We start from the raw sequence: 144,179 nt of genomic DNA on the forward strand, positions 1-144,179 counted from the left end.
TTCTACTACTTCTCTCACAGCCACCCCCCCCCCCCTTCGTTTACTGCGGGATATAAACGCTCACCCAATTGTCTGTTAAGTGACGGGAATGGCCGCTTACGGGAATGACAAGAAAGGAGGGTTGAGAATGGATTAAAATCAAAAGGATGTCAACTACCAAGCGATCAGCAAACCAACTTTATTGACGACTTAAAAGGATTCCAACTCATTCAAGGCGGCTTCGTTTGAAGAAGTGACTTTTTGGCAAAGGCGCGAAAATCGAGAAACCTCATCTATTCTAATTTTCCTCCCTAAGTAAGCCGTGGTCAAAGTGCCCGGGATTTTGTAATTATCGTTATTTCGGAAATGTCGAAAATGGTCGTTTTCAAATGCTGTAATAAATCTTGCAGTCTAAGTAAACTGTGCCATCTCCGTAATCTAGGTAAACCGTGTTATGGCCACTTACGAAAGTGGAGATTCGTCACCTGCCACTTTGGCTGGACGGTTGACAGCTCTGGTCGTATTAAAACCAAAAGACTTAACCTAAAATGCTGTAACAATGGTGGCCACTGACCTGAAAGAGCCATTCAGTTTAATGGTCATTGCAATCATGATTTTCAACAAAACAAAAGCCAAAACCGAACTTTCCCCAAAACAACAACAACCAGAGCGACGACCACGACGACAGTGACAACGACACAGCCAACAACGACAACGACAACGACACCTACAACGACAACGAAAAGAGCCAGCCGTCACCGCGCTTCATTTCGGTTGCAGACAACCCAAAACGAGCGTTCGCATTCTCCCTAACAAAAACATGACAATCTGAGTTTGTTAGACGGTTTGTTGTTGCAAACTAGAGAATTAAAATGAAATCACCGGACTGTCTCCTTAAAGGAACACGTTGCCTTGGATCGGACGAGTTGGTCAAAACAAAAGCGTTTGTAACCGTTTTTTATAAAATGCATATGGTTGGAAAGATGTTTTAAAAGTAGAATACTATGATCCACACAAGTTTGCCTCGAAATTGCGTGGTTTTCCTTCTACTGTGCGAACTAACATGGTCGGCCATTTATGGGAGTCAAAATTTTGACCCCCATAAATGGCCGACGTGTTAGTCGACAAGGTAAAAGGAAAACCACGCAATTTCGAGGCATGTTTGTGTGGATCATTGTATTCTACTTTTACAACATCTTTCTACCCATATGCATTTTATAAAAAACGGTTACAAACGCTTTTCAAAGACCAACTCGACCGATCCAAGGCAACGTGTTCCTTTAAGGTTCATGAGTGCTAAACATTGTTCAGTGCTCTGCTCCAACCAACAGCCATTACTACCATCTTAACCTCTCGCTTCAATTTATTTATTTATTTACTTTTTTAATTTCATTTTGATTGCGATAGCAACCTACTTTAAGTATCATTTACAGGTGAATATTTGGAATGCCTCGATTGTTAAAGTGTTGTTAGCACCCTCAGGCAGTTTGCACTTTCCAATACTAAACAAGGTGTCAACAAATAAAATGTCATGTTTTAACCCTTTCCCGCGAATTCAAAAAGGACCATGCGCAGATTTTTATGACGAAGTTAAATCCTCGTAAAAGTGACAATGATTTCAGTAAACAACCTTTAGGTGTGTCGGTTCGCTTTGTTCGTTTCTCTTTTACATCTCTGTATTAAAATGGTTTATACAGGGTATTTTTTACAAAATCTTTCTTTAAAGTTATTTTTGCAGGACACAAAATACACACACATTTACATTAAACCCACAGAGTTCAAAGATAACGAGTAGAAAGCTTCACATAAAATTACTTGCTGAGGTGCTGTAGTTGCTGAGGTGCTGTATTCAAAGTGAGATATGGATTCATGTCATGGACAAAAACTTGACCTACAAAAGGTATCAGAACACTTTAAAGACACTTGACACTATTGGTGATTGTCAAAGACCTGTCTTCTCACTTTGTGTATCTCAACATATGCAGAAAATAACAAACCTGTGAACATTTGAGCTAGATTGATCGTCGGAGTTGCGAGATAACTATGAAAGAAAAAACAGCCTTGTCACATGAAGTTGTGTGCTTTCAGATGCTTGATTTCGAGACCTCAAATTCTAAATCTGAGGTCTCGAAATCAAATTCGTGGAAAATTACTTCTTTCTCGAAAACTACGTCACATCAGAGGGAGCCGTTTCTCACAATTTTGTTGTACCATCAACCTCTCCCCATCTCGTTACCAAGTGAGGTTTTATGTTCATAATTGTTTTGAGTAATTGCCAATAGTGTCCACTGTCTTTAACGGTGGGGAAATTGGCAAAAAAAAAATTCCCCCGAAAAAAATCGAAGTATTCCATTTAGGTTCATGCAACATGTCACAGGGTAGGGCGAGAGCTTGTTTACTCCAAGTCGAATCCCCTGAACTATTCTCAAGTATGGACTGCCTTCGAGGGCTCCGCCTTCACTATATAGGGGCACCTGCTTTTGAAGAAGCCTCCAAGTGCCTGCCAACAGGATGCTGTACACTGTCGCGAATCGAATCTTGGGAGAATGTGAAGTAACGTCTTGCATCTTTGGAGGAGGGAGGAGGATGCTAGGAAAACATATTCTTGAAGAACTAAAATGTGAAGAGTAAAAGCTTCATGCCTGCATCCTTTTCAAATTTTCCCCCGAATCCAAAACAAGCACTTAAACTGATCGGCTCTGTTTTTCACCCGCAGGTGGTGTGAACACATCACGAGCGGTATAAATGGCACTTAACCATAGGCTAGTAGTGTCAAACAGATAGTTAAACTTGTGAAAGTTTGTAGTAAACCGAAGTTATTGGAAAATAAGTTCAGAATGGAAGTATGCGATTAAAGTGGTCAGGGTTGGGTTTCCGTATATTGGGGAGTTGCCTTTTTTAGCACAGCATCCGTGATATCATTAAATATACACGGAACCAATTGATTTCATTCATTTCATATTCACTAGTTTCATTCATTTCGAGCCAACCCTCCCTTACATTTTCTTGTCATGAAATAGCGCTACATGTTAAACATGGGTACCGTAGTTCACAAGGAATAGAGGCGTGTCAATCAATCAATCAAATCAATCAATCAAATCAATCAATCAATCAATTAAAATCAATTTATAAAACGCCTAAATCAAAGAAACGTTTGATAAAAGGCGCCGAGGCATACGAAATAAATAATTCATTGATGGTATTATTATGCCTCCTGCAACAAGTGGGCTTTCAGAAGTTATTTGAATGTCACCAAATCAGGGAACAGCTCAACCTCCCTTCCTCGGATTTGACAAATCTTTTGTGGTACTTTTTGTAGGACACAAAACACAGTATCCACAGATTTACACTAAACATACACGGTTTGAATTATAATGATTGCAGAAAGCTTCACTTTCAAATATTATTATTTGCTGAGGTGCTGTATTTTTTTAGTAAATAGGTACAACAAAGTCACGACTTGAGCGATTGTCCTTCTTCAAGTACAGGTAACTTTACCGGTGGAAGAAAGAGAGAAAAGTTCACAGTCCATCAGGGCCTCATAAAATATTGCTCAACAGTTTTCTGTTTTGCAAATATGAGCACGATACCAGCACAACTTGTACATGTGACATGGTATTTCGGCTGGTAACCCTGTTCTGGTCCGCATTATTTGTTTGTACTTTTTGTGCTTAAAGGGAAGGTACACGTTTGGTAATTACTTAAAACAAATATTAACTTAAAATCTGACTTGGTAACGAGCATTGGAGAGCTGTTGGTAGCATGAAACATTGTGGGTAACGGCTCGTTCTCAAGTAGCATAGATTTTGAGAAAGAGGTAATTTCTCACTTTAATATTGACAAACTTATAGCCAGAAGTCTTTTATAATTCTATCTGAAAGCACACAAATTCGTCCAAAAAGGGTGTTTTTTCTGTCATCGTTTTCTCGCATCTGCGATGACCATTTGAGCTCAAATTTTCACAGGCTTGTTATTTTATGCTTATGTTGGGATACACCAAGTTAGAAGACTGGTCTTTGACGTAATCAAACGTGTTCAGTGCCTTTAAGTAGCTCTATGAAATTTGGCCCAGTACGTGATATCGAATGCACGTATAGTCACCTTAAAGGCAGTGGACACTATTGGTAATTGTAAAGACCAGTCTTCTCACTTGGTGTATCTCAACATATGCATACAATAACAAACCTGTGAAAATATGAGCTCAATCGGTCATCGAAGTTGCGAGATAATAATGAAAGAAAAATAACCCTTGTCACACGAAGTTGTGTGCGTTTAGATGGTTGATTTCGAGACCTCACAAGTTCTAAATCTGAGGTCTCGAAATCAAAATCGTGAAAAGTTACTTCTTTCTCGAAAACTATGGCACTTCAGAGGGAGCCGTTTCTCACAATGTTTTATACCATCAACCTCTCCCCATTACTGGTCACCAAGAAAGGTTTATGCCAATAATTATTTTAAGTAATTACCACTAGTGTCCACTGCCTTTAATAGCATCTCCAACCAGGAGAGTGTTTTGTATTTTTACAGCAAACAGTGAACCAATACGAAATACTGCCATACGTGACCATCATTCCCCACCCTCATCTTTCACACACCCTCCTCAAATAATTGAGTTCCATCGATTCTCTCAGAACACAGCTCCACAATTTGATCAGACCTGAACTTCTTGAGACCCCCTACCGTAGTTGACCCTCCTTGGCCCCTCCCTCTCACGCCGCAATCGTCATCTTAGACTGAAAAGACGCGAACTCGTTTTACAACCAGACAATTTGAGATGGGTTTTTTTTTTTCTTCTTCTAGAGTAAACACATTTCCACACCAACCCTTTTAACTTATTCACTTTATGGTGACCAAGGGAATCAGATCTGGTATTTGTTTACACCCGGTTCGCCATTATGCTGACACACGTAGGTTGATGCCAATGTTAAAGGATTTGGGTACTTTTTCAAAATGTTCACAGATTTACATTAAACTTACAGGGTTTGAAGATAATGATAGTGGAAAGCTTCCTTTCAAATAATCTAACTACGGTTGTGTAGGTTTGTGAGAAATGAGTAAAACAAGTCACAAAATAATTTTGGTCTCATGAGACCAAAATTATTTTAGCATGTAAAATCCCCTTAACCAGTTATGATATTATTATACCAAAACCATTTTAGCATGTTAAAACGTATTAAAATACGTTTTAACATGCTAAAACTGAGACGAAAATTATTACTTTTACTCATTTCTCAAAAAGCTTTCTACTATCATAATCTTCAAACTGTGTAAGTTTAATGTAAATCTGTGGACATTGTGTTTTTTGTTAGGAAACAGTACATATAACCTTTAAGAATGTAACGGTGAAACAATGTCACTAAGAATGTAAACATTACCTATAAATCATGTACAGATTCTCAAAATGTGACTCTGTCAACAGTGCAAGTTCACAATGAGAAAATGCTCCAACATAGTAATGTAGCTCGAGTTAACTGAGGGAATTGTTCATCATGTTGCACAATAGCGATTGATACTGAATCTTTTGGCAGAGACCACACAGGGAGAACGTACAGGGAGAACGTTCAGTGAGCCTACAGTCAGTGAGGCCACTCACTATATGAGCAAAACTTATAGGTGTCAAACTGGGCCCAATACAAAATGTCACAGTTTGAAGGAAGACTATGAAGACAATAAAGATTTGATTGCACACACACAGTTATTACATCATGAACAAACCTATACGTACTAATTATACCATTATATACAATTTGAACACTCGCTGTGGACAAAGCTTAGGTGTCAAATTGGTACACAACGGGAAAGCAAACCACGTGTCGTGTCGGTGTTTTCAAATATTGTGCATTTTTAACAACCGCTCCTCCCATGACATTTCGCTGTGCGTAATGATTGGCATGAAATATCACGAAATACCAATAAAGTGCCATCCTTAGTCGAACAAATGCGACTGTTAATAAAATAAGTTTTGGATATATCCGTATATAGGATTGTAAAAACCATTTTGTTGATTCGAAAGCATTACAGAAGCTAAAGGTCAAAAGACCAAAGTACAGGAATCGCCAACAGAGGGCGTTGTGCCCACCCGCCTCCATACATGTAGCTCCTCGATCCATTCGAACATGCCACATGACATAGCATTCAACCAAAAGCACCTCACATGCATATTAAAATACTCAAGTTCTCTCTCTTTTTTAATACGTCATAACACAATACCATCAATTAAAATAATCAATTAGGAACAAGCCTCCTCTTTTATTGGATGAATCCATCAAACCTCCACCGTTGCCTTTTCACACACACAGTGGCGTATAGATGACAAGTCAAACAAACTGTGAATCGTATGGCGTCCCTCAGCCTAGGATAAGAAGGCCAATCAGTACACAGCTGAAGCGATGTAGCATCACTCCCACTGGTTCCACGATGGCTTACCAAGCAAACAGTTATTTCCACTAAAGCAACGCAGGTGCCCAAACAGTAAAGCTTGGTGTGTATCTTCACTCTGTGGCTGGGGGAACTGCCCATAGGGCGTGTTTCATTTTAGTTTTAGAAAACACACAGCTATGAGACCCTTTTTAGTTTCTTCAAGATCGTGAAAACTACGGTGAAACTACGGTTGGTTTGATGGTAGTCTGGTTAGGAATATTCCAGAGATAAATAATCCTTAAAATGACCATGTCTTTCTGAGTTCAAACGTAGGCGAGTTTCCTCTTATTGCTAAAACACACAGATATAACTTTACAACAATTTCTCAAAGTTCTGTCTCATGTAGTACACCAATGGCAAACAACCCTGACTAATAGCAGAATTAGATCCGTTTGATGAAATGTTATAATGAGGAACACCAGTTTTTTTTCTTCAAACTACATAATTGCTCTATTATGCTATACCGGGCCCGTTATTGGTGGGAAACAGTTCAACTCTCACCCAACTCAACTCGTCCGTACTCACGGTCAACTCGTATCCAAAATATCGTTCTCACTTGTACTCTAGTCGACTCATATCCGAAATATTATACCCAAGTCATCTCGCACCCAAGTCGACTTGTATACCCAAGTCATCTCGCACCCAAGTCAACTTGTATACCCAAGTCATCTCGTACTCAAGTCAACTCATACCCGAAAAATTGTACCCAAGTCAACTTGTACCCAATTCGACAAAGTAAGACAAATTAATATAAGGCCAAAACTCAAATCAAAGACATCATCTAAAAGATCAAAGACATGCAATGAAGATGGGCAGGACACTTTTCAAAAAGACATGACAACACTGGACCAAGAGACAAACCGAAGGGCAACCTAGAAATGGAAACATAAAAAGAGGCAGAGAGAAGGGAAAATGGAGAGACAAACTCCAAGTTTCGCGACACTTTGGACCAAAATAGCAAGGATAAGAAGATAATGGAAGTTGCATGAGGATAACTTCATCCAACAATGGAAAATCCCTATTTGATGATGGTGATGATGATAAAATGGCCAGGGCCCAATATTATAAAGCAGTTTAGCAGAAAATTATGCTTGCCAAAAACATTTGCTAAGCAAGAAATTAGAAGAAATGAGTGGGGTGCCAGTCACACAAAAGGTAAATGCACCAAGTTTTTTGGGCTGGTAACTTATTTTTGCTAAGCAACAGTTTTCTGTGCGTAGATTTTTATTGTGCTTACAGGCTTTATAAAATTGTGCCCAAAACTCAAACTGGAAAATAAAATCAGAATACTCCACAGCATTTCTAGTCCCACTCAACGCATAGACTTGACTAAAAATATAGTACATGGTAGAAAACCGTTCACGGTTTACCAACCAGCCCCATCATGGTGTACACATACCCGCCCACTTCTCACTGGATTGGGCCTCTACTTCACCTCTATACTAGAGTGCACCGTTTGTATCGAGTGCGTACAGGCGCCACAACCAAGTGTATGTCAACGTTAAACAACAACCCTGCTAATATGTTCATGCCTGGCTTTTGTTGTTGAACAAGTTTTTGGCGCGTCTGAAAACTCCCTCTTTTTTTTTAGCTACAGAAAAAGTGACATACACTTTGTTATTTATTCCTTAGCCTGTTTGCACAGCAACCACACTGCAGAACAAGCTACACGCCACCGTTGTATTTCGCCTCGTACGTACACAGTATTGATGACACTTTAGTTTAAAGTGGGCGTCTTTGTATACTATAATCAAACTGTAGTGTTGTGAAATATTAAGCGGTGAAATCTGGTCGTGATTAACTGCTAGAGAGTATTTTAATATTGATCCTTCATCGGAAACAAGCATACTTTTTACTCTATTTTTCGACATAAACACTCAAAAGCAAAATTTTTCATTAATTTGTAACACAGACACACCTTTAACCTGCCCTTTTCAAAAGTCAAAAATGACCACAGATGTATTGACATTTAGCGATATGTAAGCCCTGTCCTTTTGTGTATCCCTGAAAAGAAAAATTGTGTAAATAATATTTGTTACCGAGAGAGCCAAACAGTGCATGGACTCCTTGTAAGTTTGGTCATTTTGGTGGACCAGCCAGACGGCAATAAATGGCCCCGTGATGGCGGGGTCGTGTTGTACTTAAACTGATAAGCACCTTTTTTTATCTAGACTGAGAAAAAATGAACTAAAAACAGAGATGTAAAACCGCTTACACGTCGCTCAAGACTGATCAGCGACACTGGTTAAAACACTTAAGAGAGAGAGAGAGAGACCAAATTTACCGTTTATTTTATAGAAAAGCGGGGGTGGAAAACAAGCAATTCACAAGTTTGCCTGTTGAATGTAGCGCTTATTCAATATGACCCTACGATATGGTAACTTAGAAACATAACTTTGGCGTTGAGAGATATCGCATTGATTGTATGCATGGCGTTATTGTGTCGCTAAAACATTTGCTGATGCGATGATTATACAGTGTTGGATGTTATATTCGGCACGATCTTTTTTGGCGCGTAAAAACTTATTTCACGGACAACATCACGATTGTCAATCTATACGCGTTGATTTAATGATGTCTCGGAGCCTTCACTTAGTTAATAATTTGTGCGAACGCATGTATTCTACAAGGCAATAATTTGGCTAGAAAACTAGCAGCTTTTAGTCCTTCTTCCCCCTGTCGAGGTGATGAGTTGTTTCGTGCCGTATTTTTTGTGTCCTGGCTCGCTCCGTCAATCACTTCGATAACACAATGATTATAGTGTTTGTTTTACATATCTCGTTAAAACCAAGGTGGGTTTATTCCATCCATCAAGCAGTAGCTTTTTTTTTCTTCCTCTAGTGAGTTGAGCTGTCAAGGACTCGCCATGAAAAATACAAAATTGATGGTAGACAGATACCGCAATATAATTTGGCAATTTTTACCACACAAGTCAATATTGGGGGGTAATTAGTTTTGATGAAGTTGGACTGACAGTATGCCTTTTCGTGACTTGAGATTTTGCTTCATGATACAGGCATTTACTTTACTTTGGAAACAAACTCTGATTTTATGATAACCAAACATGGGATTAGAGGAAAATGGAATGGTCCTCATGTTTTGTTTTGTTTTAACCCAAGACCCTGACACTGCGGGCAGATGCTCTACCAACTGAGCTACGAAAGGCACATTGGTACACGACCTCACGTTCTCCCTAAAGCATCACATTTTTATCTCGGTATCGCATGGGTGCGCTTTTGATGAAGTTGAAAGGACAGACCTTTTCATGACTGTAAAATTCGTAATAATTTACTCAAATGTTTAAAGATGCTGTGTCAGATTTTTGGCCCTAAACATTAAAAAATAGATTGTTTTGAGTAAATGGTATTTCAAAGAGTATCACCCGCTCTAACGAAACAAAGTTTAACTTTTACTTTTAAATTAAAACGTTTCTTATAAAACGCATAAGAATTGGTCACGTGATGTATTGTCGGGATCCCGACAAAAAATTGAGCACTTTATTTCACTGGCAGCTACTAATAATTGGCGTACTTTTTCGAGCAATGGCTCAAATGAAAGCTTCAGTTGTAACTTTCTCGACCCCCACCAAAATACCCGTTGGATTTTAAATCAAAATTTGGGGGTCAAATCGGCCAAAAATTTAATAAACCATTGAATGAATGAATTATTGAATGAATATAGGCTTTTACTTTACCTTTGAAAACATTCTCTGATTTCATGATAACCAAATATGGGATGAGAGAAAACCGACCATTTATATAAGTGGAGAGAAAAATGTTATGATCATTGTTTTGCTGGAAAGGAGGAGAACGAAGATACAAAATCTTACAACCGAGTGGTGGAAATGTTTTCACTTTATTTCTTGTTTTTGATAATCAGGCGAAGAAATATAGAATGTTGCATGGGAACCAGTTTGGAGCAACATTTCAGCACATAGTAGTACCAGAATCGAGCTTTTTCATAAACACAAATCGCAAAACTAAAAATGTTTGTTGTCCACTAATACTCAAAATAGTTTGACAATTGCCGGTAAGAAGATAACTGTTGTCCACACTTGCCGTTGTGTGTCATACGAACAGTTATACAGTTTTGTTTTAGTTTTTGAACTGTGGAATCCAACCGTCGCACTGCCATACACACCGAGAAAAACCCATTCTTTCAGCAAATAAAAAGTGTATAGGGGTTCATTAGTCACTTGCAATACACAACACACGGGACCAGTTACGTCTCATACGAAGGACGAGGCAGTTTAAGTGTCCTGCTTAATTAAGGGTACAAGTGGTATGACCGTGACTTGAACCCTTTACCGGGATTTGAACCCTCACTCTGCCGATCAGAAACACCAGCCCTGACTCTTAAACCGCTCGACTATGACACGGCAAGATGTTCATTTTATTCCGTGTAAAATGTTGTGTACAACATTGGTAAGTTTGAAACTTAAAAATGATTATTAATGTTAAAACCCACAACCATGGACGAGACATCCTTTCAAACACAGTTACCATGTAATTGTGTACTCGTGTCCTTTCAAAAGACTTTGCACAGAACTTCACACATATCATGCATGTCAATAAAGTATTGTGTGCATTATAATTGCAAATATTCGTTCAGGTTAAACCCACACAAAGTTCCCGAACAAAACCAACTCAACTTTCGTCTGTATACCCTTTTTTTAATTTCATTATATTCAATCACTCCGAAAAGCTATAGATTGAAAAATTCTGACTTTCCAAGTTTCCTCCCCATTTATGAACTTCAAAATAAAAGAATTACATAAATCATAAACAACGTTCATTGTTATCTGGCGGAAAGATATTTTGAGTGGTTTTCGATTATTAAGCCCCCTCTAGGCCCTCGGGGCAAGCAACAAGTGCCTCACGGCTTCGCTGAGTGGTGGGGCGCATTGGGAACAATCACGGCCCGGGTCCAGCGGAGAAACACGCTACATACAGGGTTCAATCACAGAATCACCATCAATCATAGCAAAGCGTCTTTTCAAAGAAAATAACTGAATTTCATGTTGCGATCTACATGAACCGCCATGCGTTAAACGAGGCATTTTCCCTCAAGCTCCACCGGTGTGAAAACTTTTAGCATAATAGCCCCTCAACGTCGTAAAAATACCACCATCACTTCTTTTCAGAGTTAATGGTTCGAGTCGTGGGATATTGCCGCTTTAGGAAGACGGGGGGAAAAAAACACAAAATTGGGAGAGTTTTTTAGTGGGTATTATTGCATAGTGTTTTGTTGTCTGAAAGTGCATGTTGGGGTGCTGGGCTCAGCTTTCGTGGTCCATGAAAAGGCGATAGACAGCTGTGTGTATTACATTCAAATATCCTAATTGGTTTTCGTCTTTCAGAGAGTTTGAAGGGGTAGCTGGATCGTCTGATTGTCAGGACAATATTACATCATTTTGCAGTTGTGTATTTCTCGCTCATGCAATGGAACACAGTCTTTTCTCTGTTCATCGCTTATAAGCTATACAAACTGATTTCTTTAACATTTGAATAGATTTGAAAAAAAAAAGTTGAACCACTGCAGTAAGTGCACAACTCAGATTTGTAAACTGTGCCAATAAAGTATCTAAACACTTACAACAAAATAATTATGGCTCTTGCTTGAATAGGGGCTTTTGCAACTCTTGAAACTCGACCTCAAGCCACTTATAGACAGTGGACACTATTGGTAATTGTCAAAGACTAGACTTCACAGTTGGTGTATCTCAACATATGCATAAAATAACAAACCTGTGAACATTTGAGCTCAATCGGTCGTCGAAACCTCAAATTCTAAACTTGAGGTCTCGAAATCAAACTCGTGGAAAATTACTTCTTTCTCGAAAACTACGTCACTTCAGAGGGAGCTGTTTCTCACAATGTTTTATACCACCAACCTCTCCCCATTACTCGTAATCAAGTAAGGTTTTATGATGATAATTATTTTGAGTAATTACCAATAGTGTCCACTGCCTTTAATTAGGCTACCCATAAATCACTACACAACATTGTAGCGCAACAAAAGAGACATCAACATGTGCTGAAGATACCTGTGCATCGGATTAATTTATTGTGTGCATAGGTTTCAATATATCCGACCATTTGTAAGTGTTTAGATATTTTATTGATGCAGTTTATATACAGATCCGTGCAATCTGTAAACAAGGTTTACCAATATACACAAAGAATTTTCTTTATTAAAACGGTAAAACATTTCTTTTGTGACTTTTTTTTTCACTTGGCAATAGTCCAAGTCATGTTTCACCATTAACTTTTGCTACAATACTGGTTTCAACTTGCATTCATGTTGCTATGGTGAGGCTGAGAGTAACAGTAGTCAGGCACTTTGCATGTAGAAGTGTATTTAAGCAACGATGTGGTCAGGGGGCCATACGGTGATGGTGTTTCGTTTTTCTGTTCTTTTAAAGATGCTAAGTCAGATTTTTTGCTGATTTGACCAAACAAATTTGATTTAAAATTCAATTAGGTATTTTGATGGGGGTCGAGAAAGTTACAAGCTTTCATTTGAGCCATTGCTCGAAAAAGTCCGCCAATTATTAGTAGCAGTGAAATAAAGTGCTCAAAATTAGTTTTTGTCGGGATCCCGACAATATATCACGTGGCCAATTCTTATGTTTTATAAGAAATTTTTAAAATTGTTGTCATGGTTCCTGACCATAAAAAGTAAAAGTTAATTTTTTTTTCCGTTAGAGCGGGTGATACTCTTTGAAACACCATTCACTCAACAACATCTATTTGTTAATGTTTGGTGCCAAAAATCTGATATAGCATCTTTAATCATATTAGTTGATGTACAGTAAAACCAGGCCGCGAACTTTTTTTTCATTTCAAAGGGTGGATATTATTGCCGAAATTCCAAAGCGTTTGTGTCCACGCGGGAAGAATGAAATGTAATTGGAATACACTATCTAGGAAACGTGTCTACAGTATTCTCATATTCAATTTGTGAAGGCATTTGTCCATAACCGCATAAATTCAAAGTGAAATTGTTTCCAAAATGCTTTATATTATCGAAACTACTGTATGCTTCCGATCAAGTAAAATTGTATTGCCATTAAAGTGAAGAGTGATTACTAAACGCATACATTCTCTTTAAAGGCAGTGGACACTATTGGTAATTACTCAAAATAATTATTAGCATAAAACCTTACTCGGCAACGAGTAATGGGGAGGGGGTTGATATTATAAAACATTGTGAGAAACGGCTCCCTCTGAAGTGAAGTAGTTTTCGACAAAGAAGTAATTTTCCACGATTTTGATTTCGAGACCTCAGAATTAGATTTTTAGGTCTCGAAATCAAGCATCTGAAAGCACACAACTTTGTTTGACATTGGTGTTTTTTTCTATTACTATTATCTTGCAACCTCAACGACGAGTTGAGCTCAAATTTTCACAGGTTTGTTATCTTGTACATAATGTTGAGATACACCAAGTGAGAAGACTGGTCTTAGACATTTACCAATAGTGTCCAGCGTCTTTAAAGGAACACGTTGCCTTGGATCGGTCGAGTTGGTCTTTGAAAAGCGTTTGTTATAATATGCATATGGGTAGAAAGATGCTGTAAAAGTAGAACACAATAATCCACACAAACATGCCTCGAAATTGCGTGGTTTTCCTTTTACCTCGTCGGCTAACACAGTCGGCCATTTATGGGAGTCAAATTGTTGACTCCCATAAATGGCTGACCGTGTTAGTTCGCACAGTAAAAGGAAAACCACGCAATTTCGAGGCAAACTTGTGTGGATCATTGTATTCTATTTTTAAATTATCTTTCCAACCATATGCATTTTATAACAAACGGTTACAAACGCTTTTTTATAGACCAACTCGTCCGATCCAAGGCAACGTGTTCCTTTAATTCACAACAAGTCACAACACGGGTCTACTACTATATGCATATTCAAATTGACACCATGTTCCTTTGTTTGTAACATGGCTCCCAAACGTTGTAAAAACAAGAATATACAACCCCATAAAACGAGTTGTACTTACGGGCGAACTGTTATACCATGTGTTCCAGCACATTAAATTTGTTTTAACAAATTACAATGTGCTCATGCGAAACGGCTATAAAAGGAGCTAACAGCTGTTTCGCACGAACACTCTTTAATTTTTCTCTACACATTATTGGTCGGATATGGAGACACTAATACAGAAGAAGTGAAGCATTATAATTAATTCTTGTTACGGACAATCATGTATGGTCTTTAAATTTTCTGTAAAAAGAATGAATTATCGTGAATGGACGTGCTACATATTTAACGAGGGAAATTTACGTGGCATTTCGTGCATATTAAATAAAGGTTACGATATCACCGTTAGTTTATGAAAGCTTAATTTAATATAATCATGTATACATTTATAAAGTTTTCTTGACATTTTCGGGAAAAAAAAACAGTTTATTCATGAACTCGTATTGAAGTGAGATTAAAACACTCGCTATGAACTAGTATCATGTATGACCCTATTTTTAGCAGGAAAAAACTTAAATAGAACCTGTTACAAACTGCTTACCAGCCAAAAGGACATAATGGTACTAAAGGGTCTATGTACTTTTTATAGGACAAAAACACAATGTCCACAGATTTATACCAAACTAACACAGTTTGAAGATAATGATGGCAGGAAGCTTCTCTGAAAGTATTACTTGCTGAGGTGCTGTAGTTTTGAGAAATGACTAAAACAATGTCATGAAAATAATTTTCGTCGCAGTGATCATGAGACGAAAATTATTTTAGCATGTAATAACGTATTTTCAGGACATTGTTTTACTAATTTCTCAATAATATTTTACGGTACGCTTTCTACTATCATTATCTTCAAACGGTGTAAATTTAATGTAAATCTGTGGACATTGTGTTTTTTCTTACAAAAAGTACTCAAATCCTTTAATGCAAAACATAACTAACTGCCTGACGTTTCGATCCTAGCAGAGTCTTTCTCGAAAGTTATGACCACACAACAAACAGAAACAGTCACTGGACAGAAACAGGCAGGTGGAAATATAAGACACAATAAAACAAAGGAATGCGAATCTTTACAACTTTTATCCAGAATATTCCATAAAGAAAATAGAATAAGCTGATGAATACCACTTACCAACCATAAGAACCAAAGGTAAAAAAATAAAAATACAAAATACAAAATACAATATTGTTGGTGGCCTGAAGTTTCGACCCTAGCAGCGTATTTATCGAAGGCTAAAGAAGACTCTGCTAGGGTCAAAACTTCGGATAGTTTTTGCCAAATTTATTTGAGTATAATAAAATTTAGAACAACTGTGTGAAAATAAAAGCTAGCAGCAGCCTGTTCGAGCTTGGCTGTCAGCTTAATCAATGTCATTCAAAAACTGATGTGTAGCCCGATGTTTAATTACAAAACACAAATTCTAACTAATTTACAAGGCTCATCGAAAACAGTCACTGTTAAGGTTTAGTTATTAACATGGAGTGTTAAAAACTTGTCATTCAATACAAAAGAATGAAAGAACAAACATAGAAGTCATCATGAAAAAAAAGAGAGAAATGACTGTGTTACTATCAGCGTTTCAGGAGATTGTATCGTCAAGTCTTTGTTTTAGCACAGAAAAACGTCATCTCACCCAAGCACGTTTATATTATTTATAATTAATTGTGCCAGAGCTGTCACAAAAGATTTTTGTTTACTTTTTTTTAAAGAATATTTCCGATGTAGGCCTAATCAGAGAGCTGTCACACAAAGCATTGTGACATCAAACACCATATGTTGTTAATATATTTCCTGTACCTATCAATGTTTGCTTGCTTTATTTTTGCTGTCATCTCTTTTCTTTTTTGGTGAGCGATAAAAAACCCACTAAAGGTCCCCACAAGCCATCGGGGCCAAAGTACTTCACTTGATATGAGTTTGCAAAATTGTATGCGATATGATTGAATGTGAAGATTAGACTTACAGAGAAGGTGGAAGATTGACGGTTCAGCTGGATACGAACCCTCTTGTAAAGGCTTCGCTATCTAGATGGCATTATAAACGGGCCCCTAACACCATCGATTAATTGACTACACGTCTCCAACGGTGTTTTTAAAAAAATGGCTGATAAGATTGTCAGATTATTATAGCATGGCTGGGTTGATTAAATACCCCCACTGTCATGATATGAGAACTATCCCGGTTTTGGAACTGGTAAGAGTACACCAATAAGGGCTCAGTTTCATAAAAGCTTATAGTAAGCACAACAACACTTGTTAAGCACAGGGACATTATCGCTTATCAGAAGCACGTTACTAGCAATTGTTTCACAAAGTTTTGAACTGGCCTTACACGTCAGGGCTCAATTTCAAAGTCCACAAGAACACTTGCTAAGCACAGACAAATCTTGATTACCAGAAACACGTTAGCAGCAAACATTCCACAAAGCTGAATTGTGTTCAACTGGTGCAGTCTAATTCACCAAACTCTTCCTAACTTAGGATTAATCTTAGGACTTAGGACGAGTCCCAGCCTTGCATTGTAACATAACAACCCTAAGATTAATCCTAGGTTAGGACGAGTTAGTCGTTCGTACTCAAGATAGGATTTATCCTTAGCGTTTCGTGAAACCGGCTACTGGTCTTAAAACCACCAAGCTCTGTGAGGCCTGACCAATGTCTGGGTCAGCGTAACTAGGGAAAAGGGTCAAAATTACGCAGAATATTAACAATTGTTAACAATCTTCCTTGTCAATATGATCCCAAAATGGATCAGGCTACCGGGTACAAATTTTTACCCGGGAATCTTTTAAGGGTAGATACCTACCAAAAAGAAATTATCTTCTACTGAACTTTCTCTTTCTGAAGACGAGCAGAGTATACTAATCGAAACGTCGAGACGGAACCGGCTCATTTCAGAGCCAACACTGCTCCAAAAGAGAATTATTACATTGTACTTCATGAGTGTACCCGCAACCTGAACTTACGGTTTGTTAAACGCCTTTGTTTACTTCTCAACTTATTCGAGAAAAAAAAACTGTAAGAATTTTCATCTTTGCAAATGTTGTTCGGTGTAACCACAATACTTAAATGATTAATACGTTTGGGTTGGTTAGCTGGAGGCGCAATATGGAAAGTGCAACCGTTTACCCAACAATAGGTTGACATGATTTATTTCAATCCTTTGAAGTTAAAAAATAATATTACAACAGGGAAAAGGAACACATCATTTAGTGGTCGCTTAATTTCTGACAGGAACTGAGTTGATCGTGTCAGCGAACACTGGAGTATTTTCCCCGGCTTTTTGAAAGTCAAAAATGTGGACAACTGTTTGGGATTAGGTACAGAACGCGTCTAAGCGTTTCATCGATGAAACCACATAGTCATCACTAAAAAGAACCAATTAATTTTAAACCATGGGGGCTGTCACTTTACCCACACCTGTTTAACTTTTTTTATGTGAGATTTTAAGCAAAATAAAGGAACAATATCAATAAAACTCATGATAAAGTGCGTATGCCTTTAAAAGTTAAATCGAAGCAATTTTTCTTTTCTTTCTTTCAGTATTTTTATGTTTACAATGGATAGTTTGTTCATGCAATACTTTCAGGTGGTTGTCAACTGAGTACAATTGACCATCTCACCAACATCCGCTTCGGCTGATGGAAAAAAACAAGGGGAAAGTACAGTTACCGCTAAATCGGTTGGTATAAAATTTATGCAGTTTGTCAAAAAAAAGCGCAAAAGAACTTTTGTTAACTGATCAACTGACACCAACTGGAAAAAAAAGATTGAATAACTCTTAGCATGTCTTATATTTAACAAACTCAAAAACTAAATGCATCATTGACAGCGGATGAGCCGAGTTGTATCTTTGGTGACCATTAGGGTCAAGTGGAGGTCACTGGAAGTTGATCTGTATGACCTATTTTCGACCCAATGACTCGCTCCCCTTCGCTTACTCTGGACACCGGAGTTTTTGTTTGATATGATCGTCATCAATGAACAATATGAGCACCCATGCATGGGCCCAATTTCATGGCTTATGCTTACCACCGAATTGTGCGCTTACAATCACCATTCTCCACCGAGTTTCTTGGCTTACTGTGTAAACGAGGAACGCCTATACTAAAGGCCCAATTTCTTAGCAGCTGCTTAGCAGCCGATGTTGTGCGTACTGTGCGATTTCTATTTCATAGCGCTGCTAGCCATAAGCACACGAAAAGGCTTGCTTACCTTCCGGTGCTTACTCCAGGAAAATAAATGACGTCACAATGCAAATTCATGGTGAACACGCAATACGGCCGCATAATTTTGTTGCTATTATGCTTGCACTTTGGCAAATGTTTCGGCTACAGTAAGCACGAAAATATGCTTCCCGTTAAGCAGCGTTTTAAAATAGGGCCTTGGAGTACGCACGCCCACATGCCAAAATTCCCCGCTAAACCCGTTTAATACGTTTGACGTAAGCGTGCAATTCCTAGCTTCCGTAAGCACCGAGTCTTTGCTTACGCTAAGCAGAGCCACGATATTAAGCCATGCATGCGTTCCAACAGCCTCTGAATTTGGAGAGAAAAAAAAGACCCATAACAGGTCAAAGATCAAGAGTGTAACGCACTATAGTTCAGTTGGCATAAGACAAGATAACACACTCAAGCGAGTGAGACCTCGTAACAATAAAAATTAATGGCCCTCTATAGTAAAAAAAAAACTCAGGTGCAGAAAACATTTTATTGAGACTAGTTGATTACACTTAAAGGCAGTGGACACTATTGGTAATTGTCAAAGACTAGCCTTCACAGTTGGTGTATCTCAACATATGCATAAAATAACAAACCTGTGAAAATTTGAGCTCAATCCGTCATCGAACTTGCGAGATAATACCGAAAGAAAAAAACACCCTTGTCACACGAAGTTGTGTGCGTTTAGATGGTTGATTTCGAGACCTCAAGTTCTAAATCTGAGGTCTCGAAATCAAATTCGTAACAAAATAACTACTTTCTCGAAAACTATGGCACTTGAGAGGGAGCCGTTTCTTACAATGTGTTATACCATCAACCTCTCCCCATTACTCGTCACCAGGAAAGGTTTTATGCCAATGATTATTTTGAGTAATTACCAATAGTGTCCACTGCCTTTAATAATTTATAAATTGCACTGGATAAAGACATCGTGCACAGTATCCACATACTATTTGGGCAACAAGTCAATATTAAATTACATAAAACTGCACTGTATGTATAATAAAAGAAATATGCATAGCAATATTGTTACAGATTGAAAGCAGACGACAGAAACAGCAACACACAACAGACAAACAAACAAACAAACACCCATCAGGTTGTCCAGAAGGATTTTGTCCAGAAGGATTGTACAAAAGCAGCAAGTCCAAACTATTGCACCGTTGCGCTCAAGGTGTTTCAAAACAGACAATGAGTGAACACAGATATATGGTATTGCTGAGACAAAGCCAAAAGCCAACAATAATATATATCTTTTAATAGAAAAAGGAGTAGTAAAAGATTGGGAAAAAAAAACAAAATTGTAGGCAGAGATCAGCAAGATGGTTTTAACTGAACTAATTGTATTTAGGGGTCGAAGATAAAGAAAAGGGAGAGGGGTCATTTGAGCTTATCCGTTTAAACTGCTTTGGAGTATTACATTCAATTCAATTCAATCCAATTTTTATTGGTCCTACCATGGAGGAAAATTATTTTGAATACATGCAATACAGACAAAATTAATAAAAGCACAATCATTCCCTTAATCACAGCCGTATGACATGCAAAAGTAACCACTAGCTACTAGCTATAAGAAGTTTCGATTTGATGCGAGTATATACAAACCAACCGTTCTCTTAAACATATTATTTCATCACTCTCGCTATTTGCTGCCTATGGGATGTCACAAACAATTACGACTGATACACCCCCCATCTCAACGTCCCATACAGCCCCCTCAGCGTGCATGTGGCTACGCCCCCTCAAGGGGGGAAGAGTAACAAAGTAATATGTCACCATAGTGGTTGGCCCTGTTCGACCGGCATTAAACTCCGTTTATCCTGGCTGTCAACGACCCGGGCCGAGCATCGATTCCTTCCCCGTTAAATATTCTCCCTTGCGGGTGAATTGTACACAGTAGTGTGACACACGCTTTGAGAATGAGTAGCAAGTGAAGCTAACTATAACGCTCATCATACCCCTTCAACCAATTGAAATAAAATGTTCCAATCTCGAACTGGGAACTCCGATGGGATGTTAACCCGATACAGCAAACATAGAGCAACCTTATATCCCGGTTCACCTTTCATGGAGTCAAGATGACTCGGTTCGAGTCATTCTCATGCTGCTATACAGAGCGTTTCAATCTCGAACTGGGAACTCAAATGGGATTTTAATGCGATACAGCAAGTAATAGAAATGTCGTGATTAACCTTTTGATGGGTGTCAATGTGACTCAGTTTGAGTCATCCTGTATTAAGTGTTTCAATCTCGAAATGGGAACTCCAATGTGAAATATTAATGCCTTGAAAGAAAATTATAGCAATATTTTCACCAGATCGTGTTTCATTGCAATATATGAGCCTTCTCTCTCCAAAGGGCAACTCCTTCATACAAATGTGTTCGTACAAAGGAAAATTCCACGAAAATCATTAGCTGAAAAACAATTTATTCGCGATTAAAATGCCGTGCTATAGCACGCTATAGAGATCCGGACAGGGTTGGGAAAGGGCACCAAGTAGCTCGTCAACCAAAGCTTATATTCCTATCCCAGTGTATACACACTTCTTATTATTAACCAGCCATTTTTCAATTACAATCTTGAAGCAGTTCTTATAAGGACAATGAACCTACACAATTACAAGTATCTAGACATTTTAAGACTAATAATAGGATCCGATTTGAAGTGGAGAGGGAGGGACCTCGGACGTTCACCCCCAATCGGGGCAAGACTATCAGCAAAGGACTATCGAGTATTAAATTATGAGCAAATTGTCACATCTCTTCCCGTTTTAGGGCACGTTGAAACCCACCCACTGCGCTGACATCAAATACGCCATGATAATATTGTTTTATTATTAGATGTAACTTCAGCGCCCGTGACCAAGTTTAGAGGAATGTTTCGCGTCAACTTGCTACTGCTTATAGCTTGGAGGTTTGGGACTAGCCCTCTGCCTGTAGGGGCTCGTAGGGTAACACCACCTGCCTTGGATGTTCCTCAATTTCTTTTAATAGCTTAGAGATACCTTGTCTTGCAGTACGTTACCCTCATACAACTGGGGCCCTAAAGGCGTCTATCACGCAAAATGGTCCATGGATTGAGAAGGGGGGGGGGTGATGACAAGTAAAACAAAACCAATGCTAATTTTTTCGATGATTGGATTGAAAGGGGGGTTGATGACAAGTAAACCAAACCATTTCTAACTGTTTTCGATGAGACTAATATTGAGGTGTATACCAAACCTTACAGTATGGAGAGCCCTTGGGGATATGTGTAAAGTCATTAGGAGATACAGGCTACCCCCCCCCCCCCCTTGTTAAAGGGTTTTGGTTCATTTTGTACGACACGACACAAAGTCCACAGATTTACATTAATCTATATACACGGTTTGAAGATAGTGATGGTAGATAGCTTTCCTTAACATAATATAACTTGCTTGGTCGCTGTGGTTTTTTATAAATGAGTAAAACAATGTCACTGCAATAATTTCCGTCTGCTGAGATAAACATTAGTTAAGCATCATCATAATTTACGGCGACTCTACGGAAAACATTGCTCAGCGATTTATTATTATTCACAAAAAACTTGACGACTAGTGAAGCTGAAACGTCTACAGGTAAATGATAATAATTATTACATCTTCATTTACAGTGAGAAGGGATTCATGTCATGGAAAAAAAACGTGATCCACAAAATGTATCAAAACCCTTTAAAAGGGGACTCATACATTGAACAACCTTTTTGCGCCCTACGTTTACGGTATTTCATCCATAACCCTCGTGTGTGATTTCATGTTCTAGCACACTACTTGACTCACGAATTTGGCACGCCACGTGCAGTCAAATTCAAAATTTTAAATTGTTTTGTTTGAAAGATGTTGTGTGTCTTTGCATTACAGTTTCGGAGCATTGCGCTTTATGGCCAGCTAGCCGAGTCAGTAAGTAACACATAAATCAAAATTTACTTGTAAAAAGGGCTTAGTTTTCGCAAGGTTGCTTTAGACTGCTGGAAATTTAACAGCCCGAAATCATGCATGTTCAAAATGAAAACAGCTTGTAGAACTTTTATGACCCGAGATTCATGAGCTGTATCCTTTGAAAATGAATATGTTGATATTACACACACCTGTCCGTACCATTGCACTTTTTAACTCGTAAACTCAACCTTTGTTTGGTAAAGTCAAAGGTCTGTAACAAAAGAGATTTTTAACTTATTTTCGCTCTCAAGAAATGACACTATTAAAAAGTGACTTTATTTTATGTGTGGTATGAGTTTCATTTTGTGACAATTGATGGAGCGACAAGACGAACAACGAGTCAATAAAAATCGTTGCGTGTGCTCTCTAAATGACCCCCATCACTTGGCAGAGTTCCATTCATCGGTTGTTTCAATTCATTGCTTTCTGGGTTCACACAAAGTTTTTTATTTTCCACCTGGTTCAGTCATTCCACGAACAGCACTCGGTCTCACCCGTCATCAAAACCCAAAGGATCTCTTGCCCCTTGAAACTAAAAAGTTAGACGTCATTCGTGAACTTTTACGTAATTTCAACAGGTTTGTATAGTCAGGTCCCATAGCGGTCGCGTTATAAAGCAACCTGTTGGGTTTATTAGACGGCTTGTAACTCGAGACTATACAGTCCAAATGTCAACAGACCTTGCTTCACGGACACGACGGTCTGAACTTTCCAAGCGAGGATATGTGTGACCTCATCACCCTTTCTTAAACTTTCCCCTATGAAAATAGTGATCCATGTTGCCCGTCGTTTCTTTACTAGAAAAATGCCAGCCTTCAATTATTGCCCTCTGACTGTTTTTTTTTAAAGAAAAGAAGCCGGTTACGGGGGAAATGTAACCACCGTATGACGCTTACTGAGTAGTTTTTTTTTTTCTTCTTCTTTTTTTTTTTTTTTAAGAAAACTCGGTCTTAAATTAGAGCAGGGCCCGCTATGTTGAAGTCTTCTTTCTTACCAGTGAGTTTTAATCCGTTGATAATGACAGACGGGAAGATGTAACATTAGCGGGGAACAATGAGTTTGACACCCGAGCTGAGGGAGTTGTCCACGGTACGTGCTGCCTTCAATTCGTACGGTAGTGTGAAATTCGACATCTGATCCGGCCTGACATTTAAAAGCATTCTTCGGTTTTTGCAAACGCGGAAGAAGCAATTGATAGACAACTCTATGACCGCTCATTTTTTTATAAGAAACGGTTTTCATTGTTCCGTGGTAAATGATGACAGTCGAGTCGAAAAATAACAACTAGTACAATACACTGTGCGTTTGTTTCAATCGGGCTTTCACTGTGAAAGTGATTCGTCGAAGCCAAAAGGCACGTTCCTGTGAAATGTGATGACGAAGCACAGGGACTGAATATTAATTGTCGAAAAGGGCAATCTTGACTTTGAGATGTCTGTCCTTTTATTAATTATTTGCTTCCAGTGCGGGCCATGAGGGATTTTCTTTGATTTGGGGGTTGAACAAAGACAACTTACTAGAGCAGGACTCAAACCAACGACCTCCGGCGCTCTACCAACTGAACTATCTAGCCCTATGTTGGCGGTCTCCCTATTTGTCAGTATCTTTGTTTTGGGGTACCAGTCAGAAGCCATACAACCATTAACCACCGTACAGCCAGGGATCCCACCCAGTACGATACAACCTGGGAATCGACAGCCTGGGGATCATCCACTATGCGACTTTTCTTTTTTGAATATCAAAATAATATTAAAAACCACAAGGGAAACTAACTGGGGTTTTCTTTGGGCGGGAAACTCAAAGATACCACTATGTTACAGCACGACTTTATTACACGACAGAAGCTGTAAGGTGAACCAATGCTCTGCCAAACACACACACCAAGTCATTAATCATAATTTGTCATTTCTAAAGTAAACATTCGGCAATATTACACTTAGTAGTATCCCGTTTGCATACCATGTACTTGGACATTTTCACTGAAGTGACAGCATCGAGGACCGATATTAAAACACAAGTTTGATGGATCATCATTACGTATACAACAAAAGATACACATAATTTCTGTAGTTGAAGAAAAAAATATCAATTTTTACGGGAACAAAAGAGGGTGCCAGCGAGGCTGAGCTGGCATATCAATGGGAGAGGAAGGGCCTGAGGTACCGTTGAGTTGGTGATAACAGACACGGTTCGTGTTCGGTTGTGTCACGGACTTTTATGCTCCCTCAATATCTAAAAGATAAGATATATCTCTAGGGTACAATGCAGACATTTCTCTTTATCCTTTTAAATGATCTCAAACATTTAATTTTTTTATTATTAAAAATTTGCTTGTTTTCTCCCTCTCATACATTATGCAGAGGTACTATCACCGGGGTATACATATTTAATAAATCAGGATGTCTGGGGGAAACACGTTTATGAGAGGGTCGAATGTATGGACTATCTCTACATCATTGTGGGTTATTTGAACTCGCAGAGATAATTTATATATAGAAGGTTTTTTTTTCTTTTTTTTTTTTCAAATATATTTTCCCCACTGTAATTTTGTTTCGGTTCAAATTAAAATAAAGGACATACACACTGCAAAGATCTCGCGAGACTCTTAATCTAACCTAATGGTTTTCGATGAGTCGATCTGAAACTTTTATTTGATTATAGCTAAAATCCTCGGAATCCAACGCAAAATTCTTGAAATCCAACCACTGCAACTTATTTTTAAAAACGTCAGCAAAAACATTCGAGAAACACTCGGCATGTGCATCCGCGTTTTTTCTTTTCTATTTATGTTTTCTTCTTTTTATAATCCCGCTCTAGTCAATGTTTCTTTATTCACCCCCCCCCCCCTCCAAATCGTCTTAAGGTTTCAATAAAATAAAGGTAAGATACTCAAGAATTCTCTGTATAAGGCAGCGTACTACGGTAAAGGCGCAAAAACGTACCAGAATATTAAATATTGTCCTCATTAAAGGCTCTGGACATAATTGGTTGTTGTCAAAGACCATTCTTCTTACTTGATGTATCTCAGCATTTGATGCATAAAATAAAAATAGACTGTGAGAATTTAAACTAAAATGGTCGTCGAAGTTGCGAAATAATAATGAGAAGAAAAAAAACCATTGTCATACGAAGTTGTTTGCTTTCAGATGCTTGATTTCGAGACCTCAAAATCGAATTCCGAGGTATCGAAATCAAATTCGTTGAAAGTTATTTCTTTCTCGAGAACTATACGTCACTTCAGAGGGAGTCGGTTCTCACAATGCTTTATACTAAGAACCTTGCCCCATTTATTTTGAGTAATTACCAGTAGTGTCCACTGCCTGTAAAGGGTCTATGTACTTTTGGGGGGGATAAAAAACACAATGTCCACAGATTTACATTAAACTTGCACAGTTTGAAGATAATGGTATAGTAAAAAGCTTCCCTGAAAATATATTCTTGCTGAGGTGCTGTAGTTTTTGAGAAATTAGTAAAACAATGTCATGAAAATAATTTTCGTCTCACTGATCACGAGGCGAAAATTTTTTTAGCATGTAAAAACGTGTTTTCATGACATTGTTTTACTCATTTCTCAAAAAGTACAGCACCTCAGCATCTAATATTTTCAGGGAAGCTTTCTACTATCATTATCTTCAAACGGTGTAAGTTTAATGTAAATCTGTGGACATTGTGTTTTGTGTTACAAAAAAGTACCCAAATCCTGTAAGACTTGATTCGGGCATGGAGGTGATTGAGGTACGAAGGCCTGCTGGTCTTCAACAGAGAACAAGTCACACAAAACGACAGACTCATATTCGAGCCACTAAGTTATAGGAATGCCGATAATAATGGTAGCAACTTGAAAATGATCCTTGTTTGCAGTGCATGGAGATAACACGATAACCCCATATGTTTTTAGGCCCCCCGTTGATCCATTGTCTTTGAGCTTCATTTTTCAGGGGATTTATTATTTTAAAATAATCAGTAGTCAGGGTTTTAATGTCCTTAACACGGATTTAGGCTTGCGTTATCTTGTATCACAATACCGTTTGGTATTCTTAAAAGCCGTGATTAAACGGGTTGAATGTGTTAATCACAGTTTTAATGTTTTTAAGTTGAGATAAGGTGTGCTAAGCAGATTTCAGACGGCTTTTCTTTGCTCAAAATTGCAATTTTAATCGCAAAGGTAGCAAGTTGTGTGTGCAGGAATAATTAAATTGAGTAATTTTAATCGATCACCTACATACAAACATATCTATCAACACGGTTTATCGCTGGGTGTTTCTTAAAGGCAATGGACACTTGTGATTTCTCAAATTAATTGTAATTATAAAATTGTACTTTGTAACGAGCAACGACAGGGTTGTTGTTACTGAAACATTGGGAGAAACGGCATCCTCTGTTTTTTTTTTTTTTTTTTTTTTTTGGAGGGGGGCATCTGAAAGCATACAAACTTGTGCAATAGCCTATTTTTGTGTTTTTCTTTCGTTTTTTTCTTATTTAACTTCGATGACCAATTGAGTCCAATTTGTTAAGTTATTCATAAATTTGGACACACCAAGTGAGAGTTACTGGGCCAATTCGTAGAGCTGCTAAAAGAAAATATTGCTTAATTATTTTCTGCTCAGCAGATATGAGCAGAATACCAGTCACAATTCGTACACGTAGCATGTCGATTTGGCCGTTAACCTTATTCTGGTAAGCATAATCTTGATGTAGTAAGGTAAATTTCTGTACTTAGCTCTATAACAAGGGGCCCTGGTCTTTGACAATTATCATCAAACTTGTCCAGTGCCTTTAATATTTGCAACTGATAAAGAAGGTTTTACTCCTAAGGAAGGTTTTACTCCGTGTTGGTTCACAGCAGGAAAGCACTGGTGCTAATCCCCTTGTCGGTTTCAGATAAACCCATGTCAGGAGCAGTACAGTTGACCCCCATCGGGAATGAAAATTGAAGAAAAAAAATGAGTGACAGCATGTCATTGTCTGAAGCGAGCAAACATTGAAGAGGGTACTTATCGCATACAGCCCACGAATTCCGTTATCGAACCGGTTTGTGATGAAGTTTGGTTCTAAAGTGCGAGTAGAGAGGCTCAGCAGCGCGGGGTGTGATTGCAGGGGGGGCCCGGTGACGTTTTGCACGGTACCAATCACCTCTCGTTATCTCGGTGGACCCAAAATACACGAACCCTCGTCATAGAAGACAATGCTAGCTTCTCATGTACCAATTCTCTGGGGTTATATTAACAGTATTAACATCAGTGGTTCGTGTGGGTCCTCAGGTGACTGGTTGGTTGTGACATTGTTGTCCCCCATCCCAGTACTGTTTCTACCTCCATGGTATAATTGACTACCAATGCTCAACATATGTTTTGATCGTGTAATGATGCGGAGTCTACATTGACGGGGTGCGTGTGTGTAGTGGGACATCAAACTCTGCCATGACTATACTGCATACTCTCCTCAACTAGCTTCCTGAGTTTTGAGTTGCACCTTTATCACATGCATTACATCCATGTCATAACTCTCTAGCAAATCCATACAAACAAACACAAGTTTTCAAAAAAATAACATGACAATACAAACAAAAGCATTACTCATGGCACTTTTAGCAATAATATGAACATAGATGTACAATTTGCTAAATTTGCATGGGGGGTTATTCAATTCAATTCAGTTCAATTAAAGAATACATTTATTTCCATACTCTTAAACAAGAATAACAACAGTTACATGTTTTACGGAGTAAAGCAAAACATTTATTTAAGTAAAGAGTAAACATGATAAAGATTATTAAAGGAACATTACAGAATTTGTTTCGCTGACAAAACAGTTGCTGGCAGTGTAAGCACTTTATGTAATCTACCATACCATACACATAAACTGACAAACCTGTAGAAGTTTGAGATCAAACGGCCATCTCGGTCACGAGAAATTAGTGAAAAACGATTACATATTTTGCAGGACATTGATGAAAAAAAACTTGAATAAAACGCTCACTGAGCGATAAACTCCAAACGCAAAGTTACATTTTTTATTTCTCATCAAATTGTGGCTTTTCAGACAGAAACATTTCAAGGGATTTTTTCTACTATCATCATCATTAGACCGTGTACTTTGATGTGAATCTGTGCTGTTCCTTTAATGTTGGTTTTTACCCTTACACAGATGTGTGTAAGTACTGTATGCTAAATACTTTCCGAAGTATGGTGCCTGTGATTTTTTTCACAGGACTCGGAAGATGTACTGTGATTAAACAATTTGACAAGTTCTTGCTAATCATATACACAGTATGATTGTTTTAAGAGCATTGTATTCAGTTCTATTTTAAAAGTCTCATTGATAAAATGCATAAAAGAGGGTGGACAATGTCATGTAATTGACAGTTCATTGATTTGAAATCAAACTTTTTTGTAAAATGGTTGAGCATACATAGTGATGGTTTTGGGTTTTCCAACCACCCGGGATCACACTGACCAACATGATTTGTAAGAACAAACGTTCAGGCGCAAGAATTTCGTGATCAACTATGGCATTGCTACAATTTACAAGTTGCCGACTCTCCAACTCAAAATAGGGGACCGAATGCTCACCGGTAAGCAATTTTTTAACATTAAAATTGCCACTGCCGTATAGTGCTTTTAATTGAGGGAATTTTGTTCTTCTATTAAAAAAAAAGAGTATCCTTATTTTAAAACAAACCAGGAAAATGCACAGAGATAAATCCGTTGAAAACAATACCAAAAGTCCCCTGACATAGTTTGGAATGGGTTTTTAGAGCAAATTCTATCAAACACTCCCTATATGTGTTTCTTTAACGTTGTCGTTATGTATGCATATTTGTAGCTGCTGATACTTTTGTAAACCAACTGGATATGCAGTCTAAAGGGCAGCGCCCTCATTGTTCAACACCCAACATTCACACAAACTTAAGAACTATTTGCATTGTGTCGGCTTTTCCCCGCGCAAAGATGTCGGCGTTTACTTTAATCCGATGAGTCCGAAAGATAACACAATCATCCACTAACTAATTGTGACACAACCAGTTGGACGCAACCGCAACAAAATGATACCCCAACCAAACAAAGCATGTACAAAAGAGAACTGACCAATAAATAAAAAAATACACATACACCAAACGAAGTCTTAATGAAAAATCCACTCTTCAAATTACCGCTGGTTGTGAGATGATGATTTTCATCTCAAGAAGGAGCCTGTGTGTGTTGTCCCCCGCGCGGGAGCACACAACACAAGGGGCATTATTGTTTTGACTTCTGAAAAGCCGGGGCGGCATTTTTTCAGATATCGAATTAAGTCTGTTTGGGACTGAGGAAAAAGCCGCCATGGATGCGGGAACGAGCGTAGAGCTTGAGCCGACTATTATTGTTGCCTTGTCACATCTTGTTCGCTAGCTGCCCGTCAGGAAGGGAGGGTACCGTCTTATAGACATCATCCACGACGAACATTTTCTCTCTCTTTCTCGGCAACTTGTTTTAAAGGCACTGGCTGGGCACTTTTGGTAATAGTCAAAGACCAGTATTCTCACTTGGTGTATCCCAACATTATGCTTGGAAAAAAATAATAAACCTGTAAAAATTTGGGGCTCAATCAAGTTGCAAAAGAATATTGAAAGAAAAACACCCTTGTTGTATTACTTTGTGTGCTTTCAGATGCAAAATAATAGGCTTCAGCTGAAGATTGTGTTTATTCTTTTAGTGAGATGTTACCTCCCAGAGGGAGCCGTGTCTCACGATGTGTTACTATACCAACAGCTCTCCATTGCTCGTTACCAAGTAGGTTTTTATGCTATAACAATAATTTTTAGTAATTACCAATAGTGTCCAGTGCCTTTAAGATGCCTTCCGCCTTGTCTTGCTCATTTCTTGGCTCGTACACCTTGAAAGCGTTTTTGCTGCCTCAATTGGCAAAGTGAATTTACGGGTTGTACGTTTTCGTCAGGTGGATGAAGAGATGGTGACACCATGAATAACTTTGAATATTGTGTGCAGTGAGAAACAACGAAAGGGGCAGCTCGACCTCACATTAAATGCCGCCCATCCCATTCCGAACTTCATGCATGATGTGAAATAAAGTACAACTCGCTCAAGTGCAGTTCCAGTGGGTTTAAAACCTTCCACAATTCAGAAGCATGGTTTTAACTAAAACTTAACTCCTATTAAAGACCCTGATGGACACTATTGGTAACTGTCAAAGACCAGTCTTCTCACTTGGTGTATCTCAACAAATAACCTGCGAAAGTTTTAGCTTAATTGGTCGTCAAAGTTGCGAGACAATAATGAAAGAAAAAACACATTGTCACAAGAGGTTTTGTAGTTTCAGATGCTCGATTTCTAGACCTCAAATTCTAAATCTGAGGTCTCGAAATCAAATTCGCGGAAAATTACTTCTTTCTCGATAAGTATGTTACTTCAGAGGAAGCCGTTTCTCACAGTGTTTTATACTATCAACAGCTCCCCATTACTCGTCACCAAGTAAGGTTTTATGCTAATAATTATTTGAGTAATTACCAATAGTGTCCACTGCCTTTAATACACATCAGTCTAAGGGTAAAACACATTATATTCTTTATCACCGATGCATCCCTCACCCCTCGTACATCCGCATGGTGAGGATGGGTACCCCCCCCCCCCTCTCCCCCCGGATGAGTATTTTCTTATCCCATGTTCCTCACACAGTCCACTGAATTAAGACTCTACTCCTTGACGATGACCAGAGATGAAGCCTCTCGAGAAACACCACATAGTCACCGAGAGAGAGAGGATACTACGGTTTCTTCAAGTCGCCAATTATTACCCATCTGACAGCATCTGAGATGGCCTCTCGCAACCCCCATGCCAGGGTAGCGCGTTGGGGCAATTTGAGCATGAAAGGCCATAGTCGGGACATTTATAATCCTCACCCAGTCAGTCTGCATAAGAAACAAGTGTTTCCTTACTGTAAACTTGTGAGGATTGAGGAGGGTTTTTCAGTGCGAGAGGAAATGGCTTGTGACCGGTTGGTAGGATGGTAATAAATACGAGTGGATGGACCATTAAGATGGTTCCGCCATTGTAAGGCAATGGAAGAGCACTCTGTTTTTAGATGAGTTAGTGCCCCTGGCGATACCTGTATATAACATTGATTCACTGTGAACATGCAGTGTGTACTATATCGATCATGCTGTAGCTAAAATAACACGTATTAACAGTGTTATCAGTTTAACGTTTGCTTATAAGTTGGATTGTTCCTTGCTGGGTGGTTGGATGGAGCAGGTAATACAAAGCCCGCGTATTTCAAAAGAAATATGACACATGTGCAGTTTGGTCAGTCCCTTTCACAAACCTGCAATTTTACCTTACAACAAAAACAGCTCTACATTTGCTATAATTGTAATAAGCACAATTCAATAAGGTTTCTGTGTCAAGTTATTTCCTAAAATTTGATTTCAGACCTCGGAGTTAGATTTTGAGGTCCCGAAATCAAGCATCTGAAAGCACACAACTTCGTGTGACAAGGGTGTTTTTTTCTTTCATTATTATCTGCAACTTCGACGATCACTTGAGTTCAAATTTTCACAGGTTTGTTATTGTATGCATAGGCCTATGTTGAGATACACAAAGTGAGAAGACTTGTCTTTTACAATTACCGAACGCGTACAGTGCAAGAGGTTTTTTAGATCAATTAAAAATAGCAGAGACACAGCTAATATCACATAAACACCATTACCGAGATTTGAGCTCATCTGGAAAATTTGAGGAAAATTTCAATGTTCTTAAAGGCAGGGTAAATACTTTCGGTAATTGTCAAATACCAGTATCCTCACGAGATGTTTCAACATATGCATAAATCAACCAACCTGTGAAAAAATTGACTTCAATTTGATCATCAAAGTTGCAAGATAATATGAAAGTAAAAACCACCCTCGTTGCATAGGATTGTGTCCTTTCAGATGCATGTAGAATTCAAAAAAAAATTGCGGCTTTTCTCGGATTCAAAATATTTTATGAAAAGATACCTCTTTCTATAGAAAACTACATTACTCCAAAGAGGGCTATTTCTAACAATGGTTTAAAATGTCACCAGCTCCCCGGTGCTCTTAGACAAGATACATTTGTATGGTCCATTAAACTTGTGGATAAATTTAATTACTAAAAGTACACCATGCCTTTAAAATTCAAGTGCTGCATTATTTAATTCAACACAAAATGCTACTTCATAAACAACGTCGGTCGCGTGGTATTATGTTGCATGTCCACGTCGTAATTACTTGTTTACATAGATTCAGACTACTTTGTTTAGGAAAAGAGGGTCCTTTCCCTTGCCCGGGTAAAAGCATGACGGCTGCGCATGCGCATGTCAATGACGGGACCCATATTTCCTGAGTTTTGTCACGTGATTCTGTCATACGTCAGTGTCTGCTGTCACGGAGAAGGAAAGCATTTAGGGCATCAATTGCCTGCCACAGGATTGCCACTAAGCTTTTTTTAAATTCTAAAACACGGTAAAGGTTACTGTAGGTGAACCGAACGCTGTTATTTCAGCTTTCAAAACGGTCGTATTTACCCAGTAGAAGAGCGTGTTTTCCCCCAAGCTATACATGGCAGTCCGCCGAGGAACATAAGCAAGGTCAGTGAACGGCGTTTGAGGGGGGCAATTCCAGTCGAGGTGGCTGTTCGATTTGGTGCTAGTTGGAGAGGGGGGTTTTCTTGCGTCGCTCTTTTGTTGTCCAACGCGATGCGATTTGCACACCTGCATTCTGCCAGTTTGGCACATGACACGTGATAGTCATGCCAGTCCAGTGCCCGCAGCGATATATTCTGCGCCATTTCGTCCTCCTTTTTTGTGTAACTGCACCTATGGCTAGGGGCGAATCACACATAAAAAAAAACTAGCTTGATTCGATTTCCCATGCAGTAGCAGAAGCTGACGGAGAAATCTGGGTCCGGCTGCCCAAATATCGAACTGTATTGATTCTTGGACAAGTAATAAGCATCGTGGGCTGTCTGTCAAAATGCAGAGAGTCCGTTACTCGACCTCTTGGTGGCTTGATGCGTGTGCGCTGAAGCTGCCGCGTCAAGCTCAATTTGAACCAGGGTGCGAAATCTCGGTACAGCGCTAAAAGAAGACCAACAAAAATTGTCTGCCTCTCTGAGATGTCAACATACTCGTCAAGTAAAGGGTGTGATGTTTATATCATCATTGTCAATTTACCTTGAGAACATGTCACCTGTAATTACTCGTGAAATTTAGCCCCTTCCAGACGACGGGGGTTATACCATGTTGCGGTAGACCCTAACAGTCTTGTAAGGCCTGCCATTCATAGCAAACTTGGCCGATTTTGACGGGCCACTGAATAGGGCTATAGCTTGTAGTTTGAATGCACCATTTCACCTTTTGTCTCCATTTCAATGCCCGGTTACTGTGGAAAAACATATACAACATTGAAGGCTAATACTTCTATTGAGGCTCCCAATGACATGTTTGATTGCAGGCCCGACAACTCGTGTTTCGTTGTCCGCACAATAAAGGTTTAGCGGCTCTCTGAACAAACCCATTCAAGGAACAACAAACCTGTACGCCTTGTGGCCGTGTGTGACCGTCTTTTGGTGAGAGGCGTGTATCAAATGCCAGTTACAGACAACTAACTTGGGGTGAACATACCCTCATCGCTAAGCTGGCTGGCCCAATTTTGGCAGTTTGGCAGCCCGGTCACAACACCCTTGGACAATGCCACCGATTGGGGTCTTCGACCAGCATGTTAAGGAACCCGGTCACAACTGAAAACTTGCACCGTGCCTGTCCTCTGAAAACCAGGCCGTCTGTTTGTGAAACAAGGTCAAGTTTGTAAGATACTTTATCATAATGACGAGACATGAATAGTGAAGCAGGAATATGGGACAGGGCAAGTCATAGACCCCTGCCAGTGACTGAAGGGTTGGTTGGGGAGCTGTAAAGAGTAATTGTTAAATACCAGTCACTCTCGCAAACTCATTCTGTAACGATCCTTGCGTTGGAATCGATGGGGGTTTCAAGACAGCTTAATAACTTCCCTCTCTGACAAAAGTGAAAAATCAATTCATATTTTGACGCAGTAAACTTGAGACTGTTCGAAAGATTATGTTCGTCGTGGGACTCTTTTTTTCTCAATCAGCAGAGAACAAGTCGATGTGAAACTTTAAGAAATGTTGAGAGACATCATAAAGTTATCGAAAAAGGTGACATCAGTTAACAGTTTACCTACTTTTAGACGTATAATAGAATAGAATTGGTAATTAATCAAAATAATTATTTACATAAAACCTTACTTGGTAACGAGTGGGGAGAGGTTCATAGTATAAAACACTGTGAGAAACGGCTCCCTTTGAAGTAATGTAGTTTTCGAGGAAGACGTAATTTTCCACGGGTTTGATTTTGAGCCTCATATTTAGAATTTGAGGTCTCGAAATCAAGCATCTGAAAGCACACAACTTCGTGTGACAAGGTTTTTTTTTTCTTCGGGTAATCCATAGTTATCTCGCAATTCTGACTACCAATTAAGCTAAAATTTTCACGGGTCTGTTATTTTTTATGCCTATACGTTGGGACACACCAAGTGAGAAGACTGGTCTTTGACAATTACCAAAGGTGTCCAGTGCCTTTAATCAACTAGGTGAGCAAAGATTACCCTAACAAAAACCTAAATTGTGCTGGGCACAACGGAAGTCATTGTCCCACGGACTCCGTGTAACTTCAAGTGTTGATTTTTAAAACTAATAACATTAAAAATTTAAATCATGAGACATCATTTAAGCCTTTTTAACTTATGCCGTGTAATTTTAAGATGTTTTTAATAAACCTAATTGAATTTAAAGACGATATTGGATTGTGATCATACATAAGGACAAATCAACAAGCTAAATGAAGATGGGGTGGACACACTGCCCGAAGAAATGACAACAGGTTGACAAAGAAAAGGAATAATGGATTTGTAACCGAGGATCAGGAAAATGAAAAGAGGTGGACAGAAAAGAAGATGGAGAGATGACATCAGGCTTAGAACAACATGGAGCAGAACTGCAAGAAATAAAAATAGTATTTACAAAAGGAAAGCAACATCATACACTGGATGAACACAGCCTAAATGATGATGATGACGAATATAAGCTAAGGACTTATAACGCGAAACTTGCAAATGAGATTCCCTAAAACTTGCATCGTTTTGGTTCATACTCATATATAATGGCAAAAAAATAAAATGATGTTCTTCTAACTGAAAGATTACTTTTTATGAAGTTTAAGAACTTTTTCTCTAAATATTTATAACATTTTCTTATTATTTCTAACATTTCCCCCTCTAACTCTAGGTATGCCAGAAGACAAAAAAAATTGCGTTTTTTCATCTGAAAGTTTATGTTTTATAAAATTCAAGACCTTTTTCCTAAATATTGCAGAAAGATTCCCACAAAAAGTCAGTTTTTATTTCACTAAAAAATCAAACCATGATTGTACAGTTTCTCAAACACGTACTCAGCTTTCCTGATCCTCCTAGGGTCATGTCCGTTTGGAACGATTTATTGCAATGCATGATTTGAATGAAAGTAAGGAAACACAGAACGTGGAAGGAGAGCGTTCAATTTCAGACACGCCCTTACTTAAAGCCATATACACTTTCGAAAAATAAATAAAAGTTCAAAGATTTACAAATAATTTACAGGGTTTACAGAAGGTAATGGTGAAAGACTTCTCTTGAAATATTATTCCTTGAAATGCTTTCCTTTTTTAGAAAACATTAAAACAATTATCATCTTTCGATAACGAGAATTACGAATTTATTTGAAACACATGTCAGGACTTGGCGAAACGTGCGGAAACAAGGGTGGGTTTTCCCGTTATTTTCTCCCGACTCCGATCGAGCCTAAATTCCCACAGGTTTGTTATTTTATATATAAGTTGTGATACACGAAGTGTGGGCCTTTGGACAATACTGTTTACAGAAAGTGTCCAATGGCTTTAGGTGAATCAACATCCATCAATGATATTTTAAAGACACTGGACACTATTGGTAATCTTCAAGCATAAGCAAAAAATAACAAACCTGTGAAAATTTGAGCTCAATTTGTCGTCGAAGTTAGGAGTAAAAAAAATGAAAGAAAAAACACCCTTGTCACACGAAGTTGTGTGCTTTCAGGTTGATTGATTTCGAGACCTCAAATTCTAAATCTGAGGTCTCGAAATAAAATGCGTGGAAAAATACTTCTCGAAAACGACGTTACTTCAGAGGGAGTTGTTTCTCACAATATTGTATACTATCAACCTCTCCCCATTACACGTAATCAAGAAAGGTTTTATCTAATAATTATTTTGAGTAATTACCAATAGTGTCCAAGAAACAAGTCTTTTTTTGTCTCGTAAGGCGCATCCCTGTCGTATTCCCTTCGTGTTGGAGGAATTAAAACTTGATTGTATTCAACAAACATGGCACCAGACTATGGTGGCCTCAACCTTTGAATTCGATTACGTTGGTGAATGATAGATCAACAACAAAAATGTCAAACCCGCACTGAAATTTGTTTCTTTTTTTGCGGATGCTCTCTATAGCGCGGCTGCCATCTTATCGATTTCAAATAATGGGCCACATCTGGGTTCCCATTTCGGTTAAAATGAACTGTAGGCCTACATGAAAGAACGTGAGGTGCTGACACCTTTAACTATTTCAGTAAGTTTGGTCAACAAGGTGTTGGCATGGTAGCAGGGGAAAACTCAAAAGTGCCCTGAATCGTGCTTAATGTAACAACGAAGCAGTGATTGTGGTTTCTGATGCAATTCGAAGTGGTGGAAATGAACACCACTTCTATTGTGTACAATCGTATCGAAAGAAGTCTTTATTTACACAGTGAAACACCATTTGGCATCTCACTCCGACCTCACTTCGCAGCTAAAAAGAAAAACGCAAATTAAATTATGATCAATTTACAGAAACGGTGCATTATCACCCGTAACACCATAACGTCAAAGTGAAGAACAATCTCAAGGGAAATAATGATGTACATTGGCATCAATTAGAGACAAAAAGGGCGCGCGCGGGAAAAGGAGAAGAAAAAAAATCCTGTAAGGATGGGGTTTCGCGCGGTTTTGACGTTACTGGTTCGTGGTTGTTGCAATGAGTGAGCGGTAATTAGTAAACACTATAGAACGAAAAATGCTGCTAAGTGGCTGGAGTTTGTATTCTATGTTTACTTGTTGATAAAAAGCTTTTGTCTAAGAGAGACGGGGACAGGGAGACTTTAAGTGGCTGAAGAAAAAAAATCAGAATTGCTTGAAGGCTTGCTGCCGGCGATGATGGCGCAGTGCTGAAATTTCTTACGTTTTTTGTTACGCTTCGATACATCGGCGCTAAAGTTTCGTCCAGTCGGTGTGTTCAAGCTGGTGATGAGACGGGATGAAAGTAATGATACGGGTGGTGGGTGACGGTGATTAGATGTGGCACCAGCGGTACGCTTCAAACACGCTACCCGCTGCAAGTTGCTCAATCACACCGCCACGGAGCAGACGTAAGAGTGGAAAAGCATGTACTTGCAAATTATGATCACTCTCAAAGACTGCAAGTTGTGAATAGGGATTAGGGTGGCTGGGGGAGGGGGGGGGGTCAAGTGAAAGACGAAACAAACGAAGAGGGGGAATTGCCCAGCCACTTGCATCTACTGGTCACGCCAGATATCATCAAATACCTGTTATGTGTTTTGTTTGTTATGGTTAAATTGGTGGAAATTGCTGTCGATGAAAAGCCAGCATTGGGCGAGAGCGCCTGTTGCGAGAGGGGGAAAAACTGAAGAAGACACAGAAATAAGAAAGCAAGTACTGTTATACATGCATGCAGTTGTGCCGTTTAATCATGAGATCTCGTGTGCCTAATTAAGAACAAAGAAATACCCATCAGCGCTGACCGTACGGACATATAGATTCATAAGGCATGGCCGCCACACACTGTTTGCGCCCAAACTCGTTTGATTACCGTGATATGGGGAGACCCTGCGAGCGGTAAGGTATAAGTGCGTACACACACACAGTAGATGCATTACCGGCCTGAATTAGCCCACTGCATCCATAACCAGTATTTGTCGGTATAAGAGGAACTCTTGGCCCTTAATGAAGAAAACGCTCCCATCCATCACTTGTAATTTAATATTGGATGATTTCTTCGGTAAATGCTAAAATAAATGCTGCGCAATCTGTAGAGCTAGCTAATTGAAAGAGGGGAGAGTCTCTGAAGTTCATGTCTAGAGAGGTTAATGTAATATTATTAAGTGGTATTTTTTTTCTCTTTTTTTTCCTCCTCGTTTTAGTGTTTGCGGTAGTGGTGGTGTAGTCTTTTTACGCGTTGTGTACACTCACATGAAGCATAAGCTAAGCGTGGCTGCACCGCTAAACAAGCGGTTAATTAGAGAACCGATTCTATTGGCTCGGTGTGTAGAGGGAATCTGAGCTACAATGTTAAAGATCTACCTAATTATGAAGCAGTTAAAAACACTTATTGTCTGTGGAAAAGTAGAGAAACCTAACAAAACGTGAGAGGATTGTATAGTTGTTTTGGGTGACTTGTCTTCAGGCTGCTAGGTTCCAGTATTTTTTTTTCTCCATTTATTTAAATGATATTATTGATATATAATTGTTTGTTATATTATGGGTTTTAAGACCATGTTAAAATTTGAATCATAGGTGGGAGAATGATATGAATAGACAATTTAATGTGTGTCTATATTAAAAGGTTCACAGAGTCAAACAAAATGTATACAATAAAATAAACAAATACAAAAAAAAAGATTACAAGACACAAGAAATCTGCCTATTAGTGTATAAACATTAGGTCACGGCGAAAAAGACACGAGTTGCTTCACTAACAAAAGAGTTTGAATCAGCATGCTGATTCAATTTAGTCCTAACTGAGGTGCGAGGGCTGACCAATCACATCATTAACTATTAGTTACGTCAGTCGTTGCTATTATTAATTACGTCATTTACCAAACACTAGTACCCGCTCTTGACTGTTTGACAAAAAAACACTTTAAGACTTTTCATATTTATTATTAATTATTAATTATTTTCAATAATTATGCATATTAATACAGCATTGTCTAACGTCGATGAGTTACATACAGAGTTTAAGAATCAAATAATAAATAATGCAGAAAACAAAATAATGATTTGAAATGTCGCAACCATTGAAATTATTTACCATTTTCTAACAATCAATTTGCATAGCTATGAATCACGTGAGTCACAAATTATGTTATCAAGTTCAACTCCGATCATTTAACCTTCCTTTTCTCCCCTCCTTTTGTTCATCCACAAAGGACAGAACTGCAAACCTTTCAAAGGCCATTACCAAATACCTAAATACCATTTTGTGTTGCGAGTCCTTGCCCCGGTCGTGTCCACCACCACCAAGCAAAGAGACGATCTGGGCGGTTGATGCGATGCGCTGATCGGCGCGCCTGGCAAGTGCTGCATCCCTAAAACGTTTCCCTAATGCGTCTTTTATTGATGGTTCTACAATTAGAATGAAGGGCGGACTTCAAGTGGCTCTATTACCAGCACCGCCATTTAAACGTCTACACGAACCGTTTTAATGCACCGCTTGTTGTTCTGTCAATGAGTTAGGCAGTAAATCAGGCACGGGGGAAATTCTTGCTTCTCGATTAGGCTTGGTTTGCTGCTGGGGGTTTGTGGGACGAGGGTTTGTGGGACAGAGGCTGATTGTGGAGACATTGGTTGTAGTAAAGACAACATCAATTGGTTTAGTCATCGGTTCTAGGAACGTATACCAAGCTCAATTTGTGGCAAAGAGGGTCCCTGAATGCTTCTCAAAACGCACACTTGTACAGAAGTACCCCCCATGTACTAAATATTAATTTTGTGTAAGCGCTGTGATTTAGTTGTATAAGTAGAGCGTATTTAAAATGCCGTTTATCATTAATATTATTATTATAATAATTATGATAATAAATAAATTAAAAGAAAATCCAAAAAGAATTTCTGCGACTCCCCGAAAAAAAAATGACATAACAGCAGTGGGTACAGTCAAGAACGCATACGTTGGATGGCTGATACACATGTTCAAGTCAATTCTATAGTTGCATGTTTAATATATATATATGTGTATATATATATTAACAATCGCCTACATTTTTTAGCATCTCATTAGGCCATGTTTGTTATCAGGGACCACGGAGACAGCGGTGAAAAAAAATGACCTCAAGGTTACATTATTTCCGACGTATACGTATTTGTATATCTATGATATGACATGAGTACATCATTTTATTTGCCTTTTCGGAGTAAGACAATCATAAATACAAAATTTATTATTTGACTTGCATGACACTATTTTAACCGCACATTACGTTTTCAATGAGGGGTGTGGACAAACTATGTCCAAAACGGGGGACAGAGAGTACCTCCACCCGCCCCCCCCCCCCCCATGTCCCCAAATGTAAGCACACACTTTTGATGTTGGACGAAGTACCCCCCCCCCCCCCCCCCCCTGGAATTATCCATCGAATATATGAGATTGCAAGCACACAATAAAGCCACAATAGAGGGGGTAGGGGTAACAGTAATGTTGAGCACGGTCATGCGCGTGACAATATTAAATACAGATATTGAACAACAAATACAAATAGCAATAAAGACAGTATTTCACAGCTATTTACACAACGTTTCTACATTTGCTATTGTAGATACGTCAGTATATGTACACAGTGTATGTGAAATGTTGTCTTCAATGATTGGTTCTTTCGCTTTCACCATATCGACCACCCAACCTGGAAATGATCCAGCTTTCACGACATACAAAAACACGAGGGTGCTTTATGTGTGTTAGGTGATTCGAAAACTTATAGGAAGTTTCCTACCTTTATCCTTTGGGTTTTCTTGACTTTCCTGTACTTAAACTGTGGCGATATCGTCTGCATTTTGTCCTTGAAGCAAGAGGCAATATCTCTACACCGTCTCCATATCAAGCAAGTCCGGCATTTGTAAAAGTCTGGTGCCAAATTTGTATTGGGTTCATATAGATAATGCGTCCAAAACAAGACGTGTTTTGTCTTTTGTTGAAACACTGAAACACATTCCTTAATCCGAATTCCGCATGGATTATGTGGCATACCTGTACTCTTTGGTTTGTGTACTTACTAGGTATTTTCGAAACCACGGCGTGGGTTTGGTCTCACGTTCACCTGTTTTAAAAGCCCCGTGCTCTAAAGCATACATTTTCCACCTTCACTAATCGAGCCTGGGCCGGAACACAAGCCTAACCCATGTTTTCGAAAAGGTCCTTTAAATAATACACTGCGTCGCTCACTGTGATTACTCAAACATACTCGAACGCGAAGCTGGAAAGATTGCCATACTTTAGACATAGAGGTAGAACTTCACAAGAGACACAATTCGTCGTCGCAACCTTTGACTTCAAAACACATGGTAGGCCTCCTACCGCATATTCACGACCAGCCCTGTACAATAAATGAACACTATTATAATGCTTTACACCTGTTAAATGAAACTGATACCTCCAGGTTGCTGGAAAAGCTTTTATGACTCAAATTCTCACGCCAGTTTTAAGAGAATTTTTGTTTTTACATTATCTGTCAACGTTTTTAAACCAGTAAGCATACAGGCTCGATCTCACATATGATTAAAAATAAAAAAATAAAAAAACACTGGCACTCATCTCCTAGGCCTAATCTCATAAAGCTGCAAAAAAGTTCTGCTTAACAATATTTTGCTAGTACAAACAATTACAATATTATAACAATATTACAGATTGTACATGTGACATGTTATATTGGCTGCTATAGCCTTATTCTGGTGAGCATTGTTTTGCTTAGCTGTAATAACCTTTTCTACTTAAGCAGCTCTATGAAATTGGGCCCGGGTAAGATGTCCATAAACATAACGTGATATATTCACACTTTGCTTAGCAATTAAGACTGGTGAACAACTTTTAGATGGGTATCAATTTTAGCTGATCTTTAAATCCACCCCTGTTTTTTGTTCCTATGAAACAGCTCTTTTGTAAACTTGTTCCAGTATTTTACGAAATCATGAACGATAAAAAGGATCCTCTTATATTTTTTCGGAGGTAAAAGTAGTTTCAAAACATCTTATTAAAAAAAAAAAACAGAAATTAACACAGTACTTCCCAGCCATTTCACAAGATTCAATAATGTTGGTGTCGTGGATTCGTCGTTATCTTCATACAGTGTCTGCATTCAACAGTAGTCACCAGGATAGCTGTGAGTTTAAAAACTAAAAACTCAATTAATCAGCAAATATTTATACGCAGACTTTCTTTATTACTTTTTATAATAGTCATGCCAATATTTAAGTTGTAATTTAGTTGTAATAGTGTTTCCATATTGTTGTATTGTTCTTTGTTTGGTTATTGTATGAGTGGGGTCTCTACTCGACAAGCTGATGCTTCTTGGAGACCTCCGTCCTCACACAAATTCCTATTGTACTTATGTCTTCCTTAATCATTATAATATAATGTAATGTAAATTGTATCACTTTTCTTTGTTTGTGTTAAAAATATAAGAAATTAATTAATTAATTTGTATTAGTTCTGTATCATTCTTTAAAATGATTTGTGGCATAACGTATTGACGCTATGATTCAGTTGTTCCTTATAAACAAAGTTTCATCCGTTTAGTTTCAGTCGTGCGCTGTTCAGACAAAACACAATTGTCTGACTGTCTGTCTGTCTATCTATTCTTCTAATGTGTTTCTATTGTGGGATCCTGCAAATCACTAAAGATTTAACGGTGTACTGCAAGTAAGGCCAAGTAAAATAAAATACCAGTTAATCGTCCGGGTTTTTCCAAAAAGAGGAGGATGGGGGGATTTTTATTTTGTATTTCTTTCGAAGATGGTCGCTAAGCATTAAATGAGAAATACACAAACAACCGTCTTTTTAAAATAAAAAAATGTAAAATAAAAAGGATGCGAGGAGGGGACGGTCAACTAGTATTGTTTCTTATTTGGCCTTAATACAAATGAAACTCCATTGTTCTTTTGAGAGCGTGGGTTTCGGGGAGGTCCTTGCGATGAAGAAAGAGATGCACGTGCCTCAAGCTGAGTTTCACCAAGTCCTGACAAGACATAGGGGATGAATCGCATCCTGGCGAGTTATGTTTGTTTGATGGCAGTCTTTGTCAAAACAGTGTGTTCACCTGAATCTAAGATAAATCATGGGTGGATCTTAGATACACAACACAATGAAAAGAACACAGCTCTGTCATACACGTCGTAAAAGCATATTTCCCTCCCCGTTCTAATTTTCACAGTATGCTTCGAGATCGTCTCGAGCTGCCTCCGGACTTCGGGTTGTCAGCAGAGATCGCTCACGAGTGTCTGGAACGGTGACGTTTACATAGCACTGGCATTGCTACTGACCAAACTTTGACGAACATGGGAGTCTCTATTGTGACGACACGAACGGAGACGATTGTGTTACTATACGGGGTGAAATATAGCGAAGCTCGGCTCAAGGGACGATCGATCGCCATCAATTATTTGAATAGCGTTGGTATTTTTGGCAGGAGCTGGGAGGCGATATCACTAAGAGACATATCCCGTTTGTGTGTTACTCCTCCCAAATCAAACTCTACCACTGGACATGCAATGTGGGTTCCTCGGGCTTGTCATTTTGGGTTTTGATGTTAATTGCTACGGTACTCGGTGGGGAAAACGTCCGAGACAGTGGCGCCCCAACGGGCATTATAGAAACCACGTTGTGGATGGCGTAACAGCAGTCATTAAAAGGGCATGGATTATGCACTGCATTTGGTTTGACACAAGTGAAACATTTCACACCCTACTCTTGACTACGTTTACGCAATCTGGTTCATAGTGACTGATGAATCGGACTAATTATTTACTACCCCCAAAAGAGCGATTGTATCTTCCCATTTTTGTGGACATGCAAAACCCGCAACTGGTATCGAAGAAACATTTTTGTTTTGCACTACGAAATGGGAGACTTTGGAACGTAGGTGGCAGCAGACCTACCAGGTAAATTTCCATTGTTAACGTAGCTCTAAGCTTGCGCAAATTACCGAGAACAATGGAATTAACCTGGTAAGTCTGCTGCCACCAAGCGTCACAAAAGTCTCCTATTGTGAGTGTCGTTGACATATTTTTACTTCTTCTTATAGTCGATTTAGATTTTTGTTTTAATGTGCAGAAAAATAATTGCGGGACCGTAGAGTAGACACGCTGATTGGGCATTAGCTTGTCACTACAGCTTGTAACTAATTAGCAAATCCTACTAAGCTTGTCACGTGTCACGTGTCACAACTGAAAAGTGTATCGTGTCAAAGGTCAACTACGATTCGACGACAACAAGTTTGGCAAGCTGATCCCCACAAACCGAGATTGATTGGTAATAAACGTGGTTTATCATCCTACCAATACCCGCATCTCCCATCAAAGAGTGTTAGTCATGCCTGACCCTCATGTGACCCTAACAGTAATGACCATCCAGATGTAACAAATATTGAATTTCGGAAAAGAGAGACCAAGTCAAAGAAAAAAAACTACAGCTGTGGCTTTGACGTTGATGAATAATTTCATAGCTTGCCTTCTTGGAAGTAAAACATAAAAATACCCGATGGACCGGAGCAAACTGTTTTCATCCGGTCATTCAGATTGGTTCCCCCTGATAAACGCATTATGCCCAGGCGCAGTCAGCAGATGTGAGGACGGCAAAAAAACACCGTAACGTCACTGGCAACAAAACACCCAAGTTGAACTTGGTGGGGAGAAGTACAAATTAAGTGGTTTTTCTTCTGCGGCTTCTTCGAGGATGATAACACTGTCTCGTGTGATTATAGCACATCGGCCTTAAACGTGGAGACAACTTCAGTATTGGTCATTAGTGGAGTTTAACTGTGACAACTCATTAGGTGTTGGCGCTCATCAAAGTTCCTGGACAAATCACTGATTCTGAGCGGCTTAAAACGACTTTAGTGCATGTTGATCTCAGTCAGAATCGAAAGGTCCTTAAACACATTATTGGTGAGATAGAACATTGAGTCAGGTTTGAAGCTTTGCTTGATGTGGATTATAAGTAACTATAAAGTGGTTAACTTGCGGGTACATTCACTCTGTGAACCTATTTTGGAGGGAACGTTGCCCCTGAACGTTCGTCATAATTATAGATATCGGGGAATGAATCAAAATATCGGTAATTTCTTGCAACACAAAATATTCAAGCACCCCTGACGTTAATTTTGATTCTCGGTATCAAAAAGTGACAGCACCCGTGGTGACAAGTATTGTAAAATCCCAGGTTTTTTTGGCCGTTTTCCCAGTATTGCACATGAAGATACTCCTTACAAAAAGAGATGTACACTTGGCTGTACCCGTGTTTACAATTCTTAAAACAAATAATATATTTTCCACCATACTAATTGTGTTGAATGGCATTTAGATGCATTTACATTCCATTAGTTTAGTTTCGTCTAATCTTTGTTATCAATACATAGGTTTATAATTTAACAATAATGATCTTATAATACCTCTAGGCTGACATTTTGGGTAAATAAAATAAAAGATAAAGGCAAATGATAGGCCCATGATTAAAATAACATCATGGCCGCGGCAATGTTTTGTTAGATGAAAAAATATCCTTGGGACTACACGACGAGCAACAGTGTTTTTATATCGGATTAAGTCACAGGATTAAATTTGGGTTTCGAATTTAAATTCAACTGATAATATAGGTTTTCTCGGCCAGTTAGGTTTTCTCAGTCAAATTCGGCAAATGAGCAGTCAATTTCATTTTCACGCGTTCGAATTAAAGCTGTTTTGCCTTTCGAATTGTTACTGCGTTTCAAATGCAGAATTCAGCTATTCAATTTCGTTTTTAATCGAGTCAAATTCCTTTAGCACTCTGTTCAATTTAGCTTATCGTCATTCTTTTTCGTGACACACACGCCTCAAGAAGCGTCTGCGAATTTGAATGCTGCATTGATGAATTGTTAAATTGAATGATTATTTTGCTAAATCGAATGACGCAACATTACATTTGACTTATCATAAAACGAAATCGAATGACCCTTTTCAGTAGCATTCGATTTCGCGCGAAATAAGAATAGCTTGGTGGTTACATTGGCTGCTCGTTTGCCGAAATTGACCGAGAAAACCTATATTTCCAACATCAGTCAGGCCTTAAAGGTAATAATATAAGAGGTAAAATCGAGCAATAGCATTTGAAGACCTCTGATATAGATAACAGCGGTTTATTGGCTGTTCCAACCGATAGACGCCATATCAAAACGTCAACACTAGACAGAGCCAGCATATATCGTTTTAATGTTGTCGCTTAAAATGTATGAAACTTAAAAATGATTGATAAAACCAAAGAGTAAGGACAGAGCCTATAGATACAAACACATCCTGGTTTAAATTAAAGGTCTGAAGACTTACTGATTATCTGAAATGCAGCCATTAAAGCTGTATTTGAAAACATACAAACACACAACATCACTGATTTCGATAATAATGTCTGAGGATATTTAAAGATGATTTATGCTGAAAAAATTGCATGGTTTTCACTATTTTCTCCTAACTAACAAAGCGGGTTAAACCCAAATGTTCACAGGGCTGGTTTGTTATTTCACGTATGGTCACACTTAAACAACACATTCTGATTATTTTGTAAGCTTTACCATTCTTGCATCATACCTTATATACAAGACCATATTATTTATGTAATTTTCACTGGTAGGTTGGTTGGTGTGTTTCTTGTTAACTATAGGAATGGAATTAATTTTACTCTTCCACAAACCAATTATCTATTGTCCAGTTGGTGCACATAATATCTGGCGCTCCAGTTAGGCGTTGTTTTGGCGTGTCTCGATCAGTCAGCGCAGTACACAGTCCCCAATCAATACCTCATTGTAGTAAAAAAAAATTATTTTAATAGAGGGCGCTATTATTTGTACGTCCCGGGGGTTACTTTTTAATTTTTTTTTTTTTATTTAGATAAACTCCTGGAAAAAAAGAGAAAAAAAACCCTGAATGACCGTTCGGAGCAATGTCTATAATGATGTGTCACGATTGGCAGATCAGGTAGCATGGATCCAGTGAACGACAGCGGCAGTGGTGACAATGGGAGCATCAAGGGGGTGGCCTTAAGCCACGCTGAGTCACCGGGGCAAGACTGAAGGAGTACCCGGTGTAGTTGGACAACATCACCACCCTTGCGTCTCTCTCCTCCTGCCTCCGGTGATAACAACCCTCTCTCAGCTCTCTCTTGCACTACTTTATACATTCCTTTCTTCCTCTATTCTTGAGATAATAGCACAGTTTGAAGATGAACCGGAAAAATCTATACTCGAGAGGACGACACAATTTTGTCATAATCCATTCTTTTTTTGAAGGAGGTGGTGAAATTGAATCTCGCGTGGCAGGACCCTGGAGCGGTTTAAACGCACAATTGAAAACTATTACAGAATTACTCCAGTGAGGTTTGTTCAATGTGTGAGAAGAAAAAAAAACCTCTCAGATTGACAACTGCTCCAGCGGACATTGTTTCCATTCATGGCGTTATTTTAATGCAAACTTACGATTTGAAACATAAGCTATTTTTGTCTATTACGACAACGTACCCGAACTGCCCGTTTTGTGACTCACGAAAGACAGAGAACAGATTGTACTCGGCATAATGTTTTTTTTCCAAACAGTGGAAACGAAACAGCTTCAGTGAAATGAAACGTATTTTCAGTATTTAAATAGCAACAGAGTGCATGAATTATTTTAGAGCAAGCTTTGGTTCGAAACAACAACTTTTTTTCTTTTTCTATTACGGCAACGTACCCGAACTGCTCGTTTTGTGACTTATGAAAGACAGAGCAGAACAATTACAATCGGCATAATGTTTTTTTTTTTTTTTTTTTTTCAAACAGTGGAACTAGCTTCAGTGAACTGAAATTTAGTTTACAAAAGTTTACAGGGCAACAGATTGCATGAATTATTTCGTAGCAAACTTGGGTTCGAAACAACAACTTTTTTTATATTACGGCAACGTACCCGATTTACTCCTTTTGTGACTTATGAAAGGCAAAGGAGAACAATTACAATCTGCATATGTTTTTTTCTTAAAGGCAGTGGACACTATTAGGAATAACTCAAAATAATTATTGGCTTAAAACCTTTCTTGGTGACGAGTAATTGGGAGAGGTTGATGGTATAAAACATTGTGAGAAACGGCTCCCTCTGAAGTGCCATAGTTTTTGAGAAAGAAGTAATTTTCCACGAATTTGATTTCGAGACCTCAGATTTAGAACTTGAGGTCTCGAAATCAACCATCTAAACGCACACAACTTCGTGTGACAAGGGTTATTTTTCTTTCATTATTATCTCGCCACTTCGATGACCGATTGTGGTCAAATTTTCACAGGTTTGTTATTTTATGCATATGTTGAGATACACCAACTGTGAAGGCTAGTCTTTGACAATTACCAAGAGTGTCCACTGCCTTTAACAGTTAAACAGTAACAGTAAAACGAAATACATTTGTTCAAAAGTTTAAGTGGCAACAGATTGTGACACAAATATTTATTAGCAAACAACACATACCTCTGTTTACACAATACTGACTAAACATTGCAGTTCAGGATTTTTAAAAACCCTTTTTTAATCTAGCTTTCATATACATATTTGTTCATCAATTGAGGATACGAACATTTTATCAAGAGAAGCTCTTTAAAAGTGCACACAGTGGTAAGAATACAACTTGCAAATATTTCAATAAGTACTTCATAGGTGAGTTTAAGCAGCAATTATTAATACACCCCAAAAGGTAGAAAATGAACTTATGGCGTCACTTTGTACACCGATGAAATCACAACAACAACATAAATAAGGCATGCAAATCAGAAATATCGTAATGGCGATTTTGATGGTAAATTCATGCCAGTATAATTTAGCGCCAATATATAAATACAAAAATTCACATTTTGATCGACTAAGATAATTAGGCATAATTCCACCACTTGTGGTGACCAGAAACGTCGTTATGGCAATTCGGGTGGTAGTATCTGTGCACACACGACGCAAAAAAAATTACAAAAAAAGAACGTGAATTCTAATGATATTAAATAACAATTACTACTTGTTGTAATTATCTCGCTTTGCTCGACTTGTACATTGTTCTCGTGACATTTGGTTCATGTTTTGTGGTGAAACAAATTAAATAACCAATAAATACTGTGTTATATATTGTAGTTGTTCCTATACTGTCATCATTAAATTAAACCCGATCGGGATTGAAAATTACATTAATCATTGCAAAATTATAATATCATTAAATTTTACTGTTCGGTGTTTTATTTCTCATTTTTTATTCTTTGGAACGAAGCTCGATTTAGTGTTGTTCATTTTTCTTCTTCTTTTTCAAACAAAGTCCAATAAATACTATGTTAATATATACAGCATTGCAGTTGTTCATAGTGGCACAGTCATCATAAACCCGAATTGGGGTATAATATTACACTAATCATTGCAACAATTATACCCAATTCAGTTTTTTATTTTGTAAGTGTTTTGATTTCATAACCTTTTCATTGGAACGATGCTCGGACTACGCGATCGTTGAGGGGCTGAGTGGGCCGGAAATTATCCACTAAGAACCCATCGTCATCGGCGGCTGGGTGTGCTCCTTTCGGATAATTCTTCAGTCTTCGGAACTCCTCCATCTAAGAATAAAGATCATGTTTATTATGGAAAGTTGATCTTGGTTTGACCCAATCACACTAATGTATGTTAGCACTTAGTGCTTTCCTGAGCTATTCTAGCAGTGTCTTACCAACTACACCACCAAGATTGCCCATCAGTAGCTTCGAATCCTATTGTTAGCAGTGGGTACTGCAAAGATTTAAATTTCAATATATTATATAATGTTCGTTTTGGTTTTACCCATCACCGCAAAAAATAGACCCTTTTAGTTTTACTCGGGATGGATTCGAGCCCTAGACCGTTGCAAATCTAGAGCAGTGTCTTCCCGATTAAAGACCACCGAGATTTCCCGGTAGCTAGAGGCAGTTCGCGTCCTATAGCACCGGGTACAGCAACGATTAAAATATATCCACCTTGTTATGGAAATATTATTCAAAATGCGTGTGGTTCAAAGCTCGCTATCGAATTAAAACATATCAAACATAAACATCGAGTTGTATGACCTTGTAATAACTGCGCATGTCCGTTGACCTTTACGTGATGTCTCTATATCCATCCATAATAGCTTCTAAGTATGTGGAGAAGAAAAACACATCTGCGCAATCTGGAATTCTTCATCTTTCCCCGCAGATAGTTTACTAGTCAGATGCCAGATTCTTAACCTGTGATCGACCCCTAAAATTTGGCAAGATTCCCGACCAGTTGCCCTTTGTGCTTGGTGTTCAACACCGTACTTTTTTTTTCACTTACTATATAAATATGGGGGCGATTTCACAAAGATAGTGCTAACTTATAGGACTTGTGTCGGGATTCTTTGGGGCAATTAAAAACGTTTAAGTTTTTCCTGTATTAGGACGAGTGACCCGTCCTAACTCGAGAACTCTTTCTCAAATCCAGCCAGCGTCTTCATTCTTTACAAAGGTTTATTTTAAATCAGTGTTTTCTGTCCTATATAATTTTCATGCAGAAATTCATAAAAGATAATAATAATTACAATTTACCCGAATTCTTAAGTGTTTCCAAGGCTCAATCGACAATGGCTCAACCCTTTTTGATATAAGAGTTGTTTTTTACTTAAGCTACGCCAAATCGATTAGTGGTTTATGGTTTTCGGTTTGTTTTTTTCCGAAAGATTTATCGGCCTTTACCGATAAATGATATGTGTTTGTTTCGCGTGTCGTTAAGCTACTTGTATTTTACGATCATAATCGCTTTGTTATGGCATTTAACGATGGATTATATATGGGTTTATTTTACACGATGAATTGTATAGTAAGGTCTTACTCTTAACCGAACGACCGTTTATGGATTCTTTTAAAAATTAACACAGTTTCAAACCATTTTAAGAGTTTATTTATTTGATTTTTGGGGGTTGAACAAAGAATTGACTAGAGTGGGATTCGAACCAACGACCTCCGGATTAACGTGCCGGCGCTCTACCAACTAAGCTATCTAGCCCTATAGTGGCGGTGTCCCTATTTTGTCAATATCTTTGTTCGGGGGTGCCAGTCGTGTCGACCCTATTGCAGTACCTTCCTCAAAGGCTAAAAACGACAACAAAACATACATTAACACGTAAGTACTTTAATTGTTTTTATATCATTTACCATGAACAATGGTCTGTTCATAGTCTATTTGTATAATTTAACATGGTTTAGTGTCCAACAACCTGTCTTTATCTCTAATCGTGTTGTGGTTTAAACAAGGATAGTTTTACTCCTGCTGTGTGCAGTAGTCTTATTCATGTAATAGTGTATTTTATCAATAGATAACCTCTAATCGTTTTATGGTTTATACGTGGATTATTGTTTTACTGTGCAAATTGTGTCTCAATCGATTTATATGGTATTTTGTTTGTTTTCACAAGGCTTAACACACAACCTGTCTAACTTGCTAACCGTTTAATGGTTTATTCGTGGATTATTGTTCTACTGTGCAATTGGTCTCAATCGACTAATATTGTATTTTTTCAGGGTTTAACCTGTCTAAATCGCTAATCGTTTTACGGTTTATACGTGGTTTATTTCGCTTACCTGAGTGTGAGAGATCGTGAGTGGGTATCTAAACAATATCCATGTGACTTTCTCGTTACAAGGTGGAGTCGTCAGCGAACCTTTGTAGGACCAGAAATCTCGAAGCATGGGATCTAGTAAAGATAAGACAAATCATATATTTTAAAGGAACTGGGAAATCCATTTCAAATTTCAAATTTCTTATGCAAGTCTTCTCTTGAAGTACTTTTATTATTTAATAACGGTTCTCACAATGTGTTGATTCAACACTCCAAAATGTTGAAGTGTTGTTTAAACACAAGGCAAGGAAGTGCCAAGTGGACCCCGAGGAGCTCCAACCAGACCCCGGGAGCCCCAAAGCTATGCTTACCGGGGAGCAGGCAGATCGGGTGGAATGGCGTAGTCACTGACAAGCTCTTGCCCTGCCAAAACAATAATCACAACAAAATAATAGAAAACCATCACCGTGAGAATTGAAAGATATTATCATAAATTTAACAATCGTCGGGCAAAGAAATCGCAAGATGTACAAACATTAATAATAAATTTAAATCGTTTCTACTCTTCCCTTATTATTTAAGCGTGGCCCCTTTAAAGCCATTGGACCCTTTCGGTTCAGAAACAAAAAATAAAAGTTCACAGACTTACAAATAACTTACAGGGTTTACAGAAGGCAATGGAGAAAGACTTCTCTTGAAATATTATTCCATGAAATGCTGTACTTTTTGAGAAAACAGCAAAACAATATAAATTCTCGTTAACGAGAATTAAGGATTTATTTTAAACACATGTCATGACACGGAGAAACGCGCGGAAACAAGGGTGGTTTTTCCGTTGTTTTCTCCCGGCTCCGATGACCGATTGAGCCTAAATTTTCACAGGTTTGTTATTTGATATAGAAGTTGTGGTACACAAAGTGTGGGCCTTGGACAACACTGTTTACCGAAAGGGTCCAATGGCTTTAAAGGCAGTGGACACTATTGGTAATTACTCAAAATAATTATCAGCATAAAACCTCACTTGGTAACAAATAATGGGGAGAGGTTGATAGTATAAAACACTGAGAAACTGCTCCCTCTGAAGTGACTAGTTTTTTTTTTTTCGAGAAAGAAGTAATTTTCCACGAATTTGATTTCGAGACCTCAGATTTAGAATTTGAGGTCTCGAAATCAAGCACATGAAAGCACACAACTTCGTGTGATAAGGGTGTTTTTTCTTTTCTTTTATAGTTATCTCGCAACTCCGACGACCAATCGAGCTCAAATGTTCACAGGTTTGTTATTTTGTGCATGTGTTGAGATACAGCAAGTGGGAAGACAAGTCTTTGACAATTACCAATAGTGTCCAGTGTCTTTAAGTTCTTGTTTTTAACCACAAAGAGGGCAGAAACTTAAAAGCGAAGAAAAAAAAACAGAGTTTCAGCCAGGAAAGAAGCAGGTGCCTCTGCTGTTTCCCCTCTATACGAAAGGAGAGATTTATGCTGAAGATAAAAGCAACCCGGCAACAGACGGTAGAGAAATGGCAAACAGCTTGGAGTTCTGTCGAGTACAGACCATAACTGTTAATCATGTGGAGACTTTAAGGAACTTTCTTTTCCCCTAAAGATTTCAAAACTATTTGGTGACCTTTGTGAACTTCCTACGGATACTGCGGCTGGACGGTTGGTCGTTCACGAAACATTTACCATAATAATATGGTGGTATATTCCACAACTGATGACCGGGCTGGGATGGTAAACAGACCGGGTTGGTGTACCGGGGTTTAGGGCCCATCTAACGGTCTGAGACAAGCCAGACGTTCCCGGTCGCAACAGGGTCAACTTGGCCGAAAGAGATACGGAAATACACGTCCTACGGCAGAGGTCTTTAAAACCTTTCCGTGAAAATGAGTAAGCTTTTTATGTTTCTTCCCTCTCCCTTTAGAGGACTTTTTAAAGTAAATTGTTTGATCAGATCGATGGATCGGGCTTGGCGTGTGATATACCTTGATTTATTTACTAAGCCTTTTTCTTCTAGCCTTTTCGAGATATGGTGGACACTATATAGCTGTGCATTGTATGGTTTGGCTGACACAGACAACCTAAACTTTAATAGTATCCATGCCATCTCAAAATGGCTTATTGACTGGTCACTCGGTGACTCTTTATCAAATAAATAGTGTTCCAATTGAAGCCCGCTAAATATATAAACCATTCCAGTGTTACTTTGAAAGATACCAACTCAGCTAAAGTGGTGCGTATGTTTTCCATTATGAATGCTAAGTGTTTTCAGTTTCCAGTGGATCACCAACCCTCACCGAAATGCAACTCCGTCCCCGACTTGTTCGCAAACAACTATCTCCCTCTCTCTCTCTCTCTCAACCCTTGAGAGAGAGGCAATAGTGTCGTCTTTGGAGTAATTGAATAAAAACGGAACAGTAAGAGCACTTTCAAACAGTCCTAAAATGATATGAAAGTGCTCCCCTGCCTAAATTAGCTCTCTTTCACTCCCAAACCTTTCTCTTAAGAAAATATCTGCCCAGTTAATATGGAGTGCGGTAGGCGCTGTTAAATAATGCGCAGCAACGTTCCCTATAGACAACCGGGCTCTACTTTCCACACACTATAGGTTTCTAAAAGGCTTGATCTAAAAGTAACCACTTTCAACCCGTCCCCGCTCAATGTTACTTCCCCCATTAATCAAATAAACAGCAAATTAGCGAGATTGTTTTACAAGAATAGCTGCCGCCGTTGCAACTCAAACATGGACTGATCGTGGCGTTTCAATGGCGAGGACAGTGTTTTGCGGAACTATCGTAATTAAGTTTACGCCCATAGCGTGAACACTGCATGCACGGACACTACTACTACGCTACAGCCTACTCTCAGTTTGCAGAGATCTGCCCTCGCCATCTTGAACTGGGGGGGTAATAGAAACAGCCACTAATGAAACACACGATTAAATTAATTTCATTTCAATTTGAAACCTAATACGAGCCTTTTAACAGTATGTGCATAGTCAAAATGCCGGATAGAAGCCCATCCGATTCATATTGGCGCAGGGCCATAGTGTCAGGATTCAATAGAAGGCAATGGCATATGAAAAGGAACGTAGTGAGCAAACGCGCGTGATTTGGTCGCCCCTTGTTCACATTTATTCAATGCTTTATATAGGTTTTTTATATCATCTATTCACCGAGGGGAACAAAATCATTTCATAGCAAGCTGACAGGATATCCGGGGTTCCATAGTGATACCACGATAGAAGACGAGTCGTAACAGGATTCAAGTATCATTTACACGGGTTCTTTGTCACCATTTCTCCCGTGGTCTCTGTTCTCTCTACGCGCTCGCTAGTTTTTCTTTTATCATCGATACGCTGAAAAGAGAAGTACGATGTAATAAAAATGTGGAAATGAGTCTATACACTTTGAGATTTTCTTAATTGCCATCACTGTGTCATTCATTGAATTGTTTATCAGCACGAAGGTGGAGACTAGCTAGCATCTAAGTTACAATGCCACGACTATTCCCGATTCAGGCGCTGTTTTTGACACAATAGCTAGTTCAACGGCAATAAGGCGTGACCAGACGCGTGGAATGAAAAGTGTCTATCTCGCGCAATGAATTTTACATTGGACTCGCATTACAATTATAACAAGGTAAAAAGTACAAGATGACTAGGGGGAAGGGTTGGGGGAAGAGGGTGTTTCTATGGAGACTGCGAGCGAAGAGCACTTTCTTAAGGAAGTAGCTTTTAACCGTTGATCGAGCCATTCAAGACTGTGTTGTTGAACGTCTTGTATTCTTGGTCGTAATACATTTCTTTTCCTAGTCACTACTCTAGTACGTAAGATGTTCTAATACCGACTCACCCGCTCACATCACTTGATGAGTGTTCACTTACAAGCCTGTTGCTCACTTTAAGTCACTCTCTCACAAAATTTAATATCAGTCATTCATTATTTTGATGAGAATTTCCTCTCACCCTCTCTCTATTTATTTCTGTAAGAGGAAGACGTTTCAGATCATCTAAATTGTTGCAGTGTGTGCGTAGTACGAGTCAATATTTCCAGGTAGCTAAAAGTGCAGGGCAGTTCGCCCGTTGATCGCGGCCGTGTAGCCGTAGGGTGTGCTGGGGAGCGTTGGCCGGAATGCGTGGCTGACGGGCGTTGTTATTTAACTCTCACCACTGTACCATACGTTTCCATCTTGATCCTGGATCTTAATGTAATATTATTTTTTGTGAAATCATTGCTACATTTTCTTTTTCCAAACAATGACATTTTAAAGACATTGGACACTATTGGTAATTGTCAAAGACCAGTTTTCTTACTCGGTGTATCTCAACATGCATAAAATAACAAACCTGTGAAAATTTGAGCTCAATCGGTCGTCGAAATACGAGATAATAAGGAAAGAAAAAACACCCTTCTCACACGAAGTTGTGTGCTTTTAGATGCTTCATTTCGAGACCTCTTTCTATAAACCTTAGGTCTCAAAATGAAATTCGTGAAAATTTAATTCTGTCTCGAACACTACGTCACTTCAAATGGAGCCGTTTTTCCCAATGTTTTGTTCTATCAACCTCTCCCCATTACTCGTTACCAAGTTAGATTGAATGCTGATAGTTATTTTGAGTAATTACCAATAGTGTCCACTGCCTTTACATTTCCACGGAGTACTAGTTCAATAACAAATAAGTAGATTATTCAAGAAATTGTGCCACATTGAACAGTTTGAATGTATCTATCTGTAAGAATTTTGTTGAGAGTTTGTTGAGGGTTTTGTACATTGCAAGTTGAATACGAAACGTTAGTACAACATGTAACAAACAGTCCTTTTAAGACAGTATTTTACACGTGTCATAAAAAGAAACTGACTCAAACTTCTTTGAAATTCTCTAAACGTTTACTTGAAAAATGTGTCTGATATTTCATTCTCTGTGATATTTTAGGTATGTGTAAACAAACCTCGGTGGATTAAATGACGCTTTATTGAAGTGTTTCGCTAAAGAACAAAAACACAGTTTCGTAAAATAAAATAAAAAGTTTAACAGAAATTCACATGATTGTTTACCTCGGTTGCAGTATTTTCCTGCAGTGGTTATAGTCTTGATACAACACTGACCATCTTAGATATCTGACTGTTTTTTATCCGTCTCGCAAACTCAAATGTCTGGATCTTTTGTGAACTTTTTGTTAAGTGCAAACGTGTGAAGAGAAATAAAAGAATAAGAATTCTCGAGCTCCAGATTGAAAAATATGTACATGCCTTTCCCAGTCAATACGATGTTTGAGTGTTACATGGGTGGTTTCACCCATTTGCTGTGATTATTTTGAAAGGGTTTTGATGCTGTTTGCTTTTGGCCATGACATGAATCCCTACTGTGAATAAAGATCTAGGCATATGTATATAATTTACCTTTAGAAGTTTTAGCTTCATTAGTCTTCAAGTTTTTGATACAAAAAGTGAAAATCACATAGCCATGTTTTCAGGAGAGTCGCGTGAAATACGGTATTATTTCAGTATCTGTGTTGTACATGCTGAAATATTACTTGTCTCCTGAGATGACAATTATTTTCTTGACATTGTTTTATATTGTTCGTAAAAACTTCAGCAAGTTTCATTTTAAGGGAAGCTTTCTACCATCATTATCTACCTGTGGATGTTGTGTTTTGTGTCCTATAAAAAGTACCAAACCCTTTAACAGGAAAGCAACTCAGAAATGCAGGTTATTTTGTGTAGCTCTATTTTCGCCACTGTACAAGCACGTCATGTTCGCCAATCCCACACACTGCTCGCTACCATGTTCCCTTTACGGCCATGTTCTGTTCTCCTAAGTTATGTCTGGTCTCTAGATTGTCTATTATTAGCTATACTCAACATTTACTGCCTAATAAATATGACTTTGTTATGATGATGATTTTTTAATAATTGGATCTCCAGTCAGTTCTGTTTTCCTTTTAAATCCGGGAAAAGTACATTGCTTAAGCCAATAATGAAGTGCGCAGATATATAAGACCTGTGTTATTGCGAGGCATGGCGTTTTGCGGTTTGGAGTATAAATCAGCCAGCTTCGTGGCCTAGATGCCTCTTGAAGAAAGGCTATAAACTGCGCCCCGGCCGTCTTATTGATTTTTCGTCAAAAAATATAATTGAGAAGAAAGTCTTGTTTGGCCGAGCATTCTGTTTTAGCACTCAGACAGGAAGAAAGGCCCTAAATTGCCGTCGGAACCTTGTAAACACTCTACAGTCGAGTTGTGCGATCAGCCCGGCCTCCGGGGCTTGCAAATGCAGCGTCAGCGATCGGTGCAATCGTTACGGTCGCCCGGGTGCAGTCAGTTTCCTTCAACCGCTGAAAACATCGCTCGCATTCTCTCTCTCTCCCCCTCTCTCCCTCTCTTCCTTGATCTTGCTGCTTCGGAAATAGAGAAATTTCTCCTAAGGCAGGACTGCCTGCCTGCGGGTCGTAATGCCCCGATCTCGAGCTCAGAAAATTTAATTACACAATTCACGTGCTTGGAGGCCGCTGGTCATGGTTAAAATGAAAAACGAAGAGATACAGAATTGGAAAACAGAATCTTTAGAAGAAGAAAGAAAAAAAGATGTTCAATAATTATGATCGGCTCCCACCATACGCCTTAAGGGCGAGTAGTGTGGGAGCATAGTCAGGTCTTCTGTAATAATAATACAAATCGGCTCGCCTCAACAAAACATGGAAGTCACACGTACCTTGCATTGCACTGTTTCAAGATAGTCCGTTAAAGTTCGTAAACCGACGTGCTCCCGGCCAACCTACAAGACATCAAAAGACACAATATTAAAGAAATCTTGAGTATACACACTTAAAGGCTAGATGAAGACAGTCTTACTCTTATTAAAGCTACGGATATCTGCAAGGGACATTTCAAGAGAAGTGGCGGTTGATAAACACACACACAAATAAAAACACACTGATATGCCATGAACTATTGTGCCTGTTATTTGGGAGTGAATACAGCAATAATAAACCCGATGGAGAAATGTCTTGACATCTTGGAGCCTTGCAGGAAGTGCCCTTTTATACGGTTTGCTCCTTCGAGTGCCAGGACAATAAAGGAGCCCTAGAGCTTCGGGTGAATGCAAGCAGCGTTCGTGTTGTGAAAAACCTTTAGCAAGAGAGGGACAGGAGCCGTCCGTACTTTGCAGCGACGCTTCGGCGGCTGGCCCACTTACATCAAATCACACCCAGGACTTTGCCACACAAAAAACATGGAATACTTCCCTTTTTGTTGTTGAATTGTTTTTTGGGGATGGGGTGTCAATGAAAACGATACCTTTTTCCTGATTTGGCCTGTTTTTAAAACAAAGTGTGAAAAGTGTCGTCATCATCTTTTGGGCGGACTTCAGCAGTGTGATTGAATGTTGTAAAAGGTATTTTAATCACATAATGTTTTAGATGGTTATAGAAAAATATATATCTCAGGTAAAATTTACGTTTATTCTAATGCCTTTGCCTTAAATTATCATGGTATCTCTGGCAACATAAGTAATACAAAAACAGAATAAGTACTATTGAAGAAAAAAAACGACCATAAACGAGTTGTGTCTCTTTATTGTATAGAACGCAAAGAAGAAAAAAAATAGATATGTCAATCTGACGATCAAGATTATTCAATAGAAAATGGTCATATGAACGCATGCATCTCAAATTTCAGATTAAAACTTCACAAAAAACACGATCAGCAAAAAAAGCAAGATGAAGTATATAGGCGCTATGTGTTTCACAACAGCTATGGCACAGTGACTTTAAAAAGAGTTCATTCCAACACAATGCAGATCCAAACAACAAAATGTCAACCCGGAATGAGAGGACATTCATCTCTTACTGTTCCAAAACAGAGACCTGAACTTTGACTTAAAAAAGGCCCAGCGTAGAGTTACCTTTTGAATCAAAATGCCTTTCCCGCGGTTTTAAAAGGTTGCCTGGCGCGGTTTCCATAGAGCCCGGTGTTATGTGTCGAGCATCATGCTCGAATCATTTACCAGAGTATTTATAATCTATTTAAAGATCCTTACAGGGGGTAAAAGACTGACTGGGGAACAAAAACCGGAGAGGAATTGTTGTTAATTTATACTTGAAAAATACATATTGCCATGGTGATGGTCGTGCCCTGGGAATTGACGCCCTTTTTGGCAAATCTAATTAGAGGGGTTTTGAAATGATACAGTTAATACTAAAAACCGGTTTCCTTAAAGATTTGGGTCTGTATTCGATTACTACCAGAGGCTGAAACACTATCTCCTATTCGGGTGAACACACCGCCCTCTATATTCTGAAAACTAAGATGTCAGTCATATTCCCAAAGAATGTTTTTTCCTTTGTGAGACGATTATGTTTTTTTCCTGAAGAAAATTGCTGTAAACAATTTAATGACAGTTGTGATCTGTGCTCCGTGTTAAGGGCAAGGACGCTGTACTCGACTATATCAACATTAAGGTGTATCGCATGCAATGCGAAACAGCTTTAGACGTTCTTATCACACACACAACAAACTTCCGGATCACAGGGCCGATTCATTATGGATCAGTTTGACCCGGAATCTGTGCCAAATGACCCGAATTTGGTTAAAACTGGGCAATCGATTTAGGTTTCAGGTCACTCTTGAACTCCGGGTCAAAATGACGCAGAAATGGATCAGGATCTCGGGCACCCTAAACTTACATGTAGTTTTTTAATAATAATGTGTCATGCCATGTATTATGTTCATATGTCCTTTGTCTGTTTGTCATGTTTCCCTGTCTGTCTGGCTTTTTTTTTTTTTTACCATTACCAGCTCTTGCTTACTAAAACGGCCCCTTACTCTATTTATTAATTTTATGTTTACTCTCACTTAATTATATGTTTTGCTTTACTCCATAATACATGTAACTGTCGTTATTCTTTTATGAAAGTATGGGAAAAAAAATGTATTTTTGAATTTAATTGAATTGAATTGAATAATGTAAGCGGCACGTTTACTAAGTTGGAAACGGTTAATTGCCGAAGATAGTCGGTGTTTAATCTGAGAACCTCCAAGGTATGGTATTTTGAAGAATCATGTTGGAATCTGTGTGTCTGTCCTTTGTACGGTCTGTAAGAGTCAGTCAAACACAATGACGCACAACAAAGAAACGATGACAATTTTGTTACACCCCAAAAAACTAGGATGTGGCAAACACAAACGAAGCACCAAGCACTAATGATAAAAAACACACCAATTGTGTGCCAACACTGATAGACCTTTATCACGCTGTGACCATCTTGATTTTACTCCATTCCAACTCATTGTAACCAAACTGAGGCTGGGCGAAATAATAGTCAGGTGCCATGTTTGCGCAATAAATGTTAGCATGCATTACTGTTATAGAAACAGGGAACATGACCAATATTGACAGCGTAAAAAAGGTCTATAGGCATTGATGACCATCAAACACCAATGATGGACCAAAATCAATGATAAGCCAAACACAAACTATGCACTGAACACAAAATAACAACACCAATGATGCAACGACTAAAACCAAAGATGCACCAAACTCCAAAAATGCACCAAATACCAATGATGTACCAAAAAACAAGAATTTTCATTTCTTGTCTGCTGCTTTGTTTTATTGTCACACCATTTTGAGTAAAATTAATTCAATTTCAATGTGCAATTTTCAGTGTATAAATTTAGTATTACCAATTTGATTGGCCTCCTATTTTATTTCATTTTTTTTTTATGTAAAATTGTTGTCATTCAGCCTTTGTGCTGTGAGGACAGTTTTTTAATAAACCATTTTATCTTTCTATATATCTATCTAACATTGGTATACCACAAACCAACGATGTTGTAAACTCCATTGATTCACTAGACACAAGCACTGTATAAAACCACCAACGACGCACAAAACACCGAGTTTACACTGAAATAATTACCTGTATGAAGAGAGCGATAATAGCTATACCGTCATCTCGACCCATGGCCTCCTCCACGGTGTCATACAGTCGACTGTTCCAGTGAATCAGATGAAGCTGAGGTCAAAAAGATACAAAATATAAAACAGATTTTTCAAAAATGTATCCAATTATTTCCTTTGCAAAAAGGGGTTATTTGCCAGACGTGGTGTACCTATAGCAGGGTCCTTTTCGGAGGCTACAAAGATAAGGCCATCATAACTGTTTCCAATCAAATCAACAAAAAATAAATTTATTTCCTTTACCGAAAAAAATTATTGACTGACGTTTCTTACCTAGAGTCCTAGTTACCTAGAGTACCTAAAGGCTACAAGCGTCAGGCCATTAATATATTTATATATATTTTTATTTTATTTTTTATAGCATTTATACCACAGGTTGGTTGGTAAGCAGAATGTGGTGACAGCTAATTATATTTTCTCATTTATATCCTTTATAAAAGTTGTATTTTCCTATATCCTTTATAACACGTATCTGGCTTGTTTCATTGCTTCTAAAGACATAGTAATTGCTACATATAGATCATGCGGTTTAATGTCAGTTTAATTGACATAATTATTATAAATAACAGTTCCCAAGATAAGTCACCGGTACATCAGTAGTTTTCAAACTGTTATTCATAAAATGCACACAGTGAATTGTATAAAAGGTCTCCGTTTTTTCCTATCATTATCTGATGGTACTTTTTAGTCAGATAGGGTTCAATTTTCCGGAATTTGAAGAAAAAAAATGCTCGATACTCTTCCGTTCTCCTTCCGTTATCCTTTAAATCTTCTTTCAACCAGTAATTGTTTACAATTATCTGAAATATAATGTACCTCGATGGCATTTACGAAGCCTTCGGTCGACACGTGGCAACGGCACCATTTCCTTGTCTTTAAAGGGCAAACATTCACTGTCTTTGGTAACCGTTCAAGCCTCTCTCAAAAACCATTGTAATATTGCACCAATTGGGAGTTTTTAATAACTGTTTCCTAAATGCCAAATAAGAGACAGAGGGTCTTAATTTCAATTTTTACTACTCGGAATTCTCTGAGTTGAATGCCTGAAAGCCCCTCTTTGGGCGACTGTTAAATGCCATCCATATAAAAAAAAATGAGAAGAGCATCAGCAAACTTCAAACACCGTGGTTTATTGTTTCTTTGCTAGGCTGCATCGATCCGGAGCATCGAGTGCCTTGGTGATGATTGTTTCAGACGCACCTTAAAAACCCTCTCTGTAAACAAACTCCTTAAATTGTCCCCGCTAAACCCTTCCAGGGGAATCAAAACCCTTTAAATAGATGCGAAATTCCCCATCGTGCAACTGTCTCGTCTATAGTACTCTTTCTAGTTTAAAATGTCAAGCTTATGCTGTTCGCCTCTAACGCATACGTTCAACTGAACGGTGAGCTTTAGATGTTAATTCAGCAACCGTCAACCCTTAAATGCTTTCCTGACTCACAACTTATTGGCAGCCCTGACACCTCTCCCAAAATGTTTCCAAAACATTGACAGTTTTCGAGTTGATACAGGGACCCCAATGGGTCGGATTGGAAGTGTAAACATGCTCTTAAATGGTGCACGCCAACCCCAAGTAAAAAGTGAGTAGGTTTAGCTTGTCACTACAGGGGCAAAGTCTTCCCGTAGCGAGGCAATGTCACTTGGTCTCTCCGCCAAACTCGCTGTCACTCACTCATCAAAGTCTATGCTTTCTCTCCCATCACCCCAGTCAATGAATGCCTTGTTTTTGTGACACCCACTGCGGCCCAGGTGTGCAGATTGCCAGATTCCTGCCCAATCTAACCTTGTGTTTCTTGTTGTCATTTCCCACAACATCTCAAGTTAAGCACTGGTAGTATTTGTCCTCCGGAATATACAAAAAAAAACTCTCCTCCCCCACTTATGTAACTTGCCAGGAACTAACCAACAATTACTGGTACCTTATTCTTTCAGACATAACAGGTTGTTTTGCCAAAATTCTATTTTACACCACTTGAATCATTCCCAATTCAGAGATGAAGTGTGGATGCGACAGTTCTAAAGCGAAAGCGACAAACAAAAGATCAAGGATTTGCGAATCTCGCTTTAAAGTGTTTCCCGCGGTTTTTGTAAAAGCAGACGATTGACTGTAGCGCACAACAAACCTATTTCAAGTGATTCCAGGTGTTTATTTAGCAGGCGTGTATTTTTTATAAAACCATCTGCTAATTTCATTATTTGTTGAGTTTTTTCTTAGGTTCTAAATATATTTTTTTTTTTCTAAAATCGACTTCTCAGGACATTTCGAGTTCCTTTGAAAATCTCTCAAACTTGTCATAATTCAAGTCAACATTAATTCCATACTAAAAAGTATGTTACATTTTTAGCAGAGTAGTGTTTGCCAAAATTTTAGCATATTTTTTTCATTAAAAATATTTTAAGCAGAACAATAGCACCGAAAGAAGACGGAGGGAAAAGTTAATCGTGTAATACCTTACCTAAAAAAATATCCAGTTAAATAACTACTGATTAGATTATCAAATTTCGTTTCTTCAAAATAACTTCTGGAATGTTATTGTATGTTATGGACATCATTATATGAAACAATAACAAAATACTATTAATTAAGCCTCGCACCACGCGTCTTGTGAATTTTGCAAGCCTTTAGATAATTTTAAAGGCAGTGGACACTATTGGTAATTACTCAAAATAGTTATTAGCATAAAACCGTTCTTGGTGACGAGTAATGGGGAGAGGTTGATGGTAGAAAACATTGTGAGAAACGGCTCCCTCTGAAGTGCCATAGTTTTCAAGAAAGAAGTGAATGTCCATCAATTTGATTTCGAGACCTCAAGTTTATAATTTGAGGTCTTGAAATCAACCATCTAAACCCACACAATATCGTGTGACAAGGGTGTTTTTTCTTTCATGATTATTTCGCAACTTCGATGACCGATTGAGCTCAAATTTTCACAGGTTAGTTATTTTATGTATATGTTGAGATACACCAACTGTGAAGGCTTGTCTTTGAAAATTACCAATAGTGTCTACTGCCTTTAATGATCAATGTTCTTTATTCCATACCTCATCAATTCGTTAAACACTGCCACCAATAAAATTCCACATCATTCAAGAAAGAGTTTCTCCGCCAACTGCTTTTATCTACCTTACGCAGCGCCATTCGTGAATCAAAATGTGTAACAATTTGATTGAGGGATAATCTGAAAGGGTACACGTTTTGTAATGACTTAAAATTAATGACAATGCAAACTTTGGGTGAGAAGTAGGCCTACAGTAGCATAGTGTATTAGAGAAATAGTTCACTTCAAAGTACTACGTTTGTGAAGAAAACAAATCACTATTTTTATCCCCCAAAAATTGAACAATGCATAAGAAGCGTAGGATTTGAAACTTTGCATGGTGGAAATACGATATGGAAAGGTTTGCGGTCACACCGTGTAATGACTATTTTTAAATGAGTTGTCAGGGGTGGTTCTGGAAAGAACCTTTGGTTTTAACTCGACGTCTTCTATAGAGAAAGCTATAAGAAGCTTGTCCGTGATATTCGCTTCTCATAATGTGTGTTCCACTAGGGATTATTCTTCCTGCGTGGACATTAGGGTTTCGGCAAGTAAAAAACACCACCACCTTTTGAGGTGCAATTTTCACAGGTTAGTTGTATTGAATATACATCTAGGATTACATAGGATTAAAGGCAGTGGACACTATTGGTAATTACTCAAAATAATTATTAGCACAAAACCTTTCTTGGTGACGAGTAATGGGGAGAGGTTGATAGTATAAAAACATTGTGAGAAACGGCTCCCTCTGAAGTGCCGTAGTTTTCAAGAAAGAAGTAATTGTCCACGAATTTGATTTCGAGACCTCATATTTAGAAATCTCGAAACCAACTATCTAAACGTACACAACTTCGTGTGACAAAGGTGTTTTTTTCTTGTATTAATATCTCGCAAGTTCGATGACCGATTGAACTCAAATTTTCACAGGTTTGTTATTTTATGCATATGTTGAGATACACCAACTGTGAAGGTTAGTCTTTGACAATTACCAATAGTGTCCACTGCCTTTAAAACAATCGAATTGTGAAAAAAGGGTATGCATTGCCTTTAAAGCCATTGGACACTTTCGGTACAGAAAAAAAAAATAAAGTTCACAGATTTACAAATAATTTACAGGGTTTACAGATGGTAATGGTGAAAAGACTTCTCTTATAATATTATTCCATGAAATGCTTTACTTTTCGAGAAAACATTAAAACAATATCAATTCTCGATAGCGAGAATTACGGATTTATTTTAAACACATGCCATGACACGGCGAAACGTGCGGAAACAAGGGTGGGTTATCCCCGTTATTTTCTCCCGACTCTGATGACCGATTGACACAGATTTGTTATTTAATATATAAGTTATGTAAATACTGTTTACCGAAACATTACGTTTAAAGGCAGTGGACACTAATGGTAATTACTCAAAATAATGATCAGCATAAAACCTCACTTGGTAACGAGTAACGGGAGAGGTTGATAGTATAAAACATTGTGAGAAACAGCTCCCTCTGAAGTGACGTACTTTTCAAGAAAGAATAGTGTGTTTTTTATTTCATTCATATCTCGCAACTTCGACGACCAATTGAGCTAAAACTTTCACAGGTTTGTTATTTTATGCATACGTTTAGATACACCAAGAAGACTGGTCTTTGACAATTACCAGTAGTGTCCAGTGTCTTTAACACGGGCCTTCTGCCCTGTTCTTCCCCTGCCGCTACACACAAGGTATTAAGTGCAGGATGCGAGATTTATAGATTTACATAAAACTGACACAGTTTGAAGATAATGATGGTAGAAAGCTTCCCTTAAATTTTCATTACTTATTGAGGTGCTATAGTGTTTGAGAAATTAGTAAAACAATGTCACGAAAACAATTTTGGCACCCCGAACAAAAATATTGACAAAATAGGGACACCGCCAATATAGGGCTAGATAGCTCAGTTGGTAGAGCGCCGGCACGTTAATCCGGAGGTCGTTGGTTCGAATCCCACTCTAGTCAATTCTTTGTTCAACCCCAAAAATCGAAAACAATTTTCGTCACAGGAGACGAAAATTATTTTAGCATGTCGCCCTACAACGTATTTACCAGGGCCCAATTTCATAGAGCTGCTAAGCACAACAAAATTGGCTTAGTAAGAAATTTCTGCCCTGTTAAAAAACATCGAATTACCAACCAATTTTCTTTTTGTTGTATATTGCTAGTAACTGGTATTTAGCTTTTGTTTCCAAATCCTGAAAATCACGTGGAAATGTGGTTGGTAATCCTGTTTTTATCAAGGAAAAAATGTCATGCTAAGCAAATTGTTGTGCTTAGCAGTTCTATGGAATTTGGCCGAGTGCTGGTATTACACTAATAACTTCCTGAGAACGTAACTTTACTTTGTGATTTTCACTATTTTCTAAAAACCTTGAAGACAAATGAAGCTGAAACTTCTACATTAATTATATTAGTTAACTATATTACATACATTTTGATCCACAGTGAGGGGGCCCCAAACAAAATGTATTAAAAACCCTTTATGAGCAGACTGACTCAGTAACAATTTGAAAAAGCTCAACAGATAATAGAGAGAGCGGGGAGAGAAAATTAACAAGATGGCGAACCCATTCTGTACTTTCCACCCTTCTAGACACGAAACACCCGTCGCCCCTATGAACTCATCCCGCTCTCAGCCCCGTCCACTTGTAACAGTTGGAACCCTAAGGACCTACAAACTACGAGGCTGAGATAATTCTCGTCACAATCACACCAGAAAGAGAAGTGAAATCAAATCTTGAAAGAAGAAACAAAGGAATAATCTTTAAAACACGACACTCTACGCTCCGCATGCACACTTTTTATTTTTCTCAGTCTCTCTCTCTCTCTCTCTCTCTCTCTCTCTCCGTCTCCCCCTCTAAACTCCAACACGGGTCGCGCGAAGCGACTCTTAATAAGTTATATTCCCGCGCTGGACCCAGCAGCTATAGCAAAATTATGACGGTACACTCACGTTCGATCTACCCTAGTATTCAATAAAACATTGCCATGTCCCGGAGTGTAGCCTAAAACTATTTCTAGCACACAATATTAATACTTCTTCTGTCTTGTGTTCCAATTACCCATACAAGTGTACGGTCATATCCCAGGCTATAAAACCATAATATGAACGGACAGCAAATATTACATGTTGTTCTACTGACTTGCACTTGTTGTCCTCAGGGGTATGCGTCCGGTTTCTTTTTTTTTGGGAGAGGGGGAGTGAGAAAATTAATAGGCGAAGGTAGGCCCCTGGAAGTAACGGGTGTTTGTGTGTGGAAGGAGGGGGTAAAAGAAGTGTAGATTGTACAATCACATCTAGACAAAATATGTAAGTTTCTACTTCTAATTAAATTCAAAGTGAAAGAAATGAAATGACGCGCGGGGCAGCACGCATAGATTGGAAGGGACATGGGTAGAACGGGCACGCGGTGAACAGGAGAAAGTGTACACCTACGGCGAATATGAGTTGAAATGAAGAAAATGAACCTCTCGTGTTTGTATGTCAACAGATGTAGGTTTGTCGATAGCTATAACATTACTCTGTTATATCTTCCGCAGGATCTCGCGATACCTGCATAGTTAATTCAATTTGGAGGCTGCCTTGAAAAATGTGTGCCTTCGGGTAGAGCATGTTTAAAATGTTGAAATACTTATTTTAAAAAGGCCTTGGCACACTCGTAACTCCAGAACCAAGAAGTACTAAATGCAATCAAGTGACCCTTCTAATTGCCCCCCCCCCCCATGTCCACAAAACAAACATATTGGACGGTACTAGTTACAACCAAAACTATATAGTACAACATTATAGTACACACACAAAACGGAGGATACTGTAAATAATCACAAAGTTAAAATGGGTAAAAACCCAAATTAATATTCTTTATCCCCGATGAAAATTTAACACCTATTAAATCACAAGGTTGCTTTAGACAGAAAAAAACGGTTGGGTTTCCATTCTAGTTTGCTGCTAAGCAGAACATAATGGGTTTTTTTGATAAGCAGTTTCAATTGATGACATGGTACCTGAACAAAACTGGTTTGCCAAACAACAGTCAGTAGTGATCCAGTTGTAACCCGGAGTTTGGCTATAAATGAAGTGACAAAGAGTCCATGACTTAAAAACTCTTATTTCTAATTTCGTAATTTTAAAAGCTGTTGTCATTTTACTCCAGTTATAACAGATTATCATAGTATGACAAGATTTAGTTTGAACAGTAAATTGATCAGTGATGATCAATGTGAACACATTAATTTGAAAACATAGAACTTTGAGGGGAAAAATAAAAGATTCAACGACAATTTCTCAAGACGGTATCATTCGACAAACGCAGCTAGGTGCAGTTAATTCTATTTAAAAAAAGGGTATTCATTTTACTATGATTAATACTTTGATTCTCTGAGTGTCAATTGGGTTCAATAAATGTATTTCAATGATATCGATTGACCAGCATTCCAACCTATACGATTTGAGGTGTGATCTGATCTTAGTGTGGGTACTGTTATTGATGCATTGACAAGAACGATGTCCGTGTTGTGATGCAATACGATGGAATCATAAGAGGGCGCTAGACTATTTTTGCAGTCGACCAATAAATTCAACTCCACATGTCTGCGGCCCTTTTCGAAACCACGGCTTCGGCTTTGGATTCGGCTTCAGGCCGTCTGAAGCCCGAACACGTATACGCAAAGCACGCTCAACATGTCAAATCAATCGCGGGGCCAATCTAGACTGAGCCAAATCTGGAGCAGAAGCCATGGGTTCGAAAAGGGCCTATAATATGTCACTGCTCAGAGGTCGATTTCACAAAGAGTTAGGACTAGTCCTAACCTAACTTAGGACTAGTCCTAGGAGATATACAAATTGCATGGATAGTCCTTAGTTAGGAAGAGTAACTGGTCCTAACTTGAGATAAGACTAGTCCTAACTCTTTGTGAAATCGACGGCAGGTAATGAAAAATCGCTGCTAACTGATGAAAGAGGGCGCTGACACTAAACTATGGAAGTCCAAATCAATCGTCAAATTTTGAACTTCCAGTCGTCACAAGAGGGCGGTAATGATATTTAATGGTAGCACATAATCATGATCGAAACCTTGACGTTTAGTTGAACTCGTGTCTTAAAGTTTCTTACTATAGATCGAGAAAAGGCCACACTGTTCTTTTCAGAACTAACACGACTTTGCCATTGGACACCTTCGGTAAACAGTATTGTCCAAGGCCCACACTTCGTGTATCACAACTTTTATATAAAATAACAAACCTGTGAAAATTTAGGCACAATTTGTCATCGGAGTCGGGAGAAAATAACGGGAAAACCCACCCTCCGCACGTTTCGCCATGTCATGACATGTGTTTAAAATAAATCCGTTATTTCTCGATATCGAGAATGTTTTCTCAAAAAGTAAAGCATTTCATGGAATATTTCAAGAGAAGTCTTTCACCCTTACCTTCTGTAAACACTGTAAGTTATTTGTAAATCTGTGATCTTTTAATTTTGTTCTGTTCCGGAAGGGTTCAATGAGACATTCACATGTGGTTACCGCAAACCTCTATTAGTCGGTCAAAAAAACAAAATATATTCTTATTAAGGTGAACCATGAAAATAATCTATTTAGATGAACAATTGATAGAAAAGGTACCTCCATGGGGTATGCCTTGCCGTTGACTGTGTGTTCAGAGCCCCTGTCGTCTTCTCGGCCCCAGTGGAACGTAAACTCGGCCAACTCGTACGCTGAGTCTGGTGCCAAAGGACCTCCTGTTAAGACTGAATGGAAAGAGATGGGTGTTTTAGTCAGTTAAGGGCATTGTACACTATTGGTTTATTATTAGCACATTGCTTTGTATAGAGCAATGGAGAGCTGTTGATATTTTAAACATTGTGAGAACGGCTCCTTCCGAAACTTAGTGTTTGAGAAAAGAGGTTTCTCACTCAATATTTGAAGACTTCAGGCCTGAAGCCTTTTAAGCATCAGAAAACACACAAATTATGCAACAGTGTTTTTTTTAAAGGCAGTGGACACTAATTGGATTTGTCAAAGACTAGCCTTCACACTTGGTGTATCTCAACAAATGCATAATATCACAAACCTGGTGAAAATTTGAGCTCAATCGGTCATCGAACTTGCGAGATAATATAAATGAAAGAAAAAAAACACCATTGTCACACGAAGTTGTGTGCGTTTAGATGGTTGATTTCGAGACCTCAAGTTCTGAATCTGAGGTCTCGGTATCAACTTAGTAGAAAAATACTTCTTTCTCGAAAACTATGGCACTTCAGAGGGTGTCGTTTCTTACAATGTTTTATACCATCAACCTCTCCCCAGAGAATGATAATTAATCAAAATAATTATAAGCATAAAACCTTACTTGGTAACGAGTAATGGGGAGAGGTTGGTAGTCTAAAACATTGTGAGAAACGGCTCCCTCTGAAGTGGAGTAATTTTCCACGAATTTGATTTTGAGACCTCAAGTTTAGAATTTGAGGTTCCGAAATCCAGTATCTGAATGCACACAACTTCGTGTGACAAGGGTGCTTTTTTCTATCATAGTTATCTCGCAACTCCGACGACCAATCGAGCTCAAATTTTCACAGGTTTGTTATTTTATGCATATGTTGTGATACAGCAAGTGAGAACACTTGTCTATGACAATTACCAATACTGTCCAGTTTCTTCAAAGGCAGTGGACACTATTGGTAATTACTCAAAATAATTATTGGCACAAAACCTTTCTTGGTAAAGAGTAATGGGGAGAGGTTGATAGTATAAAACATTGTGGGAAACGGCTCCCTCTGAAGTGACGTAGTTTTCGAGAAAGAAGTAATTTTCAATGAATTTGATTTCGAGACCTCAAGTTTAGAATTTGAGGTCTCGAAATCAACCATATAAAAGCACACAACTTCGTGCGACAAGGGTGTTTGTTTAATATGTTTAGATACACCAAGTGAGAAGACTGGTCTTTGACAATTACCAATAGTGTCCACTGTCTTTAAAGGATTTGGGTACTTTTTGCAATACAAAACACAATATCCACATATTATTTACATTAAACTTACACCGTTTGAAGATGATGATAGTAGAAAGCGTACCTTAAAATATTAGTTGCTGAGGTGCTGTAGTTTTTTTAGAAATGAGTAAAACAATGTCATGAAGATACGCTTTTACATGCTAAAATAATTTTAGTCTCATGATCACTGAGACGAAAATTATTTTCATGACATTGTTTTACTCATTTCTCAAAAACTACACCACCTCAGCAAGTAATATTTTCGGGGAAGCTTTCTACCTTCATTATCTTCAAACTGTGTAAGTTTAATACAGATCTGTGGACATTGTGTTTTTAGCAATTGCCCCTTTAATGAGCAGTTGGTTCAAATTTTCACACATGGTATTTTGTGCATAATTGTGTTGGATACACCAAGTGAGAATATTGGTCTTTGGCAATAACCAAACGTGTCATGTGCCTTTAGACACAGTTGAACAAAAATGTAATTCCAACAGGTTTTATTCCACGTACTGCACTTCTTTGAAACTCATTGCTTGGTGTATGATTCCCTCCATGCATCATGCAATCTGATCTGAAGAGGAATATCAATTCCAACTTTCAGCTTCCCAAATATTTTCTCAAAGGCAGTGGATACGTTTTGTTATAATATTTTGTCAAAGACCAGTATTCTCAATAGGTGTATCCCTAGCATAAAAATAACAAATGCATGGACATTTTTAGTCAAGAAAAACAACTTTGTGGGCTTCCAGATGCCTAAAAAGGGCTTCAGGCCTGAAGTATTTTATTAGGTTAAAATAATTATTTGAGGGACAAATTACCTTTTTAGAAGGAGTCGTTTCTCACAATGTTCTATTTTGCCAACAGCACTCCATTGCTCGTTACCGAGTTTTATTTTTTTTTTAGTAATATTAACAAATAGATCACTAAGTTTTCCTCTCATTTTCACAGGGACCCGTTTGTGAACTGATGAATCCTGAGAGTAAACTTACCTGATCTTGGCGGTGGTTCTGATTTGCCTAGGCCTGCCATGACTCCATCTAGAAACGAGAAGAAAAACATATTAAACAGTCAAGTTAGGTCAAAGGTTATTAGGCTGTAAGAGTGAACACTTATAGAGCGCCGAATACTCAAGACTTGGAACTGGGTTTGGTGTTTTTGGTGTTAGAAATTAAAAATTGCTTAGCCGTTAATTTCGGTAAGCAAAATGTCTTGTTATCATTGGTCATTGTATGCACTTGGAGGCTTAACAAAAGTGAGGGTGGAATATTCAAACACTTTCGGTCACGGGCTAGAGAAGGCGCCCTTTAACCATGCTATACTCAAAACAGTTTAAGAAAGATTTGAAAGACAATAAGTGAACTCTGTGCAGTTACAACTATGTCAACATATATATGTAATTTTGGCTGGTAACCTGTTTCTGTTAAGCAATACTATTCTGTGCATGCAAGACGGTATTGTGCTTTCACAGGCTTTACAGTGGGCCCAGTTTGCTAACAGCTAATTTTATGTTCACCATTTGAGTGGCAGGGTCCACTAGTGCCCCACCCTATTTAGTAAATAAATTTGTCAAGCAAAATGTTCTGCTTTAAAGCCGTTATACACTTTCGGTAAACAGTATTGTCCAAGTATCACAACTTATATATAAAATAACAAACCTGTGAAAATTTAGGCTGAATCGGTAATCGGAGTCGGGGGAAAATAACGGGGAAACCCACTCTTGTTTCCGCACGTTTCGCCGTGTCATGACATGTGTTTAAAACTAATCCGTAATTCTCGCTATCGAGAATTGATATTGTTTTACTGTTTTATCAAAAAGTAAAGCATTTCATGGAATAATATTTTCACCATTACCTTCTGTTATCCCTGTAAATTATTTGTAAATCTGTGAACTTTTTTTTTTCTGTACCGAAAGTGTATAATGGCTTTAATAACAGCTTTATGCAATATGGGCCCAGACATGTTGCTGTTTACAAACAACACTTGAGTGTTGCACTAAATATAATTTTTATGTGTCTTTTCTCTATGAACTAACCTGGCTTGTATTTGACACTGATCTGCACTGTGTTTCCAGTATTGATCATCTCACATTCACGGCACAGAGCGTAGTCTGCATTCAAGCTGGGCTGATTGAGGGCGCTGTCGTAAACTGACTGACGGGAGTTGATGTTGATTGGGGACTGGCAGTCGCCGCGAGCTTCTGGAAAATGAAGGCCCCATTCTGCTGTGCCTGTATAGAGGGGGGAAATTGTTTAGAAGGTATGAGAAAGTGAGAAGTAATGTGGCAAAAAGAGAGAATTAAGGTGAAAAGGTGGTATAAGGGCTACTAATGGTGAGTAAGGGGAGGGGTAAGTTTGGGAGAGGGTAAAGTGGTAAGATGGCGTTATAGAGGGGTTAAGATTGTGAGAAGGATTGAGGGGGAGTAGGGTATGGTCTGTAAGAGCCATGCGCATCAAGTGCCACCTTTATCTATCCAACGATTACAGCGACGACGCGTGTGGCGGCGATATTACAACGTGTATTTCAAGATCATCAATGACCGCTTCACCGGGTAGCAGAAATAACGAGAAGTTCTTCGAATTGTAGCTACTATTCATTATTTTGACCGTCACATTTATTGAGGATGCATCACCTCTGTTGACTTAGTTTTGATAATTAATTTACCTGTATCTTCTTTCTTAGATAATGATTTATAATTGAACAATGTTTATAAACGAACACCAACCAGCATATAGCGCATACCAACTACGTCAGAATAAGTTAATTAATTATGATGTTTGCCTACTTTAATTAAATACTGCCGAAAGGAGAATCGCAATAGAATGGCAATGAAACACTTGTATATTGAGCTCAATGAACCCTCATTGTCTATGGACATTGCCACTACTAAATTTATAATTGAAACAAAATAGGCCAAAATACACACTTTCAACTCAGCGACCTGTTAAAACAAAATCGAGCATTTTCCTCTACCTAATTAGTCAGAACTGGCCCTGGTCAGTGTCCCCCGTGGGGCTTGACCCACTTTCGGGTCAGTATGACCCATAGTCTGTGTCAAAAATCACCAAGAAGTGGATAAAAATGTTGTTGAGTCCTAAGTAAAATCATCTTTGAAAAAAAAAAAAAGAGAAAAACACCTTAAGGGTGACTCCAGTCTGACCCAGATATGGATCACGCCCCTAGGACCCGTGAGTTTGCAAGAGTGTAACATAATAACACAACAAAACAATAACACACACACACACACAACAATTTAAAAAAATATAACATAAGGAAATTTGATATTGTCACATCTCTTCATTTCATACTGGTTCAACCCAAAAGTGTTTGGGCAACGAATCTTCATTTTTAAACAACCATTGTTCAAGTAATATTGCCTGTGATTTCTTTTCAGAGAGCCCGGGAAAGTTCAAAGTTTAGTGCTAACACACATCGGTGTATAAGGGTAAAACCCAAATTAATACTCAATATCCGTGTTCTGGTTTTACTAACCAACCTGGGCCCAATTTCATGGCTCTGCTTACCGCCGAATTCTGTGTTTACGATCACGATTCCCCGCTTATGTGCAAGCGCCGAATTTATGCACTAGCCTTGTAAGCGTAGAATGCCTCACGCGGAGTACGCACGCGCAGAAGCCAAAATTCGCAGCTAACCCGTGAAATACGCTTGCCGTAAGCGCAGAATTCCCTGCTTCCGTAAGCGCCGATTATGTGCTTACGGTAAGCAGAGCCATGAAATTGGGAAATGTAGGTTATGGAGTGTTCACAGCATCCTATACCGGATGGAAGTTAGGTTGTTTAAACAATCGTCACTATATGTACACATAAACCAATGGAAGGAGGAATGCAGGAAAGAATCTCGCTTATAAATGAACGCCTACAATACACAGTAGGGAATTTACTCAACTTGAATGTTTGCTTAAACAGACAAAGCAGAAGAAATTAATGTACTTTATTTGTAATTAATACAAACAAATAAAAGGGTAATAGGCATAATGGTATTTAAATAAAATAGTTGCGTCACGGGATTTTGTGCACAATATTGTGTTGTGTCCTGAAGTTGTATGTACTATTAACTTGGGTTTGATTGATATTATTTATCAAATTTATGATGGTTGTTTTCAAATAAATAAAGCCTACCTACCTCTCGGGATTAAAACAAAAATTAACCATAATTTAAAAGATTGGCCGACCTCTGTTCTCTCGTGTTCAATACTAGAACTATGCAATGTCTTAATTGAAACTCGTCTGGGGTGGATTTCACAAAGAGTTAGGACTAGTCTTATCTCGAGTTAGGACGAGTTACTAGTCCTAACTTAGGACTAGCTGTACGCTTTTGATATCTCTTAGGACTAGTCCTAAGATTAGGACTAGTCCTAACTGTTTGTGAAATCGACCCCAGGTGTTTTATAAAATTGTTCGTTTCCCCCATAATTGTCATAATACAATTATCAGATTAAAAAAACCATCATCAAACACTCGCTTCTGACAGGAATGCATATTCAATATTCCGTACATTAATATTCTTATTAAAGAGTTCATACCCAACGGCTATTCTATGTCACTATTGATTGATGGTCCTGTAGAGATTTTGTTTTTCTTCAGTATCCTACGTGGTACTACGTAATATTCGAGGTATTTTACATGATTGGCAGTCACTGACAGTGTTCAGGTTATGTGTGATCGACCATCATACAAATCTGGGCTTAATCCGCTGTGCCAGTCATAATATGAACATTTGTGCAAATTCTTCATGTAAACTCTTTGTCCTTTATTTGGTTGTAACAACCGCAATCAGCTGTTGTATGTTTGGTTAGTTTTTGTTCTTGAAATGTTCCCGAATTGTTATGACTTAATTTCAGAGGGAAATATTTCAAAAATAAAAAAAAAATTATTTTAGTGTCAATTTTTTAATCACTAAGCTGTCATCAGACTAAACTTTAACAAGGATGTTTGTATTTAACAGATGGAAATTTGCATCGGGGATAAAGAATTATTAATTTTGGTTTTACTCCTATATACACGGATGTGTGTCAGCACTTTATACTCGGTACGTATCCGAGCTCCGTGAATAAAATCAAAGGCATAATGGATGTATTCTTACCCAAATACATTTAAAGACACTGGACACTATTGGTAATTGTCAAAGACAAGTATTCTCACTTGATGTATCTCAACAAAAACAAACCTGTGAAATTTTGAGCTAACTTGGTCGTCGAAATTGAGAAATAATAGTGAAAGAAAAAACACCCTTGTCACACACACGAAGTTGTGTGCTTTCAGATCAGATGTGTGATTTCGAGACCTCAAAACCTAAATCTGAAGTCTCGAAATCAAAATTCGTGGATAATTATTTCCTACTCGAAAACTACGTTACTTCAGAGGGAACCATTTTTCACAATGTATTTTACTATCAACCTCTCCCCATTACTCGTTACCAAGTAAGGTTTTATGCTAATATATATTTTGAGTAATTACCAATAGTGCCCACTGCCTTTAATTACACAACAATAACATTACGGAAAACGTTAATCTAATATAGCGTGAATGTATTTTAAGTAGGCTTTATCAGATACAACCAGATGTTTACAGTTCTGCTAATTGGTATTCCACATTACATTGCAATCAACCGTTATTTTAGAACCACGTGTGTTAATGTTATGCACAATTATTTCTAAGCAAGATAACATTACCTTATGATCGAAATAAAAACAAAATGCTGGAAATTTCACATAATTACTTTCTTGTGAAGCACATGTTCTGTTAGTGTGTTTAGATTTATAATCTCGTAACTCAGCATCAATGTTGATTTAAAATAATATTTAAATTTCACATAATTAATATTTTGTTAACCACATTTTAACCCCGATGCAAATTTAACATAAATTACACATGTACTCGATTATAGTAACTGTGTTGAGATATTCCCAGTGAATGTATCATTTCTATATTTACCATGCAGAGGTCAAATCGTAGTCTTACCACCAGCGCTAAAGGCTGTATTGATTTAAATTTCAGATCAAATACAACGCTGTTGACGGTAAATGGTCGCTACACATCTATTCCGATATCTTCGTGGTGGCGTAGGCCTAATAATTGTTTTAGATATCACTATCCACAACGACAGTCTCGCTGTGTATATCATGCACAACCCAAGGCTAATCCAAACGGGAGATAATTATTATTACAGCGCTGTGCCTGGGTGTGTTTCCAGCTATTAGAAAAGACAGCATTGACTTTGTATTACGGTGCTGATAATGCCAAGGCGATATCGCTGCTACAGTAATGCATCACTTCGCAATGGCGCGCAAACACTCGATTTCTAGAAACACAGATGCGGAATAAAGATTTGAGATGGCAGACTGTGTTAGATTCTTAACATTAAGACAAAAATAACGTACCGTCGTTGATGTATCGCCAATCAGCGCCTTCGGCCTCTATCTCCTTGTCAACAGCAGACATAGTATGCATTTTGAACACGTGTAATGAGTGAGCTTTTGTTTTAAGCGAGACGGGGGAAAAAAAGCCCGGGAAAATCCAGTAAATTTAGGACTATACGTAGGCGGATGGTGTGTGTGACTGCCAGTGAGATGCACACTGCGTAAGATGACGATGCGACGGAAGTAAAATGAGATTTCCCCGGCGACTGCCCAGAAGTCATCTCTTATGTGTTGCCATGGGAACCGGGTATGGTATTTCGCTAGATATAAAAAGCGCGCGGAGTTAATGGTGAGATCGTCTGCTTGTTGTCGTCGTGGAGTATTTGTGGCCAGGCGTTTAGCTCTTGCCTGGAGTAGCTGTTTCCTATACACACTGCGTGTTGTATAGTCTAGTAAAAGAAAACTCTACATGCAGCTTGACTTGTATTTTTTTCAGTTTGCATATCAGCCCGTTTATACAATATTTACTTTCATTTATCCCGATTGCTGTGTAGATTATGCGGAGTGGAAAGTGACCCTTGCACCAAAGTGCGGGTTCCTGTATCATTATTGTGTTGTTTGTGATCTGATAACCTTTAGGAGCCATGCGTTGCATGTTGCGGCATCGACTGCTCTTATATACAGACGTTGAAATAGACGTTTTAGACCGATTCAATGCGGAGTTATAATCTCATAAAGAAGAACATAATTGATTGTACGGACATTTTAATTGTCTACTATTTTGGTGCCCCCCCCCCCTCACAAATACACTTTTCATAAATAGCTCCATGAAGAGTATTTCATTCTGAGAAGTGTAATCTTTATGTTTTTCTTAAGGGATTTAAAGTCACCTGGAAGTGGTATTTTGTCAAGATAAAGGTTTTGTCACTAAAATGTGTGCTTTAATGAGTAGAATATGAATAAACAGTTAACGAGGTTCTAAAAGTTTAGTTTCATTTTATTAACAAACTTAAAAGTAGGCCCGACCCGAGAGGGCGCTGTTCGTGACGTCAATCGAGGCGCGGTATTTGAAGCACGGCGGTTCAAAGTGTTTGCTGCACAGCGCTTGAAAAGACGTCGGACCACATTGCAAACTGACCCCGTTTTAAATTGTTTTGCTGCCTCAAGCTGCAACAATACATCAGCAGCAATACACGTGGTCGACATTGCAGGAAAATTGCAAGAAATAATTTTTTTTTCGAAACGTACAAACTCACGACTAGGACTTGAATGTACTTGCACGTACGTGTGTTCGATGTTCGATCTAGGCAAAGTCTGCCTCGAGTGACGTCACAAAAGGGGTAGGCGGAGTCACCCAACCCAAACATATATTTTTGAAACATATAAATCGTTAAATACACTTACTAACAAAAATTATTTGATTGTTCATTAACATAATTATACTCTTAATTATACTCTTAATGTTTGAAGAAAAAAAATTATATTTCCAGGTGACTTTACATCGATCCCTAGAGAGACCGCTCGGCTCATGAAAGAGTTAGAACTCAATACACGTTTTACGATAAAACCCGAAACAGCTTTAAAAGTACACTATTGATGTCACTTGGTGAAGAAAAATAAACATTATCCCGCTATAAATAATTATTTCAAATCAAGATGGTGCCATTTTGGTCGAGACGAAAATACTTTGCATTGTAAGTGTAATCAAACTAGACACGTTTGGAGTTATTGGTCAATACCATAATGTTTGACCGCGTGAGGGCGCTTCCAACGGCGAATTTTCTTTGGGTGCGTTCGTTTAGCTTCCCTGGGTCGACCCCGGTGTATGGTGGGTTTTTTTCCAGGACGAACGTGGGTAATTATCTGCACACGTTCGTCCTGGAAAAAAAAACGCCACACACCGGGGTCGACCCAGGGAAGCTAAACGAACGCACCCTTTATACACAAAGCAATAAAACTCATCGCAACACAAGTTGTCCGCTTTATTATCAATCTCCATTATATAACCATGTTGGTTTGTATTGTGACATTACACTAATAGCAACTACGACTGACTTGCAGTTTTAAGACCAATCTTAGGCCCCTTATTTTCAAAAAATCTTATGTCAACATTACCTGTGCGGGACATATGCAAGTGGAGGTTGTTGTTTCAATGTCACAATTTGAAGGTTTGGGTTGACCAGATCTCGTCTACTTACATTTATATGCAGTCTTGCCGTCCGGTAGGAAATCCCGAAACCGACGATTGCAGATATTCTTGATGACCGACAATCTCATCACAGTGCTCATGGCAGGTCGAGACTGAAGTCGACGCTTATAAATTTTGCCATAAATCTGACAGCGACGGGCCGACATATTGGTAGCTGAGCTCAGGCACATGCACTGGTCGGACCCTCGACAATGCAAATCCCTTGTGTTCTGATAATGAGTTTGTGAACAATGCACGGTATTTCTGTATTGAAGTGTGTGTTTTTTCTGAGGGGCCAGGTCTGCGTGACCTCGATTGACCTCCTTTTGAGCTGACCGATGGCTGCAGACACAATGTTGAAGAATGGGATCTTTCAGCCACAGCCACTGAATCGGTCAAGCCAGTTGCGCCTGCTATACTTGTTACCCTTTAAAGTCTACGGGTGATACATATCACCATTTGAGGATGACAGCGCCCTCAAGTAAAAACCATGCATTTCAAACACCGCTCTTTATATTATATCGCCCTCTTTTCAATTCCAGAACGTGATTTATTATTGTGGCAAAGATTTTCTTGTTCTTGCCGTCAAACAAAATAATAGGAAAACATTTGTGTGGGTAAACTAAAGTACCTTACTTACGTCTTAGAAATAAATTAACACAACGGATATGTGTCTTAATGTTTTCTTTTTCTGGATATCTCTCGGTCTATTTCGTCTCGAAGCAAGAGGGGGCGAACGTCGGTTATCAACTCCTACCCATGCATCACAAATTGACACCCTATAAGCGGCTATGAATAAAGTATGTTTGGTTTAATTAAAACTGGAGTAGGCTGAGGGAATATCTATTCAGTATTATTGTTTGTTTAGAGGGCTACTCTGATTCTTGCACAGCCCGCTGTCCTCTAACTAAGCTTTCCACGGCCCGGGTTGAGTTCCAGGTCGCGCCTCCTCCTCAACGCCCACGCTCTACATTCAGTCTCCTCTCAGTTTCGAGTTTGATCGCTTTATAATGCCACAAGCTAATGACAAAATGGCTTGACCGATTAACTTATTGAAATAGAACCTTGTCCTCATCTCATCAAACACTTTACATGGGTCCATAAGGCCAGGCACTATTCACAGTCCCTTGTTGATCAAAGTACCACCCCATATAATAACTCAAGGATCCACGCATGGATTTAAAGACACTGGAAACTATTGGTAATAAACTCAAAATAGTTGTAAGCAGAAACATGTATTTGGTAATGAGTAGAGAGCCGTCTGGTATAATAATCTCATTGTGAGAATCGGCTCCCTCCGAAGTAGTTTTTGAGAAAGAGGTGATTTCTCGCTCATATTCGAAAAGACTTGCCTTTTTATTATGCATCTGGAAGCACAGATAGCTATTGCAGCAAGGGTGTTTTTCCCATTATTATCTTGCATTGTCGATGATTGAGCCCAAATTTCCACAGGTTTGTTATGTAATACATTATGTTGAGATACACCTCTTTGACAACAAACGTGTCCAGTGCCTTTAAGTGCCATTATGAAAACAATATAATTTATAATTTTAATGAATGCATTGCCCTGTGCAAACAAAAAATCGGCTTGAACAACTAAATTATTTGAAAACTGTAAAAGGAAAACAATACACATTGTTTATAAGGAATGTAATATTAACTCAAAACTTGTTAGCAGAGTGGTTAGTGAGGACAACGGTTTGGGGCGGGAAGAATCTTTGATTAATGACAGAGCTTGGTGTGAAATTTTCTTTGAAGTGACGAGTCCACAAAGGTGAAATAACTTTACACTTATTGTGTGGGAAGTTGTTTTTATTGTAATTACACAATGTGTGTATCTTATTTTTATCAAGACCACGTTGCCTTGGTTCATAATGACACGTTTTGTTTTTCGATTGTAGATTGTGGTTGCAAGCATGAATAATTAAATCGGGCACACTCCAAGAAAAGCGACAGTCTATATACGGCATTTAGCTATTGACACCGCTCAACACTGTTCCATGCCCCATGCTTGTAAGCAAAGAATCGACGTTTACCGAAGAAGGCGAACCCGCGCTTACGTCAAGCGTATTTCACAGGTTAGCAGGGAATGTTTGCTTGCGTGTAAGCGTACTCCGCGTTAATATGCATTCGTCGCTTACATAGCTAGCGTAGAATTTGGTGCTTGCACAGAAACCGCATAATTCGGCGGTAAGCAGAACCTTGCAATTGTGCCCAGATGGTAAATGTGCAAAACTATACATATACATGTCTTTTTCCATGCTTAACCTGTAGGTATTGGCCGACAGCTTCGATTCTCCCAGGTAAAGGTCATCCCGAATTAGGTCTGTACTCGCATCCTTCACCAACTTATTCAAAAGGCTCCTTGAGTGGAGACTAATTAATAACTTGTTATGCATGGGTTGTAGGTCTATGTACTCTTGATTCTAAAGCATTTGATGTGTATTAATCATACTCACTCTGATGCATAGTTTCTAGGATTTGTTGTGACGGGAATGAACCTGTGTGTTCACTGGGCCTCATTTCATAAAGCTGTTCTCAGAAAGCAAACGTTTGTACTAACTGTAGCAGAAAAGGGTGCGTAAGCATCAAGGTGTTTCACCATGATTTATCAAAGTTACGAAACAAAGCATTCTCTACGCGCAAGCACTTTCACCATGGGTGTGCATGTAACGTCACTCGTGTGCTACCCGCGGTTTAGGGAGTTTTTACCCTTTCTGACGGTAAACAGCTTTATGAAATATAAATTCTGCTTAAGGCCGTGCCGTAAGCACGAAACGTCTGCTTACATGAAAATGTGTTCCTGATTGCAGCAGTGTAGCAGCTGTTAGACCTGAGCCGATGGATCATTACCGCGAGGCTGACTAAGCGATTGACCAAGTACCTCGTATGACGTCACAGCGTTGTACATTAGTGAAGCAACGCCCATAATGAAACATCATCCATCAAATGATGAACAGTAAATTACGAGTCGATTTAGAGGCCGTGGCTTCTAGAATGTTTGCTAGCAGCCATAACATTTACGTCTGGTTTGGGGACTGACTGCAATTTCTTGTACGTAAAGATTCACATTTTTTTTCGATCGCAAATTTTTACGTGTTCGTAGTCCCACCCATCCTAGGAACATGCCAAATTACGAATAAAAACATGGCAAGCTTTGTTGCATAATTAACTAAAAATGCAAATTCAGGTTTTCTAATGTGTTTTTTAATGCGCTGTTTGGACGACAGTAACAAGTGCACATTTAACATATAATAATATTAATAATAATTTAAACAATTCATGGCAGACAATTGGCGCAGTTTTATATCATGACCGATAATTATAGTAGTTTATTTACCTCTCAAAAGATTTGTACATTGATTTCATTAAATATAATATTCATTAAAAAAATGTGAATATACAAGTTATGTTATAGAAGTATATAGTCAGGCCTAAAATAACAGAGTTCATATATGTAGTGACAATTTCAAAACATTGCCGTGCCCTCTTTTATAATAATATGAACTGACAAAATTCATCAAGAGAATAATGTTGTGTTGTTGTGGTTTCGTCCTTGTATTTGATACGTAACAATCAATATAGAAGCACCAAGCCCCCAAAAATACAATACAACGAATGTTGCAAGCAAGTGACGTCATACATACCATAACGATTTTGTTTTGTTACAATTTGAAAGTATGTACAAATTCATTTTTTTTTTTTAGTGCTTGATACAAGTTAGTTCAAATAGTATGTACAAATAAGCAATACCTTAACCTCGGCGATGACGCAATGATAAATATAATATTATTTAAATTTATAGCACCACTACCACCACCCTTTTTACAGTTATGTTATAATATGACCTAGCCTACTTGGTCAAAAACCAAATAATTAAGAAGCAATTGTTTTAACACCCTTTTAGTTGACGTGTTTTAACATTATGTTTATAGTGTCAACATATGTTGATATGATGAGTTTTTCATAATCCTCTTAATGCATGATTATAATTAGCATTATAGTAAATATATTATATATTATATGGAATCTATTAGTGATTACGTAATAACTCGCTATACATTAAATACACCGGTCACTTATCTTCATAATATTGACTTTGTCTTCCCCTAATGACATTGAGGTTTAGTTAAATTGGTCGTCAACAGCTCCGCGTGAACAGCATCAAACAATGAGGCTTTTATGTGTAAAGTGCATCAAGCCAATTAGAATCACCATCACATACAGGTGTGGCGGTAATTTGGAAGAAAAATACATAATTGTATATACATCATTATTCCCGAACACGGATTATTGACAACAATAGGGAGACTTCCAACACAGGGGCTGAAAGCTCAGTTGGTAGAGCGCCGGAACCGTAGTCAAACTTCTTTATATGCAACCCACAATCGTACTTAATTCTCTTAACACAATGATAGCTATGCGGGTTTTAATAATTAGTAAATTCTTAATGACCTATCCATAACATGATACCGTTCTCATCACTTTGTCCTTCCAAAATCAAAAGTTTCGTTGTTGAGAAAATAGAAGTAGCTGATTGCATGCAAACAAATAGCTAATGGTCTGATGTTTCGACTCAAGTAATGGAGTTATGGAGTCTATCTTTGTTTCATGGTTATGCGCTTTCTGTTTTGGATGTCACATGTACATTACTGTGGGAGGTCATACTACATAGGAGGTAATTCCAAAATCAAAATACAGCGATACTTTTCAGTTCAGCTCATTCAGGCCTAGATATACATTACATTATAATAACGTCCCAATTAATTTTTAATTAATTTCTCTCCGTGAACACAGTGTAAAGCATGTTTTCATATTGCACTTTTGAGAAAATAGATGATTAGTTGTTGCAAACAATAATTACCAACCAAAATAACATTATATAAATGAAGAAAAAAAAAACGGTTCGACCAAAGAAGAGTATTTCTTAAAGGCATAATGACAACACAACGAACATGAACAGGTAACAGGTAAGTGGAAATACAATTTTGTGATGTAGAGCCATATTGAAAATTCATGATTTTTTTCAAAATCGCACTTTATAATTCACCGGCGTCCGTTAGCATATCGCAGTTTATGAGAGATACGACGTTTACGGTCAGACCCCGCCATGACATTTTGAAATCATGCCATCCATATGGTTACGTGTGAATATAACCCCGGTAACAAGACAGAAGAATTTTGGTTCACGCAGTCACGGTCCCTTAAAGGCAGTGGACACTATTGGTGATTGTCAAAGACTAGCCTTCACAGTTGGTGTATCTCAACATACACATAAAATAACTAACCTGTGAAAATTTGAGCTCAATCGGTCATCGAAGTTGCGAGATAACAATGAAAGAAAAAAACACCCCTGTCACACGAAGTTGTGTGCGTTTAGATGGTTGATTTCGAGACCTCAAGTTCTAAATCTGAGGTCTCGAAATCAAATTCGTGGAAAATTACTTCTTTCTCAAAAACTATGCAACTTAAGAGGGAGCCGTTTCTCACAATGTTTTATACCATCAACCTCTCCCCATTACTCGTCACCAAGAAAGGTTTTATGCTGATAATTATTTTGAGTAATTACCAATAGTGTCCACTGCCTTTAAAGGCACTGGACACTGTTTGTAACTACTCAAAATAACTTTCGTGGTAGTTAGCAAAGGGCAGCTGTTGATAGAAACATTGTGAGAAACGGCTCCCTCTGAAGTAACTCAGTTTTTTAGAAAGAGATGATTTCTCACTCAAAATAATAAGAAAATACTTTTATTGTGCACATGAAAGCTCACAAAGTAATGCACCAAGGGTGATTAGTGACACATTAAGTGAGAGTACTGGTCTTGGACAATTACTCAGGTGTCCGGTGCCTTTAAAGACAACCATTAAAATCTAAGACAAATATTTCCGCATTGCTTGCCGAGATGTCTTCAATGCATGCGCTAAGCTGCCTAGGGCAAGACACCATGGCAAGATGCAGAATAAATCGATTAATGGTTCAGCTCAATGGTAACGATCAAATTTACTTCAATTTGAATTCAACTCACGTCCGAGTTGTGACAAGGACTTGCCTCCAGCCGCTCGTACACGAATTACGAGGATTAAGTAAAACGTTTGGACGCTTAAGATACAAGTGAAGACTTGGGAAGAGACTAGGCCTATACTTTTATTTCTGCCTCGCAATCAGTTTTTATTCGACACACAGTTCCTTCGTGTGTTTATGAGAAACAAGTTACATGAACTCATAAAAATTCACAAGGATCCAGACTAGGGATCAAGCTAGATTCAGCACGTGTGAACGAGGTTGAATTTCGATTATAGGCCTCCAAAATTTTGTTTTTAACAGACAACAAAGGCACGACCCAACACAATTAACTTTACCTTAAGAGACAGAATCAAACAAGAAAACAACACCGTTCAGAATTACAATCATGTGAACCTCTAGCAGTGAAATTAGAGGAACACAGTGTGAAATTTAAACTTGGAACAAATAAGAAAATCTGTGAGTTAAATATAATCAAGTTCCTTTAATTGCTTTTCTATTTTCAGACATAATGACTTTCTAATTGTCCGATGCAATCTAAATCAAATTCTCGTCTTCGATATCTGAAAGTGCGCCTTTTGGGACTGTCAGAGTATTAACATATTAAGTAAAGCCAAGGGGCACCGTAAAATACTGCCCGTCCCCCCGCCCCCCTCCCCGCACTTTTTTTTTACAGCAAAACGAACACCAGCAAACAAAGTTTACGTTTCTTGCGGTTATTGGTTGTCTAAGTGCAGCGGTTGTTTATATGATTTTCCCGGCAAATGAACTCGGCAAACTCAAACAAGGGAATGTTAACACAAGCTGGCAACAGCCAATCTCTCTCACTAACATTGGTGACACGTCTATGATTATGAATTGCACAAATCATGAAATTCTAGTCATTGTGAAATCATCGGTTAGTTTGGAAGGATTTGAACCCACAGCCTTGTGAGTGCAAGTCATGCAGTCTAACCACTGGGCCTCAGTGAAGTTTTGAGGGATTTGAACCCACAACATTTGCAAGTCCTTGTGATGCAAGTCCTGCAATTTAACTGCTGCACCACCGCCACCCGTGGAGCCAACTTTTACATTATGCATGAAACCTGTTCTAATAGAACGTCAATAAGTGCACTCAAATGTGATTAGTCCCGACCGTACAAAAATAATTCATAATTTAATAAGTTTGATGATAACATTATGAAATAGTATTGTCAAAAGAATGATAATTTGAAAGAAAACGTGGTGTGCTTTGTTAGATGCCAATCATAAGCATTAGATTGGTAAACATAGTGTAACCTCGTTCCCATCGACCAGAATGTCAATAAACACTTTATGTAAGGCCTGCCTGGATGATATAATAGTTATACGATAAGTTTTGTTTCTGTTGTTTACAGTTATGAAAACATTCATCGCAGCATCATCTTCTCGCATGGACTCTAGTATCATCCGTTACGATTCTAACACCTAAACTTTTTTTTTGTTAACCACGTATTCGGCTTAGGTTCGTGCTTAGGCTGGACCTAGCTGTAGGCCCGGCCTGGGTTCCGTCACTGCTTTTGAGAACGCACGTTTTGGTGTACGTGACTTTAAAGAGGTTAACGGGTTAAAGCCATCGTTTTCAAACCTCTATTATGGTTTGGCCATCATTCGTCAGGTTCCCTATTCAGATGACTGAAACCATTGTGCTTGTTCTCATTTTATTTGCAGGGACCAGACTAGCTTTTCTCTAAAGACTTTTCAAACCAGGGCCATACAACTGACGGCTTTGACAAAATTAATTTGGAATCCTCTTCAACAGTACCGCTGCAGCAAACATGCATTGCCGGAGTTGACAGTCGTTGCTTTAGCCTTTTTTAAGCCTTGGTATAGGCTTGGGATTGGGTCCGTTTCTATGCCTACTTTTGTCAGTCATGTAATACAATGAGCGGAACCAGAAGTCAGGTGAACGGGTGAATTGCGATTTGAAAAGGCTCTGTTGAAAGGAAGCTAGTGACAGTAAAAATAATCTGACTTATCGTCAACTGAGTGATTACATTGATGTAGTTGTAGCCAATTGAAGATGGTATAATAGGAATATAACCTAATCATGTATATGTAAATTAAAGCAGTTTCTCATACACTAAATGACGTATATCATTTCTTTATGGCATCAAAAACATTATGCTCCAATAGGTTTTGTAATTACGAGGTACTTACAATTAGTATTACAGAAAATACATTAGTATAAGTCGTACCTATAGTACTTCCATGACATGGCATGATTTTGAACGTGCGCGATACCCGGGTGGCTCATCAGCGCTCCGGCGTCTAAGTATTCTCTCTAGGACCCCCCGTGCTCGGTTTAGCATGGACGACCTCCGTCTCTTCTGCGAAGCGATGCTCTGTCTACATGGACTGACCTTCCCAGTGGAGTCCATGCTACCCCTGCTCCCGGATTCCTCCTCGTCCGACTTGAGACGACTCCGGAGCCGGAACTGCCGGACCACGCCGTGGAATAACTGCTCGACATTGTGGGAGATCGCGGCGGAGGTCTCGATGAGTTTGCAGTCGAACAGGGCTGCAAAGTGCTTCCCCTCTGAGGAAAGGAAATGGAGAAAAAGAAATATGTATATACACTCTGAGAGTTACTGAAAGAGTCAAAATAGCATTGCTTGAAAGTGACGAAACATCAGCAGGTATCTTTATGAAAATGGGAATTGCGAAATTGCCTAGAAGTGACAAAACATCAGCAGGTTTCTTATGAAGATGGGAATTGCGAAATTGCTTACGCCTGCTTCTTGCCTTAAAGGCACTGGGGTGGATTTCACAAAGAGTTAGGACTAGTCTTATCTTGAGTTAAGACGAGTTACTAGTCCAAACTTAGGACTAGCTGTACGTTTTTGATATCTCTTAGGACTAGTCCTAAGTTAGGACTAGTCCTAACTGTTTGTGAAATCGACCCCTGGACACATTTGGTTTGTCAGAGACCAGTATATTTTCTTACGTGGTGTAACCAAACAATGCGTACAATAACAAACATGTGCAAATTTTGGCTCAAGTAGTCATCGAAGTTAAAAGAAAATAATCAACTTAAGAAAAAAAACACCTTTGTTACACAACATTGTGTGCTTTCAGATGCATAAAAAAAGGCTTCGGCTGAAACCTTTTATTAAGAAATTACCTCTTTCTCAAAACTACGTTACTTCAGAGGGAGCCGTTTCTCACATTGTGTAATACTATCAACAGCTCTCCAAGGCCAGTCACCAAGTAAGTTGTTGTGCTAACAACTATTTTGAGTAATTATCAGTACTTAGTGTTTAGTACTTAAAGGCAGTGGACACTATTGGTAATTACTCAAAATAGTTATTGGCATAAAACCTTTCTTGGTGACGAGTAATGGGGAGAGGTTGATGGTACAAAACGTTGTGAGAAACGGCTCCCTCTGAAGCGCCATAGTTTTCGAGAAAGAAGTAATTTTCCACGAATTTGATTTCGAGACCTCAGATTTAGAACTTGAGGTCTCGAAATCAACCATCTATTCGCACACAACTTTGTGTGACACTTGGGTTATTTTTTCTTTCATTATTATCTCGCAAATTTGATGACCGATTGAGCTCAAATGTTCACAGGTTTGTTATTTTATGCATATGTTGAGATATACCAACTGTGAAAGCTAGTCTTTGACAAATACCAATAGTGTCCACTGCCTTTAAGAGTCCCGTAATACACAGTGACTCAAGATACTTTGACATCCGTACAGTGTAAGCTATTTACTTGATATCCGTTTAATGACATGTTAGATGTTAGGTGTGTTTTCTTTTTTGTTTTGTTTTTGGGGGACGGTTAAGGTTCTGATAAGAACCGGTTTAGTCTCTTTATGGTAAATAAAAGTTTCGGTTCGTAGTTTTGGTTCGTTGTAGTATCTTCGCACCGGCTTTTCTCAGACTCAACACTTTTCCCATTTTTATTTTATTTTATTTTTATGATTTTATCAAAAAAATGTTTTTCAAAATTTATGCTATATTGCCGCAAGTTTAAAGATTAACTCAAACCTGAAAGTTCTTTCGTTTCGCTTATAAATAATTGTCATTTAGACAGCTATGGATATTACTATAATCGGCCTCAATAAAATATGAAGTTACTGTATAATCCAAAAGACTGGACAAATTAACCAAGTGGATTACTTATCACTGCGATAATAAATTTACTGAAATTAAAAACAGTCTCATCTCACAAATACACCCCAATTGATATTTCTATTTTAATAAAAAAAATTATTCATTAAACATTTTTCAAATTAAGTTCTGCAAAACATAAACTCGTCAACAACAAATGTGCATTAATCGACCGACCGAAGAGGTATCCACTCTGTTTTAATTATAAAGTTGACACGCATTTCTGTTTGTAAGCTGGGTGTTTTGTTTATGTCCGGGGGCATAAAGAGTCTGGGGGAATAAACAAAAATCAATACCTAGTATCGACTGAATTATAATGACGTAAATTCCAAGCTGTCGTTCTGGAGCTCACCACTGAAATAGTGTATTATCATCCCAATATGATCACTGTAGTGCGTTATAACTGCTAATATTTTAAATAAAATACTCAGTTTTTTTTGTGTTGTTTTTTATGTTTTTTCATTTTTTATACCACAGGACCGTAATGCAATACAGCTCTTGTGCTGATTTTTGTATCCTGTATAAACATCTTTAAATAAATAAATAATTAATAAAATAATGTTGTTGTTTTTTTCCTTTTTTTTTTTTTTTTGTGAAGCGCAATGATCATTATTGGAATTGCAGTAAATAAGAGAAGCTGTTATTGTTATTAAAGCCATTGGACCCTTTCGGTACAGAAAAAAAAGTTCACGGATTTACAACTAATTTACAGGGTTTACAGAAGGTAATATGGTGAAAGACTTCTCTTGAAATATTAGTCCATGAAATGCTTTACTTTTTGAGAAAACGGTAAAACAATATAATATCTCGTTAGCAAGAATTACGGATTTATTTTAAACACATGTCATGACACGGCGAAACGCGCGGAAACAAGAGTGCATGGGTTTTCCCGTTATTTTCTCCCGACTCCGATGACCGATTGAGCCTAAATTTTCACAGGTTTGTTGTTTTATATATAAGTTGTGATACACGAAGTGTGGGACTTGGACAATACTGTTTAACGAAAGTGTATAATGGCTTTAATGTACGACTACGGCCAAATTTCATAGAGCTGCTTAAGCACAAAAAATATTGCTCAAAAATTGTCTGCTAAGCAGAAATGAGCAGAATACTAGTCACACATTGTACATGTGACATGGTTGTTTGGCTGGTAACATTATTCAGATAAGCGTAACTTGGCTGTGATTTAACTGTCGTTCTGCCTAAGCAGATCTATGAAATTGGGCCCTAGTCTTTTATGAAACACAAAATGTGGCAATCGCTTAATTATGGCATCAAAATAGAAATTTAACAATTCAAAATAGACAAAGCGTAGGTAGGATAGTTTATACAGAAAAATTTCTGGGGCTTTTTCCATGAATTTAAAAGCGGGAATAAAATCATGGCTGAGTGTTTGTATTTTTAGCCGACACCCACTAGCTTATTTGCAACGAGACCGCTACACGGATTTTAATACATAGATTATCGGTGTTGTAATTACTACACTGCAAGCATTAAAATAATGAATAACCTTTTCTTTTATTTTTCCCAGGGTTAACGCTTTCGCTGTTATTTTTTTTTAGGGATTTTTTGTAAGGATTTTTGACTAACGACAGGAATTAAGTTTTGTCTTCGAATAGCCAATTAATTTCGAATAGTTTAAGTTGTAACTTGTATGATTTAATTTACGTTTTTTCCCTCGTAGGCGGACAAAGCTGGAAATATAAAACGTATCTCGAAAGCTTACGTCTCACGACCTCCATACTGTTTCTTTTCTTTGACTGTATGAACCTTAAAGCCATTGGACACTTTCGGTAAATGGTATTGTCCAAAGACCCACACTTCATGTATCACAACTTATATATAATATAAGAAACCTGTGAAAATTTACGCTCAATCGGTCATTGGAGTCCGGAGAAAATAACGGGGAAACCCACCCTTGTTTCCGTTACGTTTCACCGTGTCATGCCATGTGTTTAAAATAAATCCGTAATTCTCGATATCGAGAATTGATAATTGTTTGAATGTTTTTTGTTCAAAAAGTAAAACATTTCATGGAATAATATTTCAAGAGACGTCTTTTACCATTACCTTCTGTAATCCCTGTAAGTTATTTGTAAATCTGTGAATTTTTGTATTTCTGTTCCGAAAATGTCCAATGGTTTTAAACTACTCTTTTCGCTATAACATTGTATATATATGCATTCTGATGCTGTGTTTTTGAAAGTATGGAAATAAATATGAATTGAATTGAAAGAGGGGCTGACCCCAATATGAAACTGGAGAAAACGCGAGGCAACAATGAAAACAACAAATCTAGTTTTGCACATGCATTATTTAATTTTGCCTCTCCAGTAACCATAGCAACCCTTACCTGCGAATGAAACCTCCCTTGACCGCTCTAGATCCGTCTTGTTGCCTACTAGGATGATTGGAACTGTTTCGGTCTCTTTGCTCCGTTGGAGTTTAAACCGGAGTTCATTGGCCTTCTTGAAGCTTCGCCGGTCCGTAACGGAGTAGACGAGGAGGTAGGCATCCCCGGCTGAGAGATACTGCTCTTCCTTATCCTCGAAGGCAGTCTTCAGAGGGTGTGAAGAAGAAAGAGGAGTTAGAAGAAGAAAGAGAAGGAGGAATAAGAAGAAGATGATGATGATGATGAAAAAAGCTGGATTTGTTGAGATTAAAGGCATTGGACACTATTGGTAATTACTCGAAATAATGGTTAGCATAAAAACATATGGTACAACGAGCAATGAGAGAGGTTGATAGTATAAAACAATCTTTGAGAAACGACTACATCTGAAGTAAATAAACGTAGTTTTTGAGTAAAATGTAATTTCTCACTCAAATATAGAAAGACTTTAACTGAAGACCCTTAAGTTTTCATTGAGTGAGAAATGATACTTGCTCCAAAAACTACGTGGGAGCAGTTTCTCACAATGATTTATTTTATCAACATCTCTCCACTGCTCATTAAATACCGAGTAAGTTTTTATGCTAACATAAAATGTTGATTTAGTTAACTGTCAATAGTTTCCAGTTTCTTTAATAGAGTTTCCCCCATAGAAGATGGGAAAGAGAGAGCAAGACACAGAGCGGGAAACATTTTGGACGAATGGGTTTTCATTGCAATGTTGTCGCCAGTCGGGACATTAGTGGCGGAATTCCTGTCGAGACGGCTAATGAATAAAATGTTTAAATGCATCTTGCCTTGCGGGAGGTGAGTTTTCTCTGATAAGGTTATGCCATCCATTAGTGCAGAGTAAAACCTTATCTGGAAACCATTTCGTACGAATGAAGTGAAATGGTGCGCTAAAAACTCCCGAAAGGTGAGGGTTTTTATCCCCGCGAGGCATACAGAACTAAGTCTTTACCTTTTAGATTAAAGGGAACATGTTTCAGTATTTATTTAAGAACCAGCTATCAAAAGGTCCATATTTTCTTAGAAATCACTTGCCACGCAAGCACAACACAAGTGTGCGTTAGCACAAAATACTGTTCAAAATATCCTTGCTTAGCGATAATAAACAGGATACCAGTCACAAATTGTTCATGTAACATGGTAGCTTGGCTGGTAAACCTTATTCTGGTTAGCATAACTTTGTTTTGCCCAGCTAACTTTTTTGCTTAAGCAGAATTGGGCCCATGTCATGTATAATTTCTGCTAAGCAATAGGCATAATGGCTGCATTTAAGCAGCTCCATACAGATGGATGGAGCATGGTGATTATATTTTTTAAAGAAAGATTCATAATTGAGTTTTACCTGGCCGTAAGAGGGCGTATCTAAGATATGTAGCGATGTAATCTGGCCATCTATCTCGACCGTCTTCTCGTAGAACTCGTCTTCTTGATTATCTGTGATACAGCAAAATATAAAAACATTGGCCCAAAATAGTTATTGAAGCTATCCGCATGACATTTCAAGAGTGTAAGCTTTGTAATTGAGTGGATATCATTCTTCGGTCGAGAAACAATGAAATATTGTTTTCATATTTCATGGGAAACGGTGGCACAAAGATGAACTGTTCCCAATATTTGGCAGAGATTGTCCACCCCATAAAAGGTTTCTATACTTTGACACACTGTTTTCCTCTCCAATGTGTGCACAGTTTTTTGTTTTTTTGTTTTGGATAAAAGTATCAATTGTTGCTCAATCACCAGTTAGATGGTTAGGGGTTGACTCTGGTACATATTGACTTAACCCATATTTGGCCAAGCGTATTACGTTATCTTGCCTGCCAGAAAGACACTAATGTACAAGAGTACACCTTGTTTACTACACAATTTACATGTTTTATGAATGTCTGTTAACTTGGTGTTCTCCTTCAGCGGTTATGTTGAGCAATGAACCTCGTTATTAGAACCAATCATTCCAACATTGCTATGAATAATGTGAAGGACGTATACAAATGAAGTATAAAGGTGCCTTGAACGGCCTAAGTTTAAAACAGCATGGCATGGAAATGAAGTGTACAGTCAGTCAAGGTCTTACGCCCAGCCATGATAAAGCTAAATCCGATCTCACTCCGTTAATAATTCCCAAAACATATTTTTGTACACTTAAGCACACCTTACAGCATTTTCAGCATTATGTTTTAAACACATGTTATGTATCAACTATTAACGGGTGATCAATCAGAACAGAGGAAAGTGTAATTAGAGTCAAGCGTGACCAGTGGATAGGACTAAACTGGGTAGCGGGGTCTTTGAACATTGCGCGTCAACATATAACGATACCGTCTGCTATCTACTGCTGATAGCAGGCCAATCTGATGAAGGCACATTCCAACGCGTGCTAGTAGCTTACAATCCAGGTATAGGATTATGATACTTTGCAGCGGATAACAACCAGTCTGGATCAGTGCACGACACGGGTGAAGACATAACCCGGTGTCTGGGGCCTCGCCGTCCCGGGACCCGGAAGAGGTGAGACTTATCGTGTAAAGTCGTGACACCACGACGTGCCTACATCAGGCTATCCATTCCATGCACTTACAAGGACAGTCGCCTGTAAACATTGATACTCATAAAGTCTACTCGTGTTACTTGGCTTCTAGACGCGTTGCTTATATGATCAACGTAAATAATCATTACAACATGATGTGCTGGGTGATACAAAACAGGAGTTGCTCCGGAGGGGAAGGGGGGGGGAGGTGGTTAGCAGTCAAAGCAATGCACGAAGTCGTCCTATGGAAGGAAGTTTCATATTGAAGCATAACATGGACGGGTTTACAGAAATAAATCAGACTAAATAAATCATCTCTTTACACTTCAGCTGGCATTAGCAGTCAGACCGAGAGAAAAAAAGATTCTTCAGACGACCATTAATGAAATAACTGAAGCTGGAGCCTCGTTCAATAATACCTCGAGCCACTTTCTGCAGAATATGCTCGTTATTTTGTTATCCGGGCATATTATAACACAAGACGATAGCAGTTTATGGGTTGTGTATACGCCTTATTGCCATCTCTTTATTTAATGATGCTATGCCAGATTTTTCGCCCAAAACATTAACAAATGTATTTGTTTGAGTGAATGGTATTGCAAAGAGTATCACCCGCTCTATCGAAAAAAGTTAAATTTTTACTTTTAATGGTCAGGAACCATGAATTGTTTTTTAACGTTTCTTATTAAACACACAAGAATTGGTCACCTAATATTATTATTCCCGACAAAAACTAATTTTGAGCACTTTATTTCACTGTTGCGGACTTTTTCGATCAATGGCTCACAAGAAAGCTTGTAACTTTCTCGACCCCCATCAAGATACCTTGATGGGGGTCGAGATACACAGTCCACCCCTCCGGAATATATTGTCTGTCTGCATACGAATCAATCGTTATTAGGTACCTGCATTAACCTGCGAAGTTCCCCACTTAAGTGACACATTATCAAGCACAGAGTCTTCCTTTAATAAATCACAGTGCGCGTGGGAAGCGTTGGCCGAGTTCATCCCGGTCAGTGAGCTTGCAGGTCCCTGGGAAAGTTTCAGATCGATCGACCGTTAAAGGCACAAGAAAATTGCCCAGTGAAACAAAGACCATATTTATCAAAATACTGAGTTTGGTCATAATGTTTTAAATATTTATCAAACATCGGGTTTTGAGATATTGAAATTAATTGTTTTCACTCAAAACTATGCATTAGTATCATCTCAAGTGAAAACAAGTTAAAGGGGAGTTTTCCGGCATGCCCAATTTTTTAAGTGGACTACACATGACGTAAATGACCGCTATATTTGATTTAAGACATTCAAAATGTACACGCTTACGCGCTGCGCATAGCTCTCAGCCAATCATAGTCCTCGGTGGCCATGCAAGCGGGTTATACGATTGTGCAAAACTGTAAACATTTAAAAAAAAAAAACAAGTTTACTATTCCCAATTTCTTTACAGAAACCTTTCAAATTACAAATCGTGCATATTATGTTTCACCCACTCTTTTCAGAAAGATATCTTACCCACATGCAGTGTGACCCACATTTTAGTTGTCTGATCATTATGCAAGCTGGTTAAAGGATGTCATCGCTCTTGTAATGTTGGCTATAGTTACTGACATGATACTGTGTATTTGGAGCAGTAGCCTTGGCCCCAGGTCAAACAGTCGATTCGTGTCCAATAATTACAATACAACGCAAGGGCTAAAATTCATAGAGCTGTTTTTACAACTGTGCTAACAACTCTCTGCTAAGCAAACATGAGCAGGATACCACTCACAAATGGTACATGTGACATCATGGTAGTTATCTGGTAAGCATAATGTTGTTATGCTAAGCAAATCTACGTGCTTATAAGCAGCTCTTTAAAATTGTACCCTGGACTACTCCACTCATACTCGGAGCGCATGTGTAAGCCGTGGAATGAGGTGCATGATGGTCTAGGTAGCGATCAAGTTTGTCAAATTTTATAATAGACAATTAGGGCCTTTCCTCACTCAAAGCAACTGGAACACGCAAATTGTATGAAACCAAGTGCAGTGATTACTAGTTTAATTATGTTACGGAGAACGAAGTTGTGTTTTCAACTTCTTTCGTGTGGAAGGGTTCACAGTGATGTAATGGTCTAAAATCTGCCTCGCAGGGGCGGCTTGGCGCTAAAAGGTCGACCGTGCCGGCAAGCAGTTTGAAATCAAAGACCGCGGCACATCCACGTCCGAGTCACGTGTATTGATTCTAGTTTCCTCGAAAAATCCAGGGGACTAGACTCCTGCAGCTGCCTTTCACGAGCTACTATACGGATAGACGGGCCCCTACTTGTCTCTTGAACCCCTATTTTGTGCATTGTGTGACCATCAGGAATCAGACCACTCTGGATTTGTTTTTGTTTGTTTACACAATCATGCTGAGGCTGGTTTTATTTGTATGGATGGTGTTGTTGTAAGCTTATGATTGGTTTACGAAGTCTTGCTTGAGTATAAACAACAAACTCCTGGTTCCGTGGTGCCTGATCTATTTCTGGGTCAGTATGCGATCCGGAGTCTGTCTCTGACATTATATTTAACCTAACGAAGAACTGTTGTCAATGGTATAGTGATCACAACAAATCTGGACTTGAATTTGAACACACGAGATTTTAATGGATAGTGCCCAGCATTTCCGTACGCGAGACATAACGCGGGGCCGAAACTCGTCCTACCCATATCGTTAAAGGCTCAGGACAATAGGCCTATTGGTTATTACTAAAAAAATATAGTTAGCATACAAAACTTACTTGGTAACATGCAACATAGAAGAGCTTTTGAAAGTATAAAACATTGTGAGAAACGGCTCCCTCTTATTTGTTACTGAAATAAAGACACCAGGCCTAAGGCGTTCTATTGTCATCCGAAAGCACACACTTTCTGCAGCGAGGCTCGTTTTTCTTTCATTGTTCTCTTTCAACTTAAATGACCAATTGACTCAACATTTTCACAGATTTTTTAGTTTATGCATATGTTGGAAAACACAATACCGGTCTTAGACAATTACCAAAAATGTGTCCAGTGCCTTTAATGTTGTGTTCAGCATTTCCGAACGCAAAACACAACGCGTGGGCCGAAACTCGTCTCACCCTATCGTTAATGCTCTTTCGACAACTCAATACATTAACATGGTTATTGCTTACAAGCCGTTTTCCCTCCTTCTTCATGGTCTTCTTTTGTTGATAACTGAACCCCTTTGATTAAAAGGCTGTAAAGAATCCGTACATACCGACAAACAAATATGTTTATCAATGTTTAAACACGTTCTTCCTCTACTTATTTTGTCCACTTCTTGAAAAATGCTCTTCCTTTAGGATGCTAGGTGTGCTTGGTCAAATGTCACTTGAGGCTATGCATTCTGTGTATGATAATAGCATCCGATATCTGACGCCAACACGGCAGATCACGTTTCAGCAATATGGAAATTCTTTTTTTTTTCATTTGAAAATCGTTCACTTTCGAAAAGTACGGGTTGAATTTCTCCTGAGGTAACACAGTAATCGGGAAAAAAACTGACCGTCCAAAAGAAAAACGTAAATGTTTTTTTTCATCCGTTCATCGAAAATGAATAACTGATTTGGTTTGGAATAAATATGAAGGATCGGGTGATTGATTTATAATTTGAAATTTAATTCAGTATTTTGTTGTGCTGGTACCGCTTTATCTAAATTTGAAATTAATTCCGCCTGGAACATTGGTGACGTCAAGAAACTATTAATATAAATTATATTTTGTCAAACCAGGCAGTTATTACAAAATATGAGTATTTCTCCAAAGTTGAAAATAAACATTTTGAGAAATGTGTGGAAAATGTTTTGTTACAGTCGTTGTTTTTGTTTATTCTGCCATTTTATTGTTGTTGTTGTTGTTGTTTTGTTGTTGTTTTGTTGTAGTTAGTGTTGTTGTAAGTGTTGTTGCTGCTGTGTTTTTTTTTGTGTTTTTTGGTGTTTTGTATTTGTGTTATATTGTTGGTGTTGCTGTTGTTTTTGTTGTCACTGACGTTTTTCTTTTTTTTTGGTTTTTCGTCGTAGTCGTTGTTGTTTAAATCGTTGCTGTTGCTAATGTTGTTGATGTTATTTATAACATTATTGTTATTTATTCAGCAATCGGAACAATACAATACAATACAATACATAACATACTTCCGGACTTGTGGTTAAACAAAAGCAAAGTTATTACTCTGATCAATATATCTGCTGCCCCACATCTGGCTCTAAAACCGCGATGTTGTTGTTGTGGTTGTTGTGTTGTTGTTTCCTTCTTCACGACCTTTTCTCACAAAATAATTTGTTCGATTGTATTTCTGTTGCAAACAATGTACTCTATTGAACCCCAAGGTTAACCAATGGCGCGCGTCTGTGTCTGCTAACTGGACCGTCTCTGCTAATAGTCTATCACTGCTAACAACCCATTAACAACTCAATCAGATAGTCCAAGACGTGAAAGGTTTCCGACCTCTGACCTCCACATCGGATGAAGCAACCTGCCAAACCTTGCCAGCCATTACTCAAATAACCAAATCAATCTCCCATTGTATCTATAAATAAATACATGAGATATAAATACACCGCACTTTGTAGCTGATTACAGTTTGATGACGTACAACATTTTTTTTGTATTACGATTGAATCAAAGTACGGGTGATGTTATCGGAATAGGTGTCTACGATATTGGTAAACATCTTTTGTATAAAACAGAAGTAAACATGATTTTGACAGTCAATTCAAACTAGATATGTTTTAGACGCTGGGAAATTTAATTAAGTCTAAATTATGAAGGTGTTTTATATTGATTGGAAGAGTGCAGGTATCCGCAGATTGGTTGTATGTTTAAAATCGCGTGTTGTAGTGGAATTAAAAATTCTTGCTTGAAGCATTAGTATGATGGAAAACATTATTGCACATTTGAATACTGCAGACGAAAGATATTCAGCAATCAATGTCATTAACAATTTTATATTTCAAGTTCATATTTTTACCTGGCAAGTAGACACACTCATGGTGTTACCAAAATCCAAAAACATTTACATATATAAGTTTATTTATTTTGTTTTCGATCATTATCAACCACGTGTAATGCCTTATGCCTTAAGCAATACCATCGGTTCAATTAATTTGCAAAAAAATAGAAGGAAAATTCATTCAATCATACTTGATTGACTAACCCCATGTCAGGGTGTGTTTAAAACACAGGACGTTCAACCAAAACGTCATTATGTATGAATTCACGTTATAATGCATGCACTACTCGTGTAATAGCGTAAAGCCCGTTGCATCGTACTGCCTTGAATTTAGCCAAGAGCGCATAAAATGCATGCAATCTGATAAACGCACGTGGAGTCATTTTGTGCATTCACACGGGATACTCATTATCCGATGTGTGAGATCAGGCATAGTCTGGCATCCGTCTCAAATCAATGTGGTGTTTGTTATTCGATGTCAAGTATGCACGTGCTGTTCAAAATTAATAATTAACTATTCACTTGAAGAGATTGCCTAAACATGCAGTGATAACCATGCAAGCACTTCATGGTGTGTGAGTAGCTTATCTGACGAAGAAAGAAACAATTCTGTCACAGCTCCAATTTTGTTTTCCTCGAAAGCGCCTGACCATATTTTCTTGTTTTGGTGCAATTTAAACAATAAATCACTCAGTCCCTGATTTGTGCGAGTTTCAACATACGAGGCCTCAATAATTATTGCCAAATAGGAGTATTAACACACTGGACACTATTGGTAGTTCTTAAAATCCAGTCTTCTCACTTGGTGTATCTCAACATATGCATTAAATAACAAACCTGTGAAAATTTGAGCTCGATTGGGCATCGGAGTGGCGAGATAACTATGAAAGAAAAAACACCCTTGTCACACGAAGTTGTGTGTTTTCAGATGCTTGATTTCGAGACCTCAAATTCTAAACTTGAGGTCTCAAAATTAAGTTTGTGGAAAATTACTTCTTTCTCGAAAACTATGTCACTTCAGAGGGAGTCGTTTCTCACAAAGGTTTTATACTACCAACCTCTCCCCATTACTCGTTACCAAGTGAGGTTTATTATGCTGATAATTATTTTGAGTAAGTACCAATAGTGTCCACTGCCTTTAAAGTCTGTTTTCGATTACGATGGACTGTTTGGGAAATCTGGAATTATGTGCGTTATTTCACAAGTAATAACCGCAAGTGAGTCGACAATTGCTCATCAGATGCTTTGTAACTTCTTAAGAGCGATTTATCCTCAACACTTACTAGCTATCTTGAATCTTGAATTGTTTATAATCTCCAAGCATTGATGCTGTCCAGGACAGATTCATAGTGGGTTGTATAATTATGCAACTGTACCAGTTTAGTGAGATTGTGGAGTTTCAATATTTCATATTCTACTGAAATGTTTCTACTCGCTTTATATACTGTGAGTGCAAAGGAAATGTATTCGCACTTTTAAACCACACCCTCTACTAGCATATTAGTAACGCATTTTAAATAGGCCGGGTTAAGACTTGTACATATCGGCACCATCATGTATTCTTCTTCTTCTTCTTCTTCCTTATTCAGTACCGACTCAATTACATGAGCAATAACGTACTGTCAAACCCCACTGAGCACCAGGAAGTACTGTCGCGCTCTGCTACCTCCAGACGCTAGCCACATAAAATATGGGGAAGTGTATTGCACAAACATAAAGTGCTTTTTACACATTAATCAAAATATCCATGGGCATGACAATAATCCGCTTAATTGCTATTGACATCTGCTCATGGTTAAAAATAGCGAGTTTGAATTGTCGATGCTTTCCACTCAACGATTTCCACACATCCGTTTAATAACATTATGTAAATAAAATACATGAATACAGAAAAACGCTTATTAATATTGGTCAGTATGGTTTTGTTTGTACGCTGTGTATTGTTGTTTTCTTCCTAAAGCGTGAAGCGCCGTATAAAATCGTTTATTATTATCGTAACACAGTAAAGCCCGAAATACATTTGGACGAGTTCGAGAAGAGACAGTCACGGACCAGTCTTACTGAGACACCCATTTGAGATCCATCAGGTGGGATTGACCAATCAATTTCAAACAATATTCAAAAGTCGAACACATGCACGTGGTCAGCGGCGTTATAAAATCACATACCACATCTCGTCTCTCTTAAAACCGCCCAGGGATCCTGCCTATTATTGTAAGGTGACAACTTGTTTGTTATTTTCGGAAACCTTGGGGTTCTATTTTAAGTCGCATAACAGCATGCCGACCCAACCCTGGGAGCTATATTTATCCAGCATTGACGTCAATCCACTGAAGTGTATGTTTCCATCAGAGAGAGGTACGCCACTCTCTGGTATGGTGGCCCTGAAGGGACATCGCATATCGCAAACGTGTGCGCATACGTATGCAATGTCGTGAAACAATTCGCAAATATGTGCGCACACGAATGCAATGTCGTGAAACAATTCGCGAATATGTGCGCACACGTATGCAATGTCGTGAAACAATTCGCAAATATGTGCGCACACGTATGCAATGTCGTGAAACAATTCGCGAATATGTGCGCACACGTATGCAATGTCGTGAAACAATTCGCGAATATGTGCGCACACGTCTGCGAATATTATTTGCGATGTCGTGAATTTAATTGCATACCATGTTGCATACCTTTGAATAAAATGTCTAATGATCTGGGGGGTTTCTTTCCAACAGTGAGATAAGCGGTAGTCATTGCAGCAGTAGTCTTTGTTGTGAGGCAAGCGAGGCGTGTGGTCGTCCTTGGCCTGGTGCCAAGTTCCTGTGTATACACATGCTTTACAGAGGTAGCCTGCTGTAGCGCCACAGTACTCCCTAGATCGGTAACAAATTATCCACAACTATGACATCATCCTAATGGTATGCAACATGGTATGCAATAAAATTCACGACATTGCAAAACAAATCGCACTCGTGTGCGCACATATTCACGATTTGGTTCACGAAATTGCATACGTGCGCGCACATATTCACGATTTGGTTCACGAGATTGCATACGTGTGCGCACATATTCGCGATTTGTTTCACGACATTGCATACGTGTGCGCACATATTCGCGAATTGTTTCACGACATTGCATACGTGTGCGCACATATTCGCGAATTGTTTCACGACATTGCATACGTGTGCGCACATATTCGCGAATTGTTTAACGATATTGTATACGTGTGCGCATATATTCGCGATTTGTTTCACGACATTGCATACGTGTGCGCACACGTTTGCGTTATGCGATGTCCCTTCGGGGCCACCATACTCTGGCGCGCTCGGGTGACCAGGTCTCGTCACGTAGAGTGGAATTGGTTAAGATCGGTGAATCATTGAAAAACAACTCGCAATTTACAGCCTGAACATTGGGGCTGGAGGGCTTAGGGATGGGACCGTGAGGCGTCAGTTTATCCTAACCATATAAACCATACACACTCTCCTGAGAGTAAATATACCAGTTTTAGAAGCTCGGGCAATTATACCCACTTGGTGTTTGCTTTCATTACGTTGTCCATTTAGCGACTAGATGGAGGCGAGAACCCTTGTTTGAAGACCAAAGAAATGATGAGCCTCTCATCAGTTGTAACCCCCCCCCCCCCCGCCCGCCACCCCCGGGGTCGTGGTAAGTCATCAAACCTTATACAAGTCATCTATACAACTCAGGCTATCTAGGGTTTGGTGTGATCCGATGATGAACTGTAAAACACGCGCCGTGTTGTTACATGCAACAATAATACACCGACAGTTGATTTTGAAGAAAAACTATTTAATGAGAGCGTTTGGGTTTATACTATCGTCAAGCTGTCGAGCCTGTTGTATATTATTACTGCCGTCTTAACGTGGGAAAATGTCAGGCAGTGCTGGACACCAAGACAATTTTTTCACAGTTAATACTGAGAACATGTTTTGCAGTCTATATAATATATGAGGAAGGCTTACCTCTGAGACTGACAACCTCAGGGAAACGATTAAAGTTGGAGAAAGTAATTCATTCGTGATTATTTGGTTGAGTTGCCTTCGAGAAACACTTGTATTTTATTTATTAATTTTCAAGTTTTCTCCTTGAATGTGACTTCAATTCCGATGGAAATATTTCACAGAAAGAAAGCGGTTCTAGTATGAACTCCATAATCAGTAAAGCTGTCTGACTGCAACTTAAGAATTATGTTTTCTTTTAATCTCGTTCCTGTTTAATACCAAACAAAATTATTATAATTATCATTATTATTTTATTACGTATTCGGCATAACAAAAAGAACAATACAAAATAAATGTTATAAAAGAATAAAAAGAACAGCTAGGACAATCTGGTTGAGTGTTACACGCTAACCGATTCAGGAAATGGGGCACGACATTGCTGAGTCAAGGATACAAATGAAAAACGCCTTACAACTAATTGTAATTAATATTGCTGATGGAAGTCGTGACAGCTCGTTTGGTCGAAGAGATGTCGTACACGACACTAGAAATAAACAAAATAAATATTTTAATATTTATTTTGTTAAATAATACATTAATAAACGGACGGATTGAAAAGATGCCAGTGTACTTTTCGGCTGATTGAAGTATGAAGTATTTTCTTGGTGCTTAATATAATTGCTTTATGTAAAAGAGCTTCTAATTATTACACAGAATTACAACTTACAAGGTCGAACATTGCGCCGAAAACCTTTTCATAATTGTTCCATACTTTGAAAATTACTGCTCCCAGCGTCATTGACATTACAATTTAGTAATTTATGAGGGGTTCTTTTATGGATCAAATAATCCTTAGTTCCTAATACCATTCTTTAATCGAGGTCGGTAAGAAAAAACGTCTGGTGCCTCACCTGGGAATGACAACTGGTCATCCACCGGTGTGACAACCGTGTACTTACATTTTAAGGTACTTTATGATTGGTAGAGCTTAAAGGCAGTGGACACTATTGGTAATTACTCAAAATTATTATTAGCCACAAACCTTACTTTGTGACGAGTAATGGGGAGCTGTTGATAGAATAAATCAATGTGAGAAACGTCTCCCTCTGAAGTAGCGTAGTTTACAAAAAAAGAATAGTTTTCATGAATTCGATTTCGAGACCTCAGAAGTAGATTTTGAGGTCGAGATACCAAGCATCTGAAAGCACACAACTTCGTGTGACAAGGGTGTTTTTTCTTCCATTATTATCTCACAACGACGACAATCTGTGTAGTCACACAATAGCTACCAATTTCGGATGATTGTTCAATTTCGGGTGTTAAAAAACACACTAGATTCTGTTTACACAAATACATTGGTGTTATTTTAACACTCTGTTAATTATGATTATTTTAAAGCTATCTAAATATGGCAACACACGTGGTGTCGATTTTAACATCACGGATTTAGTAGACTTGTTTCAAGTCCCATTCTCGTTCGTGTGAGAGGTCCCTATAAGCATATACCCCAAATTTAACTATAAAACAACACGTAGCATACACAGTAGTGCGCGCTCTCGCCGTCAACAGGTTTTGGAATGCAGAGCGTCACAAAAAAATATTTTCCTGAGATTGACACTTGAGTCAAGTCTACGGATTTAGCAGGTTCTCGGTCCTGTTTAATACCTTTAAGTGAAAACTATTAGATCAAAGCTTGCCCCGGGTAAACGAGAGAGGTTTTTCTCACCGACCGCATTTCGCAAAAGCTTCGTTACAAAAATTCTTCTCTCCATGTTGCGCACCGATAACCCATAAACGTGTCTGTGCATGCAGAGTAACGTATAACCCCACGAACAACTTGGCGCATCGTATTCATTTAAATCCACACATTTTGAACGCAGAAAATAGAACTGCTTTTTCCCTCCCCCGCGGGGTTGACCAGAAATCATTAAAACTTGGACTGTGATTCCACGACTTCTGGTAATTTCCTGTGGGAAACAACCTTAAGAGCAGTTGTCCAAGTTCAAATTCTAACGTGATTCTTCTCCCCCTGACATGTTGCACCTCGGGTATCTCGACGAATCTAATTTAGGTGGGTTTTTTTTCGTGTGAGTCATCGCATATACGGCGATTTTGATTTTTGTTGTGTTTCAATTTCCCGGGGGCGCTGCGTGTGGCAATTATGCGCTTGGGTATTCCTATCGTCTCAAAAGGCATTGTATGTGCGTTTTTAAACTTTTTTTCCCCTTGATGTTTTTCCTCCATGGAAAGCCAAAGTTGAAAGATTTGAATTCTACCCGAGGGTGGCATTTCAGCTGGTCCGTATTTAGAACTTCCGTGAATTTCTCCATCTAAAATATTCAGGTTTTTTTTCATGTTCACTCTAACTGTTAAATATTTCTCTACTTTCTCTATTTTATTCTGGATTTAACAATGATTGTGCCTTTGTAAATTGCTTGTATAAAAATAGTTTTAACAGATTACATTTATATCGTGCAATACCTTTATGACAACTCTACTGCCCTATAAAGGGTCCATGTACCTTTTGTAGGGCAAAAAACACAGTTTGAAAATAATAGTGGTAGAAAGCTTCCCTTAAAATATTGCTTGCTGAGGTGATGTAGTTTTTGAGAAATGAGTAAAATAATGTCATGAAAAAAACTGTTGTCCCAGTGATCATGAGACGAAAATTATTGTAGTATGTAAAATAGTATTTTCATGACATTGTTTTACTCATTTCTCAAAAACTTCTGCACCTCAGCAACTAATATTTTAAGGTACGTTTTCTATTATCTTCTAACGGTGTAAAGTTTAATGTAAATTATTTTGTGGACATTGTGTCACAAAAAGTACCAATTAAATCCTTGAAACATTAACGAAACATTGCAGAGAAAAAAAAAGGAAAATGCTACTTAGAGTGAAGAAGTCAATCGTAAACAATTTGGTTTTTAACTTGGATTAAAGTACTGATTAAGTGAAGATGATTGGCTTAAGATCAAAGATAAAGATGATTGTGATTACTGTGTAGTTATTTGATGAGACAAATGAATTGTTCAGGTACTCCTTTGGTAAAAAGCCTTTATACATTCTGGCCCACTTAGATTTTCTTCCTGTTTTACGCTCTCCCCTACGCACAAAAAATGACTTTGATAGGTTTGTTTGCGATAAATGTTGCCCCCTTTAATTTTCTTTCGGTTATATGCTCTACCAACACACACACAAAGCGCTTTGATGAGTTTGTTGGCAATTATACCCGATCAGCGGCCTTTCTTTGTGCGGCAAAAAAGCAAGATTAATAATAACTTATAAGGATCATGAAACCAGATTAGATGGATCATACTCATTCAGCGCAACTCTAGCAGAACCGAAACATTTACGACTCTCCCGGGAAATCAAACGAAACCAAATGAAACAAAAGAAATCTATGGAAAGGGTTTACAACAAAATAAATATGTCCTCACCATAGCGCCGAGGCATGATAAGTTACCACTGCCTTATAATAATTATAATAATAAGACATTTGTAAAGCGCCTAAATGCAAAAAGCCTCTAAGCGCATCCATAAAGAGAACAATAAAATAAACAATGAGAGAAAGATACAAGATACAAATAAGAAAATTACGAAAAAAAGCAGCTTTAAACAAATGAGTCTTCAACAGGGACTTAAAACATTGTAAAGAATTAGCTTGGCGAATATGCACTGGAAGACTATTCCAAAGAAACCAGAACGCAAATTTCATGAAGATAGTAAGCAGCGACAAATCATGCTTAGCAGACACATCGGTTATCAGCAAAACTGGCTTGCAGTGTACATTACTTGTGACTGGTATGCGCTTGTTTGTGCTTAGCAAATTTACTTGTATAAGCTTTTTGTCGGCTCACGACGACACTAGATTGCGGATATGTCATGGTTTATCCATAAGACTCTAAACTTTAAAGGTCACAAACTCGTGTTTTGAAGAGCGTTGCTAGATTCACTGCATCATGGAGACCGTAAACAAAACAGGAGAGTGAACACAAAAGGGTGCTCAAAAAGGAATTCTTTTTACAAAGCCTTTATGGGTGGTTTTAAGCTACTGTGACAAAGGAAAGAACAAAAGATGTATCCACGGGGGTGCAAAACAAAGGAAGTATGCTATACCTTCACTTCGCTTGAGAAACATCACAAAACTCTATAGTATCGTGAAGAATGCATTCAACTGCACTTGGCTGATTACACAAAGTGACATCTCGTTATTAAAATGCACTGCCGAACAGTTTGGAAAGAAGCCAAGAAAAAATGTGTCTCAATATTAAAACTGTAATGCAGACAAAAGTACTTGTCACGATGAGCGATCCAGGCACCATTTTAAAAATGAGTCAAACAACTCTTGGAGTCTACATCTGTAAGTTGGTTTACTGTTAATTGCAACTTCTAGAAAAGACAACTGGAGTGATTTTTCGAGAGAAACCGCTGTTGCCATAAAACATCATTTCATAATAGGCGAAATTTATCACATAATTTTCTTTACCAAGGAAGCAACCAAAGTGTGGCTAGGAAGGGTACACTCGTTGGATGCATAACAAGTTGCTCTATTTAGTTTTTTACTATCAAGAAAATTACGTGGAATTCTAAATATGTTTTTTTCCCCTTCAATATCTCTCATAAGACAAGTATTGCGAATGATTTCTTTTGACACGTTTTATTGACGAGGCAGATCCAGTTTAAGATGTTCGAGATGTGAAATGAACTTCTCGATTTTTGGAGCAGGTATTTGATCTAGGTAAATACTTGAAGTAATATAGACTCCCCACGCTGTTGCTTGATGAAAAGAAGGTTCAAGTGGAAAGCCTTTCTTGTTTCTTTATAAATAGGAGATAAATGTCACCTATTCTAACGGTAGAGGCTTCACCTTGCAAAGTCATTTTATTATTCACGTCTCTACATTTAAATTAAACACAACTGACATGGTGGGCGTTTTAAACCATTGCTCAATCAAGGAGCAGCACCGGAACTCACAACAAGCCCACGCGCAGGTTGGGAGCTTCTAAATCGCCCCACCAACAAAACAGTGTGCACCGGTAACAGGTGCAGTCATGGAGAGATGCATCACAACCATGCATGTGAATTGTTCAAGGCAGAAATTTCACGGTTGTTTAAATCGTTTTGCGCGTCGTAAATACAGCTTTTTGCCGCGCAAATTGGTAAATGTATTGTTTACGTCTATCGTTGCTGAGCCTCCCGGATCATGCATTAATATGTCCTCTTGATATTTTTCTTTTTGAAATCAGTAAAATGTTTTGTCTCCGACTGTTAGTACATATTGTTAGTTATGTTTTACTTTATTCTTATTTTCAAGACACGGGACCATAATGTAAAACAGCAGTTGTGCTGGTATTTGTATCCTGTACACAGATATTGAAATATATAAACAAGTTATATTGGGTATAGACGTGATTCAAACGCACCCAGACTGCATAAAAGCTACACCATTCTAAGAACAGATTAATTAAATTTGCGCCCCGTGACAAATAAAATGGCGACCAATCGGCACGGTTCAATGGTCCCTGACACAATTGCATATCTGGTTTCCTGCACTTTATTAACCCCGTTGGTAAAGATAACTTCGGTATCTGACTATCTGACGTCACTCCAATGAACACAACATGGAGGCTCAATGGAGCAATGCATGATGGGAACTTAAGCGCTGGGACCATGATATCAAAACAGCCACAATGCATTCCCTTACTATATTCGTCGGGGTACCAACAAACTTTCAGGAATAAATTCCTTGACATGCAGAAGAAAACTAAATTCCATGACTTCTTTGATGGCTTTAAATTCTATGGGGTTTCCATATGGGGAGTTCCAAACTTAACGTTCAGCACCTGGATTGGTATCACTCGTTAAAACAACGGCTCTGTGTTTATAGGTTGGTCCCCTGTTTTTGCTTTACCCCTTTCAACACCTGCCTTGGGAATGTCAATCTTTACCTCCCAGAGGATCGTCCGTGTCCATTCATTTTCACCACGCTGTCACAGCTTCCCGCCCTTTTATTCATCCCTATGGATTTACCGCGTGTTTCTCAACATCAACACGCAAAGGAAATCCTTCGACTTTCCAGTACAATCTTAACAAAACTGATGACGCCATCACTGGAGAATACACAGGGCAGCTGAAGACCTAGAAACTGAACATAGCCGCAGCATAAGCATGAATCGAAACTATCCATCAATCGATTCTGCAGTAGCACATTGCTGCTGCCTTAAAAGCTGTATATATTTTGGCGGTGATGAAATAAGCGCCAAGTCTTAATCTGTCTGAGCTGGATGTCACATTCCAGAAGTTGATTGAAACATTTCTATGGTCAGCCATCTCCAGATATGGATATCAAACACGTCTATATAGAGTATTACATCTGCACTGTTTGTTGATAACATTCAGCTGGAACTTGCTGATTTGATATACAATGAAGGGTTGAAAGTAGTGTACGTTGAGGAAGAGACCTCAGATAAAAATGTATCCTATGGTTACGAAAGATCATTAAGAAGAATGAGATGGAGTTGAGGAAGGGGAGGAGGGGTGCAGGGTGGAGGGGGAACAGGGTGACAGGAAGGATTAAGGGAAAAGATGTGGAAGGTTAGAGGAGGGGAAGGAGACGGTATGTGGATGAAGGTTAAAGGGTGGAGGGTGTTGGGGAGGAGAATGATGAGGGGAGGAAGGTAAAGAGAGGAGTAATGTTTTAGGGAGGGGAAGGTGACATGAAGAAGGTGAAATGTAGGAAGAAGGTGACGGTATAGAGTGGAATGTTAAAGGGAGGAAGGTTAACTGGAGGTAGGTGACATCGGGAGAAAGGTCAAAGGGGAGGAAGGTGAAAAGAGATGGAGAAAAAGAATGTGACAAGAGGGAGTTAGGTCACAGAGAGGGGAAGGAGAATCACTATTCTAAAAAAAAAAAATCAGAAAATCCCTGCACTCAAATAATATCCCGGGTAGCGGGTAAGCATTGACCTGGATTCTGTGTCCCGTGAAACCACATCTTAGATGATCTGAAAATCATCTGCCACAGCTCATGTTACCTTCATCCCCCATAACTAAAATAGAGGTGACACACAGCGTCTTGTTTGCTCCGTTGTTTAAATTACAAGTCTACGCATCTTGAGACGTCCTGTTAATTTTCACCTTATTGTGATTTTTGTATTTTAAATAATATAATAATAATAATAATAATAATGATGTAGGTTTTCTCGGCCAATTTCGAAAAATGAGCAGCCAATTTAACAATCAAGCTATTCTATTTCGCGCGAAATCGACTGCTACTCTAAAGGGTAATTCGATTTCGTTAGGAAACAAAATGGCCTAAACATGTTTAAATTATAAACATGCCTAGATCATGTTGATACCTAATCCAAAGGATTCAAACACACGCATGGATCTTAACATGTTTTAGTTTATAACCTACATGTAAAAAAGTGGGTACAAATTTTACAAAACTTGCGCTTAAAAATGGGTTGAAAAACTTAACACTATTTTTAGAGTGTACATTCTAAAAAAGAATTCATGCTCCATATGGCGCATAATATCACATGAGCTTCACCGAGCCAATAGCCGGCATAATGTTACCCCCAGTCTCTCTTAATGACTTAACGCATGCTGCCAGGAGAAAAGTGTCGCTTTTCCCTCCAGTATTAATAAACCACGCGTAGCGGAGAGGGATAATGTGCACATGATCTACATGGGTAATTACTGTCGCTATCTGATTGGTAGCTCATTAATGGGGTTTGACGCCTAAGGGTGTTGGGTGAGAAAGATGATGGAGTGAGTGGTAAACCATAACCTTCATGTGGATCTAGGGTGACCAAAAGGCTTACTATACCTCCGGTAGATGTCATAATTGTTTCTGGGTTATTACAGATTGTTATGTTTTTCACAATGATTTATACTTGCTTTGTAAATCTTTGTGCTTTCATGAGTCATGCGGGACGCAAAATAATAATTATTTTGGTTTGAAAAAAAAAACTATTTAAAAGAAAAAATAAGCTATATATTTTGTGCACCATTTTACTGTATGTGTGTTTGTACATCTTGCCCATCCTGAACCATCACATTACCTTGCCCCACCTCCCGTTCACAATTGCTCATGTACGGACACCACCAGTATAGAGCAGTGAACAGTGCTACCAGAGTCCGTCTAGATCTCATTTAAAACAAGTTAGCTATTACAAAATTACACTATTTAGCACAATAACTAACCTCCTTCGGACTGAACCAACTGACTCTTTCAAGTACACGACATATTTTGCAATATGAAGTGGAACTGACGTCACGATCAAAGTATAGGCCTCGCTTTACGTGGCTGTAGGCTTACATGTCATTATGAACCCTTACCCAGTTACTGCACGTGCGAACTTTCTATAGGGGACGTGGTGTGTGTGCAGTTTAAACTGGGTTCATACACATCCACAAGCCTGGTTTAATTATGACGACACGATTCCTTTAAAGGCACTATAGACAGGTTTGGTCATCGTCAAAGACCAGTACTTTTATCAAGTGTATCACAGCATATATGCATCAAACAACAAACCTGTGAAAATATAGGCTCAATTGGTCATCGAAGTTGAACGATTATAGTGACAGGAAAAAAAACACTCGTGTTGCACAACTGTGTATGCTTTCAGATGCTAATGCTTCAGGTCTGATGTAGTCTTTCAATATTTGTGTGAGAAATTTCTTCTTTCTCTAAAACTACGTTTACTTCTTTCACAGTGAGCCATTTCTCACAATACTTCATACTATCAACAAGTCAGTTGCTAAGCTAACAATTATTTTGAGTAATTACCAATAGTGCATTTAAAGGAACACGCTGCCTTGGATCGGTCGAGTTGGTATTTGAAAAGCGTTTGTAGCCGTTTGTTATAAAATGCATTATGTTTAGAAAGATATTTTAAAAGTAAAATATAATGATCCAAACAAGTATCATTTGAAATTTCGTGGTTTTCCTTTTACATCGCCGACTAACACGGTCAGCCATTTATGGTTGACGCCCATAGTCAAAGGAAACCACACAATTTCGAGGCAAGTTTGTGTGGATCATTGTGTTCTACTTTTGAATCATCTTTCTAACCATATACCAAACGGTCACAAACACTTTTCAAAGACCAACTCGACCGATCCAAGGCACCGTGTTCCTTTAAATGATTTGGGTACTTTTTCAAAATGTCCATAGATTTACATTAAACTTACAGGGTTTGAAGATAATAATAGTGGAAAGCTTCCCTTCAAATATTACTTACTGAGGTGCTGTAATTTTTGAGAAATGGGTAAAACAAAGGAATAAAAATAGGTTTTGGTCTCATGAGACGAAAATTATTTTCATGACATTGTTTTACTCATTACCAAATAAATACAGCACCTCAGCACGTAATATTTTCAGGGAAGTATTCTACTGTCATTATCTTCAAACTGTGTAAGTTCAATGTAAATCTGTGTACAATGTTTTTTTGTCGTAAAAAAAAAGTACCTAGCCCTTTAACAGGATCCACTGAACCATAGACATGATGAAAACAACAAGTCTGAAGGTGAGATAAATAGTAAAAGTATAATAAAGTCAACCCCTAATTTTTGACTAATGAACAAGTCTAGTGAAATGTCTTTTGTCGATGAACTACCCATTTATTAAAGTCGTTGCTAACAGAAAAAACTTAACGTCAATCCAGGCATCGGTGTTGGTGCTATTCGGCCTTGTTTTGTTTTGTTTTGATTCAACGCCACAAAACAGAGGTAGTGGCAGTAAAATAACAAACCTGTGAAAATTTGAGCTCAATTGGTCGTCGAAGTTGCGAGATATGAATGAAATAATAAAAAACACCCTTGTCACACGAGGTTGTGTGCTTTCAGATGCTTTATTTCGAGAACTCAAATTCTAAATCCGAGGTCTCGAAATACAATTCGTGGAAAATTACTTCTTTCTCGAAAACTACGTTACTTCAGAGGGAGCCGTTTTGAGGAATTACCAATAGTGTCCACTGCCTTCAATGTGTGCCTGACTTCAAGATTAGAAGGCCCCAGTGGCGTAACCAGAGGGGGGGGGCAGGGGGAGGCCTGCACCCCCCGCTCAGAACCCTTGCCCCCCCCCCCCACCCCACAAATGAAAATGTCTAGTTACGCCATTGAAAGGCCTTCCTTTGACATGGCCTTAGTTTGAAATTCAACATCCGAAATGATAATATAACTAGACATAAAGCTTTGTGTCATCTTTTCCACAAATATCATCAAATCAATCTGAAGTACCATTGTAAAAATATATACCCGGAAGTTTTACACAAATCATGGAGGTCATAATTCTCGCGATGTCCGTTTATACGATGGGATAATTGTTTCATTATACCCCAAGGTAAAACAAGGGAATCATTGAGAGTAGATAGCGACTCGTACAGAGACTATGTCACCCGTAGACCCGCAGCTGCAGCTAGAATATGCGATTTATTTTCCAATGGTACGGTAGATCATTGTGTTTTTGAGAAGTTAAAGTCTCTATACTTCAAAATAAATACTAAGATACAATTATAAACTTAATCTAGAAAAACACTTGTTTGGATTTTCCAGAAAACACCGAGTATACTGTGAGGGCCCTATATGGTTGCTTGGATTTTTGTAGGCAGTGGACACTATTGGTAGTTACTCGAAATATTTATTAGCATAACTTACTTGGTAACGAGTAATGGGGAGCGGTTGATAGTATAAAACATTGTTAGAACGGCTCCCTCTGAAGTGACGTAGTTTTTGAGAAAGAAGTCATTTTCCATAAATTTGATTTCGAGACCTCAGGTTTAGAATTTGAGGACTCGAAATCAAGAAACTGAAAGCACACAACTTTGTGTGACAAGGTGTTTTTCTTCCAGTATTATCTCGCAACTTCGATGACCAATTGAGCTCAAATTTTCAAAATGTATGTTCAGATACACCAAGTGAGAAGACTGGTCTTTAACATTTACCGATAGTGTCCAGGGTCTGTAAGACGAGAGAAAAATTTCTTGCACAATACTCGATTCAAATGACACGAGTCCGCCACTGCTGTGAAAGAGGAGTTGGCCAAATCACCAACATTCCACAACAGACTTACAATAGCGATGATAACAATACAAGTTACACAAATATTTCCTTCAAGTTACTCAAAGCAGGGGTATCGTAATTTCACAGCGATGAAAAATGGCAAAGTTAAAGGCAAACAAACTTTAATTTACATTTCATCCAAACTGGTAAACCTTGTCTTCTATGAGCACCACTTTTCGTTGCTCAAAAAGTAAGCTCAGCAATCGCAAAATAACTAAAAACAGATCATGTGTAATTTTATTAATGTTGGTTTAACCCTTATACAGAATGTGTGTTAGCACTGTATAATACTCAGTACTTTCTCGAGCTATGTGAGAAAAAAAAAACAGGCATATTACTTTGGTTGGATTCAAACCCATGTGTAATGTTATCAAACAATTGTGTTATTGTTTTACCTGAAAGCATTGATTCGTAGTCGTTGACATCGGTGAAGAACGAGGATGAAAACTGCTGGAGTAGCGCTGATTTCCCCACCCCTGTGGTACCAAGGAGCACCACTCTGAGAACAGGGGGTTGCTGAAGTACTGGAAGATCTTTGAGTGATAAGAAAGGGAGGCTTGAACTTCTCCCTCTGTAGCTATGTTCTTGCTGTTGCCTGATTGTCATGTCCGCTATACTCCAGTGCAACGACTTGGTCACAGTACTGATGGGTGAGGCTGGCTGGTCCAGCCAATGGTCGTCATCGTCGTAGGGGTGATGATGGTGATGGTTCGGGGTGGACGCCCGGTGGTTGTGGGGGTCCAGAGCCCCGGGCCGGACCCCTCTTTTGATGTTCCGTTCAATCATGTGGCTAGCTAGCGCAGGGTCTGAAGCAGCAGCAGAGGCACGTCGGGCCTGCTTGTCGAGGAGTCGGGCTGCCGTCTTTCGTTGCAATGCTCCCAACCCCGGGAGCACCAAACCTTTTATAAGAAGGGAAGAGAGTCCGTGGAACTTGGCTCAGTTCCCTGAAAACTGTGAGTCAATCCCGAAGATGCAGTAACGTGTTCCCCTTGGAGTTACAAAGAAACACAAGTTGGCAGGTGTACAAATAAACGCAAACGGTAAATCGACAGGGTAGTCTGGTTGTTGTTATATACAGATGGTTAAATACTGCTCAGGCGAGCTCTGAACTCGCATCTGATGATTTCCGTCTTCACAACAAGGATATATTTACATTTAAACAACATAGTGCAGTAACACGCTGCGCGCTCGCTTGAGGACAATCGAAGTGAATACAGGTTTTGACCAGGGCTACATTGTCCCACAGTGTAGCAACTTATTGTGTGGTGGAGCTTCGCGCTGCAGCGAATCACACTCTTCTCCACATAAGGCTGGAGAGCAGGTTGTACGTCACTGCTACATCGGTGTGCTGCCTCATCAAATCGAGTCATCGAATCAAATCATCTCGAGTAAAGGCAATGCAACATTCATCATCCATCAAAACCAACTCTGCATATCACGTCATCATCTCCACTGCGCATGCTCCCAAAGAGATCCCAACCACCACATGCTGTGTGGATGTCCGATTGCTCCGGCGTGTGTAGAGAACTCATTACCCACGACTGACACACTATTTGTCAGCGTACGTTCTGTAATACACCAACCATTTATCAAGTATAAATTTTATTCATAGGGAGCTATTGCCAGCACAATGGGATGCGGTCTTCTGTGTGTGACCGATGGTTGTCCTGGCAACTGCTGATGTCATTGGGATGATGAAAGTTTTAGTTCAGCGACACGTTGAGGAGGAGAGTGGCGGTTCTTGACTGTATGCACGCCGTGTACACAAGCTGCGTGCAAAGTAATAAAGCGCGCCGAATGTTTTTTCGTTTACTTGGGTTTTGTGGCGGGTGAATCATGATGCTTTAAGAATCTGATCGTCATGTAGGTTACACCAAAATCAAATGAGTTAAAAGCCTGACGTGTAATGTCATGGGTAGGAGAGGAGTTGAACATTTGGAAAAGATGAGCAATAAGTGAGCAAAACCTAAGTCGTGAATAGGTGCATCTGGTTTGTTTGCTTCATCAGGAACCCGAAGCAATCAGAGTGACATTAACATGTTTTGAGAGTCACGAATTACGGAGCGCCAAATTTAGAAATGTTGTATTTTTGAATCACTATTAGGGCGAAGGTGTGTTTTCAGAAACACAAGGGCGTAGTTGTGTTTCTGAAACACAAGGGCGTAGTTGTGTTTCTGAAACACAAGGGGGTAGTTGTGTTTTTGAATGACAAGGTGAGATGTATTTTTATTCTAAATCTGAGTCATCGGGGGAGAACCCTCAAAGGCCATAAAAGGAAGGTTTTTGTTATAAGAACACCCCCCCCCCCACCTATTCAAACCATCCCTCAATTTATATGCAAGTGAGTTATAGATGATTTTTACATTTTCTCATTTCTCTCAGCTTCTACTTCTCGCATGATAGCTTGTATCTTATTTTGTTTTTGTTATCATTGTCTCTAAAGTGATGGCACCTCGTCATGTATAATTATCTATATATCCTTTCAAAGTATAACAACATTCATAGTGGTTTATTTGAACGACAACCGTTTGAACGGATATAAGCAACCCAATATAACGGATTAATACAGCATCTGACCAAATAATATGGAAGTTGTTAAGAGTATATATAATTTATACCGCTGCCCCATCCCGGACTTTGTGAAATATATTCTATAAAATGCTCGGAACGATCGCGATGAGAAGTTTTTAGTCGGTCTGTTGTGTTAATATAGTTATTAAAACAACAACAAAATGAACGTCCCACACGTTTCACCAAAAACAGTATTTACACACACACAGAAACAATTTATTTCTCCATATGTTTTTTTCTTTTTCTTTCTAATATACATAAATTGTGCCCCTTAATAGGGTCAATAAGGAAAAAAGTGTATGATTAAAATCGTTCATGCATAGCTTCTGAAATTAAAATGCTGGTAAGGCCATGTCAAGGATTATAAATAAAATGACTTCAGTTTATAATAAATGGATTTTTATCTGTTTTTGTTTTGTTTTGTTTTTTAAATTTTTAGTTTTTTATCATCACGTTGATTTCAACCTAAGACTTTTGCGATATCTAAATGCCGAACAATTGTTCTCGGGTATCGTAAATAATGCTTTTGGTCTTTGGTCGTTTCCGAACATTGGCTGGGGTATGTCTACTGCTCTGGGTTCTGTTTGATGTTGATGCAAAGGTGTTCACTGAACTGACGAAAGGGCCCTAGTCAGAGCTGGAGCCTTAAAGCAATCGCACAACATCGGTAACGCGATTGTCCAAAGGCCCACACTTCGTGTATCACAACGTATATAAAAAATAACAAACCTGTAAAAATTTAGGCTCAATCGGTCATCGGAGTCGGGAGAAAAAAAAAGAGAAAACCCACCCTTGTTTTCGCACGTTTCTCCGTGTCATGACATGTGTTTAAAATAAACCCGTTACTCTCGATATCGAGAATTTATGTTTGTTTTAATGTTTTCTCAAAAAGTAAAGCATTTCATGGAATAATATTTCAAGGGAAATATTTGACCATTACCTTCTGTAAACCCTGTAAGTTATTTGTAAATACGTGAGTTTTTAATTTTTGTTCTGTTCAGAAAGTGTCCAATGGCTTTAAACCGGAGTTTGGGAAAAGGCTCATCACACATTATTATGTGAAACAAACAATTATTTGACGGCAGTCTATCAAGTTGCGATTCAATTGCCCTACCCAACGGTCCATTAATGTGTGAACCAAAAATGTCAGGTACAACATTAAAACGGTAATATCGTATCAAAATGAAGCATCTTTAACATTTGAAGCAACCAATGCAACCAGATTGCCACTCTTCCTTTATTACATTCAAGTATTCCGTGCTTTATCTTAATAAAACAATACCCTTTGAGTGACAACAACAGAAATCACCTAAAGTAGCGCATTTTAACGTTTGAACATGCGTGAGTCTCACTTTAAAAATTATAGTCTATTATGAAAGGTGTGAATATAGACTTGTCAAAACCATTCACATCAGCGCCTACTCTGTGTGATGATGTGACGGGTGTTGTATATGACAGCTAGACTAACGGAACATGTTGCCTTGGATCGGTCGAGTTGGTCTTTGAAAAACGTTTCCCGTTTGTTATAAAATGTATACGATTAGAAAGATATTTTAAAAGTAGGATATAATGATCCACACAAGTATCACTCGAAATTGCGTGGGTTCCCTTTTACCTCGTCGACTAACACGTCGGCCATTTATGTGAGTCAAATTGTTGACTCCCATAAAAAAAATGGCCGACCGTGTTAGTTTACAAAGTAAAAGGAAAACCACGCAATTGCGAGGCAAATTTTTGTGGATCATTGCATTCTACTTTTAAAATATCTTTCTAATCATATGCATTTTATAAAAAACGGTTACAAACGCTTTCAAAGACCAACTCGACCAATCCAAGGCAACGTGTTTCTTTAACTTGAACTATTTAACTTGAATAATGGACAGGTGCGCTAGTCTATCTTTGTGACGCTGCGTTAACTTTGTCTGACTGTGCACAGTAGCGTATCGAATGCAACGTGGGAAGAGTGGTCTACTTCCAATAGGTTGGCGCTGGATACCGTAATTACTCCAAATAAACGTTAGCATAATGTTGATAGTATTATAACAGATTATGTAATGAGTATTATAACATAGTATGTTATGTCATTTATCCCTCGTGCAATAACAAAACCAAAATCTCAATTTTAAACGGTAATAACTCTAAATTTATCGCCCAGTCTCCAGTATTTTTCTTATCAATTTTTAGTGGTTTAAAGCCATTGTTTGTTTTTATTAATTTTTACTGTTTTTAATGCGTCAATGTTTTTACTGTATGTGAGCATTTGCATTACCCTTTTGGGGATCTAATAAAGATGTATTGTATTGTATTGTATTGTATTGTATTGTATTGTATTGTATTGTATTGTATTGTATTGTATTGTATTGTATTGTATTGTATTGTATTGTATTGTATTGTATTGTATTGTATTGTATTGTATTGTATTGTATTGTATTGTATTGTATTTTATGTGAGAAACGGCTCCCTTTTAAGTAACGTAGTTTTTGAGAAAGGGGTAATTTCTCACTCAAATGTTAAAAGACTTCAGGCCTGAAGCCTTCATTGTAGGCATCTGAAAGTACACAAATTGGTGCAACAAGGGCGTTTGTATTTTATTGTTCCTCTTGCAACTTCGATGACCAATTGAGTCCAAGTGTTCACAGATTTGTTATTGTATGCATACATGTTGGGCTACACCAAGTGAGAATACTGGTCATTGAAAATTTCTAAACATGACCAGTGCCTTTAAACACAAAGCAGCGCTTCACATTGTTTTGTTTCTCATTAGGCAAAATCGTTTAGCAGGACCCAGTACAAAATACTACTGTAATTTCATAAAGACTGTAAGCACAAATCTTGCTCAGCACTTAAAGATCTGTCCGTCGGTCGAAAGAGCGGGCAAACTAAGTTGTAATATTTCTTCATAAATTTTCTATTGCATCAACGCAATGGGTTGATGGCTTTATACAACCAACCCTCAAAACAAAACTGGTTCACGCGAGTCACTAGTCATTTCCGATTATGGCTAAGGCTAGATCACGGCAGCCATAGCCAAAGCCAAACCCATCCATGTGCCCATACACTCAAGTGAAAGTTATTTTCGCAACCGCATCTCTGACTAGACACAAGGCCGAATGCTTTCTCAATTGATCCCCTCATGAGTCAGACGTGATTAACAGTCAACTTACACTGAGATGTAAACCAGATCTCAACATTCATGTTCTTCAAAATGTATCCCTGACGAATGACATCACCCTACGAGGACTGTTTGAATCTGGGTCAGCCTTTGACATCGATCCTACCCGTGAAATGTTCCTGGTGTTCCCACGAGGCGATCGTCTCGCACCGCTTGCTGTATCGTCATCAGTGGAGCACGGCCGTGGCGGTGCCAGCTTCCTTTGAGAAATCTTCAATTGGTTTTCCTCGTACAAGACCCCGTTGTGAAATCATTTGAAAGAGATTGCAGATGTTGCTCTAGCTACCAGGACATTCCTCAGAAGTGAGACACCCTCGCAGTCTACCGCGGGATTCTACGAACTGTGCAGACTCTACTCTATAATCTTCATCTATTATCTATGCTAATTCTTGTCAAAGCCTTTTCAGCATCTGGACAAGATGACAAAACAATGAAGACATTTCAGTTTCATACGTGGGAGGGGAACCCCAGGTAATCATTTCAGGGAAAACCAACGTAGTCAGAGGGACTGAAAACCCAAATCCACATCGTGCCCCCGGTGTGATTCGAACCGGGGACCCAGAGGTTGAAGGTGAGGAAAGACACCACTTCGCCAACCTGACAGAAAAGAAACTGTTTCTAGTTCGGCTGTCTCTTTAGATCACACAACTACTTTTAGGTGTACAGTCCATCGTTGAATGGCCATGATTTGTATAAATTGAATTATTATGAAACTAACATCGCTTTTGCTCTTGCAACACGACTGAAAAGATGACATCAGACCCCCCGCTGAGGTGATGTAGTGGGGTGTTTTTTTATAGACATGAGCAAAACAAATTTTTGTGCGCCTTGGGTGTCTCTATTGAGACAGATATTTGCGCGTTATAAATTAATAATTATTTATTATTATAATAGTATGAAGGGAATTACTTTCTCAGATTTACACTCAGCATGTGATTTTGATAAACGTTTCTTCTTTGAATTGTGACATCTCTAAAGAGCCCCTTTATCCTCATTCATTTCAAAACTGTTTCATTTCAAGTACGGCTTCTGACCTTTGGTCGAGTCTAAATTAAATCGGGTGGGTGAACAAAGTCCTTTTCTAAAACTTGTTTTGTACGATATTATTTAATTAAATTTTATGTTATTGCAATAAGTAATAATCCTTGGACAAGGACCGGCAAAGATCAGAGCGAAGAAAACATCCACTGGACTAAAGCTCACACTGGCGTCTTGAATTAAGCTTATGTTCTTCTTCAAACGAGCCTGTCACCACATTGACCCAGTTAAGTTACCGGACCGCTGATGCTAAGCTACTCCGCATGTAGTCTTCCCACCAGCCGCCAGACGATGGATTCGCTTTGTGGTTTTGCGGACGTGAGTGAGGTGTCTCGTCTCGTAGCACCGTCTGGCTTACGAATGCTTTGCCATACCGTCTAGAATGTGAGTTCATGTAACGCACAAGGTCATTGCAGGGGGTCTGATGTCATCTTTTCAGTCGTGTTGCAAGAGTTAAAGTGACGTTAGTTTCGTAATAATTCAATTTATACAAATCATGGCCATTCACTGATGGACGATGACGTCATGCCTGGGAGACACACTGACAATGCAAGTTCATAATACAATTAAAATTGCTTTTGTTGTTTATGCAATGACTGCTGCCGTTTAAGGCGCAAGGGGAAAATACGATATCGATTGTTTTTCAAGCATGAATCGCCTACTACATTTGTGGAAATGTCAACACCCCTCATTGAAAACAAAACTTTTTTAATCCGGAAACGAAAGCAAAATCTTAAGTCCCTTTCAAAATGTCTCCCATGGTCACAAAAAAACAATCAAGCGTTCATGCTCTCAAAGGCAAACAAATAAGTGATAAATTCTAACAAATGACGACAAATGCCACTATGGTTGGCCATAGCAATGGATACCAAGCGTTTCAATCCCCATTATTCATTTACACATGCCTTATATTGCGTATATTCACGTACTTTTTAAAACATTAATTGCATTTGAAAAAAAAAAAAATCGAAGTCTCATTTTGCAAGAAAGCTTGACTAGAAGGCACGCTTTCTAATTGAGCAACCCAATGGGACGTCACACCCGCGGTCTACAAAGACGTTTGGGTACTTCTTGTACGACACAAAACACAATGTAGGCTACACATATGAGTAAAACAATATCACGACAATTATGTTCGGTTTAGGATAAACTAATTATTTTAGCATGTACAACGTAATTACGTGACTCTATACTGAAAACATTACTCTGTGAATTTTGCCTTTTTCGTAAGCTTGACGATTAATGTAACTGGTGTTTCTACAGGTTGGTAAACTAACAACATGTCCATTCAAGTGAGTGCGGATTCATGTCATGGCCAAAAACTTGATCCACAACAGAAATCAAACCCTTTAAAAGTAGCGGACACTATTGGTAATTACTCACAATAATTGTCATTAAACCATCCTTGGTAACGAGTAATATGGAGAGGTTGGTTTCGAGAAAGAAATAACTTCACACGAATTTGATTTCGAGAACTCGAACTTTGAGGTCTCGAAATCAAGCAACTGAAAGCACACAACTTCGTGTGACAATGGTATTTTTTCTTTCATTATTTATCTCGTAACTTCGACGACCGGTTGAGATCAAATTTTCACAGGTTTGTTATTTTATGTATATGTTGAGATACACTAAGTGAGAAGACTGGTCTTTGGAAATTACCAATAGTGTCCAGTGTCTTTAACGGTCCAGTTGATTTGGATTTGGATCAGGTGCAAGAGATTATTATTCTGCCACGGTCGAAAGCGTAGGCGTATCTTGTTTACAAGAAAAAATAACATGTTTTGACAACACCTGCGACACACCAACGACATGAAGTATATTCTGTGACTTTGTTTTGTTGTTGTTGTTCCCAACAAAGCAGACCGTGCAGCCTGGACAACAGAGAATGGAATAGTGGAATAGGAACTCGGATATATCGCATTGCTTACTTGCAAGAACAATCAACCGTGCCTTACAATAAAAACAAAAACAAAACAAACCCATTTTAAATAGCAGTTAAACAAAAATAGTGATCAAAATTGCAGACCAATACCGTATAGCTTCACCAATGAGATGATACCCAAAGTACCCAAATAAAAACACCACAAAACTTTTTCGGAACAGAGATAACCATCATTTTGATTGGCTGTTTTATTTCATTTACATCTTTTTGACAGAAACCATAAAAAAAAAAATACACTAGTCGCTGCAGTTGCATACTTCTCAAGCTATGTTCTGCTTTTTAACTACTACCTGTACTGTACGAAATGTAGAAAATCAGCTGTGTGGGACTGCTTAGAGCACAACGTCGCGAAGAAAAACGGTCAGCCATTTTGTGGAGTAAAAAATTTTGACCTCATAAAATGGCCGACCGTGTTAGTTCACGACGTAAAAGGAAAGCCGTGCAATTCCGAGGCATGTTTGTGTGGATCATTATATTCTACTTTTAAATTATCTATCTAACCATCTGCATTGCAAAACAAACGGTTTCAAATCCTTTTCAAAGACCAACTCGACCGATCCAAGGCAACGTTTCCCTTTAGGTTCTAACGTTTCGACTAGCAATTGATCTACTAGTCATCTTCGGGAGACTTAGCATTCATAACTCTTTACTGAGCCATCAGATTGTTTACAAACTGAGCTCAGTGTTGCATCATTCCAATTGTCATCTATAAACAAAAGACCCAGCCGCCTTGGTTGTGAAGCGTTCGTTTGGCGTTTTAAACGATTGCTCATTATTGCGATTGTGCATACATTATTATGAAAGCAATTGACGTCAATAGGTTTACATGAAACATGTTACTTCAGTGTTTGTCTTTATCCGTGTGATAAACGTTTACGGACTGACTGATAGCGTTTCAAATGCATGAGGAAAGTCATTTCTGCGAAAGCTACTTGAGATTAAGTGCCGGTTGTTTTATCAAAGAGAGATGGAGGGGAGGGGCAGGGGGAATAATGCTAATAACAACATTTAAAGCTTCTACCACCGACGTTGCACAAAATCCCTGATAAAACATTGGATTGCCTCCCCTCCACTGAAAAAAAAAGGAAAAGGGTAAACGAAGGAAAATGAAGTTAACAGAATGAAAACAAAATTTTGCCAAGTAAACAAAAAGCCATGAGCATAATAATATAGTGGTTCCTACAACGTTCCCCTTACCAATTCACCCTGCCAAAAAAAAACTATAAAGTAATGCCCCGCCCATGTACCTTGCCACCCCCTCCCCTTTCCCTCCCCCACCCCCACTGAACGTTCCGGCTATGTTGCTTAAAGTTAATGGTTGTTGAAAACGTGTGGATTGAAAATAAATTTCTAAAACAAAACAATAACGTATAATTGAGAAACTTGATAACCGCCGAGCTCGAAAAGGTGAAGTTAATGCAATTAGCAAGGACACACTGGAACAAAATCTTGAAAAAGCATCCTTCATTTATTTTTGTTACAAAGTTTCAAGGTGTAACATAAAGGTTATTTACTGTGTTAATTGGTCTTATTTGCGCGGGAAAGGGTAGTCTTGGATAAATATAATCGTATCTGCGCGGGTAAACAAACTCTCCTTGGACCGGAAAAAAAATTTATAATTTGCGCGGGTAAAGACAAGGGTTGAAGACACTGTTTGAACAGGTTCATGACCAGTGATTGAAAAAAAACATGGTTAGGGTGTTTTGTGGAATGATATCTTCCTGTTTACTCTAAGCACTGCGGGTTGTTCCTCGCAACAATAATCAGAATTTGAAATCAATTTCTGATGAAAGTCTATAATGTGATCAAAGGAAAGCAGGGCGGAAATGAAGGAATTCATTAGTTGTATTTCGGTGGCAAGAGAAGAAATAAAAAGACCACCTAATGTCATTAAAGGCAGTGGACACTATTGGTAATTACTCAAAATAATTCTTCGCATAAAACCTTTCTTGGTGACGAGTAATGGGGAGAGGTTGATGGTATAAAACATTGTTAGAAACGGCTCCCTCTGAAGTGCCATAGTTTTCAAGAAAGATGTAATTTTCCACGAATTTGATTTCCCCAAACCAAGCATTTTGAAAGCAAGTATAAACAAAACACTATGTGTTCGCAGCGGACACCGCAGCGATTTAATAGATGTTATTGTCAATACATCGGGGATGCAGAAAATAATTCATTTTGTGCAAATAATAACATTACTGTCTTCAAATAAGACTTACTATTTATATGACACTTACTTTTGATTTTCAAATCTATTATTTTTTATTTTATTTTTTATGCTTTTATTTATTTATTTTGTTTGTTTCTATTTATTTCTCAGAACTCAAAGCTCAACACAGTTTCGTAAAATTACACACGTGGTTCGAATTCAGAGTGCCTACCCCTGAATTTGTAAATATGGTTGTATTTTGCGTTTTTTTTTTTTTAATATCAAAATGCAAATCTAGTGAATAAGGGTTATTGACCAAGATGAGTTTAGAATTATACGGGGGAAAAGCATGTTAATATACGCTGGTTATTTCAAGCAAAACCGACTCACAGTAATTCAAAAAAGTGGATTATATCGTCTGCGCGAATTAGGAAAAATTTTATCTTCTAGCTTAAGCCCATGATCATGGTGTGATTAACCTCGCGGTTGACCAGTTAAACCGCTAATGATCGGCTTCATTATTCTGATAATGTAGTTCACTCAGTTTATCAAAAATTCACAGTTTTTCCGAACATGATCTGTTGTTTATCCGTTGCTAATTGGAATCACAACTAAGCTGAATAAAAACGTTAGACGCCAATATATATATATATATGTTTAACGACAAAGCATAGACATTTATCGCGGTGCAGCCATCTTGAATTTCTCCAATTTATATCAATGTTACCAAACCGAGGCTGGAAGAACAAAGTCTGGTTCCTGATTGCAACGATTATAAGCATTCACTATTCTTGTTCGATCCGTGGAACATGACCAAGATGGAGGCAGCATGATAAAGGTCTAAACCTTTGTTTTTTTAAACCGTTCGGTTGTTTTAATCCTATGTAAATGTATAGATACACACTAAAAACTTCTCTGAAGACGATCAGAGCACTGATCGAAACGTACGATCGTTAAATAAAGCAGTTGGACACTTTCGGTACGGAAAAAAGTTCACAGATTTACAAATAACTTACAGTGTTTACAAAAGGTAATGGTGAAAGACTTCCCTTTAAATATAGGTTTTCTCTGCCAATTTCAGAAAAAGAGCAGCCAATTTAACCGTCAAGCTATTCTATTTCGCGCGAAATCGAATGCTACTGAAAAGGGTCATTCGATTTCGTTTTATTATTAGTCAAATGTAATGTTGCGTCATTCGATTTAACAAAATAATTATTCAATTTAACAATTCATCAAAGCAGCATTCAAATTCGCAGTCGCTTCTTGAGGCGTGTGTGTCTCGAAAAAGAATGACGATACACTAAATTGAACATAGTGCTAAACGAATTTGACTCGACTCAAAACGAAATTGAATGGCCGAATTCTGAATTTGAAACGCAGTAACAACTAGAGAGGCAAAACAGCTTTAATTCGAACGCATGAAAATGAAAATGGCTGCTCATTTGCCGAATTTGACCGAGAAAACCTATATTATTCCATGAAAACAGTAAAACAGTAAAACAATATCAATTCTCGATATCGAGAATTACAGGTTTATTTTAAACACATGTCATGACACGGCGAAACGTGCATGAACAGGGTGGGTTTTTCCGTTATTTTCTCCCGACTCCGATGACCGATTGAGCCTAAATTTTCACAGGTTTGTTATTTTATATATAAGTTGTGATACACGAAGTGTTGGCCTTGAACATTACTGTTTACCGAAAGTGTCCAATGGCTTTAACCACCTGTTCTTTTCCGAACAACACAACTAAAAAATACATATTTGCATGGTGTTACTGCAATCCTCTCTCTCTCTGAAAAAATAACCTCTCTGTAAAGATTTCATTTAAAAAATGGTCGTGTTTCCTAGAAACTTCGAAGCCATACGACCACGCATGAAAAATAATCCCAAACAAATATAGACAGTGCGATAGACGTTACTGGCAATAGACGCTTCTCAAATTCATGTTTCGGACTTTAAAACGGTTCACATTACCCCATTACTTCAGAGTAAAATGATCCATAAAATACTTCTACTTTCGAAAGCTGTTGAAGGCTTCTAACGACAAGTTTGTATTGCCGTTCATTTTAAGATACCAAGCGTTTTCCGTCCAAGGCACATGAAATATTGGAATAGTTACTCAAAATAATTGATAGTTTAAAAACGTAATTGTCAACGAGCAATAGAGAGCTTTTAATAATATTAAACCTTGTGAGAAACGGTTCCCTCTGAAGTAACGTAGTTTTTTTAGAAAAAGGTATTTTCTCACTAAAATATTGAAAAACTTCGGGCCTGTGCATCTAAAAACACACATTTTGTGCAATATATGTGTGTTTTTTCTTTTATGATTCTCTTGCAGCATTGATGACCAGTTTAGTCCAAATTTTCACAGATTCAAAAATGGATACACAAAGTGAGAATACTAGTCTTTGACAACATCCAATTCAATGTCCTTAAACCTGTGCCATCAGTGCAGGTTACATAAACAAATCGCAAGGGTACTGTCCAACATAATATTTTCAACACCGCCATTGTTGTTATGACTCTCATTTCGGTGTAAAACAACACTCGATCAGTCATCGGAACTATAGCCTCCAGTCACGGAAAGAGCCGACGCGATTGACGATTGGTCGTAGACTATAGATAATAGTTGTTGATAGTATAAAACATTGTGAGAAACGGCTCGCTCTCAAGTAGCGTAGTTTTCGATAAAGAAGTAATTTTCCCCAAATTTGATTTCGAGACCTCAGATTTAGAACTTGAGGTCTCTAAATCAACCATCTAAACGCACACAACTTCGTGTGACAAGGGTTATTTTTCTTTCATTATTATCTCGCACTTTCGATGACCGATTGAGCTCAAAAAAATGTTCACAGGTTTGTTATTTTATGCATATGTTGAGATACACCAACTGTGAAGGCTAGTCTTTGACAATTACTAATACCTGTAGTGTCCGCTGTCTTTAAATGTAATTAATTTTACCTGCCATTAAATTTCTTAAGGTATTTAGTCGACCACTTTATCGTGTATGTTTAGGTATCGTCGATTGAACAAATACAACAGGCAAATTATGACAGGGGAATTCAGATGGAATGGTTTTGTTTTCAACCAAACAAAAAGGTCAATATTTCAATCTTAGAAAACGTGATTGCATTGGTTTATATATTGTACAAGATCCTTCTTGAATGCTTATATCTAGAACATTTGGGAGCATAAAAACTTATACCCTTTTTTACCTTATTACTTCGAAGTGATAATATTTCTCAACATTCGGTACACTATACCGAAAGCTGCTTATGTAAGCTTCTAACCTACAATCTTAATTGCCATTACATTTAATTGCCATCAAATTTCTTAAGATTTATACTCGACCACTTCATCGTGGATCATCGTATTTTGAACAAAAACAACTTATACAAAAGACCAATTATGAAAAGGGAATTCAGAGGAATTGTTTTGTTTCCAATTTACAAGAAAAAGGTCAATAGTTTCACTCTTATAACAATGAGTTTGTGTTTTTAAAAGATACTTCACGAGTGTTTTCTAGAACACGGAATGGCGGGAAAAGGACTCTATATGGTGCGAGTAAAGTCAACTTGTTCAGGGCCTTGTTTTTCGAGAAAAAAAAACGGTGGAAATTCAAAAGTTCCTGGCATGAAATTGTGACATAGGACACTAGCTAGTTGGAGTACCCCCCCCCCCTCTTCTACACTGTCTGTTCAATTTGTGTTCGCTTCGCTTCATCGTATTTTGAACAAAAACAACTTATACAAAAGACCAATTATGAAAAGGGAATTCAGAGGAATTGTTTTGTTTCCAATTTACAACAAAAAGGTCGATAGTTTCACTCTGATAACAATGAGTTTGTGTTTTTAAAAGATACTCCACGAGTGTTAATTTCTATAAAACGGAATGGCGGGAAAACAACTCTAAATAGTGCGAGTAAAGTCAACTTTTTCAAGGCCTTGTTTTTCGAGAAAAGCATGAAATTGTGACATGGACACTAGCTAGTGAGAGTACCCCCCCCCCCTTTCTACACTGTCTGTTCAATTTGTGTTCGCTTCACGAATCCACGCCCACACATTGCCTACGCTCAAGTTTGCGTATTTACCCCCGGTTTCACTCAGGGTGCCGGGTTCCAAACGCTGATATGTGACAATATAAATCCCCATAAATGGTGATGTTGACAACTCATATTAAAATGAATCGTATAGCGCTTTGTGAAATCGACCCCAGGGCAGAAGGTAATATATTCATGCATGTGACGTCATTCAAAGTGGTCAACAGTATAGCGAGAGGGATGGGATGTGGGGGGGGGGGTTAAACTAAAACTCCTATCATTCAGTATTACACCCATTACTTCATATAAAAAAATTGATGTTTTTGTTGCTCCTTTAAAGGAACACGTTGCCTTGGATCAGACGAGTTGGTCTATAAAAAGCGTTTGAAACCGTTTTTATGAAATGCATATGGTTAGAAAGATGTGTTAAAAGTAGAATATAATGATCCACACAAGTATCACTCAAAATTGCACGGTTTTCATTTTACGTCGCGAACTAAAACGGTCGGCCATTTATGGGAGTCAAATTTTTGACTCCCATAAATGGCCGACCGTGTTTGTCGACAAGGCAAAACGAAAACCACGCAATTTCGAGGCATGTTTGTGTGGATCATTGTGTTCCACTTTTACAACATCTTTCTAACCACACCGATTTTATAACAAACGATACATAAACGCTTTTCAAAGACAAACTCGACCGATCCAAGGCAACGTGTTCCTTTAAAGCCATTGGACCCTTTCGGTACAGAAAAAAACAAAAAAAGTTCTTAGATTAACCAAAATAATTACAGGGTTTACAGAAGGTAATGGTGAAAGACTTCCCTTGAAATATTAGTCCATGAAATGCTTTACTTTTTGAGAAAACGGTAAAACAATATAAATTCTCGTTAGCGAGAATTACGGATTTATTTTAAACACATGTCACGACACGGCGAAACGCGCGGAAACAAGAGTGGGTTTTCCCGTTTTCTTTCTCCCGACTCCGATGACCGATTGAGCCTAAATTTTCACAGGTTTATTGTTTTATATATATGTTTTTATATATATGTTTTTAACCGCGTCTTTATTATTTTGGAAAGACAGCTACGACTGCTTAATATTGTCTTATTCTCAGCAAACGTTATTTGCATTGTTAAAATTGACAACATGGTGCACAACATTTATTTACAGTGCAAGTGGTATGCTTGTATGGCTCATTATGTATTTAGATTTGTGCAGATATTAACATTTCTAAAATATATCCCTATATCCCATTTATTATGCAAACGAAATCTTATTAAATTGGCCTTCGAGTTTAAAGCCAAAAGGGCAAATCTTTTCACGATATAAACAACTTTTAAGTACTTGTATTTTCCGTCTGTAAATAAAAGAGTGAGTGAATCCAAGATGGGTAGGACTGGTCGGCTTTAAATATCACGGGCGTCCAGTCCCTCCTAAACATTGGAAAGTTAAGTGGAAACGATATACACTAATGACTAGTACCATCTTAGGAGCACCAATGGATGCAAGCGTGATGCATGGGTTTTATAAACACAAGTTGATGAGTAATCTTAAAGGAGCAGTTCAACCTGTTTAAAGATGCAAGCTGGCGCATGGGTTTAAAAACACGAGTTGATGAGTAATCTTAAAGGAGCAGTTTTACCCTGTTTAAGGATACAAGCTGGCGCATGGGTTTAAAGACACGAGTTGATGAGTAATCTTAAAGGAGCAGTTTAACCCGTTCAAGTATGCAAGCCGGTGCATGGGTTTTAAAAAGCAAAACTAGATGACTAATCTTAAAGTAGCATACCCCGTATGAGGATGCAAGCGTGATGCATGGGTTTTAGGAACAGTTTACACTGAATATAAGGATGCAAGCTGATGCATGTTTTTTCCCTTGCCTTTAGAGGCAGTGGACGACACTATTGGTAGTTACTCAAAATAATTATTAGCACAAAACCTTACTTGGTAACGAGTAATCGGGAGAGGTTGATAGTATAAAACATTGTGAGAATCGGCTCCCTCTGAAATGACGTAGTGTTCGTGAAAGAGGTAATTGTCATCAATTTGTTTCGAGACCTCAGATTAAGAATTTTGAGGTTTCGAAATCAAGCATTCGAAAGCGCACAATTTCTGTATGTGACAAGGGTGTTTTTCTTTTTCATTATAATCTCGCAACATCGATGACCGTTTTAGCTCAAAATTATATGTTTGTTACTTTATGCATAATGTTGAGATACAGAAAGTGAGAAGACTGGTCTATCTGGTCCCTGCACAAGCTGGCCCTTTTCAAATCCACGGCTCCGTTCTCGACCGTGTGAAGCCCTGAGCGCGTATACGGCAGCGGGGCCAAGCTAGCCTAAGCCGAATCTGGCGCCGAAGCCGTGGTTTCGAAATGGGCCTATAAAGTAATCGAAGAATGACTTGTTATCGTGGTGTGTGCAAGTCACGAGCAACAAATCCAAAACCTGTAAAATATACCTTTGCGTTGTCGATAAAAAAAACCTCGATGGCTGGCATGGACGGCCAATGCTAGCAAAACATTCATTTGTGAATAAACTCAACATTTTTAGCAAATATAGACTGTCAATTAAAGAAAATGCCCTGCTGGTTGCTTTATTTCCAACAAGTTCAACACTATTATTTAGTTTTGTGTAATATTGTTATGACTATCTGTTTTTGCTTTGCAATAATGATTGTCCATAGTTTCCAACGTAAGTTGGCAACAACTCGGGCTGTGACGTTGCAAAATTGGTGTATACGCTTGACCTAAGCGCTGACTTCCCTGCTACCGTAAACGGCGAAGATTTGCTTACGGTAAGCATAGCCATGAAGTTGGGCCCAAGTCAACTCAGTCCCCTAAACTTATAGAAGATGGTTTCGATTTTTTCCGAAATCTTAACCGCTTGACGAAACTGTCTATTCGATTAACAGAAACCGAAAACGGATTCGAAGTGCAGCTTTGAAATTGGTTTTTCCAGGGGCAACCCACGGCTCGCTTTATTGTAGCGGCCAGAAGTCCGAGCGGGAACGACGGTACTGTGAAGTGAGTGTCCCTTAAGGGTGCAACGAACTAAATAATCAAATCTCCTCCAATTGCATGGGGTTTGTATTTTTAGACTCGGTCTATAATTTGAAGTCATGAGGCTCAACTAAATGCTACACTACGTCACTTACTTTCCGCTTTTCTCAGAAATCTGAACCATAACGGGGTATTTTCGGGAGAAAACAATGTCAAATTTTTACTTTAAGTGAATTTATTTTCATCCTCTGGGTTTCAATCAGCACACCTGTGCAAATTGCATTTAATTTGGTTAAAATACACAAGGTGATCACAGTTTCGTATTTTTATGAGATTATTTACCTTTTCTCTTTAAATTAGGCCTACCAACTCTGTACTTTGTTGAAAACATGCCTGGTATAACAACTCGTGGGAGGAATTTTTTTACTGTTGATGAAAACAGTTGAAAGTCTGTGATAGACAACTATAAGGTTACATCAAAACTGTTAACATTTATGGCAAGGCAGTGGTAAAAACCTTACTTGGTAAACGAGTAATGAGGAGCTGTTGATAATATAAAACATTCTGAGAAACGGCTCTCTCTGAAGTAATGTAGTTTTCTAGGAAGAAATAATTTTCCATGAATTCGATTTCGATACCTCAGAATTAGATTTTGAGCACCGAAATCAAGCATCTGAAAGTACAGAACTTTTTGTGACAAGGGTGTTTTTCTTCATTATTATCTTGCAACTTCGACGACCAATTGCGCTCAAATGTTCTCACGTCATGTTGGTTATTTTATGCTGAATACAACAAGTGAGAAGACTGGTCTATGATAATAACCAATAGTGTCCACTGTCTCTAGCACAGGAAAGAACGAGACGAAGCAAGACAACAAGAACAGGAAAATAACTCACAAAAGAGGCAAACTGTACAGAGCTGATTAGGCAAAAAAATAACCTAAGCACAACAGCATTTTGCTTTACCAGAGTAAGATTACCAGCCAAAATTACATCTCAATGTATTATATGTGGCTGGTAACCTGCTTATTAGCCTAATTGTGCAGAGCAGTAAAGCAGTATATTCTGTAAAAAAGAAGCTTAATGAATTTAGGTTCCTCTTTGATATCTTCCATATTGGTAAAACAAACATCAGCCATTCAGAAATCCTGCTCTGTTGTATGTTTCAGATTGAAATGTTACAATTCATGTTATTATTACTTTGTTACATAAACTATGGCTTCCTCAAGGATGCGCTCGTAACAACTCAAAAAATAAACAGTCAAGTACTTATATTTTGCTACGCAGGTAAAGTAGTATTTCTGCTATGCAGAAGCTCTGTGCAATTAGGCCCTTCCATAATGGTACTTCCATAATGGTATGATCAAATAACATTTTCTTGCTTTGTTGCATCTTTAGGCGAATATGCTCTTCCTTGTTCTCCAAAAACTCTGATCCGTCCCAATTACTCCTGCTTTCAGGAAAAAAATACAATTATTCCTATTATTTCTTTTGTATATCTCCCATGGCTTTTCAAGGATGTGCTCAGATTATAACAACTCCAAAAACAAAATGTCGGGTAGACGTAAACATCCGGTTATTTTATGGGTTTATAGAAACGGAATAGTGTCTTTGGTCACTTGAATGAAAACAATAAAATAATGACTACTGTATTGTCTTGTGTATAGACGCGACTTATCTGCCATTCTAGTTTACGCAAACATCAATGCGGGTTGATATTCAGCGGTGCGCTTTATCTGCTGACGATCACTCTGTAACGATCACTCTGTGAAACCTTACTGTCAAATTAATAACCCTTTAGCTTGTCCATTTTTTTTGCTCATCTGTAGTTGCCCTCATGTTATCATCTTCATGAGTACTTTGCTTGCTGATGTTTCTAATAAAAGGCCAGGCCATTGAAGTTCTTGATTTGTTGTTTATGTTTTGTTTTTCTGCAGTTCTTCGATTTTCCCTGCATTTTTTCGTAGCTGTGCTGTTTTTATGGTCCAATGAAAATATTATAATATAGAGAATGCTGCTGTGTGAGGCGCAAACCAGTGACGATCATGTTGTTGATTTTTTTAATTAGTAGCTTATTCACAATATCACCTGTTCTCATTCAATCCATGCGTATTAATCGAGGAACAGTCCTCGCGACGGAAACTAATTAATACCCGTTTTGCACTTAATTAATTCCCAAAACGTGCCAGTCGGGAACACTAAATCAGTCATCACCAACCCTTTGCCTACTTCATTTTCTAAAAATATAACCACTTTCACCCCTCGGGACATTAAATCATTCTCATCCAAATTTGTGTTTTTTTTTCTTTTCTTTTTTTTTTCTCTCGTCTTTTGTATGATGCTCGTGGATGGTCCGGGCGACAAAGCCACCTGTCAGTGTGTGCAGGGAGATTGCCTTAAAGGCACTACCTATACACTTAGGTAATTACTTTAAAAAATATAACATTAGCATAAAAACGTACTTGGTGAAGAGCAATCGAGAGATTGATGGTATAAAACAGTGTGAGAATGGCTTCCTCTAAAGTGAACAAAACAATTTGATAAAGGGTAATATTTTCTCTCTAAAATGTTAAAAGACTTCAGCAGAAGCCTTTTTTGAAAAAACACTTGTACAATAATGAGGGTGTTTTTCTTGCATCATTTTATTTCAACTTGGATGACCAGATGAGTCCACATTTTCACAGGTTTGTTAATTTAAGCATTATGTTGGGATACACAAAGTGAGAATACTGGTCTGCAGTGATAATTACTAAAGGTGTCCCAGTGTCTTTAAGCGCAGACCCTGGATACGGGGGAAAATCACTCAGTTTCATCCAGGTCTCATCTTATCTTGTCGACAAGAGTTTCATAATTGAACCACCGCATGTTTTGTTTACGAATAATCAAATTATTTACAAGAGGCTCGGTTTCATGAAAAGAGCTAAAAGTTGATCTCAAATGTTAGTGTCAATTGTTCAGCAAAGTATGGTATAGACTGGTCCCTAGCTGTCTTTATCTGCAATGACAAAAGGAACCAGGAACTTCATTGGATTCAATGGTTTTATTGGATTTGTTTTGATTGGTCCGAGGTGACGTTTGGCAGCTGCACTTTCGGTCGTCTGCATCTAAATATAGGTGAAAGGTGATTATGGGCGGGGATTTACCTATGCTTGAGGCCACTCTCTGGCGTCATTCTGAGTCAGAGTAGATTTACCGGGTAAAACTCCATTGTTTACGTAGTTCCGAGCATGCGAATACAGAGAACAAAAGTCTGCTGCCACCTAGCGACGAAAGTCTCCCATTTAATTAATCAGCAAAACAGCCAATCAGTATCAGCTCAAATTCTCAACAACTCACAAACCAAATGGTTCAGTGTATATCATGTTTTTTGGGCAATGAAAAGACATACATCTAGTAAATAACCCCCTTTAAAGGCCAGATGGGGACGAAATTAGCAATTATCCTAAACCCAATTATACATAAAACCTTCACTATGACGAGGATGTTCGGCTTGGTGTATGGTTTGGTTTCTTCCCTCACCTTACACTTCCATTTTGTCCCTGGATTACCTCTCTGTGGGGTGTCCCCCTTACAATCTAAAACTGAAACTTCCTTTCTCGTCTTCTCTTAACATTATTTTGATTCTTGGAAGTCAATCAAAGTTCACTTTTCTGAGAGTCCTTGGCTGAGAGTCCTTCTTGTAGAACAAAATGTCACAATGTTCCCTTTCATTCTTAGTGACATAGCAAATAATATTGTTTAGGCCGAAATACAACAAAATTCATTCTTTAGAGAAGTAGACCAGACCACTCCCTCAAAATAGTACGCCAGTGTGAAATTACACTATAATTACACATTATAGTATACTTGGATGGCATAGTTTGATGGCTGGCATCCATGTTAGATGTATGGATCATGGGCTCAGGAATACCATTAGGGTGGATGCCAAGCTTGATTTTGAATTTTAAGGTCATTTAGAGGTCAAAACGTCTAAAAAGTTCAAAAATCAATACATCCGAAACTTGTGTCAAATTATATCCATAAAATGTATTTTTCAAATGTTCGTAGCTATAGCTTAACCATAGCAGCTCCAAATACCTCTTGAACTACAAAACACTGCGTGGACAAAATGGGAGGCGACAATGTTGATGCTTTGAAGACACGAACAGAAGATAAGAGGGAAAATTTCTAAAGGGTGCCAAAAAAAACAGAAAATGTTTACAGCCGTTGCTAAAACTGGAGTCCTTTAAGATTTTGAGGGGGCGTCAAATTCCTCTGCATGGAGTATTGGAGTTCCTTCCTCCATCATGGTAAAAAAAATGATGTCCATTTTGGACGTTTACATTTTCATAATGAAAAAATATTACAAGTCAATTGAATGCAGCTTCACTGCAAACAAAACAAAGCCTCTGAATAATAATAATAAAAAAAAAAAAAATGAATAAGGGGGGACCTGCTTCACCCGCGTTTCAAAATTTACCCGTGACGTCACGCGAAGTAGTATGATGTCATTACAACAGCTGGATTTCGGAGGCTATATCCAGCACGACCGATTGAATCGAATACTACACAAATTGCTATTGCTCGTTACTTCCTGATCACTCGGAAATGTCGATGTTCGGGAAATAATTTGCTGTTTAGGCCTAGAGGTTGAAATAACAAATTGTTTTATAAAACTTCATTCCGACCCCATCTTCCAGACCTACAGGCTGGGATCTTCCTCGTAGGGCCTGGGTCTAACTAGCTCAGTTGTCTTAGAACTGGCTGGGCTGAATACCTCGCTCCTCCATAGCATCGGAGCTATCAGCTTAAATCTGAGCATCAGTGCAGCCCACAAACCATCATTCACATCATTCATGACTGCCTTGTCTTCAGACCACCAAAAGGCGAGCAGGAACTCAAATGACCTTGACAAGGACACCATCAGATGACTTCTTTTGAAACTACCAATTTACCTATCTATGCAATACAAGTTTCCAGTACTCTCTTAATGTAAAAGAGTAAAAAAACACTCTTTGAAGACCCATTATGAAAGACAACTCTCTTTCGAGTGGTCTTCCACTCTTTTAGATTGAATTTTGCATCTTTTTGAGTGATTTGTCACGACTCTGTCCTGGAGCGAAACCCCTCTAAAAGAGTGAAATATCCGCCACTCTTTTTGAAGAGCCGTATGGAGAACGGCTCGAATGTAAAGAGTGGTGTTTTTCACTCTTTTACATATAACTTGCAATAAGTATTCAAAATCAAATATAAGTTTTCGGTTGTCTTGCCCTCCTTGCCTGTCGTAAGTTTCAGTAAAAGCTCACTTTCCTCAGCCCTTTCTCCAGAAGACCATCAGAGCATACTGATCGAAACGTCGAGTTTAAACCTACGGTTCTTTTCAGAACCTCGCCAGCTCATTTAGAGGAAATCAATACATACGACCTAACTATATCGTTTTTCCACCATTGCAACGTTTCAAATCCTGTACTTTTCCTAAAAACCCTAAATAAACGGCATATGGCGTTATTACAGTTGAAACATATTAAGCTTATTATCTGGCTTTGTTTATTAAACAAAAGCTGCAGCTTAACACATTTGTCAACAATCATTACTCTAGGCCTATAGTGAAGACAGTGATTGCGTTTCTGAGAAATCTTCCTGGTTATCTCTTGTTATAGGTTTCGTCATTTTGCAAGTACGTGATTTGTTTAGATGTCGGCTTGTCTGAGAAGCTGAAGATGTTTATAGCTCTCGTGTAACAATTATCTCGCCGCATGCATCATGCAGTTCAGTTCGAAAACAATACCAGTTAAGACATTTTGGACCCCCCCCCCAGTTCCCCAATCCTATACGATTCATAAACAATTCTGCCTATTATTCATTGGGCCTATATTGTCGTGGTTGTATTTTTTTTAAAGGAACACGTTGCCTTGGATCGGTCGAGTTGGTCTTTGAAAAGCGTTCTGTAACCGTTTGTTGTAAAATGTATATGGTTAGAAAGATATTGTAAAAGTAGAATACAATGATCTACACAAACTATAACTGCGGTCGATGTCACAAAGACGTAGGCCTATGGCTAATCCTAGTCCTAACTAAGACTTAGTCTCAACTCTTCGTAAAATCCACATCTTAATGCTCATATAATGCTCCAAAGTTATGCATTTTTTTTATGAATGTGTGCCAAGAAATGTGTTATATACTTTTGTACATATTATTAATATAGGCCTAAAGCATCAATAAAAATACAGTATAAGCTTTCAAATTATACCGTCTCGACACGTGTTTGTCTTTTTGTTTGTAATCGTGACCATTCGATTTTATGTATCCTTCAACGTAAGTCCGCACTAGGATATACTGACACAATAATATAACATTACTTCGTGCGTGGCACGTTCGCAACGATCGAGGTCGAAGGATTTACGATTAGATTGGGTGGAGCGATTCATTTCATTACATTTAAAAAAAATCACGACTTCTACAGATTTGGTAAATAAATATAAAGTTTATATTTGTTGAATCGTTGCGGCACCCGCTGCTACCAGGTTTAAGTCTAGTTGGTAATACACTGCTCTAGAATTGCAAAGCTCGTGGGTTCGAATCCTACCCTTAGTAGTATGACTGTGAATTGTTTTTCTTCACAGAGCTCGGTAAGGTATCGGGCTTCTCGTAAAAACAAAAATAATATTCCATCTATTAAATAAGAAATGCTATAAATTCTTGATTAATTCGTAAACGCTCGGCTTTTCACTTACATTCTGACATTGGTGTATATTACCTCCCCCACCCCCTCTTCGTTACATTTCAACAGATGACCTTTAAAACCCAGGCAAACACTACTTCACGGTTGCGCTGCATTGCCTATCACACAACCTCGTTGTATTTACACTGTGTGTCGGCGTAACACCCGAGTCAATACGCGGTGTTTACACAGTGTCAGTGTGACACTATGGTCAACAGAACAGTATTTGCGCTGACTTGAAGGCAAGACTACACAAGTTTTATTTCCCCACTCGTCGCTTGAAACAATAACCCATCCTGGAAATGTTGAGGGTATGTCAGCAAGAGTCATTAAGGATGCAATCGGGAACATTATTAATTCTCGGAATTGAATATTGCTCTGTCGAGTCAAACAAAACATAGAAACTATGCTTTGGGGATTGTGATCACAGGGTTGGGTTGGAATTATTTTAAAGACATGTATTTGGGATTGGCATGTTTTGTTTCAATCTTGAAGGTAACTGAGATTAGTCTCCAGAGAAACTTTCCAACTAAAATGTTGTCAAAAGTCGAGAAAGGAAATGATCGATGGCGAAACAGCATTATTTTGAAGACCGCAACAAAAATCACTTCAACCTTTATTTCAATTAGCGATGTCAAATTGAGTCAGATACGAAAAATTGTAAAATCCTGACGTATCATTTCCAATGAAAATATCATGGTTGGTTGATTTGCACTGTTCTTTGTTTTGATAGCCACTGAATGGAAACTAATAAAACTGATGATGTACAAGCCCGTTCAGATTAAAGTGGTCTGGCGTACTTTTGCGACAGACACTTCAAATTGAATTTCGCAGGAAGATTTTATGGAAGTTGTATCGATCAAAGCTTCTTTCCGTTTTGGTCCTTATAATGAAAAATAAACATTAATTTAGGCTGCAAGTACAATTAGAAAAACGACTTGGTATTAACTTGAATAGTTAGGTTTGATTATTTACTTGAAAATGTAGCATCAGCAAAACGAAATAAACTCACACATGCCTATCGAATGTCACTATATAGCATCCGTCCTCTCCTGTCTCTTTCTACTACGGCACAAATAAAACCTTAAAGGTTCAACCCTATTGATTTTCAGCCAACAACCTAGTCCGTCACTGAACTGGCCTCCCACAAGCTGTTCCCGCTGCATATTAAATGAGCGTATCGATCCGAGGCCTTTGATTGGCTTAAAATCGTTCAACAGGTGATGGGACGTGATAAACAAGACCTCATAGATTTCCTAATTTGGTCATGTTGTGTGTGTCGTTTGTCACGCGCGCGCTGTAGGGAATCTTTTAGCCAATCACATTCTTGCGCGTTCGGCGTTCTCATTTTGCCATTGTTATTCTAATTAAGGTTGTCAATGATCTCACTGTTTGTCAAGATTGTTCAGTGGTGGAATAAGTTGGCCAATGAACAGTGAAACCTTTAGGTGAGCTCATAAATAATGATGTACTTGAAACTTGCTTCACTTCCATTATGTTGTTAAAGGCAGTGGACACTATTGGTATACTCAAAATAATTATGAGCATAAAACCTTTCTTGGTGACGAGTAATGGGGAGAGGTTGATGGTATAACATATTGTGAGAAACAGCTCCCTCTGAAGTGCCATAGTTTTCGAGAAAGAAGTAATTTTCCACGAATTTGATTTCGAGACCTCAAGTTTAGAACTTGAGGTCTCGAAATCAACCATCTAAACGCACACAACTTCAGGTGACAAGGGTGGTTTTTTCTTTCATTATTATCTCGCAAGTTCGCCGATGATGACCGATTGAGCTCAAATTTTCACAGGTTTGTTATTTTATGTATATGTTGAGATACACTAACTGTGAAGGCTAGTCTTTGACAATAAAAATTACCAATAGTGTCTACACTGCCTTTAAGAACACCCAAAGCCCATATTCCGTCAACAAAAACAAGGCCCTAATTTGGATTTTACTGGGTAGGTGTATTTGTGGAGCTTAGCCATGCAAGTAAATTGTAACACTAATTGTTAGTAAAGGATTCTCCCGCAAGGGTGAATGTGAGTCGCTTATCTAAAGTCACGCCAAACTGCAGCCTGGAGTTACGCAGCGCATTATGAGTTTAAAGGCACTGGGGTGGATTTCACAAAGAGTTAGGACTTAGTCCTAACTCTTTGTGAAATCGACCCCTGGACACCTTTCTTGGTAATTGTCAACGACCAGTATTTACGTGACTTGGTGTATGTATCTCAACACACTATGCATACATAAAAACAGTGCAGATTTCGACTCAATTGGTCCTCGAAATTACAAGAGAATATCGAAACAAATAACACCATGTGCACAATTTGTGTGCTTTCAGATGCCTAAAAAAGGCTTTAGGTCTGGAGTAAGTTTAATATTTACTTGAGAAATGATCTCTTTCTCAAAAACTACGTTACTTCAGAGGGAGCCGCTTCTCAAACTGTTTTACTACCCAGTTCTCCGTTGCTCGTTAATACCAAGTAAGTTGTTATGCTAACAATTATTTTGAGTAATTACCAATAGTGTCCAGTGCCTTTAAATGCTAGTAATATAATTATTAACTTGCCTGGTAACAGCGTCGTAACGCAGACTAAAAACACCATCTCCTGTGAGATATCACTGCTAGCATAAAGTCTCTGGGTTGTGTTGTGGGAGAAATAGGGGGCGAGTTTGTCAAGCCGCCCCCAGGCAAAATTTCCCAGGTTAAAGGGAAGGTACACGTTTGGTAATTATTCAAAACAAATATTAACTTAAAAACTGACTTGGTCACGAGCATTGGAGAGCTGTTGGTAGTATACAACATTGTGGAAAACGACTCCCTCTGAAGTAACGTAGTTTTTGAGAAAGAGGTAATTTCTCACTAAAAAATATATAAGACTTCTACAGCTAGAAGTCTTTTATTCCTAGCTGAAAGCACACAAATTTGTCAAACAAGGGTGTTTTTTCTTTCATCATTTTCTCGCAACTTCGATGACCAATTGAGCCCAAATTTTCACATGCTTGTTATGTTATGCTTATAATGGGATACACCAAGTGAGGACACTGGTCTTTGACAATTACCAAACGTGTACATTGCGATCAACAAACGGTATTTGCTATCATATTGAACGATCCGCAGGCCGCAAATCACGTCAATCCCAATAGTATAGTATCTCGGCCACATGGGGTACTTTGTGTTAGAAAGAGTAAATTCATTTCTAATCACTCCATTTTTCAAAGATCACATCGTTCAGCCGATTCAAGCTATCCTTTCACACGAAGCGCATTTTGCAATAGTTTACAAACATTGAGAGAATTTCGCAGGGAATAATGGTTGTAAGTCGTGTGAAAAGGGCTTTGACAAAATAAAAAGACGAAACAATTATCACTTCTCTACAAGACAGATGATTCTCAACTCATCTTCCGATTCAGCTGATCAACCATTTGGTCTGAATCGAATAGTTTGATATGAACACTGTTTAACCATTAACATTCCACAGTGGCTTGTTCATCGCAAAGAGTAAGTTGTCATATTGCTACACCCCCCCCCCCCCCCCCGACCCGTTAACATCGCACCTCAAAGAGACACCACTTGATTTACAGACTTCATGAAATCTTAACAAACATTTTAACCTAAAGACGGTGT

At 38.4% G+C, this 144,179-nt stretch overlaps 2 protein-coding genes across 3 annotated transcripts; both read right to left on the reverse strand.

Annotated features, from left to right (window-relative positions):
• Positions 1-49,121: 49,121 nt before the first annotated feature.
• Positions 49,122-81,162, reverse strand: LOC139934754 (carbonic anhydrase-related protein-like). Of its 2 annotated transcripts, none has more exons than XM_071929151.1 (9): positions 80,858-81,162; positions 74,316-74,510; positions 73,273-73,320; positions 70,918-71,042; positions 62,191-62,286; positions 58,983-59,045; positions 52,641-52,692; positions 52,292-52,404; positions 49,122-50,278 (listed from the first exon to the last, which is right to left on the reverse strand). In XM_071929151.1, the coding sequence occupies exons 1-9, from the start codon at positions 81,036-81,038 to the stop codon at positions 50,144-50,146; spliced, it is 1,008 nt and encodes a 335-aa protein (XP_071785252.1). In that variant the 5' UTR covers positions 81,039-81,162; the 3' UTR covers positions 49,122-50,143. The 2 variants fall into 2 exon arrangements, with proteins under 2 accessions (XP_071785252.1, XP_071785253.1); XM_071929152.1 differs by lacking the exon at positions 80,858-81,162 and adding an exon at positions 78,681-78,915.
• Positions 81,163-84,165: 3,003 nt separating this feature from the next.
• On the reverse strand, positions 84,166-117,165 carry LOC139935281 (ras-related protein Rap1-like). Its single transcript, XM_071929795.1, has 4 exons — positions 116,331-117,165; positions 94,749-94,840; positions 93,359-93,563; positions 84,166-89,426 (listed from the first exon to the last, which is right to left on the reverse strand). Exons 1-4 carry the CDS (start codon positions 116,719-116,721, stop codon positions 89,086-89,088), a joined length of 1,029 nt encoding a protein of 342 aa, XP_071785896.1. The 5' UTR covers positions 116,722-117,165; the 3' UTR covers positions 84,166-89,085.
• Positions 117,166-144,179: the final 27,014 nt, after the last annotated feature.

This window comes from Asterias amurensis, chromosome 3 (genome assembly GCF_032118995.1).
Source record: "Asterias amurensis chromosome 3, ASM3211899v1".
Lineage (NCBI taxonomy): Eukaryota > Metazoa > Echinodermata > Asteroidea > Forcipulatida > Asteriidae > Asterias > Asterias amurensis.

Bases quoted from the DNA above. Each gene is read 5' to 3' on its own strand.
- LOC139934754 (XM_071929151.1), bottom strand. From the start codon at position 81,038: ATGTGCCTGAGCTCAGCTACCAATATGTCGGCCCGTCGCTGTCAGATT. The intron at 73,321-74,315 runs GTTAGTTCATAG...TCTCGTTTCTAG, and splicing joins CAGTGTCAAATACAAGCCAG to ATGGAGTCATGGCAGGCCTA. The intron at 52,693-58,982 runs GTACGTGTGACT...TTGTTTTGGCAG, and splicing joins TTGAAACAGTGCAATGCAAG to GGCAAGAGCTTGTCAGTGAC.
- LOC139935281 (XM_071929795.1), bottom strand. From the start codon at position 116,721: ATGATTGAACGGAACATCAAAAGAGGGGTCCGGCCCGGGGCTCTGGAC. The intron at 94,841-116,330 runs GTAAAACAATAA...GCTGTATCACAG, and splicing joins CTACGAATCAATGCTTTCAG to ATAATCAAGAAGACGAGTTC. The intron at 93,564-94,748 runs GTAAAACTCAAT...CACCCTCTGAAG, and splicing joins ATACGCCCTCTTACGGCCAG to ACTGCCTTCGAGGATAAGGA.